Source organism: Salmo trutta, chromosome 4 (genome assembly GCF_901001165.1).
Source record: "Salmo trutta chromosome 4, fSalTru1.1, whole genome shotgun sequence".
NCBI lineage: Eukaryota > Metazoa > Chordata > Actinopteri > Salmoniformes > Salmonidae > Salmo > Salmo trutta.
In genome coordinates, this window is record NC_042960.1 from 20,860,009 (window position 1) to 21,004,187 (window position 144,179).

The following is a 144,179-nucleotide window of genomic DNA, read 5'->3' on the forward strand; positions in this document are numbered from 1 at the left end:
TCCCTCTGGAAGGAGATCCTCACTTAGTTTGTCACCCAGCATCTTAATCTCACTAAGACCTCGCCACGTCTGCCTCTCCGTCGGCGTCTTCGCTTCCTATTCTCCGGTAGAACTCCCAAGGAGCTCTGCGCTTCACCGAAGAAGCTAGTCCATTGTTCTGCGGTCTCAGGGAATTCAGGGAGGTTAGATGGATGGTGAGGACCAAGCAATTCAAGTTTTTGAAAAACACTAGAAAAAACACCCCAAAAAGTAGAAACCTGCAATGTTTTATCGGAGCTTGGGGCGAGGCACCCTCTGTCGGTGGTATCTTTATATTACACAAACATACTTTTCAGAGGATATTCCTGAACCTACGGACTCAGAGGAAGCTGCATGCTCGAATAGTGAAGCCACAACCTCAGAGCCCTGGACACCCAGGGTTCATCAACACAATCAATGCTCCTGCAACCCCTGAGCCCTGCAACCGCCAAGGGTCCATTCTTGGTTGGTAAACAGTTCACTGTCAATTGATTGTCATGTTCACTTCTTTAGCCCTAATAACATAATTTAGCTGTCTTCAACAGGGGTGAGAAATCTCATCCACAGAGGGCTTTGTCATGGCAGGGTTATGTTCCTAAACATTACTCAAGGAGATCTAGGAATTGATACATAAAACTGTCACACCAATTCAATGAATCATTCTGACCAACGACCTTTATTATTTGAATCATTGGTGTATCTGGCTAGTAAACTCAGCAAAAAAAGAAACATCCCTTTTTCAGGACCCTGTCTTTCAAAGATAATTTGTAAAAATCCAAATAACTTCACAGATCTTCATTGTAAATGGTTTAAAAACTGTTTCCCCATGCTTGTTCAATGAAGCACAAACAATTAATGAACATGCACCTGTGGAACGGTCGTTAAGACACTAACAGCTTACAGACGGTAGGCAATTAAGGTCACAGTTATGAACATTTAGGAGACTAAAGAGGCCTTTCTACTGACTCTGAAAAACACAAAAAGAAAGATGCCCAGGGTCCCTACTCATCTGTGTGAACGTGCCTTAGGTATGCTGCAAGGAGGCATCAGGACTGCAGATGTGGCCAGGGCAATAAATTACAATGTCCGTACTGTGAGACGCCTAAGACAGCACTACAGGGAGACAGGACGGACACCTGCACGGTACATCCGAACATCACAGCTGCGGGACATGTACAGGATGGCAACAACAACTGCCCGAGTTACACCAGGAACGCACAATCCCTCCATCAGTGCTCAGACTGTCCGGCCTGTTGTAAGGCAGGTCCTCACCAGACATCACTGGCAACAACGTCCCCTATTGTCACAAACCCACCGTCGCTGGACCAGACAGGACTGGCAAAAAATGCTCTTCACTGACGAGTCGTGGTTTTGTCTCACCAGGGGTGATGGTCGGATTCGCGTTTATTGTTGAAGGAATAAGCGTTATGCCCAGGCCTGTACTCTGGAGCGGGATCGATTTGGAGGTGGAGGGTCCGTCATGGTCTGGGGCGGTGTGTCACGGCATCATCGGGCTGAGCTTGTTGTCATTGCAGGCAATCTCAACACTGTGCGTTACAAGGAAGACATCCTCCTCCCTCATGTGATACCCTTCCTGCAGCTCAAGAATTTCCCTGTATTTAGCGCCAGAAAACCTGTTTTTCAATCTCAAGGCCATCAGACTGCTAAAAAGCAATCACAAATTCAGAAAGGCTGCTGCCTACATCAATCAATCAATCAATCAAGAAGGGCTTTATAAAAACATTTGATTGATTGATTGATTGATGTAGGCAGCAGCCTTTCTGAATTTGTGATTGCTTTTTAGCAGTCTGATGGCCTTGAGATTGAAAAACAGGTTTTCTGGCGCTAAATACAGGGAAATTCTTGAGGGAAACCTGTTTCAGTCTTTGAGAGATTTGAGACTGGGACGGTGGTTCACCTTCCAGCAGGACAATGACCCTAAGCATACTGCTAAAGCAATACTTGAGTGGTTTAAGGGAAAACATTTAAATGTCTTGGAATGGCCTAGTCAAAGCCCAGACTGTCACATCTGCTCCCACTCTTCCCCCCCCCGGCGCTTGAGGGCGCCAGGCTGCCCTGCATCACGCACTCCTATCATCCATTACGCACACCTGCCTTCCCTCGTCACGTGCATCAGCGATATTGGACTCACTCCTCACCTGTTATTACCTACCCTATATTTGTCAGTTCCCCAGCTCTGTTCCCCTCTTCTGTATTAATTGTTTTTGTTTGTGTTACCTGTTTGCTGACACTGTTACTGTCTCATTCCATGTCCATTCTATATTAAATGTTTTACTCCCCGTACCTGCTTCGTCTCTCCAGCGTCATCCCATGGGACAGAATTCAGAAGCCAACACACGAAGCATTGGGGAGTACTGGCGTTCTGGTTGGTATGGTGGCATCGGCTCTGGGTCACCGATGGAACCGGGGGTGTCTAGCCAGCTCGTCAGGCTTCCACACCCTAGCTGGCTCGAGAGGTTTCCTTGCCCCGGTTGGCTCGGATGGTGCCCATCCCACGTCGGACCTCAGCCGGATCGTCAGTTCTTGTTCGCCCAGCCGGTCCAGGAGTTTTTTGTTTGTTTTTTGTTTTGTTGGTGACATCGGGGTGGATTCCGCCGCCGATGGAACCTGGGGTGCCTAACCCAGCCCGTCGGGCTTTCACGCCCTGGCTGGCTCGAGAGGTTTCCTTGCTTTGGTTGGCTCGGCGGCTTCCCATCCCACGTCACACTCCACTGGATCTTCGGGCTCCCTCTCTGCAGCGGGATTGACAGGTGTCTTGACTCAGCCGGATCGTCAGGCTTCCATGCCTCAGCCAGCTCGCCAGGCTCTCATGCTCCTGCCAGTTCGTTGGGCTTCCACGCTCCAACCGGCTTGCCCAGCACCCATGTCTCAGCCGGTTCGTCCAGGTGGGATGCCGGGTGGCACCCCTAGAAGGGGGGGTACTGTCACGTCTGCGCTTGAGGGCGCCAGGCTGCCCTGCATCACACACTCCTATCATCCATTACGCACACATGCCTTCCCAATATCGCATCAGCGATATTGGACTCACCTGGACTCACTCATCACCTGTTATTACCTCCCCTATATTTGTCAGTTCCCCAGCTCTGTTCCCTGCTTCTGCATTAATTGTTTTTGTCTGTGTTACCTGTTTGCTGACGCTGTTACTGTCTCGTTCCATGTCCGTTCTATATTAAATGTCTCTCCAGCGTCATCCCACGTGACACAGACCTCAATCTAATTGAGAATCTGTGGTATGACTTAAAGATTGCTGTACACCAGCGGAACCCATCCAACTTGAAGGAGCTGGAGCAGTTTTGTCTTGAAGAATGGGCGAAAAATCCCAGTGGCTAGATGTGCCAAGCTTATAGAGACATACCCCAACTTACCCCAAGCTTATAGAGACATACCCCAAGATACAAAAAGTTGGCTCTACAAAGTATTGACTTTGGGGGGGTGAATAGTTATGCACGCTCAAGTTGTCATTTTTTTGTCTTATTTCTTGTTTGTTTCACAATAAAAAAATATTTTGCATCTTTAATGTGGTAGGCATGTTGTGTAAATCAAATGATATACAACCCCCCCAAAAAATCTATTTTAATTCCAGGTTGTAAGGCAACAAAATAGGAAAAATGCCAAGGGGGTGAATACTTTTGCAAGCCACTGTTTTCTATACCATCTACTGCATCTTGCCTATGTCGCACGGCCATCGCTCATCCATATATTTATATGTACATATTCTTATTCATCCCTTTCCATTTGTGTGTATAAGGTAGTTGTTGTGAATTTGTTAGATTACTTGTTAGATATTACTGCATTGTCGGAACTAGAAGCACAAGCATTTCGCTACACTCACATTAACATCTGCTAACCATGTGTATGTGACCATAACATTTTAATGGGGCACACTGAGTCCACCGGATCAGAGGCAGTAGGTATGACCAGGGATGTTATCTTCATAAGTGTGTAAATTGGACCATTTTCCTTTAAAAATGTAACGAGTAGCTTTCGGTGTCAGGGATAATGCATGGGGTAAAAAGTACAGCATTTTCTTTAGGAATGTAGTGAAGTAAAAGTAGAAAAACATTTAAATAGTAAAAAAATTTACAGATACCGCAAAAAAACGAATGAAGTAGTAATTTAAAGTGATTTTACACCTAATAGTTTATCAACATTTTAAGCTAAACGTTCTGATCTGTCGCGTCGGCCACATTGCATAAAAAAGTTTTTTTGGTGCTTGTGGCTGTATTAACTTGGGATCTATCGCATCCCACAACTGTCCCAGACTATGCTGGGAATATTTATTTCTCGCACAGAAACTTTTGTTTCACTGAATCTCTGTCTGTTAACATGGTTAATTGATCTCTGGCTAGGCAAATAAGTGGAGGTGAACGCTCATCTATTCCTTTGCACATCTATCACTGATTTAGAAACATTTAGGATGCTATAATGTTGCCTAAATCAAGAGTATTATTGTACTAATGACTTGCACTTAGGCAACTCCAAAAGCCTGCAGAGGTTGTGAAATATAAACAAGTGATTCATTTTCGGTATGATAAAGATTAATTGGGACTAACAGCCTGCACCTGTTCCCTACTAGGCGTGGACTCTACACCTAGGCGTGGACTCTACACCTAGGCGTGGCTCATAGAAGGCTTACACCCAGGTTGCGCAAGAGGTATAATTTATAGGTCCGCCGTAGTGCGCATCTCACGTGAGACGTCGAGTTACGACCCACTTACGACCAACAGGTACAACCGGCCCCAGGACTTTAATGTTCTAAGGACTATATCCAAATATCTAACATTGGATAAGGGAGCCATTTCCTCTGAATCTGTCTTGACTGAGCCCCCTCACAGTACAGCAGCAATGATCAATCACTCAGTACTCAAACTTCCCCCCAAGGTCCAAGAAGCCACTATGTTATGCCATAATGCGATACAGCTCACACAAGTCAGTGTAATGTAGCCTAACAAATAAGGGCTTCATAGCTAAAGGAGAGGAAGATGTGTACAATATGCAATAAGCAGATAACAATAGTAAAGAACTTGTTAGTACATCTGCATGTTTGGAGCTATTGTTTGTTCTAGAAACAGGGGGAATCTTCTCTTATAATTGCATTCCCATTAGCAGTAATAGTATCCTGACGACTCAGACTAAATTATTTCGCTCCTCTGTCACTCACTACATACTTTACATTTACATTTTAGTCATTTAGCAGACGCTCTTATCCAGAGCGACTTACAGTAGTGAATGCATACATTTCATTTCATGCATTTTTTTTTTTTGTACTGGCCCCCCGTGGGAATCAAACCCACAACCCTGGTGTTGCACACACCATGTTGGTGTTGCAAACACCATGCTCTACCAACTGAGCCACAGGGAACTTTAGTCTGAGACCACCACAAATGACTTCAATGACGGCAAAGAGGGGCACGAAAGGAATTATACAAAACAAAGTCATCATTGATTGGATCATCTCTAACCAATCAGAGTATCAAAGACAATGACACATTTTTAAACCGCCGCTTTACCCACGTGTGTTCTGGCTCTGGCCCAACCCATTGGTTTCTGAACCAAATAGATGACCCCGAATGTGTTCGCAGTCAGTCAAGGGTCTGGCTTTGTACTCTGATTCAGCCTCACTGAGGAGAAGAAACTAACGTCCGTGGGAGTGGTGTAGCGTTTAGCCAGTGCAAGGAGTCTGGGTAGCCAGGTAAGAGTAATGGACCAAAAACATAAATTATATTTTTGGTGATGAGTTAAACTCTACAAATACACAGTTTATAAATGAGTAAGAAAGGTGGCACCTGCGCTCTGATGTAATTCTAGACCCTTATGTGGATTGGGACTTAATCTGCACAGGATCGTGAGGAAAAAGCTATCATTGTTAATGGTATATTGGGATAGCAACAAAACATCGGTTGGATAAACAGAGCCAGAGACTTGGGAGAGAAAAATAACAGGCTTGAAAAAGGATTGGATTGATAAAGAGCACATGTTAGATGGTCCCTGATCATTCTTGTCAGCAGATAAAAAATAACAGGCTTGAAAAGGATTGGATTGATAAAGAGCACATGTTAGATGGTCCCTGATCATTCTTGTCAGCAGATAATTGCAATGTCATACCTTCCATTATTTCAGACCTGGCTGCAACAGCTGCTACATGTACTGTACTGTTAGGTTCTAAATAACAAAGTAAATAACTATAAAAGCTCAAACCAAGTTTATTCACCCAAAGGATCGAACAGCTGAACGGACAAAGACATTTTGCCACCAGCATCAGTATATACAGTATACACCCCAATTTTTGGTGAAGCATCCTCCTTCTCTCTAACTTCATTGCTGGGCAGGAAGTTAAGCAGGGGAGAAAGGTAGCCTGGTGGTTAGAGCGTTGGACTAGTAACCGAAAGGTTGCAAGATTGAATCCCTGAGCTGACAAGGTAAAAATCTGTCGTTCTGCCCCTGAACAAGGCAGTTAACCCACTGATCCTAGGCCGTCATTGAAAATAAGAATTTGTTCTTAACTGACTTGCCTAAAAAAAAAATGTTTTTAAGTGATGCAGGCCATTAACTGTTCCTTCTCCCTTAAAGTGACGAGACCTGACCTGAGCCCCCATTCTTCCCTAAACCACATCTCTCCACCTTATCTTTATTTAACTAGGCAAGTCAGTTAAGAACAAATTGTTATTTACAACGACGGTCTACCAAAATGCAAAAGGCCTCCTGCGGGGATGGGGGATTAAAAATGAAAAATGAAATAAAAATATAGGACAAAACACATCACACGACAAGAGAGACAAGATAACGCTACATAAAGAGAGACCTAAGACAACACAGCATTACAGCAACACATGACAACACAGCATGGTAACAACACAACATGACAACAACATGGTAGCAACACAACATGGCAGGAGCACAACATGGTAGTAGAACAAAACATGGTACAAACATTATTGGGCACAGACAACAGCACAAAGGGCAAGAATGTACAGACAACAATACATCACACAAAGCAGCCACAACTGTCAGTAAGAGTGTCCATGATTGAGTCTTTGAATGAAGAGATTGAGATAAAACTGTCCAGTTTGAGTGTTTGTTGCAGCTCTTTCCAGTCGCTAGCTGCAGCGAACTGAAAAGACGAGTGACCCAGGGATGTGTGGTACAAGGAGGATGAGGGCTGCAGTAGATATCTCAGATAGGGGGGAGTACGGCCTAAAAGGGTTTTACAAATAAGCATCAACCAGTGGGTCTTTCGACGGGTATACAGAGATGACCAGTTTTCAGAGGAGTATAGAGTGCAGTGATGTGTCCTATAAGGATCATTGGTGGAAAATCTGATGGCCGAATGGTAAAGAACATCTAGCCGCTCGAGAGCACCCTTACCTGCCGATCTATAAATTACGTCTCCATAATCTATCTTGGGTAGGATGCCCATCTGTATCAGTGGTAGTTTGGCAGCTGGGGTGAATGAGGAGCGATTACAATGGAGGAAACCAAGTCTAGATGCAACTTTAGCCTGCAGCTTTGATATGTGCTGAGAGAAGGACAGTGTACCATCTGGCAATACCTCAAAGCACTTGTCTGAGATGACTACCTCAAGCTCTAAACCCTCAGAGGTAGTGCCTGCAACCCTATGATGGCCTTTCCTATACTCAATACATTCACCTTAATTGCCTCCACCATATATATTCCTCTTACAGATAACCATTTACTTCTGGTGTAGAAACCAGACTATGGCACTCAATATTTCAAGTTAAGGAGTCAGAATCCATCTGTACTTAATGGTCCCAACTCGTAAACAAAAGTACTGTTTGGGGGTTTGTGGAAAGTGTAGTCTGGATGAAAAGGGAAATGCTGATTATTTTCTATGGGGAGAGTCAGTGATATTTGGTCTGATCCCAAATTACACACTATTCCCTACATTGTGCAATACTTTTGACTAGGGCCCATAGGGATCCATTAGGTATGCAGACTTGGTTTTCAAAGTCAAGAGACCCTATACCTTGAAAAGGGATCCAATCAAATGGATTAGCAGCTAAAGCTTTGCGGTCACCACAAATGTTGTTACCTTGAGTGGCTATGAAAAGCTGGATCTCCACAAAGAACGTCAATATGTGACATACAACAGATGGCAGAGGCAAACGACACCTTTGGGCCCTGGTCACAAGTAGTGCACTATATAGGGAACAGGGTGGCATTTGGGATACACACGTGGCATGTAGAGATTGGGTTACATGGAGAAATATTAGCTTTATATTCTCATATGTACATCTAATTGTGACAGTGTTTTTCTGTTTTAAAAGGACTGCTGTTTTCTTTGACTATACTTTTATCTCTCTCCGCTGTCTGTTAAACTATCGAGGGTATAGTTAGAACTAAACCCAACCCAACCCTGCCTTCAGACTTCATTCTCTTCTTTCTGATAGAAAACGGAGATCTGAGGTTTATTATGTCTTTGCTGTCCTTGTCTTTGAAAAATAACACTGCTGTTGTTTCCCTTGCTCGCTCTTCTTTTATTCCCCACTCTCTCTCTCTCTCTCTCTCTCTCTCTCTCTCTCTCTCTCTCTCTCTCTCTTTTCAGATTCATAATTATTTCAAAGGGCGCGAGCGGCATCAAAGGACTCCTCGTCGGAAGGAGTTGTCTCTTCAAAGTGCCACGTCTTCAGTCTCTTTCCAGTCTCTCTTCAGTCTCTCTCCAGTCTCTCGCCCCAGCCCTCGTTCCAAACAAATAGAATTAAATGAATTGCCGGGGAGAGGTGGAACAGGCAGGGCATCACAATCATTAATATTAATTCAACTTTCCCCCTCTCTTCTAGTCACACTGGAAGATTGTCTAATAGACATAAATGTCAGGTTATTTAATGTAAAGGCGATGAGTGTGTGTGTGGGGGGGGTGGTGGGGGGCATAGGAAAGGGACATTCTTCTAGGAGTTTGATGCTGTACAACACAGCATCTAATTGCCTGGTACTAGCTAATAAATAGATTTACCTTTGACCTCGCCCATATGCAATAACCAAGGTCCTTATTTGACCAATACAGTATTTCCCTGTCAGACTGTTAGATTATTTTGACTCCCACTTATACAGTGTGCATAAATAGAAACAACTTCTTGTTATCCTACTAGTGCTGAGCAATTAACCGGAATGTTGGTTATTTTTCTTTTTTTTTAAACAACTAATTGGCCAAGGTAGGTTCAATTATTTGAATTCCATTTAGTTTGGTTTTTTTTCTGTGAGGTCGATGTTCAGTTTCTCTACAGATAAATCAGATGAAACCTGAACTGTGTGATGTATTAGGGAGTTTTAGTTTCCAACAGGCCAATGTTCTAGCTTAGTGCAGAAACCGTGTTAATTAACTACAATAACCATAATCCATTGCGCGTCCGCTTAAACTTTTCCAGTCTGTGCTGAGCAGACACCGAGACTGAGAAAAGAGAGAACGCATGATCAAGAGGGATAGAAAGCAGTTGCTTCACAAGCCTGAAAATACACCAGCTACAGCATCCCACTGCTGGATTGTTTCTGAAGCTAAGCAAGGTTGGTGCTGGTTGGTCCCTGGCCCTCATACCATCATGGTCACCTAATCTTCCCAAGTGTACAATTGGCTCATTTATACCCCCTCCTCTCCCTTGTAACTATTCCCCAGGTTGTTGCTGTAAATGAGAATGTGTTCTCATTCAACTTACCTGGTAAAATAAGGGTTAAATTAAAATAAAGTTTGGGGGAGAGAAAGATAAGAGATGAATGATTGAGGGGTATAAAGAGCAGTTGCTTCGCAAGGTATCTAGCTGAAAATACATGATCTTAGTGATTGATAGTTGGTATTCTGCAGTCATAAAAGTAGGCCTTATTTACTTTGAAGAACGACTAAAATTGTGATTTTGTCAGGCAGCAGCTCTATAGAGATGAGAAGGTGATTTGGAATGAAATAAAGTAATCAGTAAAAAAATAAAAAAATATTAAAGTGAATAAATGATGGTTAATAAATAATAAGCAGGAAAGGGCAACTCAATATTAGGAAGGTGTTCTTAATGTTTAGTACACTCAGTGTACAAAACATGCATTCGGAAAATATTCAGACCTTTGACTTTTTCTACATTTTGTTACGTTATAGCCTTATTCTAAAATAAATTAAATTGTTTTTTTCCCCCTTCATCAATCTATACACAATAACCCATAACAAAGCAAAAACAGGTTTAGACATTTTTGCAAATGTATTAAAAATTAAACACTGAAATATCACATTTGCATCAGTATTCAGACCCTTTATTCAGAACTTTGTTGAAGCACTTTTGACAACGATTACAGTCTTCTTGGGTATGACGCTACAAGCTTGGCACACCTGTATTTGGAGAGTTTCTCCCATTCTTCTCTGCAGATCCTCTTAAGCTCTGTCAGTTTGGATGGGGAGCGTCACCGCAGAAATATTTTTGCTCCGTTCATCTTTCTCTCAACCCTGACTAGTCTCCCAGTCCCTGCCACTGAAAAACATCCCCACAGCATGATGCTGCCACCACCATCCTTCACCATAGGGATGGTCCCAGGTTTCCTCCAGACATGACGCATGGCATTCAGGCCAAAGAATTCAATCTTGGTTTCATCAGACCAGAGAATCTTGTTTCTCATCTGAGAGTCCTTTAGGTGCCTTCTGGCAAACTCCAAGCGGGCTGTCATGTGCCTTTTACTCTAGCATAAAGGCCTGATTGGTGGAATGCTGCAGAGATGGTTGTCCTTCTGGGAGGTTCTCCCATCTCTACAGAGGAACTCCGGAGCTCTGTCCGAGTGACCATCAGGTTCTTGGTTACCACCCTGACCAAGGCCCCTCTCTCCTGATTGCTCAGTTTGCCCAGCCGGTCAGCTCTATGAGTCTTGGTGGTTCCAAACTTCTTCCATTTAAGAATGATGGCCACTGTGTTCTTGGGGACCTTCAATGCTGCAGAAATGTTTTGGTACCATTCCTCAGATCTGCGCCTCGACACAATCCTGTCTCGGAGCTCAACGGACAAGTCCTTCGACCTCATGGCTTGATTTTTGCTTTGACATGCTTTGACTAAATACTGTCAACTGTGGGTCCTTATATAGACAGGTGTGTGCCTTTCCAAATCATGTCCAATCAATTGAATTTACCACAGGTGGACTCCAAGTTGTAGAAACGTCTCAAGGATGATGAAAACAGGATACACTTGAGCTCAGGGCGGCAGGTAGCCAAGTGGTTAGAGCGTTGGGCCAGTAACCGAAAGGTCGCTAGATCGAATCCCTGAGCTGACAAGGTAAAAATCCGGCATTCTGACACCTGAACAAGGCAGTTAACCCACTGTTCTTAGGCCGTCATTGAAAATAAGAATTTGTTCTTAACTGACTTGCCTAGTTAAAATAAAGGTTAAATAAATCAAAATAAGTACACATTGAGTCTCACAGCAAAGGGTCTGAATACTTATGTAAATAAGGTATTTCTGTTTTTAATTTTGAAAAAACTATTTTCGCTTTGTCATTATGGGGTATTGTGTGTAGATTGATGAGGAAAATGATTAATTGAATACATTTTAGAATAAGGTTTTAATGTAACAAAATGTGGAAAAAGTTAGGGGTCTGAATACTTTCCGGATGCACTGTATGCTAGCCAGTTGCTAACCTGTCCATGTCATGCATTGTTAATCATTCCTTGTGTGCATTGTTTGGGTAGCTAAATACTAATCTGTATTAGTCACTTTGATATCTGAATTCCATTGGCACAGTGTCGTGTGTGTGTGTGTGTGTGTGTGTGTGTGTGTGTGTGTGTGTGTGTGTGTGTGTGTGTGTGTGTGTGTGTGTGTGTGTGTGTGTGTGTGTGTGTGTGTATTTATCAGTAGTGAAAAGTACTTAAGTTGTACATTAAATTATTTTTACTTAAGTCGTTTTTTGTGCCATCTGGTTTGCTTAATATAAGGATTTTTTGTATTATTCATACATTTACTTTAACTTTTGATACTAAAGTATATTTTAGCAATTACATTTACTTTTGATACTTATAGGTACAGTGGCATGAAAATGTTTGTGAACCCTTTGGAATTACCTGAATTTCTGTATAAATTGGTCATCAAATTTGATCTGATCTTCATTTAAGTCACAACAATAGACAAACAGAGTGTGCTTAAACTAATAATACACAAATTATTGTATTTTTCTTGTCTATATTGAATGCATAATTTAAACATTCAAAGTGTAGGTTGGAAAAAGTATGTGAACCCCAAGGCTAATGACTTCTGCAAAAGCTAATTGGAGTCAGCTAACCTGGAGTCCAATCAATGAGACAAGATTGGAGATGTTGGTTAGAGCTGACTTGCCCTTTAAAAAACACTCACAAAATTTGAGCTTGCTATTTACAAGAAACATGACCTGATGTGAACCATGCCTCGAACAAAAGAGATCTCAGAAGATTAACAATTGTTGACTTGCATAAAGCTGGAAAGGGTTACAGAAGTATCTCTAAAAGCCTTTATGTGCATCAGTCCAAATTGTCTATAAATGGAGAAAGTTAAGCACTGTTGCTACTCTCCCTAGGAGTGGCCATCCTGCAAAGATGACTGCAAAAGCACAGCGCAGAATGTTCAATGAGGTTAAGAAGAATCCTAGAGTGTCAGCTAAAGACTTACAGAAATCTCTGGAACATCCTAACATGTCTGTTGATGAGTCTTTGATACGTTAAACACTTAACAAGAATGGTGATCATGGGAGGACACCACGAAAGAAGCCACTGCGGTCCAAAAAATACATTGATGCATGTCTGAAGTTTGCAAAAGTGCACCTTGATGTTCCACAGCGCTACTGGCAAAATATTCTGTGGACAGATGAAACTACAGTTGAGTTGTTTGGAAGGAACACAACACTATGTGTGAAGAAAAAAAGGCACAGCACACCAACATCAAAACCTCATTCCAACTGTAAAGTATGGTGGAGGGAGCATCATGGTTTGGGGCTGCTTTGCTGCCTCAGGGCCTGGACAACTTGCTATCATCAACAGAAAAACGTCCACCAAATGAAGCTCAACAGAAGTTGGGTGATGCAAAAGGAAAACAACCCAAAACACAGAAGTAAATCAACAACAGAATGGTTTCAAGAGAAGAAAATACGCCTTCTGGAGTGGCCAAGTCAGAGTCCTGACCTCAACACGACTGAGATGCTGTGGCATGACCTCAAGAAAGTAGTTCACACCAGACATCCCAAGAATATTGCTGAACTGAAAGGGTTTTGTAAAGAGGAATGGTCCAAAATTCCTGCTGACTGTTTTGCAGGTCTGATCCGCAATTACAGAAAGCGTTTGGTTGAGGTTATTGCTGCCAAAGGAGGGTTAACCAGTTATTACATCCAAGGGTTCACATACATTTCCCACCCTGCACTGTGAATGTTTACGCGGTATGTTCAATAAAGACATGAAAATGTATAATTGTTTGTGTGTTATTAGTTTAAGCAGACTGTGTTTCCAAAGGGTTCACATACTTTTTCTTGCCACTGTATATACATTTTTTACTTATACTCAAGTAGAATTTCAGTGGGTGACTCACTTTTATTTGAGTCATTTTCTATTAAGCCCATACAAATCCCTCACATACACGCACACACACACACACACACCCTAAAAATACTTTTTACACATTGCATAACTTGTACTCACTGTATCGAGTTTCAAACACCACTCACCCAAACTGAATGCTCCAACACAACACACACACACACAACACACACACACACACACACACACACACACACACACACACACACACACACAGAGAGAGAGAGAGAGAGAGAGAAAAAAGGAGTTAACTTCTCTGCATGTGTGCCCAGAGTTTTGAAATGTTAATAAATGGGAAAGTCTTTCTCAGAGAACGGCGCTGAGCCACTTGGCTAACGGAGCTAAATCCTTTTCAAGCATGAAAGAACTAAAATACATTTCTGGAGAGAAATAACATTTTATCCCGTTGGGAGACAATACCACCAGTGCATCCACCCATGCACCAAACACGGAATTGGATACAGGGAAAGTAAGCATTCCTTTAGCACACTTTAATGCATTTCTGCCCCGAAAAAAGGAACAGCAAATAAAAATAATGACGTAACACCGACAGTGGGCTAGACTTAAAATGAATGTTTTCCAGCAAGCGACAATATGAATAAATATTTCAAATATTGATTTGCACGGGCCAAATGTTTATAGCTGCACACAGTAGGCACAACATTACACGCAAACTCTAGCACAGTCTCTATCCCTCTTGAACTCACTCCCTCTCTCACACACACACACACACACACACACACACACACACACACACACACACACACACACACGCAGCCTTGGTATACGCTCAAGGCAGTGTGAGACTAATTGGCGAGGCGTCGGTGGGTGGGTGTTGAGTGCACTTGGGGAAATAAACTTCCAGAGATTTACAGAGATCAGGCCCAGAGAGGGTGGGACAAGGTACTAAAACTACACACACAGATGGTGGTGGGAAAGAGAAGAGTATAGGGGGTGACGAAGGGACACACACGTCCCTGGGACCCTGGTTCACCTATGGGGCCAGGGATGACACTGAGGAACTCAGAACAGTGTTCAAATAGTATTTGGTTTGAGGGCACAGAGAGTGTGAGAGCCAGGGCGCCCAGAGAAGAATCACCTCAGGGAGCCCTGCCATCCGTAGAGGTGGCAATGTGGCCCAGCTATAGATTTCAGATAGTGCCCTGAGAGAGAAGGCAAGAAGAGAGGGAGGAACAGAGAGAGAGAGCAGACATAATTACTGTCAGGCAAAAGTTCAAGATGATCAATCTCACAACTAAATAAAACTCATCCTAATCTTCGGCGGGGGCCCTTCCTAGGAGCTCGCCATCGCTATCACCACAAGGTTGCCTTGAGAGGTTTATACTGTACGTCTTACAGAAAGAACTGAAGACTTAAACTATCCTTGATTATGCTGTGATATTATAAATGTGCTTCTCATCATACCGAAGGTTCTGCTGTAAAATGGGGTGGCCGGGAGTCTGGGGTTTTAAATATAAAAGTCCTTGAGGATGTTGTGAGCTTCTCCCCACATGCGCCGACCTGTGGGCTGTAGGAGCCATGTTGAGAGCTATGGGATGCATCCCAAATGGCACCCTATTCAGTGCACTACGTTTGACCAGGGCCCATAGGGCTCTATATATATTTGGAACCCACTAGCTCAGGCCTGAGGGTGCAGTATACTCCTGTTATATCGCACACTACACCACCTGGGCGACATTGGCCAAATCGGGCTAATTGTGCCCTGGTCAAAAATAGTGCATTATATAGGGAACAGGATACCATTTGGGACATATCCTAGGTCTGGAAGAGAACCTCTAAGATGCATTCATTATGGACGCCTTAATCTGCCAGTACTTAGAGAGAGTAGCAGCGTGATGTGCCGTGCCAGAGTGCCTTCGAGCCCCAGAGTTTAATATACAAACATCTGCTCCAGTCCCAAGTCAATTTAGTCCAGGTCCTGCTTAATCAATGCATGCAGCTAACCACACACAGACACCCCAAAACACACTCGATGCTCTCAACAACAACAAAAACACAAGCACGATCGCACAAACACACACACACACACACACGCTAAAGAGCCCAAAGAGCAGCGATAGGAGAACTACCAATCACCTCACAGCAGATGAGCAGATGCCTGAGTGGAGGAGTATGAGGTGGTTGGTCTTTAAAGACACTCTGAATAGACAGGACCACAGGCAAAACTAATAAACAGGATGGTTCCTGTCAAACTCAAGGACACTGTCATTCACTGGCGTTGTCACGGTATAATTCAATGTCAAAGAGGGTCCGCTTTTATCGGAGAAATATGACTGGAATATGACTATGTTATTATGGCTTTGAATGGAAGGTGATTGAGGGAGAGATGAAACACATTATTTGGAGTACATCTAAAGCCACTTCTTTTTGATGTTTTGAATTATATGATGGCAAAGAAATGCAAAGATGACATTTTTTTGGTGAAGTTTTATGGCGATATGATAGAGAGGTGGCGTTGCGGCGTGGATGACCCGATAATGACAGTTAAGGGGGGCTGCAATGCTGAAGTGTCTGTGTGTGTGTGTGTGTGTGGGGGGGGGGGGCTGACCGATGACCATTAGGATGACGCGGACAAAATGAAGACTAAAAGGACGTGGCGAACCCCTCAATTAATTATGTGGCAGGTGATTCATGACTCATGACCAGGATGCGCAATCATAACACCGTCCCCATCCCTGTCGCCATCCTTTGCCCATCACAGCCATTGATTAAAACACGCTTTTTAATATTCCTCTTTTCAAGCGCTGCCAATGTCGTTTCAAGCAAATGACAGTGTAACTTCTATTTTTGGAAAGATTGAGAGCGGACGAGCCTGAAGCCAGCAAGTGCGGTCATAAAACAAGCTGAGGATATGAACGTGTTATTACTAATTTAACAGCATTCTGTTTACATTTTGATAGAAATCCATTGATTAGTTGTCTGCCCAGATGACAACAGAGTAGGCGACTATCTGGAGGGATAAAAGCCCAGAGAGGCCCTGTCGGTGAAAAGGTAAAAGTCTCTAAATAATAGGTATCAGGATTTAGGGGTTAAGAGTTAAGACAAATATAATCTAATTGGGACAAAGCTATTAGAGGCTACATACACATGGAAATTACATTTTCTGCATCCGGTAGTCCTAATCAGATTCTTGTGTACAGTAGGTCAATATAAAGACTATGGCCTCAACATCCACACATGTCAAGAAAATGCCAGGCCTATATCATGACAATGCATGCAGTCGACAACATTTAGAGGGTGTTGGGTCAGACAATATTGTGCAAACAACCCTATTGTGTAATTGATGAAGAGGACTTGGAATGAAAACACTCAACAGTCCCACTTTATACTAAGGACCATCAAAATATGTATTTATAGGGTAATTACATCAAGTCAGGTATGAATATTTTGTACTACAGGATAGGTTCAAAGTATTACACATGCATAGAGCTGTGATACCTACTGGCAGCTTATACAATTTCAAAGATTTCCTAAAAAAAAACTCCCAATGGATGCTACTGTGTAACGCTAAGCAATCCTCCTAGAGTGGAGAGGAGTTTAAAATCTCATACAATTAATTCATTTTAGTTTTGTTTGCAACTTCTGGGGCGACTTAATTACTCTTAATGAGGTCGATGGGGACACAAAAAAGGCACTCTTTAAACATTATCTTCGTTTTAACATGAAACATCTAGACACCAATAGACCGACACCCCTTGCCAATTTGCAATGCCCGATGAAAGCTCTCGAGCAGTCAGTAAGACTCTCCCTTTGCAGGATATGCCAATAACTCCCTGTGGGTGTTCCAAGCGAGGCTATCTTGTAATGCTGGAGCCAAAGCTCTGTGATTGAACAGAGAGCTGCGTGAATGCAGATGTATTTACTGAGAGGGTTCGCCTGCCCTGGGAAGAAGCATCAATCCAATAGACACCAAGCTCCATCCCTCCAAAGTTGGGAGTTATTGATCTGGGAAAAAAACGCAGCAAAATGATTTAAGATCCAGGCAGTTCTCCAACAGCACTTAGCAACTGTGGGGAGGAGAAGTAATCCTCGTAGATATACAGTACAGTGAGGCCCCGTCTTGAACTGCATTTGCTTTCTGATTGCTCAGGAGCAGTAATTAACTGATATAAATTCAGCATTCTTCAGACTAATACCTCTCAAAATGTTGCCTAGGTAGTTTAACCCACCATATTTATGTAGCTGCCTGTCTTCGCTCGGGAACAGACCAGAGATTTAATATAGTTCTCATTTGCAGTTCTGAATCAAACTGTGTGTGTTCTGAATATAAGAAGTAAGGCTCAAAGCAGTCAAATACATTGCACAATAAAATGTAGCAAGGCGCTCACATCTACCTGTTTGAAAGCAATGACACTCGAAACAACTTTAGTACTGTACATGGAAAACTGCAAGCTACAAAGCTAATATGGTGAGAGACTACTGGGCAGCACAAGATTTACTGTATGTTTGAAATTCAATTCACTGCCTTCTCACTATCCCTCTCACAGTTCAAGGTAATGTAATGGTTATTTGACAGGCACAATGCATATTGATCAGCATTTCAGCATAAAATGTGCCAGATGCCTGAATTTCATTTGCAACCCAGTCACAGCACTATTCAACAAGTTATACTATGTTGGTATAGCCTAAGTTTCAGCACAATTCCACTGAGGAACAGTCAGCCTTACAGTACATGCAAGTTTTGTTTTTTCTTTACTTGAAAAAGAAGTCTGACAAGTTGTCTTCAAAACATCCCTAGCTGCGTCCTCCCCAATCTAACTATGGAGGAATATCACTGTTAAAAAAAAGTTGCTACGCAAGACTTTTCTTCTTCTCTGCCAAATCTGTCATTCACAATTCATGTCCTTGCCCCCCTTCCCACCCTTTTCGTTCCTTTAGGTTACGAGCCGATGCCTCGCAGAGTATGAAGCAAAAAAAACAACACTTGTCTTCATCACTCCAATTCGCACTGCTTTGCCCCAGCACTAAGGGTTATGCCTCCATGCAGGTTTTGAAGCTTTGCAGCAGCAGCCACTTCCAGGATAGGCCTGTTCTTTATTCATCAGAGAAAAGGCTATACTGCCACTGTCTTAGCCTCATCTCCATAGCCTCATCTCCATACTGTGTGTAATGTAGCCAACTATAGTCTTCTATCGTTGCCATGTCATACATAGATAGAAGACTAGAATTGACTTGTATGGATACAAGCTTAAGTAATTCATCCTTGCCTAATAGGCCAGGGCCTGTTTGAAATACTCTCAAAATGCATCCTTCCTTGAAGTAACTGACCATCTGACATTTCAATAGGTTAAAGCAAATACAATGGGAAGCTTCCTTATACCAATCCAGTCTCAACAGATGATCAGTCAGTGATTGGGCTACTTCAAAGAAGGGAAAAAGGATGCCCTTTATGAGTATTCAAACAGGGCACTGGGGCCGTATCCACAAAGCACTTAAGAGTAGGAAATTGGTGCTGAGAAGATACATTTTACTCCTACTCTTCTGGGTGAAAATCAAAACTATGTATGAATCCTCTTTAGTCCTAAGAGTCCCACCTAGTCAACAGAGATATTTAGAAGACCTCATGAGCTGTCCTAATGTGGCACAGCTAGCACTGCCATTCAGTGCCTTAGACCACCACGCCACTCGGGAGGCCCCCCATCTCTTGCACTTTTTACATTGATTTCACATGAAGCCCATTTCATATGATAGGCCTAAATACTTAACCAAAAGGCAAAAAAATAAAACATACATACATACATACATACATACATACATACATACATACATACATACATACATACATACATACATACATACATACATACATACATACATACATACATACATACATACATACATACATACATACACACACACACACACATACACACACGTATACTATATATATAAAATTTGATTACCTACAGATATCCCTTTGGAGCGCAACACCATATTGTTAAAAACAATGCCTAAATTGGACATGCATATAAGTTGGGCAATTGAAAGCATTTAGGGCCTATGTTAACTTTGATTGTGTTAGATGAAAATTATTGAAAGTTCTAATGTTTTACACAACATTATCGGCATGTTACGTACTTGATGCCTACTGTGCCAAAGTGATTTAGAGTTGTTAGACAACTGTGGGAAGTGTTGAGTGTGTTGTTATAATGGTAATATTGTCAAAATTCAGCTTTTAACAACCATCCGAATTGTTTGAAAAAAAAGGCTAAGCATGCCAACATATCAGGTAATAATTAAGAGTAGGCAAAGTGATTGTGTCAGAAATTATATAAAACATTTCATGTAGTCACATTCACCATGGTTGTCTGAAGTGTCCTATAAAGTTAAAAACTGGCGATGCCTCATCGCGATTGGTTATTCCCCATCTTTTGCAACAATGCCAACGAGTGTCATCACCATTTTCGTTTACAGTACATCAACCTGTTATGATTACCAGTTGAGACTGTATAAGTTGATTTTACTCCTGGCTCAGTTTGTCTGGGCAGTGTTTAACATCATCCAAAAACCTACTCGGAGCAGGGAGTTTTTTTTGTCTTAAAAACAGGTTTCCGAGGACCATTTCTGAGATGCTTTGTGGATACGGGTCCAGGTGTTTTTTCTTCATGCTCATATTGAATGACAGCCGTTCCTAGAAGTAAACATACCCTCTGGCAGACCAATGGCGAAGGTGCATAAAGATATTGGAATTCAGATATGACCTCACTAGCCACTGAGTTTTTAAACTACGGTGCGCAACATATTGGTTCAACATGCCAATAAATCAGCACAATCTACATTTTAGTTTTTTCAAATTGCTGGCGTTGTGGAGCTAGAATTGGGATCATGTATACTGTGCTAATGACCAAATGCAAAAAAGAGTAAAGGAGAGCAATGTACAGTACAGAGAACTTAGCAAACAAGACATTGTGTGGTAAGTGCATGGAGGTCGCCATCGTTATGCAGCTCCGCTATTGATAGTCTTGTCTTCCATTCAACACTGACACCATGTCAGTCAATGCGTGGGCAGAAGGCAGTTAATTAGCTGACATCATCATGAAATGATCAGCTGGCATACTAATCCATTTCCAGCTGACATATACAGTACCTGTCAAAAGTATGGAATCATGTAGTAACCAAAATAAGTGTTTAAAGACTCAATCCGCAAATACTCAGAGTCTGCGAGGAAGACAAAACTCAAAACATCATGAAGTCTAACAAACAGCAATCAAAGGCACAAAGACGTCGGGCTTTCAGACGAATGATTTCTTTGCACAAGCGAGTACTTCTGTAACCTTGCCTCGAAATGATATCCATCTCTTTTGTTTCTAATCTCGACAAGCTCACAGGGGGATACCGGTGGTATTCTATTTACAGCAGACTCATCGTGCTGCTGGGTCAGCGCTGTTACACAGGAGGAATATTAGACATTACATAGGAGAGGCTAAAAACAAAAAACAAACAGGTAAATGTAGGTAATGGCACTATCCATAACAGAAATGCAACAGGGAATCCAAGTTGGTCTTTTGAAGTCAATGTTCAGAAGTAAAGAAAACTAATCATCCGTTGTGGGAGTCTAGCTAGTTCATTGTTAAACGGTTCCTAAAACGTTGAAATGATCTGAGAACTAAAGTACAAACTACACTGAACAAAAATATAAACGCAAAGTGTTGGTCCCATGTTTCATGATGTTAGGGTTGAACTGGCTATTTGTTTGCATAACCTATATAATATACTGGAGAAGCTATGCTACAATATTAAGTATATAAACTACGAATAAGTCAACTGCTGAAGACAAGAACTACACCCGGCGACAGGAAGTGCGTCACGAGGCTGGGACCAGCCTGCACGCCGACAATAGGATGAGCAAGTTTAAACCACGCTCCTCCTCCCTCTGACAGGCCAGCATTGAGCGGGAACTATCTCTGTCAGAGTATATAAGACAGAACAATAGGATGTGACGCTCTCTTCTCTGTCTGCCCTGCGTGGTGTAACAGCGAGACCGTATATATATATACGAACCACATATTTACCATACACGTGTTTGCATTAATTAAAGTACAAATAAATCAGAAGTTACTATGTGCTGACTATTTTGTTCTGATACCAGAATCGAATTGACGCAACTTTAACAATGAGCTGTAATAAAAGATCACCAACATTTATCATATGGTCAAAAATCTTATTTCTCTCACAAATTAGTTTACATCCCTGTTAGTGAGCATTTCTATTTTGCCAAGATAATCCATCCAGCTGTAAGGTGTGGCATATCAAGAAGCTGATTAAACAGCATGATCATTACACAGGTGCACCTTGTGCTGGGGGACAATAAAAGGCCACTCTAAAATGTGCCGTTTTGTCACACATCCCAATGCCACAGATGTATCAAGTTTTGAGGGATTGTGCAATTGGCATGCTGACTACGAGAATGTCCACCAGATCTGTTGCCAAAGAATCGAATGTCCCTTTCTCTACCATAACCCACCTCCAACGTTGTTTTAGAGAATTTGGCAGTACATCCAACTGGCCTCACAACCGCAGACCACGTGTAACTACACCAGCCCAGGACCTCCACATCCGGCTTCTTCACCTGCGGGATTGTCTGAGAACAGCCACCCAGACAGCTGATGAAACTGTGGGTTTGCACAACTGCACAAATTTTGGCACAAATGTCTCAGGGACGCTCATCTGCGTGCTCGTCATCCTCACCAGGGCCTTGACCTGACTGCAGTTCGACGTCGTAACCAACTTCAGTAGGCAAATGCTCACCTTTGATGGCCACTGGCACGCGGGAGAAGTGTGCTCTTCACAGATGAATCCAGTTTCAACTGTACCAGGCAGATGGCAGACCATATGTATGAGGTCGTGTGGCCAAACGGTTTGCTGATATCAACGTTGTGAACAGTTTATCAATGGCAATTTGAATACACAGAGAGGAGATCCTGAAGCCCATTGTCGTGCCATTCATCCGCCACCATCATCAGCATGATAATGCATGGCCCCATGGCATAAGGATCTGTACACAATTCCTGGAAGCTGAACATGTCTCAGTTCTTCCATGGCCTGCATACTCAGACATGTCACCCATTGAGCATGTTTGGGATGCTCTGGATTGACATGTACGACAGCGTGTTCCAGTTCCCACCAATATCCAGCAACTTCGTACAGCCATTGAATAGGAGTGGGACAACATTCCACAATCAACAGCCTGATCAACTCCATGCGAAGGAGATGTGTCACTCTTCATGAGGTAAATGGTGGTCACACCAGTTACTGACTGGTTTTCTGATCCCTACCCCTACCTTTTTTATGTATCTGTGACCAACAAATGCAGATCTGTATTCCCAGTCATGTGAAATCCATAGATTAGGGCCTACTGAATTTATTTCAATTGATTGATTTCTTTATATAAACTGATACTCAGTAAAATCTTAGAAATTGTTGCATGTTGTGTTTATATGTTTGTTCGGTATATATTTTTGTTCGGTATATATATATATATATATAAACACACATACACACACAAAACATGGGATCCACATTGAGTATAAATTATAAATACTTTACCATTTTATATATTTGGGTAAAAAATGTTTCACAGTTAAAAGCAATTTAGAAGTACAAAGAACCCCAGAGGATGACACATGAAAGTGATAAAAACACATTTCCAATATTGTCCTCGGTATTAGCACCCAATTTGATATTCTTAAGACTGGGATGAATACTAGCCTTCTTCCTTACCAACTCATAGTGAAAGACATAATGGCATATCAAAATTGACCTTATTTTGAAGGGAACTTTGTAGTACTTGTAAACTCCCCATGGCATGGCATTTGAAATTTAAAAAAAATCAGTCTGTAGATAGTAGAGGTCATGCTCTTGTCAATTTTAAATTGTTGGAAATTCACCATGGCAGCATTTATATTTCGATTAAGTCCAAAGTAACCCGTCAGGGACAGACTCAAATAAAGTTTCAATTTCGCAGAGTATTGTGAGCAGAGTTGTCATGCTCCCGTGGCACATGAATTCCATGCATCGAGGAGGGCACTGGGCCCACACTGCAGAATGACTGTAATTAGAGGAGAGGGAGAGTTGGTAGAGAGTGAGTGCAGGTATGGACAAAAGAAAGCCAAGTCTAACGAGAAAGATCACCAAAGATGAGGTTTGGATTGTCGATCCAATCGATGATCCTGATGAGAATCGAAAGAACAACAATGCCAAAGCTGTTCGGTCAATTCCAAGAATTTTATTGGTCCTTTTTTAAGATGGTTTATTAGGGTAACTGGCTATTGAACCGAACTGCACTAAAAGTATTCTCTTAAACTGCCACACCCAAAGAGTATATTAATGAATCCCACAATGACAATTTAGATGCCAAACCAACCAGCATCACAACTCTGTGTACTGTCTGAACAGATCAGTATCAAACACTGGAAGCAAACCAGAATGCCTTTCATATGCAAGCGGTGCCAATACATTCTGAGAAGCAACATAAAAACAAAATGTTTTAAAAGTTTGAAAGAAAGAGATACCTAAGTCTGCTGCCTCGAGGGTAAACAATCTCTGAGGAAGAAGAAGTTTGAGGGAAAGAATTGGTCTGGGGGGGGGGGGTTGAGGGATTTGAGGGATTTGTGTCCCACGCCTCAATGAGCACCACTGGTGTATTAATAAATGATGGCTTTTCAGCTGAGGACAAAATGCATTGAATGGATGCTTGGGTTATTCAAAGAAGTGCTGTGACTATACACCAATGACTACAGTGTACCAACGCTCACTGCACAACTATATAGCCAATATGCCTATAGTGTAACAACTATCACTACAAAACCTAAAGTTGTGACTCAATCACAGTGTACCTGTTACGTCCTGACCATAGAGAGCTTGTATTTTTTTATGGTAGAGTAGGTCAGGGCGTGACTGGGGGGTTTTGTCTAGTTTAATTTTTGTATGTTGTGTTCTAGTTTCTTTTTTCTATGTTGGGGTTTTCGTATAATTCCCAATTAGAGGCAGCTGGTCATCGTTGTCTCTAATTGGGGATCATATTTAAGTAGTTGTTTTTCCCACTTGTGTTTGTGGGAGATTATTTTGAGTTAGTGCATGTTGCACCTCTTTCGTCACAGTTTTGGTTGTAGTTTATTGTTTGTTTTGCAAAGTTTCACATTAAAATAAAAGATGTGGAACGATACCCACGCTGCGCTTTTGTCTCTTCCTACGACGAACGTGACAGTACCAACTACCCTTACACAACCATACAATTATAACTCCTTCCTTTACTATAAAAACCAATACAACTAGTGTAACAACTACAGCCATAAAGATGAATACAGCGGTTATTACTTCTCTAGGGACAACAATCATTATACTGGTGAGAACATAACCAAAACGCATCCAAACATTCTTACAACTTTAGTATCCTTGGAAAAGAAGTGTGATTCGATTCAATTGAAATATATGGGTTTCTCCCTTTCTCCACACCAAAGAGAGACATTGTTGGAATAAATTCATTTTGATTATTATGTATTTTTGGGGGGGACGAGCAAAAAAACAAGTGTTCATCTCTATTTCATTTCTGATGCGATCGGGAGATCACCAAGTGAGAATGAGTGATGGACTCATAACATGGATGAATGACTGATAGTAAACAGTTTATAATAAAAATACAATTTTTTTCTCTCTCTCCCCCCTCGCTCCCCTCCCTCCCGCTCCTTTTCTCCCTCCTTCTCCCCTCAAAGCTCTCGAGAGTTGCCACAGCAATGATAAATTAAGCTGCTTTAAATCAACAACTATGCTGGCTCAAAACTCTGGGATAATATTAGAGCCGCCAGACAAGGTGGAGGAATAAAGATGGACACTCTCCTTGAGGGGAGTTGAGGGTTGCTCTTGCTGGCTTGTCTCATGGTGTTTATGGTGTTGTTGATCAGACGTTGACGTAATTCCACCTTGCAAGACGCTTAACCGTGCCTGGGCCATTTACTTTCTCTAATAGGAAAGTCAGCCGTACTTACGAGGGGAGACGGGAAACGTCCTTCGCATGCGACTGCATCAGCCAGAGATTCGTCAGTGCCGAATTACATCTGCTCCTTCGCTCTGCTGATGGTGAAGAAAGTCATGACCATAAGCTGTTTTTACAAGGCATGGTACAATGAAATAAAATATTTGATCTCTGTGTATCATTGCAAAACCATCACAAACTCCAGTTTACAAAATGTTCTTAACCATCACAAACTGCAGTGAAAACTAACACACTGAGGCACCATGAAGTGGTCCTTCCAGGCCTGTGAAGCTGCTCATTAGACTAAATGCACTGGAAGGTGAATCCATGTTTAGAGGGATCCAACGGCTGAGATCATTTGTCTTTTGGTGAGATATACCAGACTGCAGGGGATCCAGGAAGGGCCTACGAGGGGAATCGCAGATGTTCCTCCCTCCTTCCCCTTTATCACCATCAGAGAGCAGGTGAGTCACATGGTGTGCATCCCAAATGGACTTCCTATTCCCTATATAGTGCACTACTTTTGACCAGAGCCCATCATTAAACATCCTCATATGGGAATAGGTTGCCATTTGGGACAGAGCCGATGTGAATCACCTAGGCTCCACAGGGGGGTACAGTATGAATCACAGGTTGGATCAATCTACAGACAGCAGGTGCAGTTCCTTGCTCTGTGAACCCTTTAATAGATTGGGCAGATCAGGCATCTTCTCAGAAGATGATCCTCCATGAACTCTCAAAGGATCATTATCTTTCTCTGGTCACTTTTGAGTAGAGTAGCAGACCCACTGAGTTTGAGTGATGGGAACAAAGTGAGAGCCAGGCACCTGCTGCGAAGAGGAGCTTAAAGGCTATTCTCAAGTCTGACAGCCCTAAGCCTTGGTGAACAAAATATGGATTACGCTGCTTCCTGTATTAGCCTCAACTTTGCCAAAAGACCATCCACTAGAGCAATAAAAGACCAATAGGTCAACATACTCTATGTTAAAGGCCGACTAATGAATTTGAAAAACAGACATGCCCACCACTTGGTTTGATATTAAGATGGAACTGCTCTTTTTGGGAGAGGGGCTTAGTTAAGCTAGTAGTGATACACCTTTTCACCTCAGCAAAGCGGAACTGTTTTTATCTAACCTTGGGAAAATGTATACATGTAAAAAGTTATTCAACCTTGAGCTGAATAATATTTACAAACGATTGCATTAAATTGTACCCTTAGTTGCATCCTAATACCTATTTGTGCAGTATCAACTGCTAGAAATGTATTTCTATGGGAAACCATTCCTGAGAATGTCGGTGTCAGAATCCCCCCTAGTACATACACAGAACAGAATGGCGCACACGCATATACACACACACTGGGAGAGGTTCCAAGGAGTGCACTCATCACCAGGTGGTTTGGACATCATTGCACAGCGGGACAGCCGTTCCCCAGCAATCATTACACATTCTACTATGGAGAAGTGTTGGAAAACAACTCCACAGGCCCCCATGCACCGTTTAGAAAGAAGGGTCTAATGATTAGACGATAACGAGACATAACTTTCATGTACCTTTCCTTTTTGTAATGGCATGGGAATAGCGTTGTGTACTTGTACATCAAGCTGCCTCATGCCACTGAAACACACATTTATTTCAATGTTACATAATGTCAATATAAAATTGTAAAATAAAATCATAGTAGAATGTGGGGGAACTATGCACATCTATCATCTGATTCTGTGAAATCCGAAATGGTAAAACCCAAAACAAAAAAGTGACTACACCAGTGGAGGCTCCTAAGAGGAGGAAGGAGAGGACCATCCTCCTCAGTGAATTTCATAAAAACTGTAATTTTAAAACATTTAAAAAGTTATCCTTTTTAGATAAAACTGTACTTAATATAATCACGTCACCAAATAAATCAAATCAAATTTTATTTGTCACATACACATGGTTAGCAGATGTTAATGTGAGTGTAGTGAAATGCTTGTGCTTCTAGTTCCGACAATGCAGTAATATCCAACGAGTAATCTAACCTAACAATTTCACAAAAATTACCTTATACACACAAGTGTAAAGGAATGAATAAGAATATGTACATAAAAAGAATATAAGAATGAGTGATGGTATAGAACAGCATAGGCAAGATGCAGTGGATGGTATAGAGTACAGTATATACACTGCTCAAAAAAATAAAGGGAACACTTAAACAACACAATGTAACTCCAAGTCAATCACACTTCTGTGAAATCAAACTGTCCACTTAGGAAGCAACACTGATTGACAATAAATTTCACATGCTGTTGTGCAAATGGAATAGACAACAGGTGGAAATTATAGGCAATAAGCAAGACACCCCCAATAAAGGAGTGGTTCTGCAGGTGGTGACCACAGACCACTTCTCAGTTCCTATGCTTCCTGGCTGATGTTTTGGTCACTTTTGAATGCTGGCGGTGCTTTCACTCTAGTGGTAGCATGAGACGGAGTCTACAACCCAAACAAGTGGCTCAGGTAGTGCAGCTCATCCAGGATGGCACATCAATGCGAGCTGTGGCAAGAAGGTTTGCTGTGTCTGTCAGCGTAGTGTCCAGAGCATGGAGGCGCTACCAGGAGACAGGCCAGTACATCAGGAGACGTGGAGGAGGCCATAGGAGGGCAACAACCCAGCAGCAGGACCGCTACCTCCGCCTTTGTGCAAGGAGGAGCAGGAGGAGCACTGCCAGAGCCCTGCAAAATGACCTCCAGCAGGCCACAAATGTGCATGTGTCTGCTCAAACGGTCAGAAACAGACTCCATGAGGGTGGTATGAGGGCCCGACGTCCAGAGGTGGGGGTTGTGCTTACAGCCCAACACCGTGCAGGACGTTTGGCATTTGCCAGAGAACACCAAGATTCGCCACTGGCGCCCTGTGCTCTTCACAGATGAAAGCAGGTTCACACTGAGCACGTGACAGACGTGACAGAGTCTGGAGACGCCGTGGAGAACGTTCTGCTGCCTGCAACATCCTCCAGCATGACCGGTTTGGCGGTGGGTCAGTCATGGTGTGGGGTGGCATTTCTTTGGGGAGCCGCACAGCCCTCCATGTGCTCGCCAGAGGTAGCCTGACTGCCATTAGGTACCGAGATGAGATCCTCAGACCCCTTGTGAGACCATATGCTGGTGCGGTTGGCCCTGGGTTCCTCCTAATGCAAAACAATGCTAGACCTCATGTGGCTGGAGTGTGTCAGCAGTTCCTGCAAGAGGAAGGCATTGATGCTATGGACTGGCCCGCAAGTTCCCCAGACCTGAATCCAATTGAGCACATCTGGGACATGATGTCTCGCTCCATCCACCAACGCCACGTTTCACCACAGACTGTCCAGGAGTTGGCGGATGCTTTAGTCCAGGTCTGGGAGGAGATCCCTCAGGAGACCATCCGCCACCTCATCAGGAGCATGCCCAGGCGTTTTAGGGAGGTCATACAGGCACGTGGACGCCACACACACTACTGAGCCTCATTTTGACTTGTTTTAAGGACATTACATCAAAGTTGGATCGGCCTGTAGTGTGGTTTTCCACTTTAATTTTGAGTGCGACTCCAAATCCAGACCTCCATGGGTTGATAAATTGGATTTCCATTGATTATTTTTGTGTGATTTTGTTGTCAGCATATTCAACTATGTAAAGAAAAAAGTATTTAATAAGATTATTTCTTTCATTCAGATCTAGGATGTGTTATTTTAGTGTTCCCTTTATTTTTTTGAGCAGTGTACATATGAGATGAGTAATGTAGGTTATGTAAACTGAATTGGCATTGTTTAAAGTGGCTAGTGATACATTTATTACATACATTTTTCCATTATTAAAGTGGCTGGAGTTGAGTCAGTATGTTGGCAGCAGCCACTCATTGTTAGTGATGGCTATTTAACAGTTTGATGGCCTTGAGATAGAAGCTGTTTTTCAGTCTCTCGGTCCCTGCTTTGATGCACCTGTACTGACCTCGCCTTCTGGATGATAGCGGGGTGAACAGGCAGTGGCTCGGGTGGTTGTTGTCCTTGATGATCTTGTTGGCCTTCCTGTGACATCGGGTGGTGTAGGTGTCCTGAAGAGCAGGTAGTTTGCCCCCGGTGATGCGTTGTGCAGACCGCACTACCCTCTGGAGAGCCTTACGGTTATGGCGGAACAGTTGCCGTACCAGGTGGTGATACAGCCCGACAGGATGCTCTCGATTGTGCATCTGTAAAAGTTTGTGAGTGTTTTTGGTGACAAGCCGAATTTCTTCAGCCTCCTGAGGTTGAAGAGGCACTGCTGCGCCTTCTTCACCACGCTGCCGAGGGACTTAAAACGTTCTACCCTCTCCACTACTGTTCCATCGATGTGGATGGGGGGTGCTCCCTCAGCTGTTTCCTGAAGTCCACGATCATCTCCTTTGTTTTGTTGACGTTGAGTGTGAGGTTATTTTCCTGACACTACACTCCGAGGGCCCTCACCTCCTCCCTGTAGGCCGTCTCGTCGTTGTTGGTAATCAAGCCTACCACTGTAGTGTCGTCTGCAAACTTGATGATTGAGTTGGAGGCGTGCATGGCCACGCAGTCGTGGGTGAACAGGGAGTACAGGAGAGGGCTGAGAATGCACCCTTGTGGGGCCCCAGTGTTGAGGATCAGCAGGGTGGAGTTGTTGTTACCTCGAGCTTGATGACAAGTTTGGAGGGTACTATGGTGTTAAATGCTGAGCTGTAGTCGATGAACAGCATTCTCACATAGGTATTCCTCTTGTCCAGATGGGTTAGGGCAGTGTGATTGCGATTGCGTCGTCTGTGGACCTATTGGGGCGGTAAGCAAATTGGAGTGGGTCTAGGGTGTCAGGTAGGGTGGAGGTGATATGGTCCTTGACTAGTCTCTCAAAGCACTTCATGATGACGGAAGTGAGTGCTACGGGGCGGTAGTCATTTAGCTCAGTTACCTTAGCTTTCTTGGGAACAGGAACAATGGTGGTCCTCTTGAAGCATGTGGGAACAGCAGACTGGGATAAGGATTGATTGAATATGTCCGTAAACACACCAGCCAGCTGGTCTGCGCATGCTCTGAGGACGCGGCTGGGGATGCTGTCTGGGCCTGCAGCTTTGCGAGGGTTGACACGTTTAAATGTTTTGCTCACGTCGGCTGGAGTGAAGGAGAGCCCGCAGGTTTTGGTAGCGGGCCATGTCAGTGGCACTGTATTGTCCTCAAAGCGAGCAAAGAAGTTGTTTAGTCTGTCTGGGAGCAAGACATCCTGGTCCGCGACGGGGCTGGTTTTCCTTTTATAGTCCGTGATTGACTGTAGACCCTGCCACATAACTCTCGTGTCTGAGCCGTTGAATTGCGACTCTACTTTGTCTCTATACTGACGCTTAGCTTGTTTGATGGCCTTGCGGAGGGAATAGCTACACTGTTTGTATTCGGTCATGTTTCCGGTCACCTTGCCCTGATTAAAAGCAGTGGTTCGCGCTTTTTTAAACACCCTATTTTGCAAAGAAGGTCTACAATAGCATCGACAGCACTCTGTATGGTAGCACCCTGGTGTAGCCGGAGGACAGCTACCTTCCATCCTCCTCTGAGTACATTGACTTCAATACAAAACCTAGGAGGCTCATGGTTCTCACAGTAATTATGAGAACTTCCGGAAGACGTCCTCCAACCTATCAGAGCTCTTGCAGCATGAACTGACATGCCCACTCAAAGGATCAGAGAATTTGTCTAGCACTGAAAGCATAAGCTATAGCTAGCTAGCACTGCAGTGCATAAAATGTGGTGAGTAGTTGACTCAAAGAAAGAGAAAGAAAATACTTAAACAGTTTTGAACAAAGGAATTTCTTCCGTAATGAAGGAGAAGCAAGAGGGAAATAGAGTCATTTTTTTCTCACTTTCCATTTAATTTACTTAGATAGCAAATGCAGCTAGCTAGTTTAGCCTACTGAAACACCCTGCTCAAACAGAGGGATGCTATGTTAGCTAACTGGCTATGAATATCCAACACAACACTGGAACTCTTCCAAGTCAAGGTAAGTTTTACAAATGTATTGTCACCGGTGCCCGTCCGTGTAACTGCTTACTGACTGTACACTGTAACATTACTGCATGATTGTAGCAGGTTTACTAACGCGTACGTTCTATTAGCTATGCTGACTATGACGTTACTTTAGCTAATATGGTGACAACGATGTAGGCTGTGTGTAGCGGTTTGGCTTTGAAAGGTTTTTCACCTGGTCACATACAGTTGATGTGTTGTGCATTGAAGTCCACAAGCAAAATGGAAGAGGTGAAAGGAGGAGAGCGCATAACATAGATGCAAAAAGGAATACAACGTGGCTGCTGTGGAACTGTGTTTACGCGAGATCAGGGATGTATTCATTCCACCGATTCTGTTTAAAAAAAGTTCTTAAACAGAAGCAAATGAAACAAAATGGGGATAAACATATGTGAATTTGTCCAATAGAAACTTTTGTTTGCAACTGGTGGACTAATGATTACACCCACTATCAGGTAGATGCAGACAAGAGTGTGCAACGCGGTACTGAATGTCACTGTCTGTCACATCAAATGTGTCTCTCGACCTGTGTGCACCTACATTATAAACTAATTAACAGGCTAGGTTGTAGCAACCCCACGATGGGTATAGGGAAAATTTGAGTATCATGTAGTAGCCTAAACCTATCAATGTTATATTGAACTGGGTGAATGGAATATGAAGAAGTCATCCAATACGCTGTAATTTAAATAAGGCTATGTTCATGAAAAAAACATTGTCCTCCCTCATCTGAAATGGCACTGACCGCCACTAGACTACACTTACAGTTGTCATTGTCCAAATACATCATAGGCCTACAAGCTTTTACTAGTGTAGGAAAAGGAAACAAATGCATTTCAAACCACCCGTTATAGGAGCATAAGTGCTAGATTCCTCTCTTTTAAACGGTTTTGAACATTTGTTCTAGCTAGGTGTCACAGACAGGAAAAACAATAGCTTGTTCTCTGAGGAAGTCTTGCTCTGTAGTCAACACCAGCATCCGAGCAAGGGTGAAAAATGAAACCTTTTCCCCATTGCAAGAAGAAATCATCTTAAACTGTCTTGAAAAGGAGAATCGAGCTCCTCTAGTATTTTTCATACCGCACTCTTTTTTCCCATTCCCAGGGCAATTCTGAGAGACAGTGGTTCCATTAAAACAATACTACCTCATGCAAATTGCATATTGTCAAGGCCTCTGTTTTATCGCATTCTCTCACTCTCTCCCATACACCTCCCTTGAGTTACCCATCTCAACACCTCTCGGACTCTCTCGCTCTACCTCTCTCATATGTATTCATTCATGGAGCATGTGACAATCGTACCTTGTTGCACTGTCAGGTAGAGTCAAGACTGTCAAAGCAATCATGAGTAATCTCTGCCACTTTGGGTCATACATAAGAGCCATACATACAGAGGGAAAGCAGAGCAATCAGAAAAACATATAGTCTGGTAATTGCATGGTTTCTTTTACAACCAGCTAATTACCATTTGGGGGTCAGGGATGACGCTTAACTAAAACACCACCTGCATGTGTCCAGGAAGAATATTACCAGGAAGACCCAAATTAAAGTCTTGTATCATTGATTGGCATGGCACCTCTGCGTTATTGTTACTGTTATGTTTGAGTGGCAAACCGTCGGAGTTAACCACCCACCTAGTATCCCGTAAACATTCTCCTCATTATACAAGATGCCCTGGAATACACTCTGGGCATTTAGCTAAATACCGCCAGGCTGCGGCTCTCGGAACAGTAAGAGAGAAAGCAAATCAGACCGGTTTTAATAGCTGAGGCATTTAATGAATGAGTTGGGACCTCATTTGCATGCATGGCACTTCCTGGCACATTCCAACTGCGTATTCTTTGCATACATTACTCATTAGGTGTAGTATTGTGTGCGGAGAGCACTTGCAAGGGCAATCCGCCGAGTTCATTAGGGGCCGTCTGTTAGAAGGAATTTGGGGAGGAGGGGGAGTTGTATATATATTTTTCTAAATACTGCAGCTCAGTGTGTGTCTCTCCGATGGAGTCGAAGAGTGTACACTCGACAGGTAATGAAGTCCTTGCCTCGGGGTCGGTCCATGGGTGGGTCTCAATCACAATGACTGTATTCATAAAGACGGACAGGCCCCGTAGAGATAGCACACATTTCAGGAATTCACCTGGATGTATTGAATGGAACACATTCTGCTGCTCTGACTGGCTGCAGAACCTTCGAGCAACAGACCTTCTGAAAAGTCCTTTATAGAACTTCACAGCAGCAGTACCTAGGTAGTGATCCCAACTCATAGGTGATCCTAACTCACTCTAAACATAGCAAAAATATGTTATCAGGTTTGTTTCAACACTAAAAATGTTCAAATTACAATTGATGATTCCTTTTTGAAATAGCAGCTATTTGAATAAGATAACTTCCAAGCTGCACTTAATGCAACTGCACTTAACTCAACAACCCAATTGTCATTTAATTAATTTATGGTTGAAAAGTCACGTTGGAAGTAATCTCTCGCCAGACTCAAAGCGCTCTGCATGCAGACAGCTGCTGTAAGAAGACTGAAGAGACTACCTTCGAATTATTGAGCACATTGGGATACCAACTGACAAAGTGGTTGCCTGAGTGCAGTCCATCTCAAATAGGAACAAAAGAGAAAAAAGTAATGGAAGATAACCCCAGGTGTGAAACCTAGGCCGGGCTGTTGATGAACTGTATCTTGCAGCCTTCTTGCATCATGAGATATAGTACATAAGTATTTTGTTCATCCACATCATGTTTAATAAAAACATGCCCATGAGGCACCAAACACATACTTTGCCTAGCCTACAAATGACTGTTCTCCATTTTCCTTCATCTTATCAATAACATCAGCAAGACATTAGCAGATTTAGCACTGATACGTTTAAGTAATAAAAACAGCAAGAAGAAATTCTTATTTACAATGACGGCCTACCCCAGCCGACGCTGGGCCAATTGTGCGCCGCCCTATAGGATATGGGCCGTGCAATCTTCAATTGCCATAGATAAATGGCTGAATTAACTTAGGTCTAATTTTTAGACATAACTGCAATTTACATAGTAAATGTTCCTATTTGCTTAGGTTAGAACTAAATGAAAAGAATGAGACGTTGTTTAGCTCTCCAGTTGCATGCATGTGACAGATGACGGTGGAGCTAATGCTAATTAGAAGATTTTCAATATTTTCACATCAGTTGCAACCTACCCAAAATAATATATTTTTGCACAGGGGAGAAAATCTGATATCAACTTTGGAGGGGACAATTACATACAATTTTCTCAAGAGCAATTCCTGAGGGGGACACCAAAAGTAGTGCTGTAACACATAGCCTACGTTGTAATATGGTAAATGTATATTGAGGAACCAAAGAAATAAGGTGTTTGCCGTACTCCTAACTACCGGTACCCAAAACTACACAACTAATCACAACAGCAATACCATTGCCTTTAACAAATCTTAGTTCAGTCACCAGTTTAAGTTGAGATTGGGGGTATCCATGGCATTTTCCAATTATGTTCCTATTTTACAAGTAAACATTTTTTAGAACCTTTCATAATGTTGCCAAACAAAGACTCAACAAACTTACCTGAGACTCCCTGTCTCTGCCAGTCTGTCCCTGCATATCTGTCCCCAACTCTGCTGTCTGTGTGCCATCTGTTGCCTGCTCTGCCTAATGACATCATTGTGAAACATTCCATTAGCATTTCACTTCTTTCTTATGAACATTTTATCAACTAGTCTGAGATATTAGGCTACTAGGGTTCTTACTTTGCGTTTTGGTGTACTGAAAAATACTCTGATGTCCGTCTTTTTTCTGCCATTTTTCTACCTGGCTGGCTACACACACACAGTATGTAGGTTATTTACAGTAGGAGATGGGCTTCTATCATCTTATCTTCTATCATTCTATATGGGCTTCGATCTAAAAGGTAGCTAGCAAATGTGAAACGGATTGCAGTGACAAGAGTTGACAGCTGTATGAGTTCACCATTTACACAACATATGCTGCAACTTTTTGTAATTTTAATCGTTTGTTTCATATTGGCTGGCTTCTAACAATAGCTGAATTTGCAAAGCTAGCGAGCACCAATTCAGTGGTGTTTGCTATAATCTTTGCTACCCGGGTTAAATAAAGGTGAAATAAAATATATAAATAAAAGTTCCCTTGCGACAATTTAGCTTTTGCAACGAGACCATTATACCATTATATTTAAAGCAATGGTAGAAGAGAGTGTAGTTCTGTTCAGTTTATCGCTAACCTTATCACAGGGACTTTGAAGCACTAACTTACATGCATGCTGATCTTGGAATAAATTGACGATAGCAAAGATTCCTTTGACGATGCCACATAAATGGAATAGGTACTAGCTAGCTTAATAGTTCATATTTGCGCGCTAGCTCTGCATATTCAGCTAGTGTGTGTGCGCGATTGACTGGATTAACCTCACGTCAGTTACGTGCATTGAGTGCCTTTCAGACAGTAGATACGACCTCTACCTTACCTAGCAAGCTAAGAAACTGGCAGTGGATCAAACCATTGTGAGGCAAAGGGTGGGGGGGTCGCAATCTTTTGAAACTTAAAAACGCGCTATTAAGTATCTATAATCAGCACAATTGCTTTCATTGCGTATTATTAATATTATTTAAATTACATAGTTATGTTTCAGTGATATATTGGGGGGGACAAATCATAATTTTCCCAGGATGGGGGGGTCGTGTCCCCCCCGTCCCCCCCGGGATTTCCGCCCCTGCTTTTGCAATAAACTATGCTTACGTTATCCAAGAAAAGTATACATAGAAGAATTTGAAAGTAAACAAAAGTATGATATCATGGCGGTCCGCAAACAATCGTTTAAGTGCATGCCGCCACCGACGGTGCTGGAACGCACAATCAATCATGATCTGCCCAATCCTGTACTAATACCATGAAAATATCATTCCAAACCAAATAAATCCCTAAACTTCTACCACCCCCATTAAACTTGATCTATATCATGCTGAAACACTCAACAGTAACATCTGTTGCCCCGAATATCTCTTTTGCCATCTCCAGAATAACCTTCAACCTGGCATTTTTTGCTTTCCACAACCCAAGTCGTATCGATAACCTTACCAATAAAATCTATTGAGTCAACTTTATTCATTATCAAAGTGTCCTTTGACCCTGCACATTCATGGGCACAAGATTTCTGAACAGGCCTCAAAACCATGCCAGCACTATCAGAAGCACCAGCCCCGACAGTAGGTCCACTTACTACAGGTACATCCATGTAAACTCAATCAGTCTGCACTGTAGTTCTACCTATCTGTTTTATGGCCTCTGCATACGATTCATCATGACTGATCCTATATCTCTGAGCGGCTCTAGCCTCTCTCTGTACCTGGCATCCACCAAATGCTGCACTGTGTTCTCCACCACAATTACAGCACTTGACCTTCACATTGCTTCCACATTCACCGTAATCATGTGCTCCACCACACTTGGCACATCTTTTCTTTCGTTTACACTGAGCAGCTACATCAATCAATCAAATGCATTTATAAAGCCCTTTTTACATCAGCCGATGTCACAAAGTGCTATACATAAACCCAGCCTAAAACCCCAAAGTGCAGGCAATGCAGATGTCCTCTTCTGGCTGTGCCGGGTTGAGATTATAACAGTACATGGCCAAGATATTCAAACGTGCATAGATTAATAATAATAATAATAATAATCACAGTGGTTGTAGAGGGTGCAACAGGTCAGCACCTCAGGAGAAAATGTCAGTTGGCTTTACATAGCCGATCATTCAGAGTTAGAAACAGCAGGTGCGGTAGAGAGAGAGAGTCGAAAACAGCAGGTCCGGGACAAGGTAGCACGTACGGTGAACAGGTCAGGGTTCCATAGCCACAGGCAGAACAGTTGAAACTGGAGCAGCAGCATGACCAGGTGGACTGGGGACAGCAAGGAGTCATCAGGCCAGGTAGTCCTGAGGCATGGTCCCAGGGCTCAGGTCCTCTGGGAGGGGAGGGAGAGAATTAGAGGGAGCATACTTAAATCCACACAGGACACCGGATAAGACAGGAGAAATACTCCAGACATAACAGACTGACCCTAGCCCCCCGACAAACTATTACAGCATAAATACTGGAGGCTGAGACAGGAGGGGTCGGGAGACACTGTGCCCCCATCCGACGATACCCCCAGACAGGGCCAACCAGGCAGGATATAACCCCATCCACTATGCCAAAGCACGGCCTCCACACCACTAGAGGTATATCTTCAACCACCAACTTACCACCCTGAGACAAGGCTGAGTAACTCACCACGTCCACCACTAATAAGCTGGGCTTCTGTCATTTTTTCTTCACCTCATGCTAATCACCAAGCCCTGATTTTGAAAGCGCAAAATATCATGATCTGATGATCCCATATATGGAAACGTCCTTAAAATTATTTTGTATTTTTTTTTAAATCAGCTGTCTGTCCCGAGCTCACTGTTGCAGGAAAGTCTGAGGGGCCGGAATAAGCTAGTTGATACAATGTCGCAAGTTCGCTAGCGACAGCTTCAGGCCTGACCCAGTTGATTGATTATTTTACAATGACGGGCCTACCCGTGCCAGACTCTCCCCTAACCTGGACGATGCTGGGCCAATTGTGCGCCACCCTAATGGACTCCCGATCACGGACGGTTGTGATACAGCCTGGGATCGAACTAGGGTCTGTAAACGTTATTATTCAAATTCGCATATAAAAATAATCATAACTGGCACGCAGATCGGTAGAAACAGTAGGATAAATTGTAAGCTTCCCCGAACTTGAAACTCACAAGCCACTTTGTCTTTGCAATAACACCCATTTAAAAAAATAGGAGGTCCCGTGAAAAAACATGCCAAATCAAATGCCCAAAATACATGTCCCATTATTTGTTATATGGGACAAATTCTCTAACATTGAAACTGAGGAATCTTTTTCCAGCAAGACTTTCTCAAACCTCAGCATCATTGATTAGCTTTCACTTCTTTGACCCTCTTTCCTACTGATCAACCTTTTGGCTTCAGTCACTCTGCCTCCCTTCACATTTTCTTTAATATCATCTAGATATTGGGACTCCAGTGATGACTCCCCTTAACCTAGCATAAAGCACCAGGGACATGGCTTTTAATCTTCTTCCCATTAAGTTTTTCCATTTTCAAAATCTACCCTTGCTTAGCCTGGCTACCACACAATATTAACAATCTACCAGCTCCAATGAACCAAGCTAATTTCACTTCACATGCCTCTTTCTCTAAGGCATTAGTTAGTTAGATAGGGCCTCATTTACACCCTGTGGTGTCATCAAACACTATCACCACTTTCCACTCCAACACATCACTACTCCTGCTTCCTACCTTGGCCCTCTTTAGACTTTCTTTACTAGACAATCCACTGCTTTCTATATCATGATCTCTTCTTCCACTACCGACCATTCTGGCCTTTGACCCTCATTCTCCATACTGTCAGAACTGACACCCATATTGTTCTCATTCCAGCACAGCTGTTGCTTCGCCAACTTTTTCTACATTTCATCCGCACTACTCACCGCCATTTCCCATTAACCTCTTACCACATTTCTGCAATAGCAAAACAAGATTCAACAATATTAAACCCTCACTTGTGGTCAAACAATCGGTCTCATTAGTTTCTAGTCGCCTCCTTACACAGTTCAACCGAGAACGTGTCTTTCATCCTCCCATCCACCCTTTTAAAAAAATTCAAAGAATTTGTTTACAGTTCAACAGGTCCATCCAGGTCCTTTCAAACAAACAGGTGTGTGCAAATAGCTTAAGAGTGCAGGATCCAGTGAAGGCTGGTGCAGGGTGAAATCAGGGAGGACAGGCTCATAACGTCTGGAATTAAATCATCTAGTTAGGATGTGTGCAGGGCCAGCGCCAGAATGAATCAGTTGGATGGGCATTTGATTTGGCAAGTTTTTTTCACGGGTCCTCCAATGTGTTTCACGGGACCTCCTATTTTTTTAAATGGGTGTTATTGCAAAGACCATAGGTGGCTCATGAGTTTCAAGTTTGGGGAAGCTTACAATTTATCCTACTGTTTCTACCGATCTGCGTGCCAGTTATGATTATTTTAATATGCGCATTTGAATAATAATGTTTTCGTTTCTGAAAATCATTGTCACGTGGTTAATCATAACCTAAATGAAAATGATACAAATCTAAAAGTTAAAATGCAACTAATGTGAGAGAACCAGCCTCTGCCATATGGACACATTGAACCATTCATTGGTGGTTAAAGAAATTAGTGCCTATAGGCCAATGCAGCAGTAGGCCTATAACTTCCATCCTAAACTAAGTAAAATACATAGGTCTAAAGCCAACAAATAAAAACAGTAGAAAATATCCAGATGAAAATTCATGTTCTTTCAATCGCATTCATGCCTCTTCAATCCCAGGCTGTATCACAACCGGCCGTGATCGGCCCATCATTGTAAATAAGAATTTGTTCTTAAATGAATTTCCTTGTTCAATAAATAATAATAACAAATAAAACAAATCTGTCAACTGGGTCAGGCCTGAAGCTGTAGCTAGCGAACTTGCAACATTGTATCAACTATCTTATTCAGGGCCTTCAGACATTCCTGCACCAGTGAGCGTGGGACAGACAGCTGTTTTTTTTTAGGATGTTGCCGCTGGATATATGGGATCATCAGATCATGATATTTTGTTCTTTCACATCAAGACTTGGTGATTAGTGAGACCTGGAGAGTGTTGACAATATTTTTCTAATACTGTGAGGAACTTTTAAAATTCCCAATGGATATAAAAAAAACAACTCAGCTTATTAGTGGTGGATATGGTGAGTTAAGATAATCAGAAATCAAATATCCCAAATGGGCTATTTACGCAGCAGGCCAGGTAGGCCTACTTCTATGCGAGCTCAGGCGGATGTTATCAGGACAGAGAAACCAGACACCTTGGGAAAGGGAGGGATACCTAGTCAGTTGTACAACTGAATGTCTTCAACTGAAATGTGTCTTCCGAATCATGCAAAAAATGTACAGTTGACAGGAATATGTTAGTTAATGTAGAGACAAACGATTATGCATATTTTTTTATCATAAAGTAAATTTTCGAAAATCGCGATTTAGCAAGCTAGCTGACTAGCAAACATTAGCCAGCTAATGACTCTCAAAGCCGCTGTTTACTTCTGAAGATCACTTTAGCATCGCCCTAAAAACCCGATTCAAATTCCACACACACCTCCAAATAGGTATGTAATGACACATTATACAAACTCTTTATAGTGTTTTATTTACATGTAAGAGGCGATAAGGTGATAAGTTGGACAGATCGAGTGAAAAAAATAAGTTTTCCCACAGAACATCTGTCCTCACTATCACGCATTAGTTTCGCTTCCCCACCTGCCATTTTTAAAAAGACCCGACAAAGCTCATTGCCTTCTTGAATTATGCAGAAACGGGCAGCGTGGAGGTCATGTCATTGATTTTGTTGGAAAGGGGAGAAATTGTGCTTTACAATGGTATTGACATTACAGTTGATCTGGAAGTATTACGTTTTTGGGGCGCAAAAATAAGGTCAATTGTATGGACCAAGGCGATGCACAAAAGTGAGTGAGTTTACGTTATTTATTTATTTCACCTTTATTTAACCAGGTAGGCAAGTTGAGAACAAGTTCTCATTTAAAACGGCGACCTGGCCAAGATAAAGCAAAGCAGTTCGACACACAACAACACAGAGTTACACATGGAATAAACAAACATACAGTCAATAATACAGTAGAAAAAGTATATATACAGTGTGTAAAAATGAGGTAAGAAAAGGGACGTAAGGCAATAAATAGGCCATGGTGGCGAAGTAATTACAAAATAGCAAATAAACACTGGAGCGATAGATGTGCAGAAGATGAATGTGCAAGTAGAGATACTGGGGTGCAAAGGAGCAAGATAAATAAATAAATACAGTATGGGGATGAGGTAGCTGGATGGGCTATTTACAGATGGGCTATGTACAGGTGCAGTGATCTGTGAGCTGCTCTGAAAGCTGGTGCTTAAAGTTAGTGAGGGAGATATGTCTCCAGCTTCAGTGATTTTTGCAGTTCGTTCCAGTCATTGGCTGCAGAGAACTAGAAGGAAAGGTGGCCAAAGGAGGAATTGGCTTTGGGGGTGACCAGTGAAATATACCTGCTGGAGCGCGTGCTATGGGTGGGTGCTGCTATGGTGACCAGTGAGCTGAGATAAGGCGGGGCTTTACCTAGCAAAGACTTGTAGATGACCTGGAGCCAGTGGATTGGCGACGAGTATGAAGCAAGGGCCAGCCAACGAGAGCGTACAGGTCACAGTGGTGAGTAGTATATGGGGCTTTGGTGACAAAATGGATGGCACTGTGATAGACTGCATCCAGTTTGTTGAGTAGAGTGTTGGAGGCTATTTTGTAAATGACATCGCCGAAATCGAAGATCGGTAGGATGGTCAGTTTTACGAGGGTATGTTTGGCAGCATGAGTGAAGGATGCTTTGTTGCGAAATAGGAAGCCGATTCTAGATTTAATTTTGGATTGGAGATGCTTAATGCGAGTCTGGAAGGAGAGTTTACAGTCTAACCAGACACCTAGGTATTTGTAGTTGTCCACATATTCTAAGTCCAGGGTTGTGATGCTGGACGGGCGGGCAGGTGCAGGCAGCGATCGGTTGAAGAGCATGCATTTAGTTTTACTTGCATTTAAGAGCAGTTGGAGGCCACGGAAGGAGAGTTATATGGCATTGAAGCTCGTCTGGAGGTTAGTTAACACAGTGTCCAAAGAAGGCCAGAAGTATACAGAATGGTGTCGTCTGCGTAGAGGTGGATCAGAGAATCACCACCAGCAAGAACGACATCATTGATGTATATAGAGAAGAGAGTCAGCCCGAGAATTGAACCCTGTGGCACCCCCATAAAGACTGCCAGAGGTCCGGACAACAGGCCCTCCGATTTGACACACTGAACTCTATCAGAGAAGTAGTTGGTGAACCAGGCTAGGCAGTCATTTGAGAAACCAAGACAGTTGAGTCTGCCGATAAGAATGTGGTGATTGACAGAGTCAAAAGCCTTGGCCAGGTCGATGAATACGGCTGCACAGTATTCTCTCTTATCGATGGCAGTTATGATATCGTTTAGGACCTTGAGCGTGGCTGAGGTGCACCCATGACCAGCTCTGAACCCAGATTGCAAAGGGGAGAAGGTACGGTGGGATTCGAAATGGTCGGTAATCTGTTTGTTAACTTGGCTTTCAAAGACCTTAGAAAGGCAGGGTAGGATAGATATAGGTCTGTAGCAGTTTGGGTCTAGAGTGTCTCCCCCTTTGAAGAGGGGGATTACCGCAGCAGCTTTCCAATCTTTGGGAACCTCAGACGATATAAAATAGAGGTTGAACAGGCTAGTAATAGGGGTTGCAACAATTTCGGCGGATAATTTTGGAAAGAGAGGGTCCAGATTGTCTAGCCAAGCTGATTTGTAAGGGTCCAGATTTTGCAACTCTTTCAGAACATCAGCTATCTGGATTTGGGTGAAGGAGAAATGGGGGAGGCTTGGGCAAGTTGCTGTGGGGGGTGCAGGGCTGTTGACCGGGGTAGGGATAGCCATGTGGAAAGCATGGCCAGCCGTAGAAAAATGCTTATTGAAATTCTCAATTATAGTAGATTTATCGAGGGTGACATTGTTTCCTAGCCTCAGTGCAGTGTGCAGCTGGGATGAGGTGCTCTTATTCTCCATAGACTTTACAGTGTCCCAGAACTTTTTGGAGTTTGTGCCTACAGGATGCACATTTCTGTTTAAAAAAGCTAGCCCTTAGCTTTCCTAACTGCCTGTGTATATTGGTTCCTAACTTCCCTGCAAATCACGGGGGCTATTCGATGCTAATGCAGTACGCCACAGGATGTTTTTGTGCTGGTCAAGGGCAGTCAGGTCTGGAGTGAACCAAGGGCTATATCTGTTCCTGGTTCTACATTTTTTGAATGGGGCATGCTTATTTAAGACGGTGAGGAAGGCACTTTTAAAGAATAACCAGGCATCCTCTACTGACGGGATGAGGTCAATATCCTTCCAGGATACCTGGGCCAGGTAGATTAGAAAGGCCTGCTCGCTGAAGTGTTTTAGGGAGTGTTTGACAGTAATGAGGGGTGGTCGTTTGACCGCAGACCCATTATGGATGCAGGCAATGAGGCAGTGATCGCTGAGATCTTGGTTGAAAACAGCAGAGGTGTATTTAGAGGGCAAATTGGTTAGGATGATATCTATGTGGGTGCCCGTGTTTACAGATTTTGGGTTGTACCTGGTAGGTTCATTGATAATTTGTGTGAGATTGGGGGCATCAAGCTTAGATTGTAGGATGGCCAGGGTGTTAAGCATGTCCCAGTTTAGGTCACCTAGCAGCACAATCTCTGAAGATAGATGGGGGCAATCAATTCACATATGGTGTCCAGGGCACAGCTGGGGGCAGAGGGTGGCCTATAGCAAGCGGCAACAGTGAGAGACTTGTTTCTGGAAAGGTGGATTTTTAAAAGTAGAAGCTCAAATTGTTTCGGTACAGACCTGGATAGTAAAACAGAACTCTGCAGGCTAACTCCGCCCCCTTTGGCAGTTCTATCTTGTCGGAAAATGTTATAGGGATGGAAATTTCAGGGTTTTTGGTGGTCTTTCTAAGCCAGGATTCAGACACAGCTAGGACATCCGGGTTGGCAGAGTGTGCTAAAGCAGTGAATAAAACAAACTTAGGGAGGAGGCTTCTAATGTTAACATGCTTGAAACCAAGGCTGTTATGGTTACAGAAGTCAACAAATGAGAGTACCTGGGGAATAGGAGTGGAGCTAGGCACTGCAGGGCCTGGATTAACCTCTACATCACCAGAGGAGGAGTAGGATAAGGGTACGGCTAAAGGCTATAAGAACTGGTCGTCTAGTACGTTCGGAACAGAGAGTAAAAGGAGCAGGTTTCTGGGCGCGATAGATTAGATTCAAGGCATAATGTAAATACAAAGGTATGGTAGGATGTGAATACAGTGGAGGTAAACCTAGGCATTGAGTGATGATGAGAAAGACATTGTCTCTAGAAACATCATTTAAACCAGTGATGTCACCGCATGTGTGGGAGGTGGAGCTAAAGGGTTAGCTAAGGCATATTGAGCAGCGCTAGAGGCTCTACAGTGAAATAAGACAATAATCACTAACCAGAACAACAATGGACAAGGCATATTGACATTAGGGAGAGGCATGCATAGCCGAGTGATCGTGGGGGTCCAGTGAGTAGTTAGGCTGGCTAGAGACACGGCGATTCAGACAGCTAGCGGGCCGGGGCTAGCAAGCTAGCAGAAGGGCCTTAGAGGGACGTCGCGACGAAAGAAATCTGTTATAGCCTCCTCGTGCGGAGCCTCCTCGTGCAGTTACGTCGGCAGACCATTCGTGATGGATTAGTAGGGTTCCGTGTAGTAAAGGGGTCCAGTCCAATTGGCAAAATAGGTATAGTGTCCCAAGAAATTGGCAGATGGATCTCTTCAGCTAACAGTCCAACATGCTCTAGACAGCTAGCAGGCCGCGGCTCGCAGATGGGCATTCGGGGGACGTTGCGACATTGTAGCCAGTTGAAGAACCCCCTCGGGCAGATTACGTCGGTAGTCCAGTCGTGAAGGATCGGTGGGTCTCCGAACCGGCAGTAAAAGGGGGTCCAGGCCAATTGGCAAAATAGGTATTGTAGCCCAGGAGTGGCTGATGGACCTCTTCAGCTAGCTGGGAGATGGGCCTAGCATAGGCTAGCTTCAGGATAATTGGTGCTTGCTTCAGGACAGAGACATTAGCCAGGAGTAGCCATTCGGATCGCAGCTAGCTAGCTGCGATGTTCCAGGTGAAAAGGCATATTAGGTATAATGTAAGTTATAATGTTAGGTATAATGTAAAGCATCTCTTTAATAATACTTCCTGTTGGCCTGACTAAGTGCCCTCTTTGTAGCCAGTTCAGATGTGGGAGGAGTTCACCGACACAGGGAGAAGAGGGATGAAGTGAAGGAGAGAGACTGTTATTGAGAAAATAAGGTAGTTAAAGTGACAGTCTTCAACAGGAATCTGTGTGTGTGTGTCCTCACCTGGTGTTCACACCACACTAAGTTGCTGCAGAGTACTTTATGCTGAAAAACTTGAATGGACACACGAGGACAAACAATATAGCGTAGTTATGGAAATAATGAGGTGTCTTATTATTCTCCATGGTTGGCCCTCTTGCCTAATCTTTGAAGGTGAAAGGAGCCACAGTTATACACCTGAGCCTGCTAACTGCACAACACAATCCATCAATCAGATTGATACAGGAGTGTGTAGGTGTGGGTTATAGGGTGTCTAATTGTTCTACATTTTTTCAATATGGGTGATTTAAAATAGTCCGTTTTGCTTTTGTATAGACATCACACCCTTACCTAAACAGCACCCTCACCTGAGAAGCAGAAATCAAAGGGGGAGAAACTGGGAATTGAATAACTGCAGTTGACATAGCTAAGTAAATGGAATAATACTCTTATTGCAATGTGAATGACTCTTAAGAGCATTTGGTTGTGCATAGTGTTGCCAGGGAACAGCACCCTCTTCGAAGAAGTAGGAGCTGAAGATCTCCCGCACACGGATTGCCTCTTGCTGCAATGTTGGACCAAATCCTTGAAACATCCTGCAGAACAGCAGACTTCTCCTCTGGCACAGGGCGGCGAGCTGCAGATCCCCTCCTGGTCTTCGTGTCCATCCTCATGAAGTTATGCAGGACACAGGTAGCCTTCACAAACCTGAATTCCTCCAGCAGGCAGTCCCAGATGGCCCTGGTCACCCAACCTTGCAGTGCCCTACACGTTAACTGTAGGCAATCGTTTTGAAGGAATCTCCAGTTACAAGGTATCTGTAGGAATATGGAAGACAATGTAATTATTAGACTAACATCACCAGGTCATTGTGGATTACTAAAGTATAATATCCCTGATAAAAAATCATGATAACATTGGATTGATAGACGCATGGGCACACATAAACTCAGCAAAAAAATAAACATCTCTTTTTCAGGACCCTGTCTTTCAAAGATAATTCGTAAAAATCCAAATAACTTCACAGATCTTCATGGTAAAGGATTTAAACACCGTTTCCCATGCTTGATCAATGAACCATAAACAAATAATGAACATGCACCTGTGGAACGGTCGTTAAGACCACTAACAGCTTACAGACGGTAGGCAATTAAGGTCACAGTTACGAAAACTTAGGACACTAAAGAGGCCTTTCTACTGACTCTGAAAAACACCAAAAAGAAAGATGCCCAGGGTCCCTGCTCATCTGCGTGAATGTGCCTTAGGCATGCTGCAAGGAGGCATGAGGACTGCAGATGTGGCCAGGGCAATAATTTGCAATGTCCATACTGTGAGAGGCCTAAGACAACGCTACAGGGAGACAGGATGGACAGCTGATCGTCCTCGCAGTGGCAGACCACGTGTAACAACACCTGCACAGGATCGGTACATCCGAACATCACACCTGTGGGACAGGTAGAGGATGGCAACAACAACTGCCCGAGTTACACCAGGAACGCACAATCCCTCCATCAGTGCTCAGACTGTCCGCAATAGGCTGAGAGAGGCTGGACTGAGGGCTTGTAGGCCTGTTGTAAGGCAGGTCCTCACCAGACATCACCGGCAACAACATCGCCTATGGGCACAAACCCACCGGCACTGGACCAGACAGGACTGGCAAAAGGTGCTCTTCACTGACGAGTCACGGTTTTGTCTCACCAGGGGTGATGGTCGGATTCACATTTATCATCGAAGGAATGAGCGTTACACCAAGGCCTGTACTCTGGAGCGGGATCAACTTGGAGGTGGAGGGGTTCGTCATGGTCTGGGGCGGTGTGTCACAACATTATCGGGCTGAGCTTGTTGTCATTGCAGGCAATCTCAACGCTGTGCGTTACAGGGAAGACATCCTCCTCCCTCATGTGGTACCCTTCCTGCAGGCTCATCCTGACATGACCCTCCAGCATGACAATGCCACCAGCCATACTGCTCGTTCTGTGTGTGATTTCCTGCAAGACAGGAATGTCAGTGTTCTGCCATGGCCAGCAAAGAGCCCGGATCTCAATCCCATTTAGCACGACTGGGACCTGTTGGATCGAAGGGTGAGGGCAAGAGCCTTTCCCCCCAGGAATGTCCGGGAACTTGCAGGTGCCTTGGTGGAAGAGTGGGGTAACATCTCACAGCAAGAACTGGCAAAACTGGTGCAGTCCATGAGGAGATGCACTGCAGTACTTAATGCAGCTGGTGGCCACACCAGATACTGACTGTTACCCCCCCCCCCCCCCCCTTGTTCAGGGAAACATTATTGTTCAGTTTATGTCTGTTTTTGAATATTGTTAATTTCATACAAATATTTACACATGTTAAGTTTGCTGAAAATAAACGCAGTTGACAGTGAGAGGACTTTTCTTTTTTGCTGTTTTTATGTGCATGGTTAGAATGTGACTAACAGAATCATATCAAGGATAGCATCACAAATTAATACAGATATACCACTAGGAGCTTGATGATTAGTTGATCATTTGAATCAGCTGTGCAGTGCTGAGGCAAAAACAAAAATGTGCACCCCTTTGAGTCCCCAGGACTGAGGACCACTGCTCTTCATTGTGACCTCTTCATATATACAGGTTTCATAGCTCTCTTTATCTGAGAACAGAAAACCTCACAAGACTTCATTATAGTCAAATTACACTGCACTAAATATTGTGTTACCATTATCTCCATCCTCACTTCTAGGGACAGGAGCTACACAAAAGTACCTGCCCTATCCAAAATAGCCTACCGTCTCACTGACAGTTGGGTCTACTATCCTATCACCCTCCTCCATGGCTGTTAGCTAGCTACCTATAAATGCATTTGGAGTTTGTTTTTTACAGTGATAAATACAATAAGATAGCTAGCTAATATGAAGTTAGGTAGATGGTGATATTTCATTCACTTAGCTATCTATACAGTATGTGAAGTTGGCTAGATAGCTAGCGAGCCAACTAGCTAGCTCATTTGAGTTAGCGTGCACTGTAGCTAGTTAGCTAATAATATTGTAATGAAACAGCAGGGAGCAGGTCGAGGGTTCAAGCCCGAAGTCCGGCGCGCTATCGACTGTGCCGCAAAAGCATGCTCGTCCGACAGAGTCGATTTCCGCGCTTATAAACCCAGGGTCATTACACTACTCCCTCCTTTCAAAGAGCGCGTCCTCGCGCTAGTTTGCGACTCAACGCCTTACAGGAACGCGCTCACCGGCCAAGCACACGCACTGTCGTGGATGCAAGGTCCGATCACTTCCGACACCAATGTAATGAAACAGCAGGGAGCAGGTCTCGAACCCTCGACCTTCAAGCCCGAAGTCCGGCGCGCTATCGACTGTGCCGCAAAAGCATGCTCGTCCGGCAGAGTCGATTTCCGCGCTTATAAACCCAGGGTCGTTACAATATATTTATATATATATTTTTTTACATTTTCGAAATGTATTTACCTACGCGAATAGGTTCTCCCAGCCATGTGGACAATTGGAAACAGGGCAGCAAATTGTGTTTGTCACCAGAGCGTTTTAGAGGATATTACTATTGAACTATGTACCCATTTAATAACCAGACCTTCATAGAAACTTGCTATGCTAAATTATTGACACAATTGAACATGATGCTATATGCTGCCAGCACGCCCAAAGTGAGTCACAGTGGGCGGCCTAAGCGGCACTTTACCTCTATATAGTGTGCATTCACCGTTAATCGACATCTACGTCTTCCGCGCCCGGGGAACAGTGGGTTAACTGCCTTACTCAGGGGCAGAACGACAGATTTTTACCTTGTCAACTCGGAGATTCGATCCAGCAACCCCTCTGGCCCAAAGACAATTAATACACTCGTAAATGCTGCTTATGAAATGAACCAAAACTTGTTTCTCACAAGTGTAGCAGGTTGTGAATTATGCAAACAATGTTTCCACTCAGAGAATGAGAATTGCAAGTGACTGTAGCCTAGTTAATACATGCATAATTTATGTAACCAAATGACGAGATACTCATGTCTCCACCCTACAAATGGGAGTAGTTGTCCTAAATACGGGAAGGCAGGCAACAAGCTTTGGTCTGCATATTCAGCACATAGAAATCTATTGGTTTTATTCTGGACAGATTTTGGCGCGTGAGGACTCTCGCTTCGCCTCTTCCTCTCTGTTGAAAATATCTAACCAGAGAAAGCATCCGAGCGAGCAAAACTGCGCCACTCTGTGTTACTACATGTAGGCCATGTGTCCGATGCTGTCTGGACATAAATAGTATGACATGCCATACTATTTTTATCCAGACAGCATTATATGCATGTTCTGCACATACTTAGACAGAGGGGTGCGGTTTCGCTCGCTCGAATGCTTTATCTGAGCTCGACAAGTCTTTCTGTCCACGCGCCTCTGCACGGGGCATGATGATCAATAATTCAATATTTTATTTGGACAGGCAAGGAGGTACGGCAGTGCGGGCCAGGACCTCTAACGCCGGTCCTGGGTGTGCATGCGTGCAGAGAATGTACGATGTATTTCTTTAAAGTTGGCAATTTCAAAAGAAAAGAGAGAATGCTTCAACAAAATAGGAAAGAGTCAGCGAGGAAGAAACCTGGGGCTATTTTTGCCTCATCGCCTGTCACTCCGACACAGTGCGATGCACGTACACTTTCTGACCTCCGCGATTGAAGCTGTCGCTCGGAGGGTGGCGGCCAGAGCTCATGCAGCCCGTTCCTCTCGCCTGTCTCATTATATGCGCAGCGAGATAAAAAGCTTGGCGGTGTCTGTGTGCTCACTCGGCAATAGTTAGTTGAAGGAGAATAACAAGTAGAAACTCCTGAACCCCAAAACAAATCAAATTGAAATTCCACAGGCAATTTGTATTATGGTAATTTCTCTAATGCTGATTATAAAGTAATTGCTAACAATGTATACACATAATACGTCTTGGCCACCTATGGGTTGAAGACAAATACTACAGAGATGTCCAGTATATTGCCCTACCAAGAGAAAGAGCAATAACTATGCATTTGGTCCAACATTTGTTATTTACTTTTTTTCATACATTACATACATGCTTTATCATGTGGACAAATATCCTGCCTCCATTGTGTTGTGGTATGGAGAAAATGGGGGGGGGGGGGGGGGGGGGGTCGGTAATGTTTTGCAGTAACTGCAAAAAGTTAAGGTGAAACCAAGGAAAAAGGCAGTAACTGCCATCACTGAGCTTTGTGCTGCAGTGTCTATGGTTGACCTTGGTATTATGTATTGTTCTTCGCTGATACAAGTATCAAACTATATGACACTGACAGCCACATACAAATAAATATATTAACACAAGTTTGTGTCAAAAACAATCGGCATGGAAACCTATTCCTGTGGGTGTACCAAACAAGAAGGCAGTCATGTCAGGTCATGTCAGGGTCAATATGAATAAAAAATAACCTCATAGTAAGACAACAGATAACCATATCTCCAATGATCTGCCTACAATTCATTTGGCTGGCCAATAAAAAACATTTTTAGTCATTTTTCTCAGTTTCACTCTATGAGCAGTTACTTCTCATTTGCTTGGTAGGACAGTATAGGAGGGGGGTAGAGGGGGGGGGGCATTTTAAAGCGTCATTACCGACTCCAATCCCTGCATATTTAGAGAATATATTCCAGAGGAGTTGTCCATCTGTAACGTTCAATTTCCAATGGCATAGCCTTTAAATGTTCTAATTTCACTTATTTTGTAGTCTATATATGTAGGCCTTGGTTTAAGTGGCCTAATCTTCTTCAAGTCCTTCTATACTGTGTGTCGTCTTATCTATTGTGCCACTTCTTGCGCTGCTTCTTTCCAAGGTTAATACGCCTAAATGCGAGAGGAATGAATCTAGGCCTAGAGTTTCTCCCATTCTTCTCTGACCAAGGCCCTTCTCCCACGATTGCTCAGTTTGGCCAGGCAGCCAGCTCTAGGAAGAGTCTTGGTGGTTCCAAACTTCTTCCATTTAAGAATGATGGAGGCCACTGTGTTATTGGGGACCTTCAATGCTGCAGAAATGTTTTGGTACCCTTCCCCAGATCTGTGCCTTGACAGAATCCAGAATCCAGTGACAAAAAAAATCTAAACGTAATCTATTTTATATTCAGGCTGTAACACAACAAAATGGGGAATAAGTCAAGGGGTGTTAATACTTTCTGAAAGCCTCATTAGAATTCTCTGAGTTCTACGGACATTTCCTTGGACTTCATGGAATAGTTTCTGACTTGCACTTCTTCGGTGAGGTGTAATGTTGGTTGGCATCCAATATGTTGCATTACCGCCCTGAACTAAAGTATAGATCCATTACACTTTGATACAAAATGGGAAAGGGGAAGCAGGAAAATATATATATATACACATACATACACATCTATGTTTAATTATCCTACCAACTAACCCTATATTAAAACCCATCACCTTATTCCACTGTCTGTTCCTACCCCAGGCCAACGGCATGATAGAACAGGACACTACCACTCAACACACGCTGTAACTCTTCTGAAGTCAAATCTCATACCCCAAAGTACTGCTCTGAAGCTGCCACCACAACATATATTTTCTGTGACTATACGTTCCATCTCTGCGGTATATCCATTGCGATCAACGCTAAGAAGCCAACTTTACTGAAACGTATCACTCATTGACCTGTCCCTCTGTTCTGGCACAGATCTACTATTCGCAGGGATCCTCTCGGAATCCTTCACCCTTGATCCACTCTCCCCTACCTTCTTCACTGTCTCAGTCTACGACACCTTCTGCACTACTCTGACCCTGGCCACCTCTGATTGAGGGGTTGAGTTAAATGCGGAAGAGATGTTTCAGTTGAATACATTCAGTTGGACAACTGACTAGGTATCCCCCTTTCCTTTCAACATGCCTCTCTCGCACCCGAAACCTCCGATTCACAGCAACATGAGCACCCCGACAGTTGACACAGCTTTTTCCACTGAAACTACACATTCCTCTGTCCCATATCCTCCTGCACACTTCCCACATCTTGGAATCTCCCTCCTACACACTGCTGTGACATGCCCATAAACGTGACACCCAGAACACCGCAGTGGATTCGGCACAAAAGCTCTAACAACATAACTCATATATCCTAACATGACTTTGTCAAAGCTCAAAACAACAGACTGAGTCACCGCTGTTTCACCGGGTCTGCGTCGCACCAAACGGCGGGCGTAACAAATACCAGGAATCTTCAACTTCAATTGCTCCACCTCCACACTTAATGCTACCCCAGAAATCACTCCCTTCAATGGTGCCCTGTACCTAACCACAAAGCAACATACATATCTTTCCCCAAGTGGGGTTGCACAGAGCGCCTGCACCCTCTGATCTGAAGAAACACAAACAAACATCACAAGTCCACTTCTTCTCCGCTTCTACACCTGCATTGCTTGCTGTTTGGGGTTTTAGGCTGGGTTTCTGTACAGCACTTTGAGATATCAGCTGATGTAAGAAGGGCTATATAAATCAATTTGATTTGATTTCTTCTCCACTCAACCTAAAACCACCAATGGATCAGCCAAAAGGCCTGGTTCCCCCCTCTTCAAAAGTCTTACTCCCACATGACCAAATGTATCTTTATCGTAGACATGTCCATCAATGCAAGGCTAGGGCTCCGAGCTCCTCACAACACCTTTTCCCCCTTCCATTTCACCTCCAGAACTCAAACTGGTGTCCGGCTCACTCTGTTTGAACTTGACACCAATCTTCCTCAACATACAGTCTCCCTGGTTATTGCTTACTTCAAGAGATTCAAACCCATCCTTTTCAACCTCCTCTCTCTTCCCTCCAATGCTCTTCCCTTAACCAATTACCCGACTGCTTCTGAAAATATTCAACTTTTCCAAACCAAAATGTATTTTTAGCCTCCGAGAAAGACATGCTAAGCCCTGTACTACCGCCACTTCAAATTCAGTCAGCCAATCTACCTTGGTGCCCGGTCGAGACCAGTCTGACATGCATTTCTTATTCGGTGGAGTTTAACAGTGGTTGGCATCCAATATGTTACATTACCACCCCAAACTAAACTATAGAATACATCTATTACACTTTGTTATACAAAATGGGGAAACTAAAATAAATATATATTTTTATGACCATACCAACTAACTACACTCATTAAAAACCCAATACCTCATCCCACAACTTGAACCCTATCTGCTCCTGCACCATGCCATCGGCCTGGGAGGACGGACCACCACTCAACACACCCTGTAACTCTTCTGAAGTCAAACCTCATATACTTCTCTGCAGCTGCCACCATGACATCCATTTTCTGTGATTTCCATTCCATTTCTGTAGTACAGTTGATAACCATTTCTAAGAAGCCAACCTTACTGAAGCATATATCATTCGTTGGCCATGTAGTATCTGTGATGTATATCGGTTTATATTAGTTACTATGCTGTTACTAAGCAGTAATGTATTACGGCAGTGTTATGTTACGACACCTAATAGGAAATGCACATGCACACCATTGGGCCGGGAGCTGTAGAGCACGAGGTTTTGACTAAACGAAACTAACTGTACTCCCGTCTCCTGCCTGATCATTTCTCCACAACACAAATATTACAGGCCTATCCCTCTGTGCTGTCACAGATCTACTACTCACAGGTGTCCTCTCAGGATCCCTCACCCATGACCCATCCTCCACTACTTTCTTCACTGCCTCAACATATGAAACCTGCACTACTTTGACCACTTCAACCTGCCTCTCTCACACAGGACACTTCCAATCCCCAGCAACATGAGCACCCCTACAGTTGACAACTATATCCACAGAAACTACACAATCCTCTGTCCCATGCCCTCCTGCACACTTCCCACATCTTGGAATCTCCCTCCTACACACTGCTGCGACATGACCATAAACGTTGCACCTGAAACAGAGCAGTGGATTCGGCACAAAAGCTAACAGGATAACTGATATATATTAACATTACCTTGTCGGGTAAAGACTGACTCAAAAAGGACTGACAGTGACTGTTTCACCACCGGATCTGCGTCGCACCAAACAGCAGGCATCACAAACACCAGGAATCTTCAACTGCTCCAGCTCCACACTTAGCACTACCCCAGAAATCACTCCATACAATTGTGCACCCGTCCTAAGAGCAAAGCAAGAAACAGATCTTGACCCAAGTTGCGTGACACGTTGTTCCTGCTCCCTCTGGTCAGACGAAACACAAACAAATATCACAAGTCCACTACAGGTTACCTTCACTGATTCAACTGCACCCAACTTCTTTCTCACCCACCCTGAAACCATAAATGGATCCGCAAAAAGGCAAGGATCCACTTTCTCCAAAAATATCACTCCTACTGGACCAGATTCTTCTTCATGCCCATTGATACCAGGCTTGAGTTCCGAGCTCTTCACCATACCTTCCTCACTTAACCCACACTCCTTCACTTCCATTTCACCTCCAGAACCCGTTCTTGCGCACAGCTCACTGTTTGGACTCAACACCAACCTGCTTCAACACCCCAACTCCATGTTTATCACCTTTCTCAAATTCAACCGCTGCTTTCCTAATTATTTTCTTCCTCCCCCCATTCCTCAGAAATCCACCTTTCTGCGCCCCTGTCCCAATATTCCTTTTCTCCAGACTTCACTTGCAGCCCAGTGGCATCCCGATGTAACTCCCATCTCATAATCATCCTGCCCACCTCCGAAAAGTGTCTCCTCCAGGAGCCAAGATTTTGAGAGCATCTTCCCAATATAGCTACAGTCCTCTCCATTCGCTTTCCTTCTCATGTGCCTGCAAAGCATGCACTGGGTTTGGGCTGAATTGGCCACAGGTGGAAGCCAATCAAGTTGTAGTGACATCTTAAGTATGATCAAAATTTGTTGCACCTGAGCTCAATTTGAAGTGGCATAGCAAAGTGGTGTGAATACTTATGTAAATGAGATTTCTGTCTTTCATTTTCAATACATTTGATAGTTTCTAAAAACATGTTTTCACTTTGTCATTATGGGATATTGTATGTGATTTTAATTTTTTTTAATCCATTTTGAATTCAGGCTGAAACACAAAATGTGGAATAAGTCAAGGGGTATGAATACTTTCTGAAGGTTACTATATGCTCTCTACTAGCCTGGACAAGGTACACAATTAATTGACTGAGGGTGTGATGATCAAAATGTAATGCCTGATTCACACAATGCTACTATGGTGAATGCTTACCCAGGCTGATCTACAAATAATAAGTAGTTATGATGCAAGGGGATTTGTAGTCGAACATGCCCATAAACCCCTCCATTGATTAGTCTTTTGACCAATCATATCAGATCTTTTGAGATTTTCCGTTTAGTCAAAAGACCAATTAGTTGGGGAGAGAGATCAGAATTGGGTTGCTTCTGTAAATACATCCTTAGTATTCATCCCTTAAACCACAGCTCCATGAGCAGTTATGAAAAGTGAATTGAGAAGGAATTAACATTTTCATCTGGTATACAGTTTCAACATTTGTCATTATGTAATGAAGCAATGCTATTATACTTTAGGACAAAGAAAAGGCCTCCTACACACTTTCCCTTTCCACGAGGCAAAGAGAAAATAAGTGTGCAAATGCAAATCCTGTAATGGGTGACGTGTTAGCTCTATTATAGCACCTGAAATCCCTGGATTGTATATACACTGCCTCCTAATTGGCCTCACCAGGGAGTGACACTGCATGACGGGGGAGTGTGATTGGATGAATTCAGTTCAGTGGAGACCTTTTCAAATTGGAACAAAAGAAAAACATCTTCCAAATAAAGTTTAGTATTACATACCATTTCCAAACAGACATTGTATGTAATGCTATTACACTGTAAAGCTTAGCAGAACCATCCATACATTAAAACCAATAACACGCTCACACTCTCATGCCAACCTGTGTGTGCTCGCAAAAGAGCGAGAGACGAGCATAAAAATGAGCCCACAACCAAAACTGTGTTTGAGAAATATTTTCTTATTCAGGTGTATAGCCAGTGAGAACAGACATTTTAATGGAATACTTGGTTACAGTAGGAGAGTAGTAGAAAGACAGACACCAGATCACCTCAGTTACCATGGCATCCCTCAATAGTCTAACTAAGACACATCAAAAGCTACCATAACAGATGGCAATAACTGTCCTCTAAAGGACACTTTTACTCAAGTCTATAACAAGCATGTATTGAAAAAGACACCAAGAGATAGTGATATAATTACTCTCGTGTAAAGGTAGGAATTCACAGCTGAAATTAAAAACACTGCGTAGTGACTGTGCGTATGGTAGTTTAACTGAACTGCAGGAGAGTTGTAGGACGCTGGAGGGCATTGCGACCTCAAAATCAGGGTGCTCGGCTTCATTAGGGGAGATGGGGGGGGGGTGTTGCCTCTCACCGTTTACAACATCTTCCTCTTCTCAAACTCCTGCGGAGAGAGGGACAGAACAAACAGAGGAGAGATTATTAATTCATGTAGATTCACACAGTTTGTTTACATCTGGAAGCTACAGGGGATGGGGGATGGATGGGTGCTAGTAGACCCCAACAAGGCACTTTCCTTTCTTCCCGGGGGTTGGGGGGGAGGAATGTCTTCGTCACAAATGGCACCCCCATTCCCTACATAGTGCACTACTTTTGACCAGAGCCCTATGGGTGCCATTTGGGATGTAGACAATATATTTATCTCATCAGGGATTAATGAAGAGTTTATAGGTACAAATAATATTCAAAAATTATCTTTTAGATGCAAAGATAAATACCTTACAAACCGAATAAAGTGCTATGCAAGGCTCATATACAGTGTGTTATAGTCCAAACACAGAAAACATGTATATTCACACCAAAGCATCAAGATCCATAGTCATGTGGTATGACAGCGAAAAAAATACGTGAAAGCCCATAACCAAAAGGATGAAGGAGAACATCACGCATGAGATGTCTCCATTTACATACACCATTTACTAAATATCAGCAGAGGAAGGGCGATAGAACAAACACTCTCCTGCCCTTCCTCCTAGAATTTCCAATTTCACAGAGGAAAAAGCTTCCTTTATGCAAATGTCATTTATCAGGTCTGCAACAACAGATGCATGTTGTTGCCCATTGGAAAATGCCTTACTTTCAAAATACCTGGATGTCTACCGCCACCAAGTGGTTGAACAGATCTACTTCGGCTCAACACTCAACTTTGACACAGTGCTAGAGCAACTCGGCGGGGTGTGCGTGTGTCATCTGTAATGTAATACACAGGAGTGTTAAGGGAAGACGCCCTTCAGTCTCACGCGGGGTGGGTTAAGTGGATCTGTACGCTCCGATCAAGGTCAGGCCCTTGACTTTCTGAGAAAGGGACAAATAGAAAGAGGAGAGAGAGAAGACAGGAAAAAGCGACTGGGGGATGAGCGGGGCTGTGTTAGGGCTTCATGGTGGCCCCGAGGCATTAGGCACTCTCTGATGGATGAAAGGAGGGCGAAGGGTGGAAAAAGGGTCCACTCAGAGACTGTTCTGTCTGCTACTGCACGGCAAGTGGTACTGATGCACCAAGTCTGGTCCCAACTGGACCCTAATCAGCTCCTAACCCCAAACCACTGCTAAATAGTATACCAATAGCTACTCAAACTTACACTTGACTCATCACATACGCTGCTACTGTTTATTACCCATCCTGTTGCCTAGTCACTTTATCCGTACCTATATGTACATATCTGCCTCAATTACCTCGTACCGCTGCACATCGACTCGGTACCCCATGTATATAGCCAAGTTATCATTACTCATTGTGGATTTATTCCTCGTCATTATTTTTCCATTTAACTTTTCTTTTTTTTGATGCATTGTTGGGAAGGCCCCCGTAAGTAAGCATTTCAATGTTGGTCTACACCAATTTTTTACAAAATATGTGACATAAAATTCGATTTGAAGAGGGCGAGAGAGCGAGAGAGAGCAAGAGATGCAAGAAGGATCGTCCTTGTGTGTGACAAACAGTCAGGAGGGGAGAGTGTCAAAGGTGCTCAAGACAGAAAGGGGAGAGGCGGAGGAAGATGAAGAGCGATGAGGGCAGGATGAAGGAGAGGAGAGAGGGAGGGAAGAAGAGTGCTGGTGTGTGACAGGGACATTTTGTCAAGAAGGGAGGCCATGAGAAAGAGTGAAAATGGAGAGAGCAACACACAGGGGTGAATGGAGGTTTATGTTGGCTTGACAGAGTCTGCGTGGAATGCTAGGTGAGTGGAGTTCGCACTTTTGGGACTATCGGTGACATGCAAGCTTAATCTAGCGCAGTTACAGTATTTGAAAGAAAACAAATACTTGAATCTAGGTGTGGACACAAGAGGAGCTTCACTGACCAAGCAAAAACACTAGAGGGTTGGGCATTGTACTGTACTGAGAGCTGAGCATGTTATACCAAACCAAACTACCCCCTGCAGGCACTACTTTGTTTGTTTGCTCTGGTGTGTCGTGTGTATTATTACGCCGATTACAGCAGCCGCCAATGAGATTAACAGAGACGTATGAACACAATGGGCTGGGAAATTAACAGGCCGGGAAAGAGTTTTTCATCATTACGCGCAATGATTATGAATTAAACCAAAACAGTGCTACCACCGCACAAATCCATATCTGTGTGTTCGGGTTTGCCACACTGCGCTCGCTCGTAATGAAAGAATAAGATGATGAATGGGTGTAATACACGCTTTAACTTTTTATACGTCTTGTTAAAACTGCCGTCCTCCGGTGATAAATTGAAATAAACAGGCAGCAGCAGCGGAGCTAAATTGCCCACCCCGGCATCAACAGCCATGGTTATTAATTTCCCCCTTTCACCTCGCTGTTGCCTTTTGTTTATTACGTATTAAAAAAAAAAGTTAAATCCCAAGTCCCACAACCTTGCTTGTTAACGAACCCAAACACTAAAAACATCAGACTCAAGTAGAAAAAAACTCAAACGTACTCAACCTACAGTAAACTCTGTTTAGTTCATAGTTTTTAGTATATTTGAGGGAAGAGGCAGAGTTGGGATGTGGGACTAAAGTAACCCTTTTGCCATCCTCCCCCAGCTGCTATGAGAGAACGGTACAGTCCGTCGCACCACTGAATGACAAATGTTCTCGCTCTACTGGTCTCACCCATAGAGTTGGCTAGAGGGCTCTAGAACCATGGAAAAGATAGATTAGCTCTTTAATACATATCTCTAGTCTCACCTTGAACATGGTGCTGCCCAGCTGGGCGGGGGACATGCTGACCACAACGCCCGCCTGCTGTAGGGCGGCAATCTTCTCTTTGGCTCCGCCCTTGCCCCCTGCGATGATGGCACCGGCGTGACCCATCCTTCGGCCCGGCGGGGCAGTGAGCCCGGCGATGAAAGACACCACAGGCTTGGCATTCGCTCCCTGGGGGGTGAGAGAGAGAAAGAGCCTCAGTCACACTTGTATTCTCAGACAAATAACAGAATAGATGCTGCAAAACAGACAAAATGTCTTCCTGTTAACAGCCCCTCTAAAATGGCTTCTAAGAATGCCTCTTACTTTATTATTAAAACAGATGGTAGTGTACAGTAAATGTTATATTCACATTCATGTCAATACTAAATTACATGCTCTGTCCAGATGTGAGTGAAAGAGTCAATGAGACCATTTAATTGCATGGGTGTGAGCGTGGATGGGCACACATACACCCTCCACACACACCCCTCCCTGCCATTTCATATGATCTCATTCTTGCAGAAGCAGGTAATTAGTCACACGGACACTGATTAGCTCTGGCCCTGTCCGCTCAGCTCGTCCTGATGGATGGCTAAATTCAACATTCGAGATAATCTTCCAGTGCTGGCGGGAGGGGAGAGAGAGCTAATATTTCACACTCAGGAATAACATCATATTGGGGATGAAAGACGTAAGGTTGGGGCTTGTTCATTAGGGCATGCGAAGGAAAACTTTTTGAAATGGGTAGCGAAAAATCAGTGTTTCCTATTAGACCAGGTACTGTAGTAACTACCCATTTCAGTACATTTTTTGCCAAATGAACACAATCCAGGCCTCTCTTCAGACGCTCTTTCTCGGGTACTTGCCTTGTGATAAGGCTCTCCCTCCATCTTTCTCTTGCGCTCTCTTTCTCTCCCTCATTCCGTATCCTTCAGAGGAGTTAACACGGCATGTCAAACAAACTGGCCGACAAGCCAGGAAAGGTGGGCCTCCTGCTTATGGCTTTACTTCAATTCTACCATTTCAGCACAGGCTTTCCAAATGGAGCGCTCCTGAAACTGGCACTTATGTACAGCAAGACGACTCCTATTAATTTCAACACGCTTGAAGACACTGGATAATTGTTTAAGCAGAGCAGCCAATCCGCTCATCTCTCAGCCAAGAAAATCTATAAAAATAAAAAAAAACCTGGCTAACAATGTACAGTATTAACATGAGATGGCTCTGAAAGCAAATGTTCACTGAATGGGGGAATATGACTGCAATCAAGGGAAAAAAAGGTACAGAGGATACTAATTACTAGAGGTGAATGTTTCCTCTTGTAAAGTGGCCCAACATTTTTTCCTTTAAAATGGGTCAGGACGAGGGTGGCCATGCCCTGCTGCAGGCTTTTATTCGACACCTGATTCTACTACTCAGCTGCTTTTCAGGACCTTGACTAGCTGAAGTAGGGCTGTAGAAAAAGCCTGAACATTCAGTAGCTCTCCAGGAGGGATGGCCACCTCAGTTTCAGAATCTCTATTCACAAAGCGTTCCCGTCCATACAATCTCATTCATTATGATCAACAAGGCAAAACTGATCATGGATTCATGAATGCAGGCCCAATGTCGTTCCTCTAGCTAGGCCCTAAAAACTCCAGTTCCAGCACCCACTTGTCCCGTCCTAATGAATTCACAACTTTGACAAAACGAACCATCCCCGTGTGAATCAACACTTAAAATCTACCTAAACATGTTAGGCTGTAATTAGTCAATTAATGTTTATCTTCCCTCTGAGAGAAGAAGTCGGTGCATAACAAGAGAAGCCGAATTAGCATTTGAATGTTCCCACCGCCTTTGTCCTCCATTGTTAACCGGGGAGATGCATTACTTTAATAACGGAACAAGAGAGAAGAGGAGAAGGTTGTTTCCCCACCTCTTCTTCAGTTCGTTCCCCCACAGGAGGGGTGGAGCAGGAGGCAGGGGTTGTTTAGAAAGGGGGAAGCCTTGCTGTATGCTCGAGGGTAGAGCTCAATCTTAATCTTGTCAGATTAAGACAAACAGACAATTACAACATTTATAAGGCCCCCTGTTCACACACTAGATGTGAATGAGTCTGCGGCCCCACCTATTTCTAAAATCACTCCCCTGCCCTCCTACAGTGAGGGAAAAAGTATTTGATCCCCTGCTGATTTTGTATGTTTGCCCACTGACAAAGAAATGATCAGTCCATCATTTTAAAAGGTAGGTTTATTTGAACAGTGAGAGACAGAATAACAAAAAAACTGAAAAACACATGTCAAAAATTGTATAAAATGATTTGCATTTTAATGAGGAAAATAAGTATTTGACCCCTCTGCAAAACATGACTTAGTACTTGGTTGCAAATCCCTTGTTGGCAATCACAGAGGTCAGACATTTCTTGTGTGCAAACCTGGTGGCCAACTACATCTCAGGAGGGATTTTGTCCCACTCCTCTTTGCAGAACTTCTCCAAGTCATTAAGGTTTTGAGGCTGACGTTTGGCAACTCGAACCTTCAGCTCCCTCCACAGATTTTCTATGGGATTAAGGTCTGGAGACTGGCTAGGCCACTCCAGGACCTTAATGTGCTTCTTCTTGAGCCACTCCTTTGTTGCCTTGGCCATGTGTTTTGGGTCATTGTCATGCTGGAATACCCATCCATGACCCATTTTCAATGCCCTGGCTGAGGGAAGGAGGTTCTCACCCAAGATTTGACGGTACATGGTCCATCGTCCCTTTGATGCAGTGAAGTTGTCCTGTCCCCTTAGCAGAAAAACACCCCCAAAGCATAAATGTTTCCACCTCCATGTTTGACGGTGGGGGTGGTGTTCTTGGGGTCATAGGCAGCATTCCTCCTCCTCCAAACACGGCGAGTTGAGTTGATGCCTAAGAGCTCCATTTTGGTCTCATCTGACCACAACACTTGCACCAGTTGTCCTCTGAATCATTCAGATGTTCATTGGCCAACTCCAGACAGGCATGCTTTCTTGAGCAGGGGGACCTTGCGGGCGCTGCAGGATTTCAGTCCTTCACGGCGTAGTGTGTTACCAATTGTGTTCTTGGTGACTATGGTCCCAGCTGCCTTGAGATCATTGACAAAATCCTCCCGTGTAGTTCTGGGCTGATTCCTCACCATTCTCATGATCATTGCAACTCCACGAGGTGAGATCTTGCATGGAGCCCCAGGCCGTGAGAGATTGACAGTTATGTGTTTCTACTATTTGCGAATAATCGCACCAACTGTTGTTACCTTCTCACCAAGCTGCTTGGCGATGGTCTTGTAGCCCATTCCAGCCTTGTGTAGGTCTACAATCTTGTCCCTGACATCCTTGGTGAGCTCTTTGGTCTTGGCCATGGTGGAGAGTTTGGAATCGGATTGATTGCTTCTGTGGACAGGTGTCTTTTATACAGGTAACAAACTGAGATTAGGAGCATTCCCTTTAAGAGTGTGCTCCTAATCTCAGCTCGTTACCTGTATAAAAGACACCTGGGAGCCAGAAATCTTTCTGATTGAGAGGGGGTCAAATACTTATTTCCCTCATTAAAATGCAAATCAATTTCTAACATTTTTGACATGTGTTTTTTCTGGATTTTTTGGTTGTTATTCTGTCTCTCACTGTTCAAATAAACCTACCAATAAAATTATAGACTGATCATTTCTTTGTCAGTGGGCAAACGTACAAAATCAGCAGGGGATCAAATACTTTTTTCCCTCACTGTAGACAACAATTGGAGTGTGTTAGTGAATTACAAGGCTTTGCGTCATGTGTAAAGCACCTAGGAGAGAGAGAGAATGCAAGAGCAGGGGCTAAGAGTCAGAGGATAAAGTGAAAAAGGATTAAAGGATACGTTTAGTGTTCACAGAGGGTTAGCTGCCAAATACTCTACCTGTCTCATTGGAAAGCATGGGCACAAGTGTTCGGTCTTAGTTAGCCGTTTAATTTTACAAATGCATGGAGAGGCTGAATAATACTAGGTGGGATTTAGAAGTCTCAAAAAGAAAAAAAAGGGCATAAGACCTTCTATAAAGGTGACTTACACGGAACAAAAATATAAAAAACGCAACAATTCCTACATTTTTACAGTTACAGTTCATAAGGAAATCAGTCAACTGAAATGAATTAGGCCATAATACAGATCTGCATCTGTTGGTCACAGATACCTTCTGCCTCATACAGTGTGACACTTCTCCTTCGCATAGAGTTGACCAGGCTGTTGATTGTCGCCTGAATGTTGTCCCACTCCTCTTCAATGGCTGTGCGAAGTTGCTGGATATTGGCGGGAACTGGAACATGCTGTCGTACACGTCGAGCCAGAGGAGCCCAAACAAGCTCAATGGGTGACATGTCTGGTGAGTATGCAGGCCATGGAAGAACAGAGACATTTTCAGCTTCCAGGAATTGTGTACAGATCCTCGCGACATGACCATAAATAAAATGCAATTGTGTTGGTTACCCGTAGTTTATGCCTGCTCATACCAAAACCCCACAGAGGCACTCTGTTTACAACGTTGACATCAGAAAACCGCTTTGCCCACACGACACCATCTTCCCGGTACAGTTGAAAACGGGATTCATCAGTGAAGAGCACTTCTCCAGCAGTTTGTGCAGAAATGTTTGGGTTGTGCAAACCCACAGTTTCATCAGCTGTCCGGGTGGCTGGTCTCAGATGATTCCACAGGTGAAGAAGCAAGATGTGGTTACATGTGGTCTGCTGGTTGGACGTACTGCCAAATTCTCTAAAACAACGTTGGAGGTGGGCATTTCTGCAGTCAGCATGCCAATTGCACACTTCCTCAAAACATCTGCCTCCCAGGCTTTGTTGCAGACGGCCGAGAACAGAAAACGGCGCACAATTGGCTCAGCGTCGTCCGGGTAAGGAGAGGGTTTGGCCGGCCGGGATGTCCTTGCCCCATCGCGCTCTAGCAACTCCTGTGGCGGGCCGGGCGCATGCACGCTAACACGGTCACCAGTTGTACGGCGTTTCCTAACTACCAATTGGATACCACAAAATTGGGGAGAAAAAAGGTTAAAGAAAAATCATAAGAAAACTTGAGCCATCTGAGGCTCATAGAACATAACAGAACAGAGAGAAACTAGAAGGAACCCAATTTGTAAGTCGCTCTGGATAAGAGCGTCTGCTAAATGACGTAAATGTAATGTAACGTAAATGAACCCAAGACCACTGCTAAACAGTCTTTTCTTTAGACTTTAAAATGTGCAGTTGTGTTGTGACAACATTTTAGAGTGGCCTTTTATTGTCCCCAGCACAAGGTGCACCTGTGTAATGATGCTGTTTAATCAGATTTTTGATATGCCACACCTGTTAGGTGGATGGATTATCCTGGCAAAGGATAAACAATCACCAACAGGGATGTAAACAAATGTGAGCAATTTGTATTTTTATTTCAGCTCATGAAACCAACACTTTACAAGTTGCCTTTATATTTTTGTTCAGTATATTAAAACCGACAGGTTGGCAAGCAGCCCACAGAGTTAGAGGAATAGTTTTAATATGTAGGCCATGCAATGACCTCTAAAGTGTGTACTAATTCTAGCTCTGCGAAATGAAAAACATCAGTGCAACTTTTGGGTGCATAGATCTCCCTTTTAAGGCTCCTCTTTTGTAAATTAGTTGATTGTCTATTTTGAATACATCCCTCTCTTTTATTGGGCACATTATGTCAAGTGTTACACTTTTAATAAAGACTGATTCGACAATTTGATCTCCATCCCCTAAACTTCAATCGTGTACAAGTGCTCACCAAATGGTCGATCGCGATCTTCAAGGCATTTCTAGTCAATCACCAAAAATGTCTGTAGAAAGGCCAATGATAAAGGCTTGCTTTTATTTTTTGCGCTGTTGGCGGTAGATAAACTTCATTCAGAAGCCCTGCGCATCGGGTAGGCAAAGTGATCCCATTTTGAACCATTTAATTTGTCTCAAAACATCGTGCCTACAGCTTTCACAACCCCAGCCACAGCAAAGTTTGATACTAGCGTACGTGAGATTTCATAACTTTTAAAAACAATGACCAGAGGGAGACTTCAACACCATTACAAAATGCGTTCTTCCCTACTTCCACTCGCGCTGCAATGAATGAGTAGCTAAGTCCATCAATAGCCCTGCGTTTTTATTATTAGCAGCTCGTCGTGTCTATTTTAATAGAGGAATATTTAACTTTCTCTGGTCATAGGTACAACATGAATTTGTGCATGAGGCAGATGCATTGCAACTTGAGTTTCACCATCAGGTGGAAGATGGTGTCCCCTCTCTCTGGTCAGTCTCACCGGAGGAAAGGAAGGAGAGAGCAGGGACCATGAGAGGCAGACCCTCTGCTGCTTTCTCCCTCCCTCAGCTGAGACTAATACCGTGTTCAAAACAACTGGGAACTTGGAAACCTCAGACTTCCAACTTCCATGCGTTCAAGACAACTGGGAAAAAGTTGCTTTGAACGGTCATCCAACTCATAATTCGAAGTCGGACATTTGGCCATCTTTCTAGAGCTCTGACTTTCCGACCTGAAAAATCATTGACGTCATAATTTGACCTCTTCCCCCTCCCTAGAGTTCCCAGTTGTCTTGAAAGAACCATGACAGATCAGTAAAATAAAAAAAGCTAATATGCTAATTATTAAAATTTATGCTCAGCTGTGACTCAAGTGCTATACCAACTGATCTGGAAGCTTGAGTTTTTAAATATATGGTCTGAAGTACAATATTGGCAGGCCAGGCATAAATCCAATATGCTGTGATAATGTATTAGACCTACTATACAAACCTCATTCCTACAGAACTGTTATTAGGTTAATGTAAGTTAAGTCATGTTTTTTTTCATCTGAGAAGTAGATCTCTGCCGTCTTTCTGACTGCGAAAATCATCTTGACTCAGAAAAGGTTGGTGATCACTGATTTACACCAACCCTATTTCGACAGTCTTTACCCAGCACCACCTAACCTCTGCCAACATTAAAGGATATTTATAGACAAATTACTTAAAACATGCAGGAAAAATGGTGTACAACTTTTTATGAGCATTTACAAGATGTAATGATGTGTTTTCATAAGGCTTAAGTAACACTATCTTATGTCTATGTATCAAAATGTCAACTGACTCAAAATCAATTTTTAAGACCAAGAGCTCCGCTGTCTGTCCTGTCTTCCGTAATGGAATCGATACGCGGCCGTCATTAACAGTGGCGACGTCTCAAATGCACCCAAGTCCCTATATAGTGCACTACTTTTGACCAAAGTCCTATGAGCCCTGGTCAAAAGTAGTGCACTATATAGAGAATAGGGTGTCATTTGGGATGCACCCAGGGGACATCTCCTACATCTCTTCCAGGAAGATAAAGTTCAATACATGTAATGTTGCCTGACCGTTCATTGATCATGTCCTCTGCGTATTTCACACCAAACCCTCATTTGTAATCTGTCCAGTGTGATGAAATTCATTAAGGATCGGTCCCAAATCGCACCCTACTCCCTACCACACTACTTTTGACCATGGCCCGGGCTTTGGTCGAAAGTAGTGCACTATATAGGAAATAGGGTGCCATTTGGGATGCAGCCTAGGATGATGTGTCGGCTGTAACTAATAGATTGAAGGGTTTGAAGGTTTTTCATCTGTGCAGAAAGAGATCATTTTGAAATATCTATCTATACTGGTAAGGACATACCAATGTGATATTGTATTCTACTTTTCATCAGAGTCCCAAATGGCACCCTATTCCCTAGTGTCATTGTATTGTACTTTTCATGTGCGATTCCCTTAAGTGTCTGAAAATATGCCTAGCTGATCTTATGGCAAATTAGAGTAAAATAAATGTATTTGTGTGCATGTTGTAGATTCAGAAATTCAATACTGACAATAGTTAGTATTTATGTTAGGGTTGGGCAGTATTCAGATTTTCATACCGTATTACTGGAAGTGCACACAAGGAGCTCTATTTCTAAATAAATATATTTTGTATTTATTTTTGATGCACAATTTATTTAGAATTTTTAGGCAACATGGATCTTGATCTTGCCATCTAGCCACTTAGCTAGCAAACCAAATGCATAGATGGAGCCCTGAGCTGGATATAATTTACTTGGCAAATACATAGTTAACTTAGTTATAATTTATAGTTTTCTGAAACACCTGGGAATTTTGGGAAAGCTACCGAAATGTTGCAACCCTAGAAAAGAAAATGTCTGATGCATGGAATTGTTCAATGAGACAATCTAAAGAGAGGAACGTCATTTTGGGGCTGGCTTTGCATTCAGTGTTTTCGTTTCTCAACGTTGACAGAACAGCAGCTCAGATAAAACAATTTCAGGCTTTGGTTAAACTGCTGCCTCTGTGTGGAGCGTTGAACACCAATCGACTTTCTGAGAACTACCCGCGGCTTACACTCTCAAATTGGCTGAGCTGTTTGTACATGAGGAAGGGAGAGTGGCTGCGTCCCAACTGACACTGTAATCCCCATGTAGTGCACTACTTTTGACCTTGGCCCAAAGGGCTCTGGTCAAAAGAAGTACACTATTAGGAAATAGGGTGCCATTTTGGCCTCAGCCAAAGAGTTGTTCTCCCGACACGGAGGGTGGTGAGAGAGGGATTTGCATGCATTAGAGCAGCAGAAAGCACATCAAATTCATATTTATCTGCCGAACACCTGACACAAACCGCATAGTATGCGCACACATACGTGTCACAAAAATCTCTTTGATCAATCAAAATTCTGTGTCTTGGCAAATCTAGAGGGCAAAACACACACTTGGCAATAACTGTCGCTGAAAGGCACTTAACCACTTTTCAAGCCTTGCATAATTCACCAGCCATGCTCCAAAGATCAGTCTCTCCCACGCCTGCCTGGAAAGTGTCAATCAAAGGTGTGTGCCGTATTCTGCACCATGAACCCTAACCCTCTCCTTCACTGGAAGTACATGCACTCTAGCTCACACCCTCAGTCTATCCAGAACCCAAGGTCCATTAGCAGGTGGGAACACACACAAACAGTGTCTTACTATACTTGAGGGCTTTGGGAACCAACAATGGTTTCCTATTGAAAATCCTATTTTCCCTAACACTAATTCTAACCTTAAAATAGCCTTTTTACAAGTGAGGACCGGCAAAATGCCTCACTTCTCTGAATTTGAGTTAGTTTACCATTCTTGTGAGGACTTCTGGTACTCACAAGTATAGTAAAAATGTGTCCACTCGCACACAAGTTTTGGACCTGGGGGTTCCGAGTGCGCCCTGAGGGCGGAATCAAAGAGATGAAAGGGAGTACCTGACAGAACCACTCATCTTTCCAAAAGGGTCTGGATGATTCACGAAAGCACTGGTGGACCATTGACAAAGTGTTAACAGTCTGGTAACATGTTAATGTTTGTGTGTCTCCTCTTACAGAGTTGTGCTGTTTGAGGTAATCGGCAGCGTTCTCCTCGGCGTTGCCTCCGATCTCTCCGATCAGGATGATGCCGTCTGTCTTGGGGTCCTGCAGGAACACCTCCAGGCAGTCGATGAAATTTGTCCCATTGAAGGGGTCCCCACCGATGCCTGAACAAAAACCACACGAACCATTAGAACACAGTTACGCTGCTTATATCCATAAGATGGATGTCAGATGTGACCGTAGGCATAGAGTACAATGTACTTGTCGTTTTTCCTTTTTGATTTAAAATGTGACTAGGAAAGTGTTATGTACGCATTAAAAATAACTACACTGAGTGTACAAAACATTAGGAGCACTTTCCTAATATTGAGTTGCACCCCTTTTCGCCCTCAGAACAGCCTCAATTCGTCAGGGCATGGACTCTACAAGTTGTCGAAAGCATTCCACAGTGATGCTGGCCCATGTTGACTCCAATGCTTCCCACAGTTGTGTCAAGTTGGCTGGATGTCCTTTGGGTGGTGGACCATTCTTGATACACATGGGAAACTGTTGAGCAAGAAAAACCCAGCAGTGTTGCAGTTCTTGACACAAACCAGTGTGCCTGGTACTTACTACCATACCCCGTTCAAAAGGCACTTAAATATTTTGTCTTGCCAATTCACCCTCAAGTCTCAATTGTCTCAAGGCTTAAAAATCCTTCTTTAACCTGTCTCCCCTTCATTTATACTGATTGAAGTGGATTTAACAAGTGGCATCAACAAGGGATCACAGCTTTCACCTGGTCAGTCTGTCATGGAAAGAGCAGGCGTTCCTAATGTTTTGTAAACTCAGTGTACATTGCCTTCAGAAAGTATTCAGATCCCTTGACTTTTTCAAAAATTTGTTACGTTAGGCTTATTCTAAAATGGATAGAGAAAATAAATCCTCAGCAATCTACACACAATACCCAATAATGGCAAAGCGAAAACAAGTTTTTCGAAATGTATTTGAAATAAAAAAAACAATACCTTATTTACGTAAGTATTCATACCTTTTGCTATGAGACTAGAAATTGAGCTCAGGTGCATCCTGTTTCCATTGATCATCCTTGAGATACATCTACAACTTGATTCAAGTCTACTTCTGGTAAATTCAATTGATTGGACATGATTTGGAAAGGAACACACCTGTCTATATAAGGTCCCACAGTTGACTGTGCATGTCAGAGCAAAAACCAAGCCATGAGGTTGAAGGAATTGTCCGTAGAGCTCCGAGAAAGGATTGTGTCGAGGCACAGACCTGGAGAGGGGTAACAATTTTTTTGCAGCATTGTAGGTCCCCAAGAACACAGTGGCCTCCGGCATTCTTAAATGGAAGAAGTTTGGAACCACCAAGACTCTTCCTAGTGCTGGCCGACCGGCCAAACTGAGCAATCAGGGGAGAAGGGCCTTGGTCAGGGAGGTGACCAAGAACCCAACGGCCACTCTGACAGAGCTCCAGAGTCATTTGTGGAGATGGGAGAACCTTCCAGAAGGACAACCATCTAATCCAACAGTCTACTAATCCAGGCCTTTATGTTAGTGGCCAGACGGAAGCAGCAACTCAGTAAAAGGCACATGACATCCTGCTTGGAGTCTGCCAAAAGGCACCTAGACTCTCAGACCATGAGAAACAAGATTCTCTGGTCTGATGAAACCAAGATTGAACTCTTTGGCCTGAAAGCCAAGCGTCACGTCTGGAAGAAACCTGGCACCATCCCTATGGTGAAGCATGGTGGTGGCAGCATCATGCTGTGGGGATGTTTTTCAGCGGCAGGGACTGGGAGACTAGTCAGGATCGAGAGAAAGATGAATGGACCAAAGTACAGAGAAATCTTTGATGAAAACCTGCTCCAGAGGGCTCAGCACCTCTGACTGGGGCGAAGGTTCACCTTCCAACAGGACAACGACCCTAAGCACACAGCCAAGACAACGCAGGAGTGGCTTCGGGATAAGTCGTTGAATGTCCTTGAGTGGCCCACCCAGAGCCCGGACTTGAACCCGATCGAACATCTCGGGAGAGACCTGAAAATAACTGTGCAGCAATGCTCCCCATCCAACCTGACAGAGCTTGAGAGGATCTGCAGAGAAGAATGGGAGAAACTCCCCAAATACAGGTGTCCCAAGCGTCATACCCAAGAAGACTTAATACTGTAATTGCTGCCAAAGAAGCTATAACAAAGTACTGAGTAAAGGGTCTGAATTCTTATGTAAATGTGATATCAGATATACATATATATAAATTAGCAAAAATGTATACAAACTTGTTTTTGCTTTGTCATTATGGGGTAGTGTGTATAGATTGATGAGGGGGAAAAAAATGATTTAATCAATTTTGGAATAAGGCTGTGATGTAACAAAAAGTCAATGGGTCTGAATTCTGTCAGTTAGGCGCTGTATTTTGTCTATTCCAGGGGTGGGCAACTAGCAGACCTTTTTGTAGTCCCGCAGAAAAATTCTCTCTCTGCCCCATGGCAAAGTGTAGAATTGCATGAAATTACTCTAAAACCTCAGAATGTTCTCTCTGCTGAAACTTTCCTTTGGGCTCTCAAAAGGCTAGGGCCGGCTTTGACTGCATGGGTGGGTACGCAGACCCGCGAGCCACTGAGGCCCCTCATTATCAGTACAGATGTATTAGTGGTCCCCACCCCATCAAAGTTGCATATCCCTGGTTTATACATTTGCAGTATCTGTATATCATAACGCTTAGTCCCACGTACCGATGCAGAGAGACTGTCCCAGGCCAACTTGTGTAGTCTGGTGCACAGCTTCGTATGTGAGAGTTCCCGACCTTGAGACAATGCCTGAAAGATAAGGAGAGAATGATGACAAGTTCCAATTCTCTTAACAAGCATCCTTCCCTTTTCCCCTTCTTGAGAGGTAAGGAGGAAGAATGCATTTAAATATGGGAAAGGACCTGTATTTATACTGTATGGGTGTGGCCCAAATTGCAACATATTGTTAGGTTCTTATTTTTCAGAGTAAATAACCCACAGACACTAGAGAAGCTTTAACCACGTTTAATTCTTTCCAAAGGTTCTGTACAGCTGTAATCACACAGCAAAACATTTCTCTCCATCACAGTTATATACATCCTACTTAAGACACTCCCTCTCTCCAATCCTTAGTTTATGCCCAACGGGAAGAAGGTAACCAGATACTAAACCCTGATTACTCCCTTAAGGGGAACTAACCTCACCCCTCACCTCCTGACCTCAACCCCTCCTTCACCTAATCCACAGATATCCATCCGTCTTCCCTATATCGACACGTCGCTCTCCTCTCCTCCATCAAACACATTCCAAAGCCTTCTGGCCTTCTACAGAGAACCCTTAACTTCTGACATAAAACCCATTCTCTCCCACTTTCTATTCAAGGCTTCTTCTCTATCATTTATTTAATATCTCAATGTTCAAAATGTAAAACCCAACACTAGATAGTGCAATATGTTTGACTGGAGCCCCATAGACTATAGTGAATAGGGTGCCATTAGGGACGCACACTGTATGCCTTTGCAATGAGCAGCAAGTGGTCTAGGATGTCAGTGCAGCGACGCAGCGACCCAGCGACCCAGCAGTGACTTCATCACTACACCAGCGCAGGCTGGTGAGAGGAGCTAGAGGAGGATGGGTTCATTGTAATGACTGGAATAAAAGGAACAGAGTCAAACATGTGGTTTCCATATGTTTGATGCGTTTGACAGCGTTCCATTCATTCCATTCCAGACGTTACAATGAGCCAGTCCTACTATAGCTCCTCCCACCAGCCTCCAATGCACCTGGAGAAACATTTGCTATGGCTGCGTCTGATGCCTAGTGCCTACAAGGCCGCAGCACTGACATCTTCTCAAACTGTCTGCCGTGAGACAGTGAAGAAAATAATCCGCTTGGTCGCTGAGCGACTATCGCGGATAGCCACATGGGCAGAGGTCCTTTCTCCTTCTCACCTCTCTGACTCATTCTCCCAATTCAACTACACGCATGTCATTTTGGAGACTGAAGCACGTATCGTGGGATCTCTAACCTACTGTTAACTTTCCATAAGAAACAGAAGAAGCTGTTGGTCTGTCAGCATTATGACACTGCTGCCAAGTAAAAGCGGATTTTATTCAATGAGTCACTGAGGTGAATGCAAGTGAGCTAGGCAAAAATATCTCACCAATCCTTCCTTTCTTGTGAATGTGGCCCGGCATGATCCCGATCTTGCATTCTCCCGGCTGCAAAATAGGAAAACACAAAGTTAATACCAAAAGTGTGTGTATGTGTGTTCTAGCCTCTTACGTTGATCATACTAGAGCAGTTGCGGCCGATGAGGCGCGTAGTGCCCTGGCGCAGCAGCTTGTGTGTGTGTGTGTGTGTGTGTGTATGTATTCTTACATTAATAACTCCGGGGCAGTTGGGGCCGATGAGGCGGGTGGTGCTCTGGCGCAGCAGCTTGTGTTTGACCTTGACCATGTCCTGCTGGGGGATGCCCTCTGTGATGCACACCACCAGGGGCATGCCGGCGTCAATGGCCTCGATGATGGCGGCACCCGCGAACGGAGGGGGCACATAGATCACTGTGGCCTCTGCCCCGGTGCCCTCTCTCGCCTGTAGGTGCGGACAGAGGGACATGGTGAATTTAGGGCTTGCTATTCATCAATGTATGTATTTATTTAACCATTTCTTAACCAGGCAAGTCAGTTGAGAACCAGGTCTCGCTTAGGGCTGAATAAGACCAGAGACAAGAAATAGTGGAACACATTTAACCTCCTTGACAGAGTTGAAGACGGGCACGCCGAGGTGTGTCCTCCCCCCCTTGCCGGGGGATACGCCACCGACTAGCCGGGAGCCATAGTCGATTGCCTGCTGACTGTGAAACGTCCCCTAGAGAGGGAGAGAAGGAGGAAGAATCAGAGAGAATCAGCTAGTCCCAATCCACCCAGTCGTTTCTCTCTTGAATTTAGCCCACTTCAATGTTTGATTGGAGATCTGTAAGATGGAAGAAATATCGTGGAGTTCCTTCAGTCCAAAGGATTAGGGCCAAGGGGAAGGGAGGCAGCAGGTGACTGTGATAGATGGAGCGGGGAGTTGTCCCGGTCACTTGCGGCACCAACCGCAAACCTTGAGATATCATTAAAGTCAGGTATAAGGGAATGAGAACAGGCCTGCCATCCACCATTAATCAACAGGGCAGAATGGTGCCCAGTGCCCACAGAGGGAGGGGACATGGGAATCAAGCTGACATGGATGGGCACACAGACACCGCCAGCGTATTAAGATTAGGTACAACAGCAGGTAAATCAAGGACTATGTGAATGGTGGTCAGAGAGGAGATTTGGTAAATGATATTCAGGTATTTTACCGTGTCTAATTGTCACCTAGTCATGCATTTAGGTCAATGGGAGACTAAGTAAAAATTCTACTTAAGTGTAAGTTAGGATTCACCTGTAAGTCAAAGGGGCTTAGGTTGGCATCACATACAATCAGTTTAAATCCAACCCAGGCACACTAAACAACCATAATCAATGGCATTGTCTCTGTATTTCAAGAGGTCATCAATAAAACATTTTTTTTGTTGTTTTTAAATCACTCACAGTCCCAACTTTACTTTTTCAGGGACACTGAGTCCAATAATGTGTCGTAATATTATTAATATTCAACCTGCCAAGTTCCATCAGCCTTCTCAGTTAATAATTACAGAGGCTGTCTAGAAACGCTATAGATAAGTGGCTACGAGGGCCAACCACGGCACGTCCAAATCAATGACCCTAACGTTAAAACTATAATTACCAGCAGTAAAGAGAAAGGAAAGACTGAGCCAGCACTTTTTTTCCCCTCGCAACGCAGATATCTTTAAATTTCAATATTTTTTTCCCTCCACCAGCCTCATCTTTTTCTTCCTCTGTTCATTTATAATGCAACGTGCACTGTCTGCTCACTTTGCTCTTTTCTCCGGTGGTGGCGGTCCTAGCTATCATCCACTAATGAGCAGACAATGAATTTGAAGTATGGTTTGCTTATCAAGCCATAGAGGAAAGTCGGTGCGCAGCAGCGACACTTGAGTCATTGCTCAGCCCTTTCTAATTAGCATGAGTGTTCATTAGAAGAACTATATTTAATAACCCTATATTAAGTTGATGAAGAGTTGTTGGAGAGGAGGGGGGGTATTAACCTACAACATGGAAGAGAAGAGAGGTGTTCGCTTGTTGGACAATGATGCCGATACACTTCTTTTGACTGGGCCTTCCATCCTCACCTAAGACAATATTGGGGAACGAGATTATGCTGTCATTTATCTGGGGATAAAGTGCTCAGTTGCAGATAGCTAGCTACTGTGTGTGTTGCTTTAATTTATATGTTCATCTTTCTTTTTTTAACTCAATGTAATACATCGCAAATTCAAATCCTTAGCCAGTGGATAGACAATTGGTTCTTTTTAAATCTCTAGGGCTACATGCTCCTCTGGCAACTTTGTCAATGAATGTTTTGGGATGATAATTGAGCTGTTTTGAGTCTGCACAGGCAGATCATCAACAATGTCTGTTGTCAACAGATAACCCTGATTGGGTTGAGTTCATTCGGCACCAAACGAATGAAAGCAGACTGAGACAGGGAGGGAGTACCTGGACATGTCCAATAGGAAAGACACATTTTCAATAATTTCAGTTGCAAAAGTTAAGATTTCCTTTGAGCGCCGTATTGAACACAACCCAGTTGAATGCAGACAGCAGCCAGTGTCGGCCAGGTGTTGTGTAGCCTACATACCTGCTTCCCTGTGAAGCCTTGGCAAATGACCTTGGTGTCTTTATCAATGTAGAGGTTCTTTCTTGAAGCAGTATAACAGCTCCTTACTCCATTTTGCTGCACTGCAAACGGAGACAGAAGAAGAGGAAAGTGAAACCAAACACACAGGTGACATTTCCAAAAAACACTATTGTCACATCATGAAGGAAAGGGGGGAAGGAATGCCATCTAGGACAGTCCAGTGTTGTTGCCTCAGCTGTTGTCACATGTGCCTTTGATTACTTTAAATCAAATTAAACAGACCTGATAGGCTCTGGGCCTATGTTCCAAAACCTACTGTACAACTGTCAGCAGTAAAACACAAATACATTATCCAAGTATAGTGGCCTACACAGCGTGTTTTTGCTGCCCATTATGCCTTTTCTCTCATGATTGATATTGAAAGGCAGGGAAAGGGGGATACCTAGTCAGTTGTACAACTGAATGCCTTCAACTGAAATGTGTCTTCCGCATTTAACCCAACCCCTCTGAATCAGAGAGGTGTGGGGAACTGCCTTAATCGACATCCACACCTGGGGAACAGTAGGTTATCTGCCTTGCTCAGGAAGACAGATTTTTACCTTGTCAGCTTGGGGATTTGATCCAGCAACCTTTTGGTTACTGGCCCAATGCTCCTACCCACCAAAATAAGCCTATGAATGGCATTAGTCTGTGCAGTTCTGTATGACAGTCATGGTGAGATTATTACTTCACAAAGGCACGTTATAAATAAGGGAAATGAAACAAATGACCATGAATGTGTTTTGTAATCTACAGACATTTGTAAGATTCAGAAGTGGATATTCTGCTATTTGGCCATGAAGGCCTGCTTAAACAGAGGGCAACATCATGGTTGCATGTAACGTTCGTTTGCTCGCTAACGGTTAACACTTCATGTTGTTGTTTGTCCTCCATTTGTTTTGAGCATTGAACTAAACTGAGGCAGAAAATCCATTAAAAAAAAAAACAGGTATAGGATCTGATAGGCTACTGATTGATAAGGTTATTTTCAGGCTTCTGCTCAGGGGCAGTTGGTCCACAGAATTAGCCAAGAACCCTATGAGCTTTTGACCTATGCTATTTCTATGAGCTGGTCAATGTGTAGCTAGCAGATTATAACAGGCTAATGTGACGCTACATTAGCCGTCACAGGATAGGTGCTGTTTGGCGTAGTACATAATTTGAAACCAACCTTAACGATACCATCTTCGTTCTCGATTCGGCCAAACATATCGCCAAGTCAAGGATGGTCGTAAATTATCTGTGCTATGCCAAACATGAACTTACTTATCCTGTAGCTACCTCCATATAAAGAGATGTAAATCACAAATGTAAAGCTTTACTAGCTGTTTGCAGCGTACAATACAATGGGGGAGTAACGTTAGGTAGCATTAGCTTACCAAGCTACCAAAACAACTAACTACATGACAGTTACAATATAGCTAACTACATGTCCTAATCTCATTTATAGAATTGACATGCTAAATATAAAGCCCAAAGGACAAGCACGGTCAAAGTTCAGTAGTTCGGACTGTGGCCTGGAAATTGATGCGCTATCAGCATGCTAAAAGAGTTAGCCAGTATAGACGCACGAGCGCTGAGTGCCATGGCTACCCTGTGAGCAAGAACCAACAAATCCCGTGCAAAACGTGCTCCGTGAAGCACTTAATTTATCATAAACTAAACATTGAAGACTTTTAATAAGGAGAACACATATGTTGTTCTACTTACAAAGCAGCCGGGCAAACAATCTACTATGCGACATCTCCGGTCATTCACCAATGACACCCGAGGCTAGGGACCTAAACGTAGCAGGCAAAGGGCTGACTATAAATATGCCCAACTAAAAAAAAACATTTTGCAATTTTTTTTTGAACTTGTTCAACCGAGATACCAATAAAATATGTTGTCATTATACCAATTATTTAAGTCGCTGACAAAATTAGTACAACCAGTGAGATGGAAATTTCTCCAGGCAAATATTCAAGGTTGGCTTTAAACAGCAAAGAATTCTGGATAGTGGAGTTCAATCACTTTCATCATCAACTCGGATGAGGCCTGCATGCCTCATATACTAGAGTGCGTGTTATGCCCATCATAGAAATCCCAAGGGTAAAACCTGCTATGGAAATGTGATTCTTAGAGTGAACAAAAATATAAAGGCAACATGCAACAATTTCAATTTTTTTACTGAGTTACAGTTCATATCAGGAAATCAGTCAATTTAAATGAATTCAGTAGTCCTTAATCTATGTATTTCACATAATTTAACAAATGCCATTTAGCAGACTCTTTTACCCAAGGTGACTTACAGTCATGCATGTCATGGGCTCCCGAGTGGTACTGCCTCTCAGTGCAAGAGGTATCACTGTAGTCCCTGGTTCAAATCCAGCCTGCATCACATCCAGCTGGGATTGGGAGTCCGATAGGGCAGTGCACAATTGGCCCAGCGTCATCAGGGGTAGGCCGTCATTGTAAATAAGAATTTGTTCTTGACTGACCTGCCTAGTTAAATAAAGTTAAAATACATGCATACATTTTAAGTATGGGTGGTCCCACGAATCCAACCCACTATCCTGGCATAGCAAGCGCCATGCTCTACCAACTGAGCTACAGAGGACCACAACTGGGAATTCCCGAGATGCATCTGTTGGTCACAGATACCTTGAAAAAAAGGTAGGGACATGGATAAAAAAACAGACAGTATCTGGTGTGACCACCATTTTCATCATGCAGTGCAAAACATCTCCTTCGCATAGAGTTGATCAGGCTGTTGATTGTGGCCTGTGGAATGTTGTCCCACTCCTCTTCAATGGCTGTGTGAAGTTGCTGGATATTGGCGGGGAGTGGAACATGCTGTCGTACACGTCGATCCAGAACATCCCAAACATGCTCAATGGGTGACATGTCTGGTGAGTATACAGGAAAATGGGAGAAATTTGATTTTTTTCAGCTTCCAGTGATTATGTACAGATCCTTGAGACATGGGTCTATGCATTATCATGCTGAAACATGAGATGATGGCGGCAGATGAATGGCATGACAATGGGCCTAAGAATCTCGTCAAGGTATCTCCATGCATTCAAATGACCATCAATAAAATGCAATTGTGTTTATTGTCCATAGGTTATGCCTGCCCATACCATAACCCCACTGCCACCATGGGGCGCTGTGTTCACAACGTTGAAATCAGCAAACCGCTCGCAACACGACACCATCTGCCCGGTACAGTTGAAACTGGGATTCATCCATTAAGAGCACACTTCTCCAGCGTGCCAGTGGCCATTAAAGGTGAGCATTTGCCCACTGAAGTCGGTTACGACGCCAAACTGCAGTCAGGTCATGACCCTGGTGAGGGCGAACAGCACGCAGATGAGCTTCCCTGAGACGGTTTCTGACAGTTTGTCCAGAAATTCTTCAGTTGTGCAAACCAACAGTTTCCTCAGCTGTCCGGGTGTCTGGTGTCAGACGATCCCGCAGGTGAAGAAGCCGGATGTGAATGTCTTGGGCTGGCGTGGTTACATGTAGTCTGCGGTTGTGAGGCCATTTGGACGTACTGCCAAATTCTCTAACACAACGTTGGAGGCGTCTTATGGTATAGAAATTAACATCCAATTCTTTGGCAACAGCTTTGGTGGACATTCCTGCAGTCAGCATGCCTATTGCACGCTCCCTCAAAACTTGAGACGTCTGTGGCATTGAGTTGTGTGACAAAACTGCATGTTTTACAGTGGCCTTTTATTTTCCCCAGCACAAGGTGCACCTGTGCAATGATCATGCTCTTTAATCAGCTTCTTGATATGCTACACTTGTCAGGTGGATAGATTATCTTGGCAAAGGAGAAATGCTCACTAACAGGGATGTAAACAAATGTGTACACAACATTTGGGAGAAATAAGCTTTTTTGTGCTTATGGAAAGTTTCTGAGATATTTTATTTCACCTCATGAAACATGGGACCAACACATAACATGTTAAGTTTATATTTTGGGGGGAATTCATGAGGAAATAAATATCAACTGGATATGGAAAGTACAACGGGATGCATGCTTTTCCTCTGTGCATTTCAATAGTCCTTCCATTCATCAGGAGTGAGTTGAAATAATTTGACAGGTGTAAGCAAATTCTCTGAACACATCATCATTCACATTGACTTCACCTCTTCTGTGTTTTTAGATCACCACAGATTGCATAACAGAGGAGACAAGGACAAACCATTTTGTCCTGTGGAGAGAGAAACCCCCATCTTTTAAACTGAAATAATTTGAGATTATGAACGATGCCTGAGACATAGATATATGATTTAAGTTGCCCCTAAACCTTTAGGTGTATCCCATTTGTAGCCAACTACCCACATCACACACACACACACACACACACACACACACACACACTGGATGACTATGCAAATAGTCCCAGCCTATTTAATTTCCTCTTGAAGTTCTAATGAAATTATTATTATATGGGTGAAATTATGAGTATACAAACATTTACACGTTTGCTTTGGAAGGATGAATAAATCAATGAATGACTGAAGCCAATGCACAAATAAATATATAACAAATAGAATAGAATACAATACAATAGCATACAATAGAATGGAATACAATGTATTTTTCCCCAGAAAACAACGGTAAGCTACTTTGTCATACAAACATCACATTGGCCTATGTATCAAACAACATTAATGAAATTAGCTACTTTCTATGTATTTGCCTCATTATAAACTGTCCAATCAGATGACACCAACTCTGCCAACGTTCATTGGCTACATGTTTTAGCGTCATCTTCCGCAATTGCGTCTATTCACCAACACATCTACGCGTCTTCTCTATTTATTTCTATTGCACGGACAATTTTTACGCACCGGTCAAGACTTGAGCTTCTAAGATAGCGTAATGACGCAAACGGACCACAGGAAATATCCAGCTCAAACTAAAACCTGCCTATAGTTTCATTCAAGATGGTTTTAGAAACTATTTCAAGGATCATAAAAATCCAGCTTCCAGCCTACCTCAAGAAGCTCCCCCTTCCCGAAACGATTGGAGGATTTGCGAGGTTAACAGGTAAATGGTTACAATGTTGCAATGGTGAGAACAGGAAAGACAGAAAACCTTGTCCCCATGCATGCACGCCTACAAGATTAGCCACAGTAGTTCGCCAGTTTTAATGTGTTTTTTTCAAATGTCTTATAGATTGTCGGGGTTTTCTGTGTGGCTGTAAAAGTGCTAATCCACTTCATATTGAATAAAGATCCTTACTTGGCTCAAGTCAAGTTGATTGAACATTGAAGGATAGTTTAACAGTGCACTACTTTGAGATACGTTTGCTTGTACAGTTACAATGTATCAGACTCAGAGAGTGGAAACATTGTATCAAGTGTACCGTAGGTGTAGGCAAACAAGTGTTTTGTTTGTATGTAGCACATTTCCTCTCTTGGCTATGGAAGGGAACTAAACCATGTTATTCCAAGCATATGAAACATGAGGCTACAACAAAATAGATGTACAAATTAAAATCCAAGTTGAGGCTATTTTATACTTTGATATACAGGCTACAGTGATGCGTGTTTTACACACTCCTGTGTGCATAAGCAACAATCTCCAAGCTTCAGTTGATGTAGCTCATTGCTTGACATGAACAAAGTATATGTTATTAGCAGTGATGATTCTTGCTCTCATGGCAGGCAGGCATATTGAGACCAGTCATTCAATGAAGCAAAAGTGTGTAGCTTCTGAAAATCACCTAAAAACAGAGGAAACCAACTATAGGCCTATTGGCGGTCTAAATGTTTATAAGACGATAATAACACTTGAGAAGCCGCTTAAAGTAAAACGTTACCAACTAGTCACATGTAGGCTATAAGACTCACTGGACAATAACTTTATAAAAGTTCCTTTTGAAACTGCTGCTAATATAATTTGATGTCATTAAACAGTGCGTCTACAAACCTTTCCTTTGCCTTAGCTGCAAAACACTAAATACGCTCTCATAGTATTCCCATAGAGCAGTTTAAATCTAGGACTGCGTGCTTACTCAATGGAGAACAGATTCCTCTCACCCTACACCTGAACGAGGCTCACACTAGCTTTTCTGAGTAGTTGTGAGAGGAAAAAGGTCTGATGACAGTAGCTGTCAGTGCACAACATTGAAAAGTTAGGCCTTGAATTTAAGTACTATGACAAACCCACTGTAAATATTGGTTTTAAATGAGCTATGAGACCTCTTAGTTGTTTCAAGTTTTGACAACTTGAAGAAACGCTTACGTTTGACCTTTGGGGTGAACGCTGAATGCGCCCCTATAGAAAGTGTCAGATTTGGGACCTAAAAATAGCCCTAAACTAGTGGCTGGGGTTCTCAGTTGGGCCTTCATACCAGATATCCTTGAGTGTGGAGATGACATGCCCTTTGCTAAGGAAAGGAGCAGACCTGGGTTCAAGTAATATTTTCAAATGCTTTGAGTGTTTTCCCCTATTCTGTCTGGATTGCCAGATGGGAGGGGTATGCAGTTTTGGGACTATTCTATTTGTCCATTAAGCCAGGCAAGCTCAATCAAGCACAGATAATATTTGAAATGAATTCAAATAGGATTTGAACCCAGGTCTGGAAAGCAGTAGTGGTAAATTGTGGTTTCTCCCATTGCCCTGAGGTGCTCCATACTGAGGATCATTGACGTTGTAAACACTGATTTAATAAGACTTCGCTAGCAAATCTATAGGATATGCATGAACATGAAGCGACTGGAATAATTGGCATGGCAATGGAAGCTCAATTATAGTTAATTTCATTGCTGTGTAGCTTTGAAGTTATAACTTGCCTGCAGTCAGTAGCATAAGTACTGAGGTTTTTTCCAGCCCTATATTATATTTGTTATTTTAATGTTTTCACTCTCAGGAAAAGATGGGAGTCAAGTGAAATGTCCCTGCAGGAATCTAAAGACACTATGGCTGCATTTAGACTGTCAAAAGACCAATTAGTGGAAAAAAATATAAGGGGTTACACAAGGGACCAATTCTGGTATTCTTTTCACTAATTGTTTACCAATCAGATCAGCTCTGAAAAAAATGTGATGTGATTGGAAAAAAGATCAGAATTGGATGCATGTGTAAACGATGCCTCCGCACAGCCAAATTCAGCCTAGCAGCTTCAATGATGAGCGCCTCATTCAATTATTTTATTATTTTGTTCGGATATGGTGTTTTTACATTTGCCTTTTGAATTCGAGATAAATCGTATAATGAGATTAACATTCTCCCATTAGGCACCCTTCTTTTTAATCAAAAGCCATTTAATTTGATTGCCGTGAAATTCAAATACACATCCCTCAAAGGTGCCATAGGCGGCATAGCATCGGACACTGATACAGAACACCCCAGGCAGAATGTTATGGGAACCGCAGGGGTGGAACAATTTGTGGAGATCCAACATCTCTGTGTGTGTGTGTGTGTGTGTGTGTGTGTGTTTGTTTTCTTCCCAGTCTCTGAATGGCTCCGGTTGCTGCCTCTCCTGGGAATCTTGGCCCTGCTGGGCTACCTCACCATCAGGCCCTTCCTGCCCAAGAAGAAGAAGCAGAAGGACAGCCTGATCAACCTGAAGATCCAGAAGGAGAACCCCAAAGTGGTCAACGAGATCGATATTGAGGACTTGAAGAGAACAAACGTCTGCTACTGCCGCTGTTGGCGCTCCAAAACGGTAAATTGGACTAGAAGTAGAGTTGAATGGTTATTGCTAACACTACACAATCTTAGTAATTTCAGGACCCATATTGCCTAGTTAAATAAAGGTTAAATAAATATTCACAAAGTCTCTCAGTAGGAGTGCTGAGGATCAATGTTGCATGATAGATCATAATGAATAAGACTATATGGACAGGGGGAACCTAATCCTAGATCGCATTTCTACTCTGAGACGCTTTTTGAATACAGGCCCTGATCAGCCCTTATGCATTGGGGCCAAGGGAATTGGATGGGGGGGTTGGCTTGAGATTGGTTTTAGATCATGTTAGACGCAAAGATTTATAGCTATAGCTAGTGGTCTTCTAACCTCAGCAATTTATGCGGATGTCAGCAGTTTCTTTTTACATTCTCACTGTCTTTTGAGGCCAAGGGGAAGCATATGACTAAATAAATGGTCAACTATGCAGGTGGGGCTCTAGTTAGCCTATTTATAAGCAATGCCTCGTACTGTGTGTATCAGCTAATATTAAGTTGTTTCCTGTTGCAGTTTCCTGTTTGTGACAAATCACACATAAAGCACAATGAGTTGACTGGAGACAACGTGGGGCCTCTCATACTCAAGAAGAAGATATTATAATCCATCTTTAACACTGTATGGGAGACGTCCATCTTTATTCCCTTCTTCTGTCTTTAGTTTCTTTAAAAAAATCGATGTATTTTTTTGTCTGTATTTTAGGGCATGGCCTTTTGCACTCTGCCAATTTGTCTTTTGTTTTGGTAAAAAAAAATGATATGGCGCATACTTTGCTTTTGGTAGTGATATGCTGCAAAAATGTTGGTGGCGCCTTAACTCCTCAAAGATTTTACCATCAACACTTTTGTGAATCGTATTTATTTGAACTTGCCAATAATGGGCAATAACTGAGAAGGTTTGAAAGGTTTTATGCTATCACCACTCCCTCTTATTGTCTCCTGACAAGTTTTTGTACAGTGGCCATTTTCCAGTCCAGCTATCTCTCACTCTCTCGTTAGAAACAACAGTTAACCTTGGTCTCCTTGGTAGCGCCACGCAGTTCCAAACTATTGGGACCACATTGAGGGGATTTTGAACTTCAATCACGACTGCAATTGGGGTAGCAACCTGCTATTTAGGGTAGTAGTATACTTTGTTAGGTTGAAAGAAAAACTTTACTTAGCCTTTTCAGTCTCCGAACTACTGTAAGCTTGAAGTCTTTCACTTGCATACAAAAACACTTACAGGATTTTTCCCTGCCATTTCTCTTTGTTCATAACCTTATAAAACATGCCTTAATTCTGTCTTCATGCTATATTGTGTGTCCTCATATTCAAAACTGAAGATCTTAAGACATTTTAGAACATTTTAAGCACTAAACCCCTCTCCTCAAGAAACAATGAACCCTTGTTTTTCTACACCAAAATATTTAAGTAATTATTTTTTTTGCCTTTACAGTATCAAACATGTCAGTTGTCCAATTTACTTTGCATTCAGACAATGTCATGCAAATATTTCTTAATTCATTCAACAACATAACATTTAAAGAAGGGATCTGCTCCTTTGGTTACTGATCCTTACATTAATGACCAATTACAGTACATAGATCTGTATTTTCACGTTTTACTGGAATTTAGGCAAACTGTGCCGGCCTGTGTACTTTTGTAAAATAAAAAAAAGTTACTTTGTTTCCGAAAATTAGTTTTGTCAAATGGCCAGAAGAAAGAAACAGATAGGCCTTGACGTTTTGGGAACTGATTAGACAAGTGATTTACAATCATTTGACAGGTAATATTTTCCATGAGTTTGTCTGAACAAAAAGGTTGACAACTATTGGATGGTGTTTTCATACTCCAACATGTCCAGCACCAGTTACTATTTGCATCTGCTTTCCATTCCAAAACATTGACGCTAGGACCCGACCTGTGCTTTCTGATGGTGATAGGAAAATCTGACCCTTTATAATAAAATATCACCACATTAAAGATAAGAACTTTGCTCATCTCTAACACACAACAAAAACATGACAACTACAATACATGTGGGGCGGCAGGTAGCCTAGTGGTTAGGGTGTTGGACTAGTAACCGAAAGGTTGCAAGATCAAATCCCTCAGCTGACAAGGTTAAAAAAATCTGTCGTTCTGCCCCTGAACAAGGGGAACCCACTGTTCCTAGGCCATCACTGAAAATAATAATTTGTTCTTAACTGACTTGCCTAATGTAGCAACTACTTCTACTCTGAGTGTTAAAAACATTAAGGACAATCTAGAGGCGAAAGAAACGCACACTTATTTAGGCGAGGTGCTGTCTAGCGAAGTAGAACACTTAGAAAATAAAGGAGAGCCGCACACTCTAGGAGTTCAGATGCAAAAAGAATTATGTCCAACGTTTTGACAGACAAGCTGTCTTCATCAGGGTATAAGACAGCTTGTCTGTCGAAACGTTGGACATAAATATTTTTGCATCTGAGCTCCTAGAGTGTGCGGCTCTCCTTTACTTAAAAAAAACCCATTAAGGACACCTGCTCTTTCCATGACAGACTGACCAGGTGAAAGCTATGATCCCCCATTGATGTCGCTTGTTAAATCCACTTCAATCAGTGTACTGTAGATAAAGGGGAGGAGACAGGTTAAATAAGTATTTTTAAGCCTTGAGATGTGGATTGTGTATACGGTGCATTCGGAAGGTATTCAGACTCCTTGAATATTTCCACATTTTGTTAAGTTACAGCCTTATTCTAAAATTGATTAAATCACCCCCCCCCCCCCCCCAATCTACACAAAATACCCCCCAATGACAAAGCAAAAACAGGTTTTAAGATTCTCACATTTTATTAAAAATAAAACTGAAATATCACATTTACATAAGTATTCAGACCAAAGTACTTTGTTGAAGCATCTTTGGTAGCGATTACAGCCTCGAGTCTTCTTGGGTATGACGCTACAAGCTTGGAACACCTGTATTCGGGGAGTTTCTCCCATGCTTCTCTGTAGATCCTCTCAAGTCTTGTCAGGTTGGATGGAGAGCATTACTGCACAGCTATTTTCAGGACTCTCCCAAGATGTTCAAGTCCGGGCTCTGGCTGGGCCACTCAAGGACATTGAGACTTGTCCCGAAGCCACTCCTGCATTGTCTTGGCTGTGTGCTTAGGGTCGTTGTCCTGTTGGAAGTTGAACCTTCGCCCCAGTCTGAGGTCCTGAGCGCTCTGGAGCAGGTTTTCATCAAGGATCTCTGTACTTTGCTCTGTTCATCTTTCCCTCGATCCTCACTAGTCTCCCAGTCCCTGCCGCTGAAAACCACCCACAGAATGATGCTGCCACCACCATGCTTCACCGTAGGGATGGTGCCAGGTTTCCGCCAGACGTGACGCTTGGCATTCAGGCCAAAGAGTTCAGTTATGGTTTCATCAGACCAGATAATCTTGTTTCTCATGGTCAGAGATCTTTAGGTGTCTTTTGGCAAACTCCAAGATGGCTGTCATGTGCCTTTTACTGTTGTGTGGCTTCTGTCTGGCCACTCTACCATAAAGGCCTGATTGGTGGAGTGCTGCAGAGATAGTTGTCCTTCTGGAAGGTTCTCCCATCTCGACAGAGGAACTTTGGAGCTCTGTCAGAGTGACCATCGGGTTCTTGGTCACCACCCTGACCAAGGCCCTTCTCCCCCGATTGCTCAGTTTGGCCAGGCGGCAAGCTCTAGGAGTCTTGGTGATTCCAAACGTCTTTCATTTCAATGTTGCAGACATTTTTTGTTCCCTTCACCAAACCTGTGCCTTGACACAATTGTGTCTTGGAGCTCTACAGACAATTCCTTTGACCTCATGGTCTGGTTTTTGCTCTGACATGCACTGTCAGCTGTGGGACCTTCCATATAGACAGGTGTGTGCCTTTCCAAATCATGCCCAATCAATTGAATTTACCACAGGTGGACTCCAGTCAAGTTGTAGAAACATCTCAAGGATGATCAATGGAAACAGGATGCACCTTAGCTCAATTTCGAGTATCATAGCAAAGGGTCTGTTAGCAGTTGATGTTACTCAATAACACAGACCCCAAAGCAAATCAGGGGGAGAAAATAGGTTTATTCAAAGAGGACAAATCATAGATGTTATGCTGAGAGGTAGATGTTCATTCTCCCCTGTCCTCAGTGATTCTCTCCACAGAACAAAGCAACAGGAAGTAATTTATAACCCAACCCTAGTCTGTGGTTGACCAATTAGAATTCCTAGCAATAAAACTGGGCCAATGGCCAAATAACAAGAATCCCGTTTGACTCAATGTATAGACAAATTCTTCCCATGTCTCTGACCCATTACAGAAAAAAACACTTTCCATTGATCGTTAATTCCCTCTTGACATTTAGTCCTCTGCGTTGTGTATTTATCTTCAAAATATTCTTACAGGTCTGAATACTTATGTAAATAAGGTATGTTTATTTTTTATCCATTTGCAAAAATGTCTTAACCTGTTTCACTGTCATTATGGGGTTTTGTGTAGCTTGAGGATTTTATTTAAATCAACTTTTATAAGGCTGTAAAATAACAATGTGGAAAAGTCAAGGGGTCTGAATACACTGTATGTGACATTCAGAGGGTGAATTGCCTTTGAAAATTGTATGGCACCGGTTTGTGTCAAGAACTGCAACGCTGATGGGTTTTTCACGCTCAACAGTTTCCTCGTGTGTATCAAGAATGTCCTTTGAGTGCTGGATATTCCAGCCAACTTGACACGACTGTAGGAAGCATTGGAGTCAACATGGGCCAGCACCCCTGTAGAACACTTCGACACCTTGTAGAGTCCATGTCCAGACAAATTGAGGCTGTTCTGAGGGCAAAAGGAAGGGATGCATCTCAATACTAGGAAGGTGTCCTTCATGTTCTCTTACACAGTGTGAAAAGACTACCACCATCGTTAAAGGGCCAGTGCAGACATTTCTATCTCAATATCAAATCTTTCTGGTATGAATATATCATTTCGGGTATAATATTCCGGTTGAGCTAGACCTACGGTTTATATGCCCTCCGGAACAAATTATAATGGAATTAGTTTGTTTGCGTAACAGATAAAATTAGCATTGATCTTTTTTAAGTTCAAGTTTCAAAAGCTATACAGGACTTTTACATGGTATGATATACTACCAGTTACTACTGAAAAACCTAAGGGACCCTTTCAAGAGTCCATACAAACGTAACAAAAAAATTATCTAAATCAACTGCATAATTAAATCATTATGGAATCAAAATTATAAATACTGAATAGTAAGAATAATAAAACCAAATGAATAGAACAAAAAAAAAGACTTTTGGCAGTCTTTTCTTAAAAACATTACTTTTACAGTATATTGCTCAGAATGTGATGCTATTATCTGAGCTACACTGATTTTGCATTAAAGACCAGTCTTAAATATATCTTAGCTAGGGGCCCATATTATTCATGTTTTTTTGTGACGGTCACATTTAGTGCACACATGATTTGAATATTGCTTAAATGGAAACGTACAATAAATAAAACTGTCTTGCCTTTGTCCTGCGTCTAGCTAGCAACAACCGTCCATCGCTAAATATAATATTTTCTCTGAATCAAACCGCAGTACTAGTACAACACACTTCATTCACACAGAATACAACATCAACAGCTGGTAAATTGATGCATAAGGCCTAAGGACAAAAAATTAAATGTTGTGAGGGAGTACATACAGTGTACGGCTGTGTGATAATGAACACACATATGCCTGATGGTTAATGTCAAACACATTCAATTCCAGTGGCTCCGCTCTTAGAACCACTTTAAATGATAGGGTATAATTTTAGGGTACAATTTTAGTAGTAGCATTACTGAATTTTCAGTCATTGTATCATAACGTTACAGTCTAGTGCAGAATGCTTGGATATCGTGGCTTGTTGGTTGAGTGGCAGCTGTAGCTCGAGGCCTGGAAACTACCCTCAGGGGAGATATAAATAAACATGGCAGGATGTCAAACACCAAGGACAGATACACAGATGAAGTGGCAAAGGCCCTCTGAAAACCCCACTGTCCGAAAGGCAATATCCTGGGTGTCACCAGAGTCTGAAATAGGAACCCTGTTCTCTATACAGTACAGCACTTTAAAGGGAATAGGGTGCAATTTTTACACTAGAATAGGAAGCTATTTTAGATTCATCCTTGAAGTGCCCCCATTTTCCCTATGATCCATCCATATTCCTCCTTGGTGAAGTGTTCTTCCTGGTTCCCACCACTGACGTTGGTTTGGTATCAGAGGGTACTCTCGTAGGTGATTGGGGACTCAGTCATAGTTCCGCTTTGCTCCCGCTCTGCATATCCAAGGAAAAAGGGTAGAAAATAATTTAAAAAAAGGCTTTGTGTGTGTGTGTGTGTGTGTAACTGAAGTGCCTTTGTGAGTATAAACAAAATATGACTATAGGCCAAATGGTCAACATGGAAAATGTCTCAGTGAGTGTAGTCTGAGACACAGCGATGGGCAGGTAACACGTTTTACCAGGACACAAAGTGCAGTCATAAAAAAAAATCTCCCTGCAAACCTGAAGAGCAAAAAAAAGGCACCATTGTGTGGTGACAGGGCTGAGACGAAGCATGATGCAGGAAACAAAGACTACCCGAAGCCACAATGCAAATCATTCTCCAACCCATGGCTTCTCTTTATTAGCCTAAGATTCTGACTGATACGCTCTGTTTCACCACTGTCAACAAAGCTGAAACAAAAGCCTATCAGTTTGGATTCCAGGCTTTTTCAAATAAAGATAATCTCTGTCATAAAGGGACACTGCTTTTCATAAACACGCTTCCTTCCCTATGCTGTGTGGACAAAGCTATGAAAAGCTGGTTTTTAAAAAAGCACAATGGTGTATAATAGGAGTGGAGGGTAAAACCATAATGTGCTGTATAAGGTCACCGTTTACGTCATGTGGGGGATAACAGCTGTCACTCAAGCAAGGTTAGTAGTAGTTGTGGGTTTTTGTGTGCGTTTCGATTTTAAAACACAGATGGTGAGGCAGTCCTTCCTATTGCTGTGTGTGTACACTTCTGTCTGTGCATTTATGCAGACGATGTGTTTGCACATTCTGTGTGTGCGTCCTCACCCCAGGCAGGGTTCTTTGGTTTCTGCAGCAGGCGAGGTCCTGTGAGTCCGATGACCAGGGCCCCTATGGGGGCGGTGAGCAGGATGGAGAGCACGGCCACTGTCAGCACGTCCATGCCGTACTTCTCCAGCTCCGTATCCTCCTTGGTGCGGGCCATGTCCAGCGCTGTGGAGCCAATGGCCGCCTGGGGAGAAAAGAGGGGAGGAGATCAACACATTGGCCACGTTACCCTCAACATTGTGAGAGTTAAAGCACCTACAATTTACTGGAAAACTCAGTCATAAACTTATCGCCGACGTTGGGAATGATATGACAGATGTTCCCTAACCCCTTCCCACACAGAGCAGCGCCAGAGTATGCAAAAACATTTTACTCACAATACTAATATTGTTACAGACCAAAAACGTGTTGCACGTGGCACAATCACAAGTTAGTTGCAATATTCAAATGCTATGGTTATTTTGCTTGTTGAAGCCTTTTTTTGTGTCAGGAAAATTTCAGCCTTAGATTCTGTTCTTGTTTTTTTTTTTTTTTTTTTAATAAAGAGATGAAAGGTAGGAGAGTGCTGAAAGAGCAGTAAGCTGGATTTGAGCCCATGATGGCTGCGGTACATCGTACGTGTGCTCCAGAGGTAGCGCCTTCGACCACTCCAGGCCACCTTACTTCCTGTTTAACGTTAAGTACCTGTACGGTGGCTTTGGGTAGCCAGGCCAGAGCGATGAAGAGCTTCTCTTTGAAGTTGAAGCCGGCACACAGCACACAGACGAAGGTGAAGAGAACACGCACCAGCAAACCAATGGCCAGAGAGCCTATGCCCAGGCCTGGTGGGACAGAGAAGGGAATAGGGGGTAGAATGATAAACACTTTATTCAAGTTAAAGTAGGAAATCACACCCGATAGAAGATCTCCAAAGAGCGGGGTATAAATGTATATGTGGTGTGTGTGTTCTTACTGACTGTGTGTTTATGCGTGTGTTTGTGTTCTCACCGACAGTGTTTTTGTCCAGCTCTGAGATTCGGATCTCAGCCCCGATCAGGCCGAAGAGCAGTGGCTGGAACACTTCCCAGGCAATACCCACTATGTCCTCCACAGGGACCTGCACACAAACACACAGAGTCAGTCAGACACACACGTTACGGTTTCTCAAATTACTGACATTTCCAAACACAATTTGTGAAAGTAGAGCAAATGGAGGGGTTTGAGAAGCGCTATCAAGACAAGTGATAACAAAAACATGAAAACAAAACACTTACCAGACACAAACCAGACTACAGAGAGAGTTCAGCAAACACCAAGACTTCGCAACTTTGTTTCTCTACTAGAGAATCTGCCTCCCATAGAGACAATATCAGATGTGACTGTATATTTGGGATTGGGCCTCTGTATACTGACTGGAAGGGTCCCACTGTGTCTTAAGACAACAGTTTGTGCTGCACTGGAACGTTCAAGCTGTCCAGCTGCTATCCGATGCTTTAGTTTAGTCCACTGTGTTAGAGGTAAGGGCTAGAGGGGCATTTGGGTGTTGGGTAAGAGAGTAAGTGCCTAGCTAGAAGATGCAGGGTACGGAGGGTTGAGTGAGGGGTCGGCACGGGATGGGGTCGTTGACTGACCTTTGACCTTCTCCAGCCCAGGCCAGCCAGGAAGGCAAGGACCAGGGTGCAGAGGCCCCCCGAGCCAGGGAAGCCAGCCACATTGCTGCCGAACACGGCAAACACCGACAGTCCCAGCAGCAGGAATGAGCGCTTCATCACTACATTGTCCTACAGGAGAGAGAGCGAGAGAAGTAAGAAAGGACGCATTAATAAAAAGTTTCCCAAACAAGGATATGGTCCCTGGAGTAACATTACTAAGAAAGGGAAAAGCTACTGAGAAAACTGAGCTCCGTTATAGGTCAACTCTACAGGCCAGTTTCCTAGACCTGGACAACACCTACTCCTAGACTAAAAGCTAAGTGCTTTCGATGGAGATTCCTACCTGGTCTTTGCTGGGAAAGTAGCGCAGCAGAAATCCCAGCAGTACCCCAGCTACCATTCCCCCTCCCACCTCCAGTATACCTCTCAGCAGGTTGTACCACATGGAGCCTGCAGAGGGAGACACAGCACAACAAAACATATGAAGTTAATATCAAAACAGATGGAATCGTCCCAAATGGCACCCTGTTACTTATAGAGTGCACTACTTTTGACCAGAGTCCTATGTGGACCCTGGTCAAAAATAGTTCACTCTATAGGGAATGGGATGCCATTAGGGACGCAGTATGCAGCAGGAAGTCAATAATAAAAAGCATGCAATACAGAGGAAGACACTGTAATAGCTCATACTAAATGGTCCTGTGTAGCTCAGTTGGTAGAGCATGGCGCTTGCAACAACAGGGTTCGTAGGTTTGATTCCCGAAGTGTGAGGGCATCATCTATTGGATCCAGGACGGATTGCAGGAAGATCTCTAGTAACGTTGCAACAAAAACAGATAATAAAGTTCTTTTTTTGTTCTAGTGGTCTCCTCTCATCATTGGCTCAGAGCAGAGGCACAGATCAACATGCTCCCGACTAATTGGATCCCTACCGGTGGCGAAGGCCATGCCCATGCAGGTGGTGAAGCCGGTGATGGCCAGGATGTCGTCGAAGCTGCCGGCGGCCATGAGGAGGGTAGGGATGCCCTGCTCCAAGCCGTAGCCATCCTTCTGCAGCAGCAGCATGGACGGAACCACCACGGCCGGGGACACGGCTCCCAGCACAAATCTACAAGAGAGCCAAAGTGAGGGTTAATCATCATAATATCATATTCATCCGGTTTGGGTTGCCAGAATGGGTGAGTTTGGGTTGCCAGGCTGAAGAACGACCTCCGAAGTAACAACCAGTAATATGAATAATGATCATATGACCATTTAGCAGATAGCCAGTACAAACCTACAGGAGAGGAGACACACTATGAGAGTTCATCATATAATATGGCCCTGTAGAAGATGCTTTCAAAGGTAGGGTTACGGTAAAAGCACTTTGTGACAATTGCGGATGTAAAAAGGGCTTTAAATAAAAATAACACATTTGATTGATTGATTTGAAGACATCACAAACCTAGAAGAGACAGGGGAGGGGAGAATACAATGAGTAAAGACAAAGTGTTTAATGATGCAGCTTTACTAATAGGGATTAGTTTGAGATATACACTATGTGGACATCCCTTCAAATTAGTGGATTTCGCAATTTCAGCTACACCCAATGCTGACAGGAGTATCAAATCAAGCCCACAGCCATGCAATATTCCACAGACAAACATTTGCAGTAGAATTGCCCTACTGAAGTGTGGCAGATCATCATATTTCTGCCCTGCTAGAGCTGCCCCGGGCAACAGTAAGTGCTGCTGGCAACGTCTAGGAGCAACAACAACTCAGCCGTGAAGTGGTAGGCCACACCAGCTCACAGAACGGAACCGCCGAGTGCTGAAGCACGTAGTGTGTAAAATCATTTGTCCTCGGTTGCAACACTCACTACCGAGTTCCAAACTTCATTAGCACAAGAACTGTTCGTCGAGAGCTTCATTAAATGAATTTCCTTGGCCGAACAGCTGCACACAAGCCTAAGATCCCCATGCGCAATCCCAAGCATCGGCTGGTGTGGTGTAAAGCTCATCAGTGCCCAACCTCACTAATGCTCGTGGCTGAATGGAAGCAAGTCCCCGCAGCAATGTTCCAACATCAAGTTGAAAGCCTTCCCAGAAGAGCGCAGGCTGTTATAGCAGTAAAGGGGGGACCAACTCCATTTTAATGCCCATGATTTTGAAATGAGACGTTCGACGAGCAGGTTTCCACATACTTTTGGTCATGAAGTGTATTTAGAGGGATGGATGAATAGAATGATGGACAGATCAGAGTGAGAGACAATAAAAGTGGAGAGGACAAGAGAGAGCGCAAGAGGAGAGAGGACGAGAGAAATAGAGAAGACAGATATAGCAAGAGAGGGAGAGCGCGAAAAAGAGAGGAGAGAGAAAGAGAGCAAGGGGCTAAGCGTCAGGATTAAATGAAAATGTATAAAAGCGGGGTCTCCAATCCTGTTCATCGAGGGCTAACCATCTTGTAGGTTTTTGCTCCAACCCCAGAAGCTGCAGAATACTGAATACTGAATGGGATTTAGAAGTAGAAGGCTCAGAGAGGACAACAGAGAGACTGCGAAGAGAGATCGAGTGAGAAAGAGAGAGAGAACGAGAGAGAAAGAGTTTACCCTAGGATGAATCCCCAGATCCAGGGCAGGCCCATGAGGAAGTGGGAGACGATGGCGACGGTGCAGGCCTCGATGATGCAGGGTCCCATTCCCACGCGCGCACACACCATACTCAGCTTCTTCAGAGCCTGGGAACACACGTACACACACAAATTAAAGGAAAAATCCACATTGCATTAGTCCACTGTGGATACAGTCGCAAAATGTTTTGCACGTCAGCAGTCAAGTTTTGAAGATATAGGATTTTCAAGAAGCAAAGTGTCACTTGCTTCATCATCATGATGATGAGTTTTGCATCATACGATGTATTTTGCACCATGATGACGTGGCAAGTGACACTTTGCTTCCTGAAAACTTGACTGCTGAAATGAAAAACATTTTGGGACTGTATCAACAGTGGACTAATGAAAAATATATACACATATACAGTTTGAGGGGATTTTTTCTTTAACACAGGAACATAAATAATAAAGGCAAGTACTAAACACTAAAAGCGTCGGCCTATGGAGAGAGATTAGTGTTTCATTGACATACCGAGCCGTCCAATCCCAGGCCTGCTCGGATCAGGATGACAGCGAGGGCAATGTTTCTCAGGGAGGCGGACCATCGGAAGTCGATGTACACGGCGTCCGTTACAACGGGGATATTACGCAGCAGGAAGCCCGTCAATAGCATACCTGTAGAGAACGACAGAAAACAATGATACTTTCTCATACTATTATATTAAAGTTAATACTTTTATATACAACCATGGTGTTATTCTTTGACAAAAAGGGGCAAAAAACAATGTCTTCTTGTTGTTCTGAAGACAACCTTGTTTTTATAACAGTTAAACAAGAGAACTTGGAGGCTAAGATATTATTCCCATCTTCACATTGGTTCAAATGCCAAGAAATACACCTTTTATGATAGCCTGGGAACTGAATATTAAAAAAAGGTTGAAGATCAATTGGTTTAAGATATCAAAGGCTTCTAGGCATAGGAGTCTTTTGAGAGTGAAGGAAAAACGTTTCCAAGTAGGAAAAATGCAAACATTGGAGTCTAATCTACTGTATGAAATTGAATTGCCTTTGAAGGTCAGAAAGATCAATGTGGTCCTGTGTGGTTCAGTTGGTAAGAGAGTGCATTAGCCAACGCCAGGGTTGTGGATTTGAGGCAACGTAGGCCCAAAAAATGTCTGTTCAGTTCAAACAATGAAACGGGGACTTTGAACTGGGAAACAGAGTTCCTCTGGGTTTACAAAAAGAAAAACAGGGGTTGGAGAGACATTAACTATCAAAGATGTACATCCAACAATCAGGACTTTACTTCTGAACTATGGGAGTGGCCTCTGTCGGATAGACACTACACTAACGATCAAAGATGGAAAATTAAAAAGACCCACCAAACACTTATTTATTATCTACAATCTCCTTTCAGGACTGTTGAAAGGGAGGAGTAGGTTGTGAATCTAAACGTCTGACTTCTATCTTCTTGTGGGTTGAACGAGTAGCCGCTGTCTTATTATAGGGGTCTATGCAAACTACAGGACTTGTCATGCGGTTACCGGCATCAAAAGAGACTTTGGTCAAAGCTGCGCCGTGTCTCAACCGAGTCTCTATTGTATGTTAAGAAATGCAAATACATTTGAATTCACTCCTTATCAGTCTAAGTCAACAAGGTTGTTCATTTGGTTAGAAATGGAATAAGGTTGGCTATAAACTCACGTCACCGTCTAGGTATGGGAGTAACACATGTATGACGTACTACACACGAAGTAGCAGTGTTGGCAAAGCCAGACAGCATAATAAGAGACCGGTCGACCATGTTACATGCAGGTGAAACAGTCCCATTTGACATGTATAGTAAAGAGTAGTAGTGAGGGGACAAGCAAGTGCATGCATGCTAAATATAGTGAGTGGGTGTGTTAAATCTGAATGTGTGCTTATTATAGTAAGTGTGTGTATGTGTGTGTGTGTGTGTGTGTGTGTGTGTGTGTGTGTGTGTGTGTGTGTTCTATCTACTATAACAGCAGATATCTATCCCCAGCAGCCAGGCCACCACTCCCATATCAAAGACAAAGAAAAAGATGGCGTCTCTGACTGTTACTAAGGAACATGTATGGCACGCAACACCCTGAAGATGCCATTTTGTCTCACTCTCAACAAGTGAAATGAGGTAGAGGTTACAGAAAAGAACCTGTTGTATGCTGCACATACACATGCGGTCACGGACAAGACAGAGCCCATCACCTACAACACACAAACACATATATACACACACACACACACTCTCTCTCTCCATTCGCATTACCTACCCAGTAACGGGGGAAAGGGAGGCAGTTTGGGCAGCTGTATGAGGCCCACCAGTTTGCCCCCGGTGACGGAACAGATGAAGAGCACGGTGATGCCGAACAGGTTCCCCCCCGGCAGGCACTCCTTCTCTGTGATGGACCACACCACGCCAAACAGCACTAATGCAATGAGGACTGGGAAGGAGGAGAGGTCAGAAGTCAGTACGTGGCCAGTTAGCAGTTTGTTTGTTTTTGCCTGTCACCTGCCAAATAAAATAAAATGTGCTGTACTTGATTTGGATTGCAAGGTAAAATGGTTTCAAAGGTCTACTACTAACCCTAAATGTTAAATGGTATATTTCAGTACATCAGGGACAGTGGGTAGTGCTTTAGTCCATCTGTAAATCTACTCCATTTGTGCTATATAAATGCCTCAGGGTACAACTGTGGCACTGTTCAACAGCGTGCACTGGATAAAAATCAGCAATCCTAGAGGACCTTTGTTCCCTTTATTGACACACACACACTGGTTCTACAAACTCAATCCTAACATATTACCCTCTCGCTCGCTCTCCATTTTCCACTCGCCCAAGCACAAAACACTACAAGATGCCAACCCCTGATCCCATAGCAATGTCACCAAGGTAACATTTCCACGGTAGCATTAGTCCCCCTGGTGCCCGGAATTAAATAAAAACACAGACCACAATGGCATTTTCAGCACATTGTAGCGTTATGAAGGTTCATTAGGCATATATTGTATTTCTATTCTGGTGTCCATAGAAGTAGAATTCAATTTCTATGGGCACCAGCATAGAGATACAATATTAGAGTGGCCTATTTCTATGCTGGTGCCCACCCTTGGTGATGAGAGAGGAGAGGAGGCCTCGGGGCGGGCAGGGGCACCCCCGGCGGAGCCTGCCACAGCAGATGACCGGGGGGTCGGTGTTGGTGCCCGCATCCACCACCGGGTTACGGGGGATAAAGTAGGTCTCCTCCGTGACTTGGGGGGTGGAACTCCGGCTCACCACCACCTGAATCTGGGGGGGGGGCAGAGACGTAGAGGAAAAGGGTCTTAGTTCCAAATGAAAATGTGTCAGTAGCCATACTTTCTAATTAAACTTTCTTACTACAAAAATGCCATTTCAAAACAAGCTTCTGAAAAAGTTACACGCTATTGGATATTTGTTTATTATTTTGCCAAAGAGACACTTGACACGAAGGGACACTTCGATGTTTTTGAAAACCATCCTTACGACTCCATCGAACTCTGATCCCCGTTAAAAGGTGCAATACGCAGAAATTGCTCCGCCATTTCCTGGTTGCTAAAATTTGAATAGATCGCTTAATTTCAGTTTATGTAACAAAAACAAGCAATGTATAGTGTATGTGTAACCTTTATTTAACTAGGCAAGTCAGTTGAGAACAAATTCTTATTTACAATGACGGCCTACACCAGCCAAACCCGGAAGACGCTGGGCCAATTGTGCACCGCTCTATGGAACGCCTAATCCAGGCCGGTTATGATACAGCCTGGAATCAAAACAGGGACTCTTACACCGATATGCAGTGCCTTAGACCGCTGCGTCACTCAAAGTTGAGAATCATTGTACCATTTAAACCTCTGAAATATATCTTCAATAACCAAATATATTGTATTTTCAGCTGTTTGAAGCTGGTGTACAAAACCAAAAGATGCAAAAACAAATTTAACGAAAGCATTGAAATAGTGCAAAGAGAACAGCTCTTGCTTTCAATGAGTGACTGATCTATAACTCACATTTCTATGTGAATTTGGAGAGGTCGCCCGAAAAAAGTTGCATATTGTAGCTTTAACTTCTTGAGTTTAAATTATAGCAATCTTTCAAGAGAGAATGACTGTGGTGTCAGGAACATGTTTTGGGTCGCCTCACCTAACAATTGAAAGCTGATAAGAATGGTACTGGAGCAAATGCCAATGCTACTGGCTTTTTTGCCTCTGTTTCTTTGACACACCTATGTTAAGTGGTTCTTCATTGTTGACAAAGAGGTTAGTCACACTAACAAAACACTACTGTTTAAGTAATAGTTCTCAGGCTTAACATAAAGAGTATATACGGACTTTTACTACAAAGAGTGTGCCACGATGAGAACAGTTAGTGTCATGAAAAAGGCTGTTGTTCCAACTTATACCACACTCTGTGGAAAAAGAGGCTGGCAAAAATCATGGGAAAATCTGCTGGTAGGGTACATCTCAAGATATGTTTCAAATGACCTAACAAAACATCAGCAATGATTATTTTACTTTTCTTTTCCCGTAAATAATTGACCTCATAAATGCACAATGCCAAATAAGAGTGCACAGTACATTGCCAATAGGAAATGTAAACTAATGACTAATGCCAAAAAATTTGATCATATTACTCCAGTGCTAGCCTCCCTACACTGGCTTCCTGTTAAGGCAAGGGCTGATTTCAAGGTTTTACTGCTAACCTACAAAGCATTACATGGGCTTGCTCCTACCTATCTTTCCGATTTGGTCCTGCCGTACATACCTACACGTACGCTACGGTCACAAGACGCAGGCCTCCTAATTGTCCCTTGAATTTCTAAGCAAACGGCTGGAGGTAGGGCTTTCTCCTATAGAGCTCCATTTTTATGGAATGGTCTGCCTACCCATGTGAGAGACGCAGACTCAGTCTCAACCTTTAAGTCTTTACTGAAGACTTATCTCTTCAGTAGGTCCTATGATTAAGTATAGTCTGGCCCAGGAGTGTGAAGGTGAACGGAAAGGCTGGAGCAACGAACCGCCCTTGCTGTCTCTGCCTTGTCGGTTCCCCTCTTCCCACTGGGATTCTCTGCCTCTAACCCTTTTACAGGGGCTGAGTCACTGACTTACTGGTGTTCTTCCATGCCGTCCATGGGAGGGGTGCGTCACTTGAGTAGGTTGAGCCACTGCCGTGGTCTTCCTGTCTGGGTTGGCGCCCCCCCCTTGGGTTGTGCCGTGGCGGAGATCTTTGTGGGCTATACTCGGCCTTGTCTTCGGACGGTAAGTTGGTGGTTGTAGATATCCCTCTAGTGGTGTGGGGGCTGTGCTTTGGCAAAGTGGGTGGGGTTATATCCTGCCTGTTTGGCCCTGTCCGGGGGTATCATCGGATGGGGCCACAGTGTCTTCTGATCCCTCCTGTCTCAGCCTCCAGTATTTATGCTGCAGTAGTTTATGTGTCGGGGGGCTAGGGTCAGTCTGTTACATCTGGAGTATTCTCTTGTCTTATCCGGTGTCCTGTGTGAATGTAAATATGCTCTCTCTAATTCTCTCTTTATTTCTTTCTCTCGGAGGACCTGAGCCCTAGGACCATGCCTCGGGACTACCTGGCATGATGACTCCTTGCTGTCCCCAGTCCACCTGGCCATGCTGCTGCTCCAGTTTCAACTGTTCTGCCTGCGGCTACGGAACCCTGACCTGTTCACCGGACGTGCTTGTTGCACCCTCGACAACTACTATGATTATTATTATTTGACCATGCTGGTCATTTACGAACATTTTAACATCTTGACCATGTTCTGTTATAATATCCACCCGGCACAGCCAGAAGAGGACTGGCCACCCCTCATAGCCTGGTTCCTCTCTAGGTTTCTTCCTAGGTTTTTGGCCTTTCTCAGGAGTTTTTCCTAGGGAGTTTTTCCCAGCCACCGTGCTTCTTTCACATGCATTGCTTGCTGTTTGGGGTTTTAGGCTGGGTTTCTGTACAGCACTTTGAGATTTCAGCTGATGTACGAAGGGCTATATAAATAAATTTGATTTGATTTGATTCAAAACTGATTCTAGAGCAATGTGTGTGGAACTACTATTATGCCAAAGCTTCCGGTCAGCCATGGCTCATATATTCAGCAACTCGGTATCATTAAATTATGTAAAGGCTATCTATTAACATTTTGGCTAAAGCACTAGATATACTATACCTCTGCATGGTTCGTTACTGGCGAGGCTCCGGCACTGTGTTCTAGGTCCAGCAAGGGAGAAGGTGTAGGTGGCTTCAACTTGGGCTGGTCGTCCTCCATCATGGCATCTAGTACAGTTCACTTTCTCCTCCTCACTTCTCTAACCTCACAGCAAACGCGGTGGAGGGGTGAGGTTGGCCATCGGTGCATTGCTGCTCTGCTCCTGTTGTATCTCAAGGTCTGACTGTCCAGCACTAGCTCCCATTCAGTGAGTCGTCACCTCTTTATCAGTCAAAGGCAGTGAGAGTGAGTGTTTGCTTGGTGGAATTGGCCAGAGAGGCATTTGAGGCAAACACGGCTGTAGAGATAGGAGGTAGAAACCAGCCAAATGCAGGAGCAATCAAAGGTGAAGATAAACAGTAACTGTAAAACAGATAATAAAGACTGAGGTTTTCAAATTTCACCATTCTGCTATCAGTATGGAATGAGACTGGGAATAAGGGCATCAATGCATGAATGAAGAATTTCCTCTTTAACTTCATATAGTATGATTTCTATGTTATTAGCTACAAAGCCACCACTCTCCTTCTCCTATGATAAAGGCATTCAATATAATGGCATTTCAATTACAGCAGTATCCATTTTATCGGAACCAAGCTAAAGTTCGATTACTTCATATAAACACGTTCCATCCACAGTTCTTACGCGAGTAAAGTCATACTGAATAAAAATAAATTGTGACAGCTATGATGGAAACAGGAAGTTTCGGTACAATTTTATAAATGCCGACAGATCATTCAACATGGTTGGATCTTTTTGCTTCTGTAAAATGTATTATGCGCAAAATTGCAGTGGAAACACCTTTATGGATAACTATTGATACAGTATAATAAACCATATCTGAGTAAACTTGGGAGTCGTGTGATGATATGGTCTGTGGTCCTCCCACTACAACTCGGGAAACCATTGATTAAATAAATAATGAACTTCACAGGGTGGTGACACTGCAAGGTGATGAGCTTGATGCTGCTTTCCAATAAATATCTAGGGTCTTATTCTGGTGACATGATGATCGGTGCTTGACTGCCGTTCGACAAAAAATACAAATATTCTCATCATGTAGACTAGCCTACCCGCACGCGGAATTTCCTTTCATAGGATAACCAGATCCAAAGTAATTATTATCCATCGGGTGATTGGTTGAGCCTTATTTGAAGCCGTGACATCACTTTGAGCCCTTACCAAAACAATGGCGGACAATCTCTCTCCCCTCTGATCTAAAACTTGGTAACAAGTGACAACCCTAAAACCAGTAGTATCGACCAACTTCAATGACAGTTATCTAATATTCCCGCACCCCAATAACATTGTCGCCGAGGAGGGCTTGATAGCTAGCTACAGGGTTTGAGTCACCACAGCCGTTTTATTATAAAACAGCTCAGCTAGCAACGCTAGCTAGATTGTGTCTAGACTCAGGAGCTCATGGGCACATACTAGACATGTCACATAGGAGCCAGCTGGTTAGATATGATTCCACCATGGGCAACAACTGGCTACTAGTTCGTTTTCACAAAAACGTTAGACTCAGCTAGTTTATCCAGTGATCACCACATTTAGAAGGATAGCTACTGATTGAAATGTAGCATGCTGGCTCACACTGGCCAGGCAGACGCCATCTAGCTAGTTAACAGTTAGCTAATAGTGGACGCCAAACTCAGAAACTCACGGCCTAAAATAGCCAACTGGTTAGACATGATGGCAACAATGTCTGAAAACGAACTAGTCGCCAGTTAAATATGTTAAATTCATAGTTAGTTTAGCCACTGACCACTGCATTTAGGAGGCTAACTAAATTACTAAAATGTAGATAGCTAGCTCACTGGCCAGGCAGTAGCCACTACCAGCCAACTAATTGTGGATTTCTTATAGTTAGGTTAAACCGGGTGGACTAGCAAAATCCTAATGTCGATGAGCCTTTCACATTAAACTTCCACCTTTCCTGTAGTTTATTTTATTTTTCAATTTTTTTTTTATTGGTCACATACACATAGTTAGCAGATGTTATTGCGAGTGTAGCGAAATGCTTGTGCTTCTAGTTCCGACAGTGAGGCAATATCTAAACATATTGGTGGTGTGACATCGGGTGGTGTAGGTGTCTTGGGAGGACAGGTAGTTTGCCCCCAGTGATGCGTTGTGCAGACCGCACTACCCTCTGGAGAGCCCTGCGGTTGTGGGCGTTGCAGTTGCCGTACCAGGCGTTGATACAGCCCGACAGGATGCTCTTGATTGTGCATCTGTAAAGGTTTGTCAGGGTTTTGGGTGACAAGCCAAATTTCTTCAGCCTCTTGAGGGCGCCTCTTCACCACACTGTGTAGGTGGACCATTTCAGTTTGTCTGTGATATGTACACCGAGGAACTTAAAACTTTCCACCTTCTCCACTGCTGTCCTGTCGATGTGGATAGGGGGGTGCTCCCTCTGCTGGTTCCTGAAGTCCATGATCATCTCCTTTGTTTTGTTGACATTTAGTTAGAGGTTGTTTTCCTGACACCACACTCCGAGTGCCCTCACCTCCTCCCTATAGGCCGTCTCGTCGTTGTTGATAATCAAGCCTACCACTGTTGTGTCGTCTGCAAACTTGATGATTGAGTTGGAGGCGTGCATGGCCACGCAGTCATGGGTGAAAAGGAGGGGGCTTGTCAGTATGAGCACGCACCCTTGTGGGGCCCCAGAGTTGAGAATCAGCAAAGAGGAGATGTTTCCTACTTTCACAACCTGGGGCGGCCTGTCAGAAAGTCCAGGACCGAATTGCACAAGGTGGTGTTGAGAGACCCAGGGCTTCAAGCTTAATGATGAGCTTGGAGGGTATTATGGTGTTGAATGCTGAGCTGTAGTCAATGAACATCATTCTTACATAGGTATTCCTCTTGTCCAGATGGGATAGGGCAGTGTGCAGGCGATTGCGTCGTCTGTGGACCTATTGGGGCGGTACGCAAATGGAAATTGAAGTGGGTCTAGGGTGACAGGTAAGGTGGAAGTGATATGATCCTTGAATAGTCTTTCAAAGCACTTCATGATGACAGAAGTGAGTGCTATGGGGCGATAGTCATTTAGTTCAGTTACCTTTGCCTTCTTGGGTACAGGGACAATGGTGGCAATATTGAAGCATGACTGGGATAGGGAGAGATTGAATATGTCTGTAAACACACCAGCCAGCTGGTCTACGCATGCTCTGAGGACACGGCTAGGGATGCCGTCTGGGCCGGCAGCCTTGCTAGGGTTAACACGCTTAAATGTCTTGCTCATGTCGGTCACGGAGAAGGAGAGCCCACAGTCCTTGGTAGCGGGCCGCATCGGTGACACTGTATTATTCTCAAAGCGGGCAAAGAAGGTGTGTAGTTTGTCTGGAAGCAAGACGGTGTCCGTGACGTGGCTGGTTTTCTTTTTGTAGTCCGTGATTGCCTGTAGACCCTGCCACATACATCTCGTGTCTGAGCCGTTGAATTGGGACTCCCCTTTGTCTATATACTGACAATTCGCTTGCCTTGCGGAGGGAATGACTACACTGTTTGTATTCGGCCATATTCCCAGTCATCTTTCCATGGTGAAATGCGGTGGGTCATGCTTTCAGTTTTGCGCGAATGCCACTATCTATGTTGCCAACGTAGCGGTGCGCACACTGAACAATGTGGCACAGATGGTGGTCACACACTTCAAGATTCTTCACCTGTTTGTGAGGATTCTCGATACCACGCGGTCTCGTGAAAACAATTATGTGATTAAATTTAATGTAGCTATGAGCTGAGTGTGGCGGTATTTCAAATATAACCTCTCTAGGGTAGGGGGCAGTATTTGCACGGCCGGATAAAAAACGTACCCGATTTAATCTCGTTATTACTACTGCCCAGAAACTAGAATATGCATATAATTGTTTGATTTGGATAGAAAACACCCTAAAGTTTCTAAAACTGTTTGAATGGTGTCTGTGAGTATAACAGAACTCATATGGCAGGCAAAAACCTGAGAAGATTCTGTACAGGAAGTGCCCTCTCTGACCATTTCTTGGCCTTCTACACTCTCTTTATTGAAAACTGAGGATCTCTGCTGTAACATGACACTTCATACGGCTCACATAGGCTCTCAGAAGGCGGCAGAACGTTGAATGATGACTTTGCAGCCCATGGCTGAAAAACAGTAGCGCATTTGGTAAGTGGTCGATCTGAGAACAATGAGACGGGGGCGCGCGTGCACGTGAAGAGTCCATTTTAGATTTTGAGTCTTTGAAAGAAAACAGGGTTTCCCGGTCGGAATATTATCGCTTTTTTATGAGAAAAATCGCATAAAAATTGATTTTAAACAGTGTTTGACATGCTTCGAAGTACGGTAATGGAATATTTAGAATTTTTTTGTCACGATACGCGCCGGGCGCGTCACCCTTCGGATAGTGTCTTGAACGAACGAACAAAACAGAGGATATTTGAACATAACTATGGATTATTTTGAACCAAACCAACATTTGTTATTGAAGTAGAAGTCCTGGGAGTGCATTCTGACGAAGAACAGCAAAGGTAATCCAATTTTTCTTATAGTAAATCGGAGTTTGGTGAGTGCCAAACTTGGGTGTCAAAATAGCTAGCCCGTGATGGCGAGCTATCTACTCAGAATATTGCAAAATGTGCTTTTGCCGAAAAGCTATTTTAAAATCGGACATAGCGATTGCATAAAGGAGTTCTGTATCTATAATTCTTAAAATAATTATGTTTTTTGTGAACGTTTATCGTGAGTAATTTAGTAAATTCACCGGAAGTTTGCGGTGGGTATGCTAGTTCTGAACGTCACATGCTAATGTAAAAAGCTGGTTTTTGATATAAATATGAACTTGATTGAACAAAACATGCATGTATTGTATAACATAATGTCCTAGGAGTGTCATCTGATGAAGATCATCAAAGGTTAGTGCTGCATTTAGCTGTGGTTTGGGTTTATGTGACATTATATGCTAGCTTGAAAAATGGGTGTCTGATTATTTCTGGCTGCGTACTCTGCTGACAATCTAATGTTTTGCTTTCGTTGTAAAGCCTTTTTGAAATCGGACAGTGTGGTTAGATTAACGAGAGTCTTGTCTTTAAAATGGTGTAAAATAGTCATATGTTTGAGAAATTGAAGTAATAGCATTTCTAAGGTATTTGAATATCGCGCCACGGGATTCCACTGGCTGTTGAGTAGGTGGGACGATTTCGTCCCACATACCCTAGAGAGGATAAAGATCTAGATAGCTCTTTTGCTAGTTGTCCTGATATATATGAATACATGCCAGGAGATAAGATATGAATATCTATAGCTAGCCCCCAACAGCCATTCAAAGCTAGCTAGTTATATTGAACTAAAATATAAAATTTCAAAGATTTGAACGAGTTACAGTTCATAGAAGAAAATCAGTAAATTTAAATAAATTCATTAGGCCCTAATCTATGGAGTTCACATGATTGGGCATGGGCGCAACCATGGGTGGGCATGGGCCCATCCACTGGGGAGACAGGCCCAGGCAATCCGAATGAGTTTTTCCTCACAAAAGGGCTTTATTACAGACAGAAAAAAAACTAGGCAACAACAGGTGAAGAAGCCAGATGTGGAGGTCCTGGGCTGGCGTGGTTACACGTGGTCTGCGGTTGTGAGGCCGGTTGGATGTACTGACAAATTCTCTAAAACAAACATGAAATTATCTGGCAACAGCTCTGGTGGACATTCCTACAGTCAGCATGGCAATTGCACACCCCCTAAACTTGAGACGTCAGTGGCATTGTGTTGTGGGACAAAACTGCACAGAGGCCTTTTATTGTCCCCAGCACAAGGTGTACCTGTGTAATGATCATGCCATTTAAAATCAGGAGAAATGCTCACTGACAGGGATGTAAACATTTTAGAGAAATAAGCTTTTTGTTTGTATGGAACACTTATGGAATCCTTTATTTCAGCTCATGAAACATGGGACAAACACTTTACATGTTGTGTTTATATTTTTTTCAGTATAGAAAGAGATTCCATAACGTTAGTTAACGCGAGTTACCTTGCCTCACCTCACGGAGTACGGTTATATTTACACAATAGTACGGTTATATTTACACAATAATACGATTATTGTGGATCATCAGATTAATATAATAGTTAGTTTAAAATGTTTACATGCTTTGCCAAAATAATGATTTCACTAATAATCCTGTTTAACGTTACATGGACACATTTAAAAATCAGGCTACCTGATGGCATTTTTTTTTAAAGCAGAAAATCGCCAATCAAAATAAACATGCGCTCGTACATTTATTAACACTAATAATTTGATATTCAACAGATTATGGCAGAAGGCCGAGTATGGCGTTAAGTAAAGTATGGTGTTTACATGACTATCTTAAATCGACGTAACGTCAAAATCGAAGTAAGCATACACCGATTAAAACACCGGGTTTTCTAAGCAAATTTGGGGATTATTAGGACATGTTAACGCTTAATTGGCGTTCAAGCACTGTAATTGATCTACGCATGTGCAAGCACCCGTAGCTCGAGAAAACCGGAAGCATTCATTTTATAAAACGTTTTCACATACAAACTTTAGATGTCCGAACTATTGTTGGTGTATGTAACCGTCCTCAAGTCTCGACGTCAAACTGCAAAGTTACCACACAGACTCATTATTGCAAAGCAGCCAACCGTCTAGTGAAAATGATAACCAATGCCGCCAAAAAATATGACCCGCAACGTTGTTTATGCCAGTAAACTACGCTGGCCGACGTTAGTTAATCCAATTTTAAAGAGGCAAACACTAATCAATGCTAGGTTTAACGCGAGACCATATGGCACCTTTTGGAACCTAGCTGGCTGACGTTATTCTCAAACCTGTGGCATATGGTCTCGCGCATTAGTAACAAACTAGCTAGTTGGCTTCATTATCGCATCTTTACATTCACATTATTCATATCGACGGCCTTTAAAAAGTATTTATTCCTGTAGACTCTTAAAACATAACTACTTAACACTATGGCTAACTATTATTATGCCCCGGCTGTCTAAAAACGCACTGAATTACCGCGCGCAAACCTTCAGAAAAATAGCTACCAACTGTTGTTTTATAAATCACACCATAAAGTAGTCACAATGACTTGTTACTCACCTCAAAACGCAATAACTGCCATGCCCATTTATGAACTGTGTGTGCCTGCTAACGGATTCCACAGGATTAGTGATGTCCACTCCTGCACGGAGTTGCTACAGTACGTGATGATGGGCAGGAGGGATGACAAGACCATCCACATGAGATCAGTGTGTATTATTACAGTAACACACCGATTTTAATTCAGGATTTTGACTGCTACAAGGCTAAGCAACAAAATAAAAAAAATTACATAATTTTCAAAAAAAAAACATACATAGCAATAGTAGTTGGACCTCGGATCCGTATACTGTTCATTCAATCAAAATCCGAAATTAAACAACGAAGACGGATATGAATTTTCACTGCATGACATTTTTATTTTTTTCTAATCTCATCCACAAATTGTTATTCAAGAACAGAAAGGCGTGGAGAGCAGCGGCTGCAACAGGATAAATACACACGGAGAGGCGTGGCTAAACGTGACCACGCCCCTGGGTAGGGTACAGCGGTAGTTTACTCCCATTGCTCCCACGTGTCACGCTAAACCAGGTATTCCCAAACTGGGGTACGCGCAATTCCGTGGGGGTACGCCAAATAAAAATGTGATTCACATTTTTTTAAATAAAATTAAAAAAATCTTCACATTTTCAAACAGTCCATTTATATTTTCCAACAGGGCTATACATTTGGGTGAGTTTTTTTTCTCGTCTGAGTAGCCTCCTTTCACTGCCAAAAATAAAAATGTTATTATCTAGTGTTCAGCGAAATAACAACACAATGTCAAAAACAGGTAGCCTAGTTAAATAATTAACATCCAATCACATTAGCCATTACTCTCTCGCTGGAATTCCACTAACGATCCGTATGTAGCCAAACTTAGATGTTGCTCATTCCGTTTGCTCGAAAATTGATAAATGGTTCATCAAACAACACTGTTTCACGACGCATCAGTGACATGGCAGGAGATGTTTTGATACAATTACTGCTTTGCATACAAGCCAGTGAATTCTACGAGTTAACAGCTGGATGAGTCAACAGACATGGCGGGCCTGGCACAGCTCCTGGTATATGTCTGTTACGTTTATGGGGGGTCAATTAAGGAAGACATCCTCTTCTGCAAACCACTGGAGACCAGGACAACAGGAGAGGATATTTTTAAAGTACTGGACAGCTTTGTGACATCAAATGGACTTTAGTAGTCAAGATGTGTTGGTATCTGTACTGATGGTGCAAAAGCCATGACAGGGAGACATAGTGGAGTGGTAATGCGCGTGCAAGCACTTGCTCCCGAAGCCACTTGGGTACACTGCAGCATCCACCGAGAGGCTCTTGCTGCCTGACAGCTTGAAAGACGTTTTGGACACAACAGTGAAAATTGTAAACTTTGTTAAAGCAAGGCCCCTGAACTCTCATGAATTTTCTGCACTATGCAATGATATGGGTAGCGACCATGTAACACTTTTACAGCATGCAGAAGTGTGCTGGTTATCAAGGGGCAAAGTATTGACACTTTTTTTAAATTGAGAGACAAGCTTAAAGTTTTCGTTACTGACCATAATTTTCACTTGTCTGACCGCTTGCATGATGATGAGTTTCTCACACGACTGGCCTATCTGGGTGATGTTTTTTCTCACCTCAATGATCTGAATCTAGGATTACAGGGAATCTCTGCAACTATATTCAATGTGCGGGACAAAATTGAGGCTATGATTATGAAGTTGGAGCTCTTCTCTGTCTGCATTAACAAGGACAACACACAGGTCTTTCCATCATTGTATGATTTTTTGTGTGCAATGTCAAATGTGATAAAGCGAAGCACCTGAGTGAGTTGGGTGCACAATTACGCAGGTACTTTCCCGAAACGGATGACACAAACAACTGGATTCATTAGCCCTTTCATGCCCTGCCTCCAGTCCACTTACCGATATCTGAACAAGAGAGCTTCATCGAAATTGCAACAGGCGGTCCTGTGGAAATTGAATTTAATCAGAAGCCACTGTCAGATGTCTGGATAGGGCTGCACTCACAGTATCCTGCCTTGGCAAATCGCACTGTTGCAACCACGTACCTACAGTTGAAGTACGTACCTACAGTTGAAGTCGGAAGTTTACATACACTTAGGTTTTTCAACCACTCCACTTGTTAACAAACTATAGTTTTGGCAAGTCGGTTAGGACATCGACTTTGTGCATGACACAAGTAATTTTTCCAACAATTGTTTACAGACAGATTATTTCACTTATAATTCACTGTATCACAATTCCAGTGGGTCAGAAGTTTACATACACTAAGTTGACTGTGCCTTTAACAGCTTGGAAAATTCCAGAAAATGATGTCATGGCTTTAGAAGCTTCTGATAGGCTAATTGACATCATTTGAGTCAATTGGAGTTGTACCTGTGGATGTATTTCAAGGCCTACCTTCAAACTCAGTGCCTCTTTGCTTGACATCATGGAAAAATCAAAAGAAATCAGCCAAGACCTCAGAAAAAAATTGTAGACCTCCACAAGTCTGGTTCATCATTGGGAGCAATTTCCAAATGCCTGAAGGTACCACGTTCATCTGTACAAACAATAGTACGCAAGTATTAACACCATGGGGCCACGAAGCCGTCATACCGCTCAGGAAGGAGACTGTTTGGCCATAATGACCATTGTTATGTTTGGAGGAAAAGGGGGAGGTTTGCAAGACGAAGAACACCATCCCAACCGTGAAGCACAGGGGTGGTAGCATCATGTTGTGGGGGTGTTTTGCTGCAGGAGGGACTGGTGCACTTCACAAAATAGATGGCATCATGAGGATGGAAAATTATGTGGATATATTGAAGCAACATCTCAAGATGTCAGTCAGGAAGTTAAAGCTTGGTCACAAATGGGTCTTCCAAATGGACAATGACCCCAAGCATACTTCCAAAGTTGTGGAAAAATGGCTTAAGGACAACAAAGTCAAGGTATTGGAGTGGCCATCACAAAGCCCTGACCTCAATCCTATAGAACATTTATGGGCAGAATTGAAAAAGCGTGTGCGAGCAAGGAGGCCTACAAACCTGACTCAGTTACACCAGCTCTGTCAGGAGGAATGGGCCAAAATTCACCCAACTTATTGTGGGAAGCTTGTGGAAGGCTACCCAAAACGTTTGACCCAAGTTAAACAATTTAAAGGCAATGCTACCAAATACAAACTGAGTTTATTTAAACTTCTGACCCACTGGGAATGTGATGAAATAAATAAAAGCTGAAATAAATCATTCTCTCTACTATTATTCTGACATTTCCCATTCTTCAAATGAAGTAGTGATCCTAACTGACCTAAGACAGGGAATTGTTACTAGGATTAAATGTCAGGAATTGTGAAAAACTGAGTTGAAATGTATTTGGCTAAGGTGTATGTAAACTTCTGACTTCAACTGTATATGAGAGTGGATTCTCAGCCCTTACTAGCATGAAAACTAAATACAGGCACAGACTGTGTGGAAAAAGACTGAGACTCTCCAATACAACCCAACATTGCAGAGTTATGTGCATCCTTTCAAGTACACCCTTTTCACTATCCTGTGGTGAGTTATTCACAATTTCTGATGAACAAATAAGGTTTTATATGTAAGATGGCTAAATAAAGAGCAACATTATTCATTATTATTAGATTATTATTTGTGCCCTGGTCCTATAAGAGCTCTTTGTCACTTCCTACGAGCTGGGTTGTGACAAGGTGGCAGGTTTACAATGATGGCAAAAAACAACATTTGAGAGTGTGCTGACCCTGGTGCTAGAGGGGGTACGCAGCTGGAGGCTGAATGTTTGAAGGGGTATGGGACTATAAAAAGTTTGGGAACCATTGTCTAAACAAACTACTGACACTTTATCATTTCAATAAACATTTTCAGCAGTGTCACGTGTCATTATTATCATACTTGGCTATCACAACAACAAATGATTTGCGTGATACTTATTCTGACACTATGTTTGTTTGTTTGTTTGTTATATATGCAAAGTCACTTCGCCCCCACCTACATGTACAGATTACCTCAACTAGCCTGTACCCCCACACACTGACTCGGTACCGGTGCCCCCTGTATATAGCCTCGTTATTCTTATTTTTATTATAACTTTTTATTTTAGTCTACTTGGTAAATATTTTCTTAACTCTTCTTGAACTGCACTGTTGGTTAAGGGCTTGTAAGTAAGCATTTCACGGTAAAGTCTACACTTGTTGTATTTGGCGCATGTGAAGAATAAAGTTGGATTTGATTTGTTAAGCGACCTAACACTGAAGCTAGTAAAACTGTTGCATTATACTTACGTCACTGTTTTTTTACTGGTTACTGACGTTAGTTGACTTGCTAGCGAGATAAATTCATCTCAATCAAATTTGCTAGTCTTAGACATAGTGCATATGTAACCGGTGTGAAATGGCTAGCTAGTTAGCGGGGTGCGCAGTTGTTGAAGGTTCGAGCCCAGGTATGGACAGAAGGAACACTGTTACATTGGTGCCGTGACCCGGATCACTGGTTGCTGCGGAAAAGGAGGAGGTCAAAGGGGGGTGAGTGTAACCGGTATGAAATGCGCTAGCTAGTTAGTGGGGTGCGAGCTAATAGCATTTCAATCGGTGACGTCACTCGCTCTGAGACCTTGAAGTAGTTGTTTCCCTTGCTCTGCAAGGGCTGTGGCTTTTGTGGAGCGGTGGGTAGCGGTGCTTCGAGGGTGTGAGTTGTTGATGTGTGCAGAAGGTCCCTGGTTCGAGCCCACGTAGGGGCGAGGTGAGGGATGGAAGCAAAACTGTTACATTGATGCTGTTGACACGGATCACTGGTTGCTGACGAAAAGGAGGAGGTCAAAAGGGGGGTGAGTGTAACCGGTGTGAAATGGCTAGCTAGTTAGTGGGGTGCGCGCTAATAGCGTTTCAATCGGTGACGTCACTCGCTCTGAGACCTTGAAGTAGTTATTTCCCTTGCTCTGCAAGGGCCGCGGCTTTTGTGGAGTGGTGGGTAACGATGATTTGTGGAAGGCAGTTGTTGATGTGTGCAGAGGGTCCCTGGTTCGGGGCGAGGAGAGGGACAGAAGGAACGCTCTTACACGTAACTACTTCCAGTCTTTGCCTATCCTATCCTGAAAAGTTGATTCTTATGTCCCGAGTGGCGCATCTCAGTGGAGGCGTCACTACAGACCCTGGTTCGATTCCAGGCTTATCACAACTGGCTGTGATTGGGAGTCCCATAGGGCAGTGCACAATTGGCACAGGTCAAAAGGGGGGTGAGTGTAACCGGTGTGAAATGGCTAGCTAGTTAGTGGGGTGCGCGCTAATAGCATTTCAATCGGTGACGTCACTCACTCTGAGACCTTGAAGTAGTTGTTTCCCTTGCTCTGCAAGGGCCGTGGCTTTTGTGGAGTGGTGGGTAACGATGATTTGTGGGAGGCAGTTGTTGATGTGTGCAGAGGGTCCCTGATTCGGGACGAGGAGAGGAACGGAAGGAACGCTCTTACACGTAACTACTTCCAGTCTTTGCCTATCCTATCCTGAAAAGTTGATTCTTATGTCCCGAGTGGCGCATCTCAGTGCTAGAGGCGTCACTACAGACCCTGGTTCGATTCCAGGCTTATCACAACTGGCTGTGATTGGGAGTCCCATAGGGCAGTGCACAATTGGCACAGCATCGTCCGGGTTAGGGTAGGCCTTCATTGTAAATAAGAATTTGTTCTTAACTGACTTGCCTAGTTAAATAAAAGTTCAATTAAACAATTTACCGGAGACCAGCTGTGCAGACAACCGTATCAAATGGCCCTATGGTTACATCTACTTGGTTGAATCTGCAGGTTTACACTGAACATGTTAGAAATAAACAAGGGTTCGCTAGCGACTTACTGTGAATGAAGTGCTTCGAACTCACAAATGCATCAAGTAACCAGAACCCACAGCTTTCCATCATCACAGTGTATAGTCTGAAACCACGAGATTCATCTAACCTGGCCCTTGTGCAATTGATGAAACTTAATGTGGTGGTTTTCTCCAACTATTGTTAAAAAAAAACGGTATGCAACAGCTTTTCGGCATTTAAGCTATAAAAACAGGGTTAGTTAGCGAACGTTAGCTAGCTATAGAAATGCCACCTTCACATGCTGTTTGGAACAAGGCAACTCAGACATGTCCATTGGAATCTGCTCTTTGACTGATAACCGTGATGCACATTCCATGCGACAGTCTATCTGTTCATGCTAACATTTTTACGTTTAGAATCAGTGTTTTTAGGTATGATGTAGTTTGTTGATTAAGACGACCAACCAAGCATATCCCAAATGTTTATAGAATGAAAAAAATAATAACCCCCATTGTCGGGTTATTAGTAAAGTAGGCAATGTAATATTGGTTTAAAAGGAGTACCGTACGGATACTCGGGGGTGTGCTCACGTCAAACCATGCCTCGCTGTGTGTATTTATCCATACGTGTGATAGCGGTTTTCAAAGTTAAAGCCGTGTGACTAAAGTACCTGACCATGAGGGAGTTCAATTAATATCGCACGGGCGCCCGTGTAGGCATGTTTTGCACTGGCTGAAAGTTGACAGCATTTGATTTGGAACCGGGCTGGGTCCCGAGCTTGAAAGTCGATTGTGGCCCAAAACAAAAGTGACTTAAGTAAGCATGTGTAGTAATTAGGATTCTGTGTTCTCCCATGCAAAAGTGCTTGCTTTTGATCAAACATTTTCCATACGCACAAAAATATTATTTCTCTCAACTGTTTACATCCCTGTTAGTGAGCATTTATCCTTTACCAAGGTAATCCATTCACCTAACATGTGGCACAATAACAAGCTGTTTACACAGCATAATCATTACACAGGTGCACCTTGTGCTGGGGAAAATAAAAGGCCACTCTAAAATGTGCAGTTTTGTCACACAACACAATGCCACAGATGTCTCAAGTTTCGAGGGAGCCTGAAATTGGCATGCTGACTGCAGGAATGTCCACCAGAGCTGTTGCCAAATAATTTAATGTTAATTTCTCTACCATAAGCCGCTTCTAACGTTGTTTCAAAGAATTTGGCAGTACTTCCAACCGGCCTCACAGCCGCAGACCACGTGTAACCACGCCAGCCCAGGAACTCCACATCTGGCTTCTTCACCTGCGGGATCGTCTGAGACCAGCCACCCAGACAGCTGATGAAACTGGGTTTGCAAAACTGAAGAATTTCTGCACAAACTGTCAGAAACCGTCTCAGGGAAGCTCATCTGCGTGCTCGTCATCCTCACCTGGGTCCTGACCTGACTGCAGTTCGGCGTTGTAACCGACTAAAGTGAGCAAATGCTCAACTTCGATGGCCACTGGCACTCTGAAGAAGTGTGCTCTTCACAGATGAATTCCAGTTTGTACCGGGCAGACAGACTGTATGGTGTCGTGTGGGTGAGCGGTTTGCTGATGTTAATGTTGTGAGCATAAGCTACGTACGACAAACACAATTGGCAATTTGAATGCCCAGAGATACCAATGACGAGATCCTGAGGCACATTGTCATGACCCTTCATCCGCCGTCATCACCTCATGTTTCAGCATGATAATGCACAGCTCCATGTTGAAAGGATGTATACACAATTCCTCGAAGCTAAAAATGTCCCACTTCTTCCATGGCCTGCATACTCAGTAGACATGTCACCCATTGAGCATGTTTGGGATGCTCTGGATCGACGTGTACCACAGGGAGTTCCAGTTTCCGCCAATATCCAACAACTACACAGCCATTGAAGAGGAGTGGGACAACATTCCACAGGCCACAATCAACAGCCTTATCAACTCTATGCGAAGGAGCTGTAATCTCCAACTGATCAATTCAACCCCTTCATGTAGCCTACTTTCGCTGTCTCTCTCTCTCTCTCTCTCAGAAGACCCCCCCCCCCACACACACACACACCCATTGTTGATTGTTTGTTTTTTATTGTGCCTCATGTGAAATATAAACTGTAAACTTTCAAAAATGTTATGCTCTTCACTTTGGGGATTGTGTATTGAGGTGTGTTACTTGTATATAACAGATTCCATAAAATAAAAAAATGTAAAAAACAGGTTAAGGGAAAGGGAATGTCAAGGGGGATACCTAGTCAGTTGTCCAACTGAATGTATTCAACTGAAATGTGTCTTCCGCATTTAACCCAACCCCTCTGAATCAGAGAGGTGCGATTACTCATAAAACGCTCAAGAGCACTAACGAGCAGCAGATCTCTCTGTTGTGTTTACAAGATATCAGAGGGCCTCTTGAAGAGGACCATCTTTGTCGTTTAGTGCATTATCAAATAGTACTGACATGTCAGGATACTGCTGAGCAAAGTGCACTTGCTCTGTTTACTTCAGATGAGAAGGGATCGGTCCCATAGATTGATACGCTGGTCAATGTAGATCCCACATCTTCCCTATACATGTCTGCCTGTACTGTGGATCAAGGCACCAGCTCCTCCCCAGTCTTTGTTGGGCATCCTCATCCATACTCTGCCAAGTGATTGGGTATTCCTTTGCCTGCAAAATAATAAGATGGTACACCAAAAAATAAGCAATGTTAAGATAACTAATTGAAGTCAGCAAGTTTAAGAGATAAAGTATATGGACAAATGTAATTGTTTTGTTCCAGACCGTCCCTAACACCTCATTTAACTAATTGTGGTTGAAATTGTAGGCCAAGAATAGTTGAACATGTTGTTTGTCCTGGGCAGCAATACAAATGTGCACAGAGTGCAGTTTCCTGGGACAGAAATCACCCACGTCTGTATTTTCAGAATGAACTTCATATGTTAAAATGAGCTGACAATTGTGTGTGATAGAGAATAACATGAGTGGACTGAAATGTATATACACTGCTCAAAAAAATAAAGGGAACACTTAAACAACACAATGTAACTCCAAGTCAATCACACTTCTGTGAAATCAAACTGTCCACTTAGGAAGCAACACTGATTGACAATAAATTTCACATGCTGTTGTGCAAATGGAATAGACAACAGGTGGAAATTATAGGCAATTAGCAAGACACCCCCAATAAAGGAGTGGTTCTGCAGGTGGGGACCACAGACCACTTCTCAGTTCCTATGCTTCCTGGCTGATGTTTTGGTCATTTTTGAATGCTGGCGGTGCTTTCACTCTAGTGGTAGCATGAGACGGAGTCTACAACCCACACAAGTGGCTCAGGTAGTGCAGCTCATCCAGGATGGCACATCAATGCGAGCTGTGGCAAGAAGGTTTGCTGTGTCTGTCAGCGTAGTGTCCAGAGCATGGAGGCGCTACCAGGAGACAGGCCAGTACATCAGGAGACGTGGAGGAGGTCGTAGGAGGGCAACAACCCAGCAGCAGGACCGCTACCTCCGCCTTTGTGCAAGGAGGAGCAGGAGGAGCACTGCCAGAGCCCTGCAAAATGACCTCCAGCAGGCCACAAATGTGCATGTGTCTGCTCAAACGGTCAGAAAAAGACTCCATGAGGGTGGTATGAGGGCCCGACGTCCACAGGTGGGGGTTGTGCTTACAGCCCAACACCGTGCAGGACGTTTGGCATTTGCCAGAGAACACCAAGATTGGCAAATTTGCCACTGGCGCCCTGTGCTCTTCACAGATGAAAGCAGGTTCACACTGAGCACGTGACATACGTGACAGAGTCTGGAGATGCCGTGGAGAACGTTCTGCTGCCTGCAACATCCTCTGGCATGACCGGTTTGGCGGTGGGTCAGTCATGGTGTGGGGTGGCATTTCTTTGGGGGGCCGCACAGCCCTCCATGTGCTCACCAGAGGTAGCCTGACTGCCATTAGGTACCGAGATGAGATCCTCAGACCCCTTGTGAGACCATATGCTGGTGCGGTTGGCCCTGGGTTCCTCCTAATGCAAGACAATGCTAGACCTCATGTGGCTGGAGTGTGTCAGCAGTTCCTGCAAGAGGAAGGCATTGATGGTATGGACTGGCCCGCCCGTTCCCCAGACCCTAATCCAATTGAGCACATCTGGGACATCATGTCTCGCTCCATCCACCAACGCCACATTGCACCACAGACTGTCCAGGAGTTGGCGGATGCTTTAGTCCAGGTCTGGGAGGAGATCCCTCAGGAGACCATCCGCCACCTCATCAGGAGCATGCCCAGGCGTTGTAGGGAGGTCATACAGGCACGTGGAGGCCACACACACTACTGAGCCTCATTTTGACTTGTTTTAAGGACATTACATCAAAGTTGGACCAGCCTGTAGTGTGGTTTTCCACTTTAATTTTGAGTGTGACTCCAAATCCAGACCTCCATGGGTTGATAAATTGTATTTCCATTGATTATTTTTGTGTGATTTTGTTGTCAGCACATTCAACTATGTAAAGAAAAAGTATTTAATAAGATTATTTCTTTCATTCAGATCTAGGATGTGTTGTTTAGGTGTTCCCTTTATTTTTTTGAGCAGTATATTATATACTGTATATCATTTGAATTAAAACGACAACAATATAATACAATACAATATAAAGACAATACGAATGGCCACTCCACTGTGGGTGCTCTGGTCATTGGGTACTCTTGCCCCCACCTGCCCATAGACGCTGGCAGGGTGCCACCAGGACCAGCACACACAGTGTGAAACCAAAATACATAACATAAATAACTAAACACAAAACATACAATAATCACATTCCCACCCTCACACCTGATTGGAGGACCTCAAAAAGTTATACTGTATATGTATATGCATTTTTTCCCACATTCATTCAGTCAAACCTTCAGACAGCCACATATCAACCCATCTTTCCCAGTAAATCATCATTTTACCATTTCCTCTTACAATACATCCCTCCATTCTACCATTGTGTCTCACTAGGGACTTGAACCTCCCCATTTGTAATATTTCTGCTGCAATTGCACCAAAAATAAACATTTTACCCAAGAGCCCAATGATATTTCTTATTGAATGACTGTGGTCCTTCAAATCCCTCAACAATACAGTTTGCAGTCTCTCTCTCTCTCTCTCTCTCTCTCTCTCTCTCTTCTCTCTCTCTCTCTCTCTCTCTCTCTCTCTCTCTCTCTCTCTCTCACACACAGAAGTTTACCGATTTGCTCGTCTGTCCTATGCACCTTGTTTTGATGACCCCCCCTCCCACACTGTTGATTGCTTTTAATTATTGTCAACTGTACTTAATTGTTTATGACATATGTCAAATATAGTTTTAGGTTCTGTAAACTATCTAAAATGTTATGTTTTCAATGTTGCATGCTCTTCTCTTTGGTGTTTGTGTATGGAGGTGTATTACTTGTATACAAAATAAATTCCATTAAAAAAATAAAGAAAAAGAAAACAGATTACTGCTAAACCGCACAGCAGCACTAACTAGTAGTAGATCTCTCTGTTGTGTTTACAATATATCAGAGGGCCTCTTGAAGAGGACCATCTTTGTTGTTTAGTGCATTATCAAATAGTACTGACATGTCAGGATACTGCTGAGCAAAGTGCACTTGCTCTGTTTACTTCAGATGAGAAGGGATCGGTCCCATAGATTGATACCCTGGTCAATGTAGATCCCACATCTTCCCTATACATGTCTGCCTGTACTGTGGATCAAGGCACCAGCTCCTCCCCAGTCTTTGTTGGGCATCCTCATCCATACTCTGCCAAGTGATTGGGTATTCCTTTGCCTACAAAATAATAAGATGGTACACCAAAAAATAAGCAATGTTAAGATAACTAATTGAAGTCAGCAAGTTTAAGAGATAAAGTATATGGACAAATGTAATTGTTTTGTTCCAGACCGTCCCTAACACCTCATTTAACTAATTGTGATTAAAATTGTAGGCCAAGAATAGTTGAACATGTTGTTTGTCCTGGGCAGCAATACGAATGTGCACAGAGTGCAGTTTCCTGGGACAGAAATCACCCACGTCTGTATTTTCAGAATGAACTTCGTATGTTAAAATGAGCTGACAATTGTGTGTGATAGAGAATAACATGAGTGGACTGAAATGTATATATTATATACTGTATATCATTTGAATTAAAACGACAACAATATAATACAATACAATATAAAGACAATATGAATGGCCACTCCACTGTGGGTGCTCTGGTCATTGGGTACTCTTGCCCCCACCTGCCCATAGACGCTGGCAGGGTGCCACCAGGACCAGCACATACAGTGTGAAACCAAAATACATAACATAAATAACTAAACACAAAACATACAATAATCACATTCCCACCCTCACACCTGATTGGAGGACGTCAAAAAGTTATACTGTATATGTATATGCATTTTTTCCCACATTCATTCAGTCAAACCTTCAGACAGCCACATATCAACCCACCTTTCCCAGTAAATAATCATTCTACCATTTCCTCTTACAATACATCCCTCCATTCTACCATTGTGTCTCACTAGGGACTTGAACCTCCCCATTTGTAATATTTCTGCTGCAATTGCACCAAAAATAAACATTTTACCCAAGAGCACAATGATATTTCTTATTGAATGACTGTGGTCCTTCAAATCCCTCAACAATACAGTTTGCAGTCTCTCTCTCGCTCTCTCTCTCTCTCTCTCTCTCTCTCTCTCTCTCTCACACACACACAGAAGTTTACCGATTTGCTCGTCTGTCCTATGCACCTTGTTTTGATGACCCCCCCTCCCACACTGTTGATTGCTTTTAATTATTGTCAACTGTACTTAATTGTTTATGACATATGTCAAATATAGTTCTAGGTTCTGTAAACTATCTAAAATGTTATGTTTTCAATGTTGCATGCTCTTCTCTTTGGTGTTTGTGTATGGAGGTGTATTACTTGTATACAAAATAAATTCCATTAAAAAAATAAAGAAAAATAAAACAGATTACTGCTAAACCGCACAGCAGCACTAACTAGTAGTAGATCTCTCTGTTGTGTTTACAATATATCAGAGGGCCTCTTGAAGAGGACCATCTTTGTCGTTTAGTGCATTATCAAATAGTACTGACATGTCAGGATACTGCTGAGCAAAGTGCACTTGCTCTGTTTACTTCAGATGAGAAGGGATCGGTCCCATAGATTGATACCCTGGTCAATGTAGATCCCACATCTTCCCTATACATGTCTGCCTGTACTGTGGATCAAGGCACCAGCTCCTCCCCAGTCTTTGTTGGGCATCCTCATCCATACTCTGCCAAGTGATTGGGTATTCCTTTGCCTACAAAATAATAAGATGGTACACCAAAAAATAAGCAATGTTAAGATAACTAATTGAAGTTAGCAAGTTTAAGAGATAAAGTATATGGACAAATATAATTGTATTGTTCCAGACCGTCCCTAACACCTCATTTAACTAATTGTGATTTAAATTGTAGGCCAAGAATAGTTGAACATGTTGTTTGTCCTGGGCAGCAATACAAATGTGCACAGAGTGCAGTTTCCTGGGACAGAAATCACCCATGTCTGTATTTTCAGAATGAACTTCATATGTTACAATGAGCTGACAATTATGTCATAGAGAATAACATGAGTGGATGGAAAATTATATATATATATGTATATATATATATATCATTTTAATTAAAACAACAATACAATACAAAGACAATACGAATGGCCGCTCCCCTCAGTGGGTGCTCTGGTCAGTGGGTGCCTTGTCCCCACCCGACCCGAGATGCCGTCAGGGCGCCACCAGGACCAGCACACACAGTGCTCACAGCGTGAAACCAAAACACAAAATATAAATAACTAAACACAAAACATACAATATTCACATTCCCACCCTCACCCCTGATTGGAGGACCTCAAAAAGGTATACTGTATATGTATATGCATTTTTTCCCACATTCATTCAGTCAAACCTTCAGACAGCCACATATCAACCCACCTTTTCCAGTAAATAATCATTCTACCATTTCCTCTTACAATACATACCTCCATTCTACCATGGTGACTCACTAGGTACTTGAACCTCCCCATATGCAACATTTCTGCCGAAATTGCCCCACCAAAAAAACATAAAATTTCCTATTAAAAGACTGGGGTCCTTCAAATCCCCCAACATTACAGTTTGCAGGTCCAACCGCGACCTGATATTATGACATAACAACCATTCCTGGACCTGACTCCATAAACAAGCCACAGATTGACAGTACCAAAAGAGATGCTCTATTGATTCTGTTTCTGTGTGGTAGTCTGCACAGAGATGACTGTTGAATGCCCCATATACCGAGCATTATTTTTGTAGTGCAAATATTCTATAATATCTTAAATTGAAAAGCACTGATTGGTGCGTCAAATGTTGTTTTGTATATCAGTTCATAAATTTGATGGGATGGTGTTAAGACATCGACAATCTGTTCCCAACTATCTTGAATTTTATGCAAAATAGTTGTGAACCCTCTTGACGGAAAGTGACACTGATACATTCTACGATTTACATTGAGTGCACAAAACATTAAGGACACCTGCTCTTTCCATGACATTGTCAGACCAGGTGAATCCAGGTGAAAGCTATGATCCCTTCTTGATGTCACTTGTTAAATCCAATTTAATCTGTGTTGATGAAGGGGAGGAGACAAGTCAAATAATTATTTTTAAGCCTTGAGACAATTGAGACACGGATTGTGAATATGTTCCATTCAGATGGTGAATGGGCAAGACAAAATATTTAAGTGGCTTTGAACGGGGTATGGTAGCAGGTGCCAGGCGCACCGGTTTGTCAAGAACTGCAACACTGCAGATTTTTCACGCTCACAGTTTCCTGTGTGTAAAAAAAATGGTCCAACACCGAAAGGACATCGAGCCAATTTGACACAACTGTGGGAAGCATTGGCGTAAACAAGGGCCAGCTTCCCTGTGGAATGCTTTCGACTCCTTATAGAGTCCATGCCAAGATGAATTGAGGGTTTTCATAGGGCAAAAGCAGTGTTGCCACTAAATATTAAGATGGTGTCCTTAATGTTTTGTACACTAAATTGGTAATTTTAAGCCATTACCATTTTTAATTGGTAAAAGACAAACTAATTCATTGCTTTCTCTTTTCAGTAACTGCCTCTTCCTTTTTGTGGCAGAGCTGCAATGAGTTGGTTATCATCTTGTAATGTGCATACATTTCCTTCACCTTTATTAATTACTCGTGTGACAATTTTGTCATTTCATTTAAAAAGCAAGATACTTTAAACAGGGTTCCATTGTCAATCAACCCGAAATGGATAGTTTTAATCTGTATAACAGCAAAGAGCTCCCTTTTAAAAGTTGGATGTATTTAGATACAATTTTCGGGAATTTGAAGCTTCAAGAGAGAGGTTTAATGTCTTAATATTTCATAGTTTTAGCCAAGCTCATATTCTAATATTCCCATTTAACTTTATCTGGTTTGCCATTCCATATAAAATGAAATATTTATTGCTCACATGAATTGAAAAAATAATCTCCTGGAGTCGGTAGAACCTTGAATAGATTTACAAACTGCGATATCACTAGACAATTAAGCAGGGTAATTTTGATATAGATGGACAGATGTTTACATTTCCATGATTTCAAGAAACTATCTATTTTTCAAAGTTTTCTATCCAAATGAATAGTTGTAAGATCATTAACTTTTCCGGGATGTGTACGCCAAGCACATCAACTGCACCAGCCGGACATTTAAAAGGGAGACCACATAGCAATTTAATATTTGTGTCTTTAAGAGACCTAATCCGTAATATAGTACACCTATCATAGTTGGGTTTTAATCCAGAGAAATCATCCAGGTCCTCAATAAGACTCTTCACGGTTGAATTGGATCTGATTTGTTGTCACGTCCTGACCAGCAGATGGAGCTGTTGTAGTAGTTTGGGGGTCAGGACGTGGCAGTCTTGTGTGTGTGTTTGAATGTTCTCTGTGTCTTGTGACTCCTGATCAGGAACAGCTGGGGATCGTTGTTCCTGATTGGGAGTCATATATGTAGGAGTATGTTTGTCACTGGGGGTTGTGGGTGGTTGTTTTTGCACTGCGTTTATAGCCTGTAAAACTGTTACTGTTGTCACCTTTATTGTTTTTTCAAGTGGATGCTTTACTCTTTTTTGGTAATAAAAAACCATGAGTATTCACATACCTGCTGCGCCTTGGTCCATTTATGAAGACAACCGTTGCATTTGTATAGCTAACAATTCAATGGCCATAACAAACAAGTATGGTGATGAAGGAGAGCAACCTTGCTTTACATCTCTAAACAATTCAAAATTCTCACAGAAATAACCATTATTTATTATTTATTTATATCAAGGAGGGTTAATTCTAGCCTACTTTATGGAAGGCTTTCTCAAAATCTTCTATAAAGATTATACCTGGTTTCCCTGCATTCTCATAGTTTTCAATTTTCTAATAATTGTCTAATGTTATCGCCATTATATCTTCCTTTTAGTAATCCTGTCTGATCGTGATTAATAATATTCAGTAAGACCTTTCTAATTCTATGAGCAATACATTTTGCCAATATTTTTGCATCGCAAAATTAAAGGGTGAGGGGCACTGCTGAATAAAGTCCTGGGATAGGGTGATTTTCCTGCTGGACTGGAGGTGCCCAAGTTCTACAACTGTCTGGGTGATGGGGTGGGAAGTGCTTCAACCTGAGAACAGCACAGAAACAAAAGGCCATGTGGGGAGAAATTAACCTCACTGCTTACATTTCTACTAAGCTATGCGGAATTGTTTGAAGAAGGTCATACTGTAACGCCCTGGCCATAGAGAGGGGTTTTTTGTTCTTTATTTTTGTTAGGCCAGGGTGTTACATTGGGTGGGCGTTCTGTGTTCCTTTTTCTATGTTTTTGTATTTCTTTGTTTTGGGCCGTGTGTGGCTCCCAATCAGGCACAGCTGAAGTTCGTTGTTGCTGATTGGGAGTCACACATAAGGAGCATCTTTTTCCTTTGGGTTTTGTGGGTAATTGTTTCTGTTCCATGTGTTTCCTGACAGGACTGTTTCTGGTCGTTTTTGTAAAGTGTTCTCTTTTTTTGAATTAAAATTCTAATGATGAACTGTAACGTTTGTCGTCGGGAGACGAGGAAGCGGACCAAAACGCAGCTGGGAGCGAATACATGTTTATTTAACACACTAGAATTAAACATGTACACAAAATCAAGGAAAAACTGCCAATACGTTACGTGCTCAAATAACGAGACAACAACCCACAAACATCGTGGGGGAAAAGGAACTTAAATGTGATTCCCAATCAGACTTCACAAGCGACAGCTGTCTGATTGGGAAATCACCCCGAGCCCAACATAGAAATAAAACACAAAGAAAGGCTATAACCAAAACATAGAAAATAAAGCATAGAAATGCCACACCCTGACCAAAATAGCAGAGTTCACCTGGTCAGGGCGTGACAGTACCCCCCCTCCAACGGTGCGTACTCCCAGCGCACCAAACTAAAGTCTATTAGGGGGGGGACCCGGGTGGGCGCCTCACCCTCGGTGGAGGCTCTGGCCCCGGGCGTGTTTCTCCCCCTGCCTCCACCCTAGCCCTACCCCTCTGGCCCGGACTGGACCACTGTGGAGCGGCATGCTCAGGCTCCGGAGCGGAGCCGTCGACCGGAACATGATTGGGCACCAGTGGACCAGACACGGGCCGTGCCGGACTGTGGACACGCACCGTGGGCTTGGTGCGGGGAACAGGAACAGGCCGGACAGGACTGTGGACACGCACCGTGGGCTTGGTGCGGGGAACAGGGACGGGCCGGACAGGACTGTGGACACGCACCGTGGGCTTGGTGCGGGGAACAGGGACGGGCCGGACAGGACTGTGGACACGCACCGTGGGCTTGGTGCGGGGAACAGGGACGGGCCGGACAGGACTGTGGACACGCACCGTGGGCTTGGTGCGGGGAACAGGGACGGGCCGGACAGGACTGGGGACACGCACCACTAACCTGGTGCGGGGAGCAGGGACGGGCCGAACAGGACTGGGGACACGCACCACTAACCTGGTGCGGGGAGCAGGGACGGGCCGGGCCGGACTGGGGACACGCACCACTAACCTGGTGCGGGGAGCAGGGACGGGCCGGACAGGACTGGGGACACGCACCACTGACTTGGTGCGGGGAGCAGGGACGGGCCAGACAGGACTGGGGACACGCACCACTAACCTGGTGCGGGGAGCAGGGACGGGCCGGGCCGGACTGGGGACACGCACCACTAACCTGGTGCGGGGAGCAGGGACGGGCCGGACAGGACTGGGGACACGCACCACTGACTTGGTGCGGGGAGCAGGGACGGGCCAGACAGGACTGGGGACACGCACCACTAACCTGGTGCGGGGAGCAGGGACGGGCCGGACAGGACTGGGGACACGCACCACTAACCTGGTGCGGGGAGCAGGGACGGGCCAGACAGGACTGTGAACACGTACTGGTGACCTGAAGCGTGGAGCCGGTTTAGCCACTCGTCCTGGCTGGATGCCCATCCTAGCACGGCATGTGCTGGGCATGTCCACCGGACGCACTGGGCTGTGCGGGCGCACTGGCGACACAGCGCGCAACTCTGCATACCATGGCTTGGTGCGGGGAGCAGGGACGGGCCGGACAGGACTGGGGACACGCACCGTGGGCTTGGTGCGGGGAACAGGAACGGGCCAGACAGGACTGTGAACACGCACTGGTGACCTGAAGCGTGGAGCCGGTTTAGCCACTCGTCCTGGCTGGATGCCCATCCTAGCACGGCATGTGCTGGGCATGTCCACCGGACGCACCGGGCTGTGCGGGCGCACTGGCGACACAGCGCGCAACTCAGCATACCATGGCTCCTCCTCCAGATCTTCCCTCTGCAGGTCCTCAATCAAACGCCTCATCTCCTTCTCTTCCTCCGCCGTCATCCCCCACGAGAGCAGTGGTCTGGGCTCCTCCTCTGCCCTTCCGGACCACCCCATTAGCCCCCCCCCAAAATTTTCTTGGGGCTGTTTTCCGGGCCTCCTCGACCGCCGCCTGCGACTCCGTCTACCGGCTGGCTTTTCCTCCTCGACCTGGGAGTCCGTCCGCCAGGGTCCTTTCCCCGACATGATCTCCTCCCAGGTCCAGAACTCCTTTCCCTCGCGAGCCCATCTCTCGCGCTCCTTTTCCTCCCGCTGCTTGGTCCTGGTTCGGTGGGTTGTTCTGTAACGTTTGTCGTCGGGAGACGAGGAAGCGGACCAAAACGCAGCTGGGAGCGAATACATGTTTATTTAACACACTAGAATTAAACATGTACACAAAATCAAGGAAAAACTGCCAATACGTTACGTGCTCAAATAACGAGACAACAACCCACAAACATCGTGGGGGAAAAGGAACTTAAATGTGATTCCCAATCAGACTTCACAAGCGACAGCTGTCTGATTGGGAAATCACCCCCGAGCCCAACATAGAAATAAAACACAAAGAAAGGCTATAACCAAAACATAGAAAATAAAGCATAGAAATGCCACACCCTGACCAAAATAGCAGAGTTCACCTGGTCAGGGCGTGACAGTACCCCCCCTCCAACGGTGCGTACTCCCAGCGCACCAAACTAAAGTCTATTAGGGGGGGGACCCGGGTGGGCGCCTCACCCTCGGTGGAGGCTCTGGCCCCGGGCGTGTTTCTCCCCCTCCCTCCACCCTAGCCCTACCCCTCTGGCCCGGACTGGACCACTGTGGAGCGGCATGCTCAGGCTCCGGAGCGGAGCCGTCGACCGGAACATGATTGGGCACCAGTGGACCAGACACGGGCCGTGCCGGACTGTGGACACGCACCGTGGGCTTGGTGCGGGGAACAGGAACAGGCCGGACAGGACTGTGGACACGCACCGTGGGCTTGGTGCGGGGAACAGGGACGGGCCGGACAGGACTGTGGACACGCACCGTGGGCTTGGTGCGGGGAACAGGGACGGGCCGGACAGGACTGTGGACACGCACCGTGGGCTTGGTGCGGGGAACAGGGACGGGCCGGACAGGACTGGGGACACGCACCACTAACCTGGTGCGGGGAGCAGGGACGGGCCGACCAGGACTGGGGACACGCACCACTAACCTGGTGCGGGGAGCAGGGACGGGCCGGGCCGGACTGGGGACACGCACCACTAACCTGGTGCGGGGAGCAGGGACGGGCCGGACAGGACTGGGGACACGCACCACTGACTTGGTGCGGGGAGCAGGGACGGGCCAGACAGGACTGGGGACACGCACCACTAACCTGGTGCGGGGAGCAGGGACGGGCCGGGCCGGACTGGGGACACGCACCACTAACCTGGTGCGGGGAGCAGGGACGGGCCGGACAGGACTGGGGACACGCACCACTGACCTGGTGCGGGGAGCAGGGACGGGCCAGACAGGACTGGGGACACGCACCACTAACCTGGTGCGGGGAGCAGGGACGGGCCGGACAGGACTGGGGACACGCACCACTAACCTGGTGCGGGGAGCAGGGACGGGCCAGACAGGACTGTGAACACGTACTGGTGACCTGAAGCGTGGAGCCGGTTTAGCCACTCGTCCTGGCTGGATGCCCATCCTAGCACGGCATGTGCTGGGCATGTCCACCGGACGCACTGGGCTGTGCGGGCGCACTGGCGACACAGCGCGCAACTCTGCATACCATGGCTTGGTGCGGGGAGCAGGGACGGGCCGGACAGGACTGGGGACACGCACCGTGGGCTTGGTGCGGGGAACAGGAACGGGCCAGACAGGACTGTGAACACGCACTGGTGACCTGAAGCGTGGAGCCGGTTTAGCCACTCGTCCTGGCTGGATGCCCATCCTAGCACGGCATGTGCTGGGCATGTCCACCGGACGCACCGGGCTGTGCGGGCGCACTGGCGACACAGCGCGCAACTCAGCATACCATGGCTCCTCCTCCAGATCTTCCCTCTGCAGGTCCTCAATCAAACGCCTCATCTCCTTCTCTTCCTCCGCCGTCATCCCCCACGAGAGCAGTGGTCTGGGCTCCTCCTCTGCCCTTCCGGACCACCCCATTAGCCCCCCCCCAAAATTTTCTTGGGGCTGTTTTCCGGGCCTCCTCGACCGCCGCCTGCGACTCCGTCTACCGGCTGGCTTTTCCTCCTCGACCTGGGAGTCCGTCCGCCAGGGTCCTTTCCCCGACATGATCTCCTCCCAGGTCCAGAACTCCTTTCCCTCGCGAGCCCATCTCTCGCGCTCCTTTTCCTCCCGCTGCTTGGTCCTGGTTCGGTGGGTTGTTCTGTAACGTTTGTCGTCGGGAGACGAGGAAGCGGACCAAAACGCAGCTGGGAGCGAATACATGTTTATTTAACACACTAGAATTAAACATGTACACAAAATCAAGGAAAAACTGCCAATACGTTACGTGCTCAAATAACGAGACAACAACCCACAAACATCGTGGGGGAAAAGGAACTTAAATGTGATTCCCAATCTGACTTCACAAGCGACAGCTGTCTGATTGGGAAATCACCCCCGAGCCCAACATAGAAATAAAACACAAAGAAAGGCTATAACCAAAACATAGAAAATAAAGCATAGAAATGCCACACCCTGACCAAAATAGCAGAGTTCACCTGGTCAGGGCGTGACATGAACACATCCTCTGCTGTACCTTGGTCTAATTCTGACGACGGCTGTTACACATACCAAGGATCATTTTACTATTTTATTTAGAATTTTAAGACCCCTTGAAGTATCTTGAAAAAATGTCTACAAAATGATTTAATTAAAAATGTAATTTGTCCTTACTGCTATTAGGCCATACAAACGCATTAAATAACAGATTCACTACATGGAACAACAGACATGGAACAACACGGAACAACCCCAAAAAATATAAAGCAAGTTTTTTTCTGAAGTGTCTGTCTTATATCTGAGAGGTATAAGAAACATCAGGAAACATGAATATATATATATTCTTGACATGCATTTAACATCTTTTATCTGGCACTAAACAGTCTCCATATATCATTCCATAAATGTTTTCAACTGGTAGCGGGGACCTTCAGACAAGTCTTTTGGGGCCTGTGATCATCCTAGAGCAAAACAACCGACATGTACGTATACGTGGGAATCTCATGTTTCCACAGAGGGGTCATAATAGGGGTTGTACAGAAAATTCTGTGACAAGACCAATTCTCGGGATGTCTCTGGACTGACAAACATTGCTCTAGCTCTGTCACCTTTCAGCTCAGATGCAGAAGTGCGACATAGGCAGATTCATCCAATGCAAAAAAAACATATCTAGCTTAATTAAACGGACATATTTTTATGGGGAATTGTTTATTAAGCTAATTAGATTTCAGCGGGGCGCGGACATCAACTCGTTTTTTATATCGGATGTTGTTAAAATGTCTTACCTCCAAACCAGTATGGCACAACTGTTTAATCCTGCCAAGCCAATGCAATTGTTTGAAATGAATGCATCAGTTGCCACCTGTCCCTGAAAAAATATGCAGTACCAGTCAAGAATTTGGACACACCTATTCCTTCCAGGATTTGTCTATATTTTCACTATTTCCATCAAAACTATGTAATAACACATGTAGAATCATGTAGTAACCAAAGAAGTGTCAAACGAATGAAAATATATTTTATATTTGTAACGAATATGTTTGGAGAAGTAGCGGAGTCAGGCGCAGGACACAGGGATGAGTGCAAACAAAACGTGTTTACTCAAAACCACAATAAACTTCTCCCACAGCAAAATAACAGGGTTGGGAGAAACACCTCCAACAACCACAAAACATGAACAATCACAGACTAGACAAACAGGGAAGCCAGAGGGTTAAATAATGAACATAATCAGGGAATCATAAACAGGTGTGTATAATAAAGACAAAACAAACGAACAGGGAAACATTGATCGGTGATGACTAGTAAGCCGGTGACGTCGACCGCCGAACACCGCCCGAACAAGAAGAGGGGCTGACTTCGGCGGAAGTCGTGACAATATTTGAGATTCTTCAAATTAGCCATCCTTTGCCTTGATGACAGCTTCACACGCTCTTGGCATTCTCTCAACCAGCTTCACCTGGAATTATTTTCTAACAGTCTTGAAGGAGTACCCACATATCTTTTCTAGGCTGCATTTATAAAGGAAGTCCAAATTCTGATCTATTTTTCAACTAATTGGTCTTTTGAAAAATCACAAGATATTTTTATATCAGATGTTTTTCAGATCTGATCTGATTGGTCAAAAGACTAATTAGTGAACAAAGATCAGAATTGGGCTGCCTATGTAAACGCAGCCTATTTCATCTACACCTGTCTGGAAATGTGGGCACAATCAGAATGTGGACAAGATCAGGACAAAGAATGTATGTTAGAACCAGGTAGCCTACAAACATGGCTTTTTTCTCCTTGGCAACCTTGACTTTCTACCCCGACAAAAAAAACCTTCTCTGTATTTATTTTGCTGTGGGAAAGAAATGCATCTTTCAAAATTGTAAAAACAAAAATAACAACTCCCTACAGCATTGGCACCAACTGATCATTGAAAATACAGTTGAAGTCGGGAAGATTACATACACCTTAGCCAAATACAATTAAACTCAGTTTTTCACAATTCCTGACATTTAATCCTAGTAAAAATTCCCTGTCTCAGGTCAGTTAGGATCACCACTTTATTTTAAGAATGTGAAATGTCAGAATAATAGTAGAGAGAATGATTTATTTCAGCTTTTATTTATTTCATCACATTCCCAGTGGTCAGAAGTTTACATACACTCAATTAGTATTTGGTAGCGTTGCCTTTAAATTGTTTAACTTGGGTCAAACGTTTCGGGTAGCCTTCCACAAGCTTCCCACAATAAGTTGGGTGAATTTTGGCCCATTCCTCCTGACAGAGCTGGTGTAATGGAGTCAAGTTTGTAGGCCTCCTTGCTCGCACACACTTTTTCAGTTCTGCCCACAAATTTTCTATAGGATTGAGGTCAGGGCTTTGTGATGGCCAATTTAATACCTTGACTTTGTTGTCCTTCAGCCATTTTGCCACAACTTTGGAAGTATGCTTGGGGTCATTGTTCATTTGGAAGACCCATTTGTGACCAAGCTTTAACTTCCTGACTGATGTCTTGAGATGTTGCTTCAATATGTACACATAATTTTCCGTCCTCATGATGTCATCTATTTTGTGAAGTGCACCAGTCCCTCCTGCAGCAAAGCACCCCCACAAAATGATGCTGCCACCCCCGTGCTTCACGGTTGGGATGATGTTCTTCGTCTTGCAAGCATCCCCCTTTTTCCTCCAAACATAATGATGGTCATTATGGCCAAACAGTTCTATTTTTGTTTCATCAGACCAGAGGACATTTCTCCAAAAAGTACAATCTTTGTCCCCATGTGCAGTTGCAAACCATAGTCTGGCTTTTTATGGCGGTTTTGGAGCAGTGGCTTCTTCCTTGCTGAGCGGCCTTTCAGGTTATGTCGATATAGGACTTGTTTTACTGTGGATAAAGATACTTTTGTACCTGTTTCCTCCAGCATCTTCACAAGGTCCTTTGCTGTTGTTCTGGGATTGATTTGCACTTTTCACACCAAAGTACGTTCATCCCTGGGAGACAGAATGAGTCTCCTTCCTGAGCGGTATGACGGCTACGTGATCCCATAGTGTTTATACTTGCGTACTATCGTTTGCACAGATGAATGTGGTCCCTTCAGGCGTTTGTATATTGCTCCCAAGGATGAATCAGACTTGTGGACGTCTACAATTTTTATTCTGAGGTCTTGGCTGATTTCTTTTGATTTTCCCATGATGTCAAGCAAAGAGGTGCTGAATTTGAAGGTAGGCCTTGAAATACATCCACAGGTACACCTCCAATTGACTCAAATGATGTCAATTAGCCTATCAGAAGCTTCTAAAGCCATGACATCATTTTCTGGAATTTTCCAAGCTGTTTAAAAGCACAGTCAACTTAGTGTATGTTAACTTCTGACCCACTGGAATTGTGATACAGTGAATTATAAGTGAAATAATCCGTCTGTAATCAATTGTTGGAAAAATTACTTGTGTCATGCACAAAGTAGATGTCCTAACCAAATCTATAGTTTGTTAACAACAAAATTGTGTAGTGGTTGAAAAACAAGTTTTAAGAACTCCAACCTAAGTGTATGTAATATTCCGACTTCAACTGTAGGCATTCCTCTTGTCCAGATGGGATAGGGCTGAGTGCATTGCAATGGCGTTTGCGTCATCCGTCAATCTATTGGGGTGGTATGCAAATTGCAATGAGTCTATGGTGTCAGGTAAAGTGGAGGTGATATGATCCTTAACTAGCCTCTCAAAGCACTTCATGATCGCAGAAGTGGGTGCTATGGGGCGATAGTCATTTAGTTCAGTTCCCATTGCTTTCTTGGGTACAGGATTAATGGTGGACATCTTGAGCTGTCCACGTCGGTGGCACTGTGTTATCCTCAAAGCGGCAAAGTAGATGTTTAGCTTGTTTCGGAGCAAGACGTTGGTGTCTGCGACGTGGCTGGTTTTCCCTTTGTAGTCCGGGATTGTCTGGAGTCCCTGCCACATACGTTTCATGTCTGAGCCACTGAATGGCGAGTCCACTTTGTCTCTGTACTGACATTTTGCCTGTTTGATTGCCTTACAGAGGGCATAACTCGACTTTTTTTATTCAACCATATTACCTACCAGTCACCTTGCCGTGGTTAAATGCGGTGGTTCGTGCTTTAAGTTTCGTGTGAATGCTTCCATCGTTCCATGGTTTTTGGTTTGGGTAGGTTTTAATTGTCACATTGGGAAAAACATCCCCTATACACTCAGTCACCGTGTCAGTGTATATGTCAATGTTATTCTCAGAGGCAACATGGAACATGTCCCTGTCCACATGATCAAAACAATCTTGAAGCATAGATTCCAATTGGTCAGACCAGCGTTGAATAGACCTTAGCACGGGTACTTCCTGTTTGAGTTTCTGCCTATAGGAAGGGAGTAGCAGAATGGATTCGTGATCTGATTTGCAGAAGGGAGGGTGGGGGAGGGCCTTGTAGCCATCCCGGAAGGAAGAGTAACAATGGTTGAGAGTTTTTGAACTGTGTATTGATAGAACTTCGGTAGCAATTTCCATAGATTTGCTTTGTTAAAATTCCCTGCTACAACAAATGCAGCCTCAGGATATGCAGTTTCCAGTTTGCACAGAGTCCAGTGTAGTTCCTTGAGGGCCGTCGTGGTATCAGCTTGAGGGGGAATATACACGGTTGTGACGATAACTGAAGATAACTATTTTGGGAGGTAATGCAGTTGGTATTTTTTTGTGAGGTATTCTAGGTCGGGTGAACAAAAGGACTTGAGTTCCTGTACATTACCACAATCACACCATGAGTAGTTAATCATGAAACATACACCTCTGCCTTTATTCTTCCTGGAGAGTTCTTTATTCCTATCTGCACGATGTACTGAGAACCCAGCTGGCTGTATGGACAGATACAGTATATCCGGAGAGAGCCAAGATTCCGTGAAAAGAGTATCTTACAGTCCCTGATGTCTCTCTGGAAGGAGATCCTCGCCCTGAGCTCATCTACCTTATTGCCCAGGGACTGAACATTAGCAAGTAATATACTTGAAAGCGGATGATGGTTAGCACGCTTCCTGAGTCGGACTAGAAGTCCAATCAGAATACCTCTTCTCCGCCGGCGTCGTCTTGGAGCAGCCTCAGGGATAAGTTCAAATGCCTTGGGGGTTACGAACAAAGGATCCAATTCAGCAATGCTAGTGAGTTACAATCGCTCTGATATCCCAAAGTTTTTTCGGGCTGTATGTAATAATGCAAAAAAACATTCTGTGCTAATAATGTAAGAAATAACACACAAAATAAATAATGCTGCAAAGTTGCTTAGGATCTAGAAATGTAATATTTTGGGGTGTGGATAAGGCAATGGAGCTTAGATGTAAGAAGCGTGGGTTGTGTGAGAAATTGAGTTTAGGTGCAAGTTTGCTGCCAAGCTGATGTGTCGCAGTAAAATACAGTTTTTTTATTCACAAGGTGTTACGGCTTGGTAGACGTGGAGGAGGAATGAGGCGCAGGAAGCAGCGAACACAGGGTAGTGGTGTTTTTAATATACACTCACACAAAAAACAAATGTTCCCACACACAGGGGAGAAAGTACATACGGCGTCAAAACAACGTCGACACGAACATAAGCCGTCTGTCAAAGAAACAATCATTAATCCCGCACGAACAGGAGCGGGCCAGCTAAACTAAATAGCCCCTCTAATGGCTAATTGACCACAGGTGTCACAAAATAAAAAAAGGGAAAAGCAAAAGGGAATCGGTGGCAGCTAATAGGCCGGTGACGACGACTGCCGAGCGCCACCCGAGCAGGAGGGGGCGCCACCGTCGGTGGGAATCGTGACAGTACCCCCCTCCTGACGCGCGGCTCCCGCAGCGCGCCGACACCGGCCTCAAGGTCGACCCGGAGGGCGAGGCGCAGGGCGATCCGGACGGAGGTGGTGGAACTCCCTCAACATAGATGGGTCCAGGATGTCCGCCGCCGGCACCCAGCACCTCTCCTCCGGGCCGTACCCCTCCCAGTCAACGAGGTACTGTAGGCCCCTCGCCCGGCGTCTCGAGTCCAGTATGGCCTGTATGCTGTACGCCGGGGACCCCCCGATGTCCAGAGGGGGCGGAGGGACCTCCGGCACCTCATCTTCGTGAAGGGGACCAGCTACCACCGGCCTGAGGAGAGACACATGAAACGAGGGGTTAATACGGTAATAGGAAGGGAGTTGCAACCGATAACACACCTCGTTTATCCTCCTCAGGACTTTGAAGGGCCCCACACACTGCGGCCCCAGCTTCCGGCAGGGCACGCGGAGGGGCAGGTTCCGGGTCGAGAGCCAGACCCTGTCTCCCGGTGCGAACACGGGCGCCTCACTGCGGTGGCGGTCATCACTCCTCTTCTGCCGCGCACTGGCCTCCTTTAGTGAGTCCTGGACGGCTCTCCAGGTCTCCTTGGAGTGCTGGACCCAGTCCTCCACCACAGGAGCCTCGGTCTGACTCCGGTGCCATGGTGCCAGGACCGGCTGGTAACCTAACACACACTGAAAGGGTGATATGTTAGTAGAGGAGTGGCGAAGTGAGTTCTGGGCTAACTCAGCCCAGGGAATATACCTCGCCCACTCCCCTGGCCGGTCCTGGCAATACGACCTCAGGAACCTGCCCACCTCCTGGTTCACCCTCTCCGCCTGCCCATTGATCTCGGGGTGATAACCGGAGGTCAAACTGACCGAGACCCCCAGCCGCTCCATAAACGCTTTCCAGACCCTGGATGTGAACTGGGAACCTCGATCAGAGACAATGTCCTCCGGCACCCCGTAGTGCCGGAAGACGTGGGTAAATAGGGCCTCCGCAGTCTGCAGGGCCGTAGGGAGACCGGGCAATGGGAGGAGACGGCAGGACTTAGAGAACCGATCCACAACCACCAGAATCGCCGTGTTCCCCTGAGAGGGGGGAAGATCTGTCAGGAAGTCGATGGACAGGTGCGACCATGGTCGTTGTGGAACGGGTAAGGGCTGTAACTTCCCTCTTGGTAGATGCCTAGGAGCCTTACTCTGGGCACACACCGAACAGGAAGAGACATAGGACCTCACGTCCTTAGCTAAGGTGGGCCACCAGTACTTCCCCCCTTAGACTCCGCACTGTCCTCGCCTCACCAGGATGACCCGCAGTGGGTAGCGTGTGCGCCCACCGAATCAAACGATCACGAACACCGAGCGGCACATACATGCGCCCCAAGGGCACCTGCGCAGGCGCAGGTTCTAACACCAATGCCCGCTCGATGTCCGCGTCCACCTCCCATACCACAGGGGCCACCAGCCTAGACGCTGGAATGATGGGAGTTGGATCGATGGGCCGGTCCTCCGTGTCATAGAGACGGGACAGCGCGTCGGCCCTAGTATTCAGGGAACCCGGTCTATAGGAGATGGTAAACCTAAACCGGGCGAAGAACATGGCCCACCTCGCCTGACGTGGATTCAGTCTCCTCGCTGCCCGGATTTACTCCAGGTTTCGGTGGTCGGTCCAGATGAGAAAGGGGTGTTTAGCCCCCTCAAGCCAGTGCCGCCACACCCTCAGAGCTTTAACCACTGCTAGCAACTCCCTGTCCCCCACATCGTAGTTACGCTCCGCCGAACTGAGCTTGTTCGAAAAGAAAGCGCAGGGGCGGAGTTTCAATGGCACACCCGAGCGCTGTGATAGCACGGCACCCACCCCAGCCTCGGACGCGTCCACCTCCACTACGAACGCTAAAGACGGGTCCGGGTGCGCCAACACGGGTGCGTCGGTGAACAGCGTCTTCAACTTCTTGAAGGCTCCGTCCGCCTCCGTCGACCATCGCAAACGCACCGGCCCCCCCTTCAGCAGTGAGGTAATGGGAGCCGCTACCTGGCCAAAACCCCGGATAAACCTCCGGTAGTAATTGGCAAAGCCTAAAAACCGCTGCACCTCCTTCACCGTGGTTGGAGTCGGCCAATTACGCACGGCCTTAACGCGGTCACACTCCATCACCACCCCCGTGGTGGAAATGCGATAACCCAGAAAGGAGACGGCTCGTTTGGAAAACTCACACTTCTCAGCCTTAACGTATAAGTCATGCTCCAGCAGTCTACCAAGCACCTTGCGCACCAGGGACACATGCGCGGAGCGGGTGGCGGAATATATCAGGATGTCATCGATATAGACTATCACGCCCTGCCCGTGCAGGTCCCTGAGAATCTCGTCAACAAAGGATTGAAAGACGGCTGGAGCATTTTCAACCCATACGGCATGACGAGGTACTCATAATGGCCTGATGTGGTACTAAAGGCGGTTTTCCACTCGTCTCCCTTCTTGATACGCACCAGATTATACGCGCTCCTGAGATCCAGTTTTGTGAAGAACTGTGCTCCGTGAAATGATTCCACCGCCGTAGCGATGAGAGGTAGTGGGTAACTAAACCCCACCGTAATAGCGTTTAGACCTCGGTAATCAATGCACGGACGCAGACCTCCCTCCTTTTTCTTCACAAAAAGAAACTCGAGGAAGCGGGTGAGATGGAGGGCCGAATGTACCCCTGTCCCAGGGATTCCGTGACATATGTCTCCATAGCCGCAGTCTCCTCCTGTGACAAGGGGTACACGTGACTCCTGGGAAGCGCAGCGTCAACCTGGAGATCTATCGCACAATCCCCCTGTCGATGAGGTGGTAATTTAGTCGCCCTCTTTTTACAAAAAGCGATCGCCAAATCGGTGTATTCAGGGGGAATGCGCACGGTGGACACCTGGTCTGGACTCTCCACCGACGTGGCACCTATGGAAACTCCTAGACACCTACCTGAACACTCCTCTGACCACCCCTGGAGAACCCCCTGTTTCCACGAAATACGGGGATTGTGACCAGCCAGCCAGGGGACCCCCAGCACCACCGGAAACGCAGGCGAATCAATAAGGAAAAAATTAATGCGTTCCTTATGATTCCCCTGCGTTACCATGTCCAGTGGCACCGTAAACTCCCTGACTAACCCTGACCCTAATGGCCGGCTATCTAGGGAGTGCACAGGGAAAGGGGAATCTATCGGCACCCGCGGAATGCCCAGCTTAATGGCAAGTCCACGGTCCATAAAATTCCCAGCTGCACTTAAATCGACTAATTTAGTAACCAAAACAGGTAAAAACACGTGACCAACAGGGGGTTCTGGGTGAATCTGGTGCTGACTCACCTGAGGTGACCGAGAAGTGTTCTGCCTGCCATCTCGACTCCCAGACTGGCTCCTCCTGCACCGGTCGGCCGTGTGTCCTCTCCGACCACAGCTGGTGCAGGAGGAGCCACCTCCTCCGGTGCCCCTTTGCACGGCCCCCCCTACCTCCATAGGGGTAGGGGCGGGGGTGCACGGGGGTGGAACGGGCAGGACCCTCTCCGAACGCCCACGGGCAGCCAGCAAATTGTCCAGTCGTATGGACATATCTATGAGCTCGTCCAGGGACAGAGCTGTGTCCCGACAGGCCAGCTCCCTGCGGACGTCCGCCCGGAGACTGCAGCGGTAGTGGTCTATGAGGGCCCTGTCGTTCCACCCCGCCCCAGCAGCCAAGGTCCTGAACTCCAGCGCGAAGTCCTGGGCACTCCTCGTCTCCTGCCTGAGGTGGAACAGCCGTTCACCCGCCGCTCTTCCTTCCGGAGGGTGGTCGAACACGGCCCGAAAGCGGCGGGTGAACTCTGGGTAGTGGTCCCTCGCCGAGTCTGGACCGTTCCAGACCGCATTAGCCCACTCCAGAGCTCGGCCCGTCAGGCAGGAAACGAGGGCACTCACTCTCTCCTCCCCCGTGGGAGCAGGTCTGACGGTGGCCAGGTACAGCTCAAGCTGGAGCAAAAATCCCTGGCACCCAGCCGCCGCCCCATCGTACTCCCTCGGGAGCGCCAAACGAAGCGCGCCAGAGCCAGACGTCATGGGGGGCGAAGATGGCTGTATCGGGGGAAGTGGAGGTGGAGAGAGGATACCACTTCTCTCCATCATCTGGTCCATTGCCGATCCGATGCGATGGAGGACTGTCGTGTGGTGGAGTACGCGTTCCTCCATCGAGGGCAGAGGAGTGGCCGCTGCTCCCGCTGATTCCATGCCTTTTATCTAGGTGCGGGATTCTGTTACGGCTTGGTAGTCGTGGAGCTAAACTAAATAGCCCCTCTAATGGATAATTGACCACAGTTGTCACAAAATAAAAAAAGGGAAAAGCAAAAGGGAATCGGTGGCAGCTAATAGGCCGGTGACGATGACCGCCGAGCGCCACCCGAGCAGGAGGGGGCGCCACCGTCGGTGGGAATCGTGACACAAGGACACGATATTCAGGAAATGTTGTCCTGCATTTCAGTTTTTGTTTTAATATCTTCTAAGCCGCGGGGAGAAAGACGCCTCTTCCCTCGAGAGGGTTTATAGGAAAATAGAGGAAGAGGTTCTTGCAGCTGACTCCCTTCCTGCAGTGGTGGCCTTTTTGCAGCAGCTGACCGGGTTCCACCACATCTGGTTCTGAGAAACACGTTTTCTTGCGCTGTATGCAGGGGTGAGTGATCTCTGACCTTCTCACTGACTGCCACACTGAAAGCAGTATGTAGATCACACAGTAATATTTTGTAATTTGCATTCAATTTACAGTATCTGGCAGTCCTTGCACATCCAACAGGACTTGTGTTACAAACAGGTGAATCAGCATTAGAGACAAAACACTGTAACGTCTGCTTCCAACTCACACTCCCAAACACATAGATCCCCTGAACGCGGCTCACTTTCCAGCCCACTTTCCAGCTCACACTCTCAAACACATAGATCCCCTGAATGTAGCTCACTCTCCAGATCCCAATCACCTGAATTCTGATCACCTGTTCACACACCTGTATGTCATTATCATATACTATTTAGTTCAGTTCATTGCACCCCATCATTGTGAGGGATTGTTTGTTTTGAAACACATTCTATTCGGAGCGCTGTTTATTTCATATTAGTCCTCCCGTGTATCATAGTTTTTGGCCATCCTCACTAACAATACCTTTTCACCTATTCCCTGCCTGTACTTCTGCCTATCAGATTTCCTGTCATCAACCTTTTGCCTGATCTCCCGGACTAAGTGCCTGTGAGAGGAGGCTAATAGACTATTGAGACGCAGCCACAGTGTGTGTCCTCAAAATGAGGATGTGTTGAAGGTGCCCCCCGGGAGTGGGCGGGAGGCGAAGAAGTCCTCACCGGCAAACATGAAGATATTGCTCGTAACAGGAAGTGCTAGAAGTTGGCCATCCTGCCACGGCACTCCGGGGGCTGCCGCCTGTACAAGACATGCTCTGCCTTCAACTCCTCCTGTAACACACATGTCAGGTCATGTTGGAAACTTAGGGGATAGTGATTTAAGAAGAAGGGACTAAGGTGTAAGTAGGGGGTAATGGTATGGTGTAGGAAAACACTCATTTGTCACCTTTCTATCTAGGAACTTAAGAGTTAATCTGCATGTCCTCCTCCATCACCAGACACCTCTTCTTGAACACTGGCTTATCATCCCTCACCTCTGACACACAACACACATTGATAGTAATAGTGTGTGTGTGTGTCTGTGTGTGTGGGTACCTCTGTGTATTTAGGGCGGGAGCAGCAGGAGCCTCGTTAACGGGAGAGCCCACCTGCACTCAGCTGGCCAGGTGCCTAAACAGGAACACGATAGGACATCACACAGGGAGAAAGAGATGGCAGGAGCGGCGGTGCCCTGTATGTCCCGGATTACTGTAAAAGCACTTTGTGACAACTGCCGATTAAAAGAAAACACTGCCAAGTGGCCTGGGATTTCATCCACTGAGTCCATCCGTTGAGTCCGTTGTCCTATCCACCCCAAACACCTCCACCAGCTTCACTCCCACCGTCTGCCGTCTGTTGTCTGCCGTCTGCACCTCAGCTCCCTCTGACCACAGACAGACCACACATTCATCTTCTCGGTGTAACAGTTCGGATAACGGGACAATTCGGAGTACAGCACGTTTTCTCATCCCTGGATTGAGGTACGTTTTCCGAGCCATGTCTCGCTGTCCGACCGTAGTGCAGCTGTAAGCAAGCGGGGTCGGATATGATGGCTATCTGCACCCTTACCTCACACACGCGCACACACCTATATAGTCGCACATCTTTTTCCTTCGAAAACCGCTGGCACACATATCCTGTTGCAGTCACTCCTCTCCATGCCCACACTGTCTCTGTTCGTTAACTCAATCTTGTGGATGAAATTAGAAGAACAAAAATGATTCATGTTACAAAACAAGGACACAATTAATTAATTGTTATTGTTTTTCAATACACAATTAAACATAATCCACATAATCATAAAACAAACAATCTGTAATTTTTTTTTACAAAAAAATAAATATATATATATATATATATATACAGTATATAATTTGAAAAGGCATGATATTGACATCCCGGTAAGGCAGTCACGTTTATAATGCGGTAACAAATGACAGTTTTTGTTCTTCCTTGTTCTCTGTTCTGTAGGTTCTTCAGAGGCTCCATCCTCCATCGATTTTATAGTCTGGTCCAGGCAGACTAAAGGCAGGTGGAAAAAAAAGTTACAGTCAGGGCGACATAACACTTACATAACACTGATATAACAAGTAATGTGTTACCAGAAAAAACGCTCATCAACTAACCCTTGGCTACATTAACAGCTACATACTACAGCACGACCCAGTGGCTTACTTATGCATGTTAACACAGATCAAACATGAACCAATATCCAGACTTTTTGCTGCGGACCCAAACAATGACAGACGTAAAAAAAACACAAAAACACCTTGCATACAAAGGTAGGAAAATAAAAAAAATTCTGGTTACGCAGCCTTTAAATGTCTTTAAATGGCTCAGACCATAAATACACAAGACCTGGGATCAAATTTGAAATGATATGCATGCCATTTACTTTACCTGCGCTTGATTAAGCTCACCTGTTGCAATGTAACCTATACAAAAGTCAACAAAAAACAAGACAGGCAGGCTAAAATTGACACTCCTCACCTCGTCTGAGGCCAGGTAGACACACAGGTGGACCACCTTGTCGGCAGTGCACATTCTGCCTGTCTTGTGACTCACCAGGAAGTCAGCCGAGCCAGCGTCCTCGGTCATGGCTTGTCGGAGAGAACTTTTGCATTTTAGCTAACCCTATCCCTTTTCCTAACCTTAACCTAATTCTCCTAACCTGCTACGTTAATTCTCGCTGCATAAGTTCTCCTAGCCTGCTACGAAAAATATTTTCTGACCGTAGCTGTATACCATCTAGTCAAAACCTGCATCCTCTCCCTCATAGAATGAGTGTCAACATTCCCTGTAGAGCAGAGAAGACGTATTGTACAGGGCAATTCCATGGTAACGGAATTGCGCTGAGAGTCACATTTTTTACTTGAAAATGTATGCCAAAAAGAAAACGTTGATTTCAAAGTTTAACAAAAAAAAATGTATTGGAAGATTTCCTTCAGATTTTTATATCTGCTTCAAATGAAGATTCAAAGATGTCTGTGAAAGAATGGGGTGTCAGGTAGGACACCATGGGTGCGGATCAATATCTGAAGCCACAGGGGATACAAATGAAAGTGATATTTGAGACATCTCTAACCAATTAATTGTACACACACTATGTTTTCAGTTTGTGAGTGTGTGATATGGGGGTATAGAAAAGTTGATTTAAACATTAATAATAAAGAAAAACATTTATGAACAATAGCAGCTATTTTGATACTGCCATGTTGATCTGAGCTTTTCTGTTGGAAAACCACTGCAGTGTCTGACTTTTGGCTGTCATAGATTCATCTCCCCCGACTTCAATCGCTTCGTCTACAGCAGGCTTCGTTTGCCTTACTTTGAAAAAATCACTTTTGGTTATTGAAGTGAAGTGGATTTATACCCGGTAACAGAATTGGTCCTTGATCAGTACTACACAGAAATACATAATTATGGATATTAATGTCATGAGTACAGCACAGCACAGATCAGCACAGTAGACTTCAGTATAGTACAGTAGAGTACAGTAAAGTAGCGTACAGTACAGTAGAGTTCAGTACAATAGAGCACAGTAAAGTAGAGTATAGTTCACTACAAAACAGTATAGTACAGTAAGTATAGTAGAGTATACAGTAGTGCAGTACAGTACATTAGTGTACTCAATTCTAGTGTGTGCTATTGTGTACTGTACTGTACTCTATTCTACTCTACTGTACATGAGTGTTACTGTACTGAACTATACTCTGCTTAACTTTTTTTTTACGTTACTGTACTGTCTGCTCTACTGTACTGTACTGTGCCTTCCACACCTGTGAAACATAGACGGCTATGATTGGTTCAGATTTGGTCCGGTCCGAACTGGACCAAATTTGAAACAATCATGGATGTCTATGTTTGGGCCAAGTCAAGGCCAGTCCGGACCGGACCGGACAAAA

The 144,179-nt window shown here is 44.0% G+C and overlaps 3 protein-coding genes across 4 annotated transcripts; 1 reads left to right on the plus strand and 2 right to left on the minus strand.

Annotated features, from left to right (window-relative positions):
• Positions 1-56,617: 56,617 nt before the first annotated feature.
• Positions 56,618-77,858, minus strand: LOC115192027 (succinate--CoA ligase [ADP/GDP-forming] subunit alpha, mitochondrial). The gene is made up of 9 exons (XM_029750114.1): positions 77,745-77,858; positions 75,996-76,096; positions 73,998-74,114; positions 73,626-73,838; positions 73,408-73,465; positions 71,970-72,053; positions 69,245-69,396; positions 59,854-60,042; positions 56,618-57,083 (listed from the first exon to the last, which is right to left on the minus strand). The coding sequence occupies exons 1-9, from the start codon at positions 77,776-77,778 to the stop codon at positions 57,057-57,059; spliced, it is 975 nt and encodes a 324-aa protein (XP_029605974.1). The 5' UTR covers positions 77,779-77,858; the 3' UTR covers positions 56,618-57,056.
• Positions 77,859-80,826: 2,968 nt separating this feature from the next.
• LOC115192030 (CDGSH iron-sulfur domain-containing protein 2A) lies at positions 80,827-85,688 on the plus strand. Its single transcript, XM_029750117.1, has 3 exons — positions 80,827-81,078; positions 83,490-83,704; positions 84,236-85,688. The coding sequence occupies exons 1-3, from the start codon at positions 80,976-80,978 to the stop codon at positions 84,323-84,325; spliced, it is 408 nt and encodes a 135-aa protein (XP_029605977.1). The 5' UTR covers positions 80,827-80,975; the 3' UTR covers positions 84,326-85,688.
• A 3,077-nt stretch (positions 85,689-88,765) lies between these two features.
• Positions 88,766-108,812, minus strand: LOC115192028 (sodium/hydrogen exchanger 9B2). Of its 2 annotated transcripts, none has more exons than XM_029750115.1 (13): positions 108,369-108,812; positions 101,227-101,563; positions 98,144-98,324; positions 97,309-97,479; positions 95,547-95,689; positions 95,013-95,140; positions 93,358-93,533; positions 92,769-92,875; positions 92,405-92,554; positions 91,782-91,890; positions 91,479-91,615; positions 90,795-90,978; positions 88,766-90,008 (listed from the first exon to the last, which is right to left on the minus strand). In XM_029750115.1, exons 2-13 carry the CDS (start codon positions 101,326-101,328, stop codon positions 89,950-89,952), a joined length of 1,647 nt encoding a protein of 548 aa, XP_029605975.1. In that variant the 5' UTR covers positions 101,329-101,563; positions 108,369-108,812; the 3' UTR covers positions 88,766-89,949. The 2 variants fall into 2 exon arrangements, with proteins under 2 accessions (XP_029605975.1, XP_029605976.1); XM_029750116.1 differs by having other exon boundaries at positions 101,227-101,628.
• Between the last annotated feature and the right edge of the window lie 35,367 nt (positions 108,813-144,179).

Coding starts and splice junctions, on each gene's coding strand:
- LOC115192030 (XM_029750117.1), top strand. CDS start 80,976: ATGGTTTTAGAAACTATTTCAAGGATCATAAAAATCCAGCTTCCAGCC. Junction 81,079..83,489: donor AGGATTTGCGAGGTTAACAG/GTAAATGGTTAC, acceptor TTTTCTTCCCAG/TCTCTGAATGGCTCCGGTTG. Junction 83,705..84,235: donor GCTGTTGGCGCTCCAAAACG/GTAAATTGGACT, acceptor TTCCTGTTGCAG/TTTCCTGTTTGTGACAAATC.
- LOC115192027 (XM_029750114.1), bottom strand. CDS start 77,778: ATGTCGCATAGTAGATTGTTTGCCCGGCTGCTTT. Junction 69,397..71,969: donor GGGACAGTCTCTCTGCATCG/GTACGTGGGACT, acceptor GTTTTTGTTCAG/GCATCGGTGGGGACCCCTTC. Junction 60,043..69,244: donor ACCTCAAACAGCACAACTCT/GTAAGAGGAGAC, acceptor CTCACCCCCCAG/GGAGCGAATGCCAAGCCTGT.
- LOC115192028 (XM_029750115.1), bottom strand. CDS start 101,328: ATGATGGAGGACGACCAGCCCAAGTTGAAGCCACCTACACCTTCTCCC. Junction 95,690..97,308: donor TCCCTTTCCCCCGTTACTGG/GTAGGTAATGCG, acceptor CGTTCTCTACAG/GTATGCTATTGACGGGCTTC. Junction 93,534..95,012: donor ATCTGGGGATTCATCCTAGG/GTAAACTCTTTC, acceptor GCTCTCTTGTAG/ATTTGTGCTGGGAGCCGTGT.